A 134638-nucleotide genomic window follows, 5' to 3' on the forward strand; every position below is an offset into this window, starting at 1 on the left:
ATTTCTGATTCATGCGTATGTCTGACCGAACACTTATTTAAAAGGCCCATGCAGAGTAATTATTCAATGCAACCCTAGAAATACATCTTTGTGTTACATTTAACCTTATTTTCATGGGTTTTTTTTCCATTTTGAAGGGTGTTTTATGCTAATGCAAAGTTCCATATTCATGAGCAAAACTTTGATGTCATTCCGGGAAGAGTAATGCGTGGCTATTTCAGCACAAAAAGTTGCTGGAATTTTGGATATTTTACTGTCATAAATTTTATTTCTTTGGTGATTCTTTGCTGTGTCAGTACATGGCAGTATAAGCCAATGAGCAATCCTTTCTCACAAATGTTTTCAATTAGCAAATTTTGGGTGAGTAATTTGAAAGAAACCCCCTCGGAACTGAACAGTGTCTAGCTGATATCACATCACAGCAACAGCGCGCTTAGTAGTCCGGAAAAGCATGGAAACTTTTAAATGTTTTTAAAAAAAAAGTGCACTTTGCAAAATGATTAACAATAAAAGGATGACAATTGTGTAGTTTCTTTTATATTTCAGGGTAGTAGAAAGTTGCACACAATGTATTCCTGAAAAAAAATTCATGGCCCGGACCCTTGAATTAAGAAAGAGAGGTGTGCATTTAAGGATTGAAGACATCAGATATGATTTACGCCGTGATAATTAAGAATTTTACATGCAGAAAGTTTTAAACATACTTGACATGATGTGAAATAGTTTGCCCATTAATGAAAAGGAGTGCCCGATCAACCCCTTACTTTATACTGGTTCAGACGAAATTGAATGAACAATGCGCTCCTTTTAATTTGAATGCATCTTTTACAGGGACGAGTGAAGCTAAAAGGCGATAGATTGCTCGGATAGTGGAATCGAACGATTCGTTTTGATTGTCGAATGGCGATCTACGTGATCTTACAATTTCAATCTAAATTGAATGAGCCAGGCGTTCAATTGATTGAAAACTTGGTAAAGTTGGCCCGGAAAACATATACTATCCGCGCCAATTTTATTTAGTGCCAATTTCGACTGTCATTCCGAAAATTAGGTACTTTTCAGTTGCTAGTTATCCACATTTGAACAGTATTCAGCGTCTTGTGCCGGGGGGGGGGGGGGTAAGAAAGAATAACCTCTCAGCATCAGTCACGTTCATCGATTTCAAAAAGGCCTTTGATTTGATCAACCGTGGTCAATTACTGCGAAGATCCTAAGAGAATTTCCCAGGATACTGTTGAATGCATATGAGGCAATGTATACGGACACAAGAGCCAAAGTTGTGACCTAATTATGGCGAAACAGCAGACATTGCCATCTCTGCTGGAACTCTCCAGGGCGATACTATAGCTACTCTAGTGCCTTTCCATTTTGTTATCGCTCTCTGTAGGTTTCTGTCTAAGGAAACCAATCAGTGGACGCGATCAGTGGACGCGAATCAGATTCATCACCTGTAACGCCTAAAAGATCACGTAGGTTGCACGGAAGAGCATTGGCAGATCTGGGTTATATGCCAATGATACTGCGATTCTCTCGAACAACATCTCGCAGGCTTAATTCTTGAAATGTAAATTTGTCGGCCTTATCATCATCGCTGTGAAGACCAAAGTCTTGTAACGGCAATCTTTCAGATCGCTCGACGTCTCTGATTACTCCTGAAGGCTGTTAATATAGGTTTTCCCGGCGAATTTCTTATTTTTTCTAATCAGTTTCATTATCAGCCATTCAATTTTGCGTGAGTTTTGCACATGTGGTCAAATTGGGGTTTCTTTTTCATTTCGGGTTCATTCATTTTTAATTTAATTTTTAGGCAGCCAAGATTTTGCTGTGAATGTTCGTATTCATTTTCGGGCAGCCTATTTCGTTTTGGTGCATTCACGACTTAACTTGTAGCAGTCGTAAATTAAGTCTTTGCAACCTTTTGACGGTTGATGCATCCAAATTAGCGAGCATCTGTGCGCTTATAACGTATAACCATGCTTTTCGTTTCTTATTCGTTTATGGGCAATCGCTTTCATCGTTTGGTCATTTAAATTAGTAACCTTTTTTAATCGATATATTTTTCCTATTTTCCTCCGAGGTTCATTCCCCCCCCCCCCAAAAAAAAAACCTTGATGACTGTAAAATTTACAATGTTACAAATTAACTGATATGAGGGAAACAAGATGTAACGAAATAATTAACTGAAAAGGACTAAGATGATTTCTTTTACACTGTTTATCTTTTCTACTTGTTTAACCCTAAAGGGGCCGGGGGCGGAATCCGCCCCCCCCCCTCAACATTTTACGCGATAGCTTCTAAAAAAAAAAAATTCGCGACCCGAGCTGATATGACTTTTTAGCCTCGAGCTTTGCGCATCTTTTGATACCAAAAACATAAAAATCGGAGCACGGGTTGGCACGTAGCGAAAAATTTTCCGGCGCTACGCGCCGTGAAAACTGAATTTTCGCATATACGTCGTGTACACCGAGCAGAATTGCCTTTCATACATATGAATAATTAATTAGCCATAATTCCAGAACCCTTTGACCTATAGTCATGAAATTTCTTGGGCATGTTTAGGAAGACTTGCTCTATGCATGTGCTGAGTTTCAAAAATTTTCGTCACTCGATGGCCGAGATCTGCAATGGTTGTACCATCGGGAACACTTCTCTTGTGTTATTTCTTAAATGTTTTCTAGCGTATGTCTGACCGAACGCTTACTGTATTCAAAGGGCCCATGCAAAGTAAGTTTTCAATGCAAACATTGAAAATACATCTTTGTGTCACATTTAACCTTATTTGCAAGTTTTATTTTCCATTTTGAGGGGTGTGTTGGTGCCTTCTCTGTTTTTATGCTAATGCAAAGTTTCATATTCAATAAAAAAAACCTATGATGGCTTTCCGGGCATGATTAATGTTACATAGCTATTTTAGCACAAAAAGTTGCTAGAATTTTGGATATTTTGCTGTCAGAATTTTTTTATTTTTGGTGATTCTATGATGTTTCAGTACATGGCAATAAGCCAATGAGCAACCCTTTCTCACAAATGTTTTCAATTAGCAAATTTTGGATGAATAATTTTACAAAAAAACCTCTAAACTGAACATTGTCTTCCTGAAATGACATCACAGTAACAACGCGCTCATACGTAGTCCGGAAAAGCATGGACACTTTTAAATGTTTAAAGAAGTGCACTTTTGCAATGAGATTAAACAACAAAATGTTGTCACTAAATGTGTATTTTGCACACACAAAATCCTGAGAAAAATTCATTGCACATACCCTTTAATTAAGAAAGAAAGGTATCTATGGATAGAAGACATCAAATATGATTTTAATACGCTAAGGAATACGGACACGTACATGAAGTCTTAAAAGACGTTTGACAAAATGTGAAATATGTTTGCCCATTAATGAAAACGAATGCCCGATCAACCCCTTACTGCTGGTTTAGACGAAATTGAATGAACAACGCGATACTTTTAATATGAATGCATCTTTGATAGGGATGAGTGAAGCTAAAAGGCGATAGAATGCTCGGATAGTGAAATTTAATGATTCTTTTTGATTGTCGAATGCCCATCTGCGTGATCTTTCAATTTCAATCTAAATCAAATGAGCCAGGCGTTAAATTGAATGAAAACTTGGTGAAAGTGGCCGGGAAAACCTTTACCTGAAGGAAGTAGAGCATTTTAAGTACCTAGGTTCATGGGTAAACTCCACCGAAAAGAACATCAACATAAGGAATGCAAGCTCTAAATAACAGGCAGTGCGTCCGGAAATCCACAATCGCCCGCGACGTTTAAAATTCGTTTCTTTAATACTATACGGCAGCGGTGGAATCTGTGTTGTTGTAGGGAAGTGACTTAAAGTTGGGCCTTGACTGCCTCCTTGGAGAGATCCTTGAATGACACATACACAAGAATGCTTGGCGCTGTGCTCAATGTCAGCTGGAGAAATCACTTAATTAATGAAGTCCTTTATCGAGTGACTGATAAGATTGCTTATCGGCAGTGGCGTAGCCACGGGGGGGGGGGGGGGCGTGGGGGGGGGGGGGCGACAGCCCCCCCCCATGAAACCTTGTCGCCCCCCAGTCGCCCCCAACCCCCCACTGAGATTTTGAGTTTCTACCAAAATTATCATTGATCTACATGACGCCCCCCCCCCAATGTTCCAGCCCCCCCCCCCAGCGCCCCCCCCCCCCCCCCCCCCCCCCCCCCCCCCCCCCCCCCCCACTGAACAATTCGTGGCTACGCCACTGCTTATTGGAGACTAGGGCTGGCGGCCACTGCCTCATCAGACATCCCGAACTTACATTGAGCCAGCTTGTCATTTGGGAGCCCACACACGGTTATACGGGCGGTGCCAGCCCCCCACCCCCGATTTGTCCTTTGAAAAAATATAGGTATAGAATAACAAGCAATTTAATGGACAAATCTGCGATGGCCCTATAGCCAAATATCTTTCTCATGAACATACTCCGACCGTGTGCCAAATTTCATGCTGGTACCATAAAAGACACAATGCCATCACCTATCTGCAGTATAACACTATTAATTATGTAACGAGTTACAAACAATATTCAACCTGGTCCGTCACCATAGCCTTAACCCTACATTACTGTATAGGGTTAGGGTTATTAATAGCTAGGCGATGGCCGACCTGTTCAAAACTCTTTTGAGTTGGTAAACAACTTGATAACTTCGATTGATGGAACAAGACGAAACTATGCACTTTGACCATCCACGAGAATCACACCGGCTTAGGAGGGGCGGAATAAAACCTAAGTCCGACGCCTCGTAAGTCCGAAATTTCGGACTAATGAGGCGTTGGAGTATGAGGCATAAAATATATTTATTCCACCTCATAGGTCTGACGCCTCATAAGTCCGACGTCGAAAAAACAAGGCGTCGGGCCTATGAGGCGTCGGAGCTATGGACCGTTATACCAGAAAACGTTCATTTGTCCGACAATAAGGCAAGAACGAGATTAAAAAAAAAATACGACGTAAGTCCCCGAGGTTGTCTACTTACGAACGGCGCACTGGGCCTTTATTTGGTTGGAGGGGTGCGATTTTGTCGGACATATGAGACGTCGGACGTTAAAATAATTTTTACTACAATTTGTAAAAAATAATATCTACATACAATTTTGGATGTTTTCCATAGAAATTACCCAAAGAAGGTTACAATTATTGAGGTATATCACAAGTCTATGGGTCCGCTTCGCTCGTACCCTCGCCCTTCTGGCCCTGCAAACAGGCCGCTTGGAAAGGCTGATGAGCTTCAAAGAATCTTGTGAAGGAAGTGGGGATGGCATTCTGAGTAATTTATCATGATCTATATAAAGACATATAGCTTCAGCTGTTTAAGATCGCAGTTAGCTAATGCGCGCAAATGCTATGTGAAAACTTTCTCATAGAAATCCATACATGCCATGTATTTTGTGATTTCTTTTTCATTGCCGACCATTTGGACAAATTTGAGCGTCGCTTAATATGCAATTCGAAACGGAGCCTGAGCAACAGAGCAAGTGACGGGAATTGAAAATTTACCAAACATATCAGTTTTACAGATTTTCCTACATTATTACGCTTTTCAACGAAAAAAAAAACCCCAGCATTTATGAATGGGAATAAAAGAATAGTGACTCGGTCTTAACGGCCGTTAAAAACCTTACAGGGTCGTGGCCGTGATGGCTTACAGGTCACAGGTCACGCAAAATATATCCAATCAGAGCTTAAATTCATCAGCCCTTCCCAGCGTCCTGTTTGCAGCCAGGGCGGGGGTATGAGAGAATGGGTCCGCATGCGCCATTTAATCTGGTGCTCTACTGGTATGCCTGAATTACTTATCTCCATGACTGAACGCATACCCAAGGCAGAAAACGGCCCACGCGTGGTATATTTTTTTTTAACTATCTGTATCAAATATTAGTCCTGATAAAAATAGGCGAAATCTTTATTCCAAAAAGTGACCAACTTAAAACCCGATTTTCTCAAAACCACTGTTCAACGTTTATTGCGGAGCAATGGTCTATCATTATCTGAGCCGATTTGCTGATTAATTATGCAAGACAACCGCTTCTTGACCTCTTCATTTTGACCAATCAGCGGGCGCTTTCTATATCGGGTACCGGGTCTCGTCATGGATATCTATAAATATTATTTAAAACCAAGACACGCTGTGTGAATTGAGCTAAAAAGTCTGCGGTCACGCGCCCTGTAACGATACGTTACGCGACGTAAAAAAAACTTAATTATAGGTTTTCCCGGACAATTTCGGAAAATGTGCGTTTGAATTTGTAAAACATAAATTCAATTTGGCGCCGAGTTTGAGAACGACGTACATCCTGGTTTCATTTTCGCAATAACTAGCATTCGATTTCATTTTGCATCAATCAAATGAATGAATGTGCATAACGGTTCATTTAAGGGATTACAAATACGTGATTAGGCTTTCGGTTTGACGTATGCGTTGCCGATTATTACGAATGTGCAATCCAATTCGCAGAAAATCGATTGTCTATTGTGACACAGGCTGAATTGAACATTCTTTTTCATTTGTTACAATTTAAATTCGCATTTGCTGCATTCAGTTTAAATAAATTATACAGGCCTATACAAATCATGATACAACTTTGATTCATTAATTAATTATTCATTAATTAATCAATATATGCCTTATTGATCATTAATGTGTTTGTTCTTATATACACAAAGGCCTATGTGAAATGTAGGCAAATGAAGTGTGAAAATGATATATAATGTAACGGACAGTCTATGCACACGTTTGTTGTCATTGCTTTCTAGCACTAGTGCTCCGGCGGAGGGGCTCCGGCGGTGCGCACCTGACCTGGTTTTGGGTCTGGCTAGGGCGCGCTCCGGAAATAGGCTCTACAAATAGGTTGGCTAAGTGGGGTTCTTTTGTTCAATTGCGCGGGAAGAACTTGGCTGGATTCCAGGGTTGGGTAAAGTTGTAACATTGTAATACATTTTGTGAAACTGTGCATGTCTATGCTGGGAATTGATCAGTTGCAGTTCTGGTAGCGGTGCGGGAAGTTGCCCGCAGACTCCGCTTGGCGAAATAAATGAGATCTTCCTTCAGAGTTAGAAATCCCGTCTGTCTGTCCCCTTTTCTTGCGTTTGGCCGGATTTGGCGGACAAGAGCCCAGTAGGATCCCGCTACAATAATATGACCAATATGAAATCACTCAAAATAACCTTGTAGCCATATTATTGAGACGGTAAAGGGACACATCACGTGTCATGTTACATGGGATCTGCATGGGGACTTTTTGAATATTCAAAAATTCAATCATTCAATCAACCATTCCTCAACTGTTAATTTAACACATAATGAATTCCAATGCTTGACCAGGCATACGTTAAATAACACTGCGAGGGAAATCGGCTGCACATTTAGCGAAAAAGATTGATGATAAATTAAAAGGAAAACAGGATTGCGCATGTGCCTTCGATTTCGCGCTAAAATGAAATGTCAATACACTAAATGCAGTGCATATTCGGGAAATCGTACGCTGATTTTTTACGACTGAATGCACTTTCACGGAAAAGGGATTATCATTTGTTAAATAGAAACAGAGATTTGGAACGTTCATTCTATTTCGCACGAAAACGAATGCTTCTTTTACAAATTCGTGTACACATTTTCCGAAATTGTCCGGGAAAACCTATACTATCTCGTCAGATCGCCATACAACCGTGACTTTATGTCACAAATAATTACATTCGCATATTGGGAACGACAGTTGCTCAGCCAACTGTTTTAATTAATCGGTCATCCCCAGTCTTAAACGTGTGCAGTCTGATCGCTGAGCCCCGTTTTGTTTCTAAAAACTGATTGAAATGATGCGCTGCATTTTTTTTTTTTTTTGGAACGTCCGAACTTTTTTTTCAAACCTGCGCGATGCCTGTACGATGTGAATTATGGCAGCCTCTGTTTTCAGCCTCTGATGTAAACAAGCGGGGTTGTTTCGTCTTTTCTCGGGAATGGTAAGACATTAGGTTGGTTTCCTTTCAACCAGATGTTTGGAACAGGCTAAGTAAACTATCCAAAACATGAAATTTTCGAGGATTTCAGGACCTTGTGCCCCTTTAAATGAGACAAATCCAACCTGTTGGGAAACAACATGGCGCAGCAAGATCGTACCCATGGAAACTAGGTTGGCACTCTGGCTCCTTCGACCATCTTTTTATTCTATATCATAGGATGGGATTCATGATGGGAATGCCAAAATGCGCGTGCGCCTCGTCATTAACAACGCGTGCAGCATGCGCATAAGCGTGACAACGGCGGATTTTTGTTTCATTAACGTCGCAAAAAAAGAAGCTATTGCGTACACCACCCACACATTAACAAACGCAATACATTTGCACCCCCTCTCCTTGAGTTGTATGTTAAATTTGGGGCGGAACTTTTCTGGACCCACTTTTTCGGGAGCAAATTTTGGCAATTGTGTACTGGATCCGGCTTTGGCAGCGTGACATCACCGCAGTACACAGTAACGGCTTCTAATTCTGTTACCTGGAGCGGTGAACAACTTTAGGTCTAGTGGTTCTATCTAGATACCACACAGGGGCGGATCCAGCTTCGGCTCAAAGGGAGCGAGGTTAGCTGTCGGGAGGTGGCAGTCGGTGCTACTTTATTTATGCATGGCTTTTCTGAAAACCAAAGGGGTGTTTAGATCCGCAACTGCTGTACCAGTGTTAAATTTACATCGCAGTTTTTGCTATACGTTGTCGTCTCTTCGCCTTGTTTTCCCAGTGGTGTCGGGAAAATAAGGTCAAAAGACACAAGAACGGGTAACAATCATTAACAAAATACTGAAATTATCTTTGCCAACCAGTAATTCCATCTCATGATTTACTCACCCCGAGTCATTGGTAACAGAAACACCACGAGGACGAAGCTGTCCATACTCTCGCTATAATCCTTGGTCGCGATGCACAAACGTTGTGTGGACTTGTCTTCACTGTCATCGAGCCTTATACGGGCCCGTAATTCCGCCTAATCGAGATGATCAGAAACGACGAGAGACTACGCACCGCTACCTTCACTAAAAAAATTGCTCTGAATAACAATTCCCCTGCCGAGTTGAGTTTCCACACACAGGCGCGGCTGGGTAATTCTATGGTATCAACTGACAGTTCTAAATTCAGAGAATTCTTCATTATTACGTGAAGTGATACGTGCAGCCTGTAATTGCCTCCATATACCGACAAATTGTTATTATAAAACAAAGAGTCTGCTTTAGCCTGAGTGGTTGTTTCCCTACCTGCGCCTGGCGCCCACGCGGGGAACATTAAAGGGAATGTACATCATTGGCTTTTGCTGTAATTTTCAGAAATGAAATATTTGAGGGGTAAGTATAATAGATCAAATATTATTACACTGACATGTTTGAAGTTTTGTTTTCAAAATGCTGGAAAAACCAAGAACAACAAAAATGTTCAAGTAGCCTGGTTCCCTGACTCCACTAAAGATGAAATGGATCAATTTATAGATGCCGGAAAATTGTAAGGAAAGGGAACCAGTCTAGCTGGCCTGCACCCATTCATGAACATGTAACGAATAGCAAACAACATTTGGACTGAAAAAAAAAGGTAAATTTGGGAGCAGTAGTGGAAAAATAGTTAGGTTTTTCCAACGGTGGTCGGCCGACCACTGTTGGAAATTTATACAAAATACAACTTTTCTTGAAAACGACTTCACACCAGGTGCCATAATTTTACAGGATGCTTTAGACTGTCATTTATCAACATCCTAGTAAGGTATTTTGTAAAAATTTGTTAGTTTTGTTTTTCGATGTTTGCAAAAGTTGTATGTTCCCTTTAAAAAAAAAAAATTTAAAAAAAAGACATTAGGCCTTCAATAATTTGTCCATCCCCATAAAGCCGATGTACAAGGTTGAATAGTACGCTCTGCGTGCGGGCTTGTGCGTAATGGCTTTTTAAGACTTCAGAAAGAGCACTATTCCCTCCAAATGACACGGAATGAATTATTCATCTTTTGCAATGAACATCACTGAAATTATAACAACTAGTGCAGGGCCCGTCAAAAATTCACCTGTTCGGTAGGGGCAATTTCAAAATGCTCATATCATGCAAACAACGCACACGATTCAATTGTGTTGTTTTCACAGGTTAAACTCACACTCATAGGGTGAGCGCACTTTGCCTGGGCACTTTTGAGGGATCCTTGGTTTCATTACCAGAAAGAGATTAAATTAAAAAAAAAAAAATAAAGAATAAAAAAAAGGATGAGTGGTATATTTTATGGTTTAAGACAACAGGTAGCAAAATTAGTATTTTTAATTTGCCCCATTCCGCCCCAACCCCCGAAAAAATGATCAAAAACGAGGGGAGCAGGCGCGGATCCGGGGGGGGGGGGGGGGGGTCAACCCCCCCCCTAGCTCTGTCAATTTTTTTTTATAGATATTCATTAACAATGCGAACCACCCCCCCCCCCGGCTCTGACACCCCAACAAAATTATACTGGTAATACTGTCCGCCTTTGCAAAAAATACGGACACATCCAGCTTTGTTAGGGGCTATTTGTACACTATTATGTAAAAGTGTTAATAATCGTCGGATTTGAACAGCACCCCCATTGAAAGTATGGTACGAGCCCCCCCCCCCCCCCCCCCCCAAAAAAAAACAACTATTGAGTTTCGAGGCCAAGTGTCCTGAGAAAAAACCTGTATTTCAGAATTGTTTGCTGATGAACCCCCCCCCCCCCCTACGAAATATCGGCAACATGTTGCAAAAGGTGTGTGAGGCTTGTTTTATCAAACTAGGGTTCTCCGAAAGACAAGCCAGTAGGCCAACTGTGGTTAAAAAACAACAACAGAGAAGTGAGGTAGAAGGGTGAGAAAAGATCAAAGACCAACAATTAGCAAATAAAGTGAGCAAACGTAACACATCAACAGATTTCCTAAAACGTTATCATACTTTAGCAGGGCGAACTTTGGCAAGTAGGAAAACAAAACAATTTTGAAAGGATTTATAAATTAATTTAATAGAGAATTTCAGTCTGTGAAAGAATTTTTTTATTGAATCGAGTTTAAATAAACAGGAATTTGAAACATTGCAACAAACTATGTTATTTTTGTTCACCACCAAGTTCCATTGCCAGTTGCTAAATCGATTATGATGTCTTATAAAGACGGGACTTTGCGTTTAATTTTGTAAACGTTAAGCAAAACAATAACATCGTTTAAACGTTTATACGTTTAGCGACTGCATAAAGGACGATGTCTGCCTCGGTATGGTTTTGCGTATTTGTATACATGTTTAACTAACGAATGGCATCACCGACCTGACGTAAGAAGGTCGTTCATAATGGACGGTCCTTGGGTAATACACAACATTTGCAAACACCAAAAAACAAAACTACCCACTTCTTATGAAATTCCTTACTTGGCTAAAATCTTGTGAAATCATGGCACCTGGTGTGCTGTCATTTTCAAGAAAAGTGGATTTTGGTATCAAATTATTTCCAACCACGGAAATTGACTTTTTGCAAATTATGCTCTCAATTTACCAAATTTAGTGAGGCCACGTTTTGTTTTGTTTTAAATATCGGTTACACATCCGTGAACGGGTGCAAGCCACATAGACTGGTTCCCTGATCTAATGTCTATGAAATACTCCGTTTCGTCTGAAGTAGGGTCAGGAAGAAGACCACATGAACAGCATTTTTTTTCATGGGTTTTTCCAGCATCTATGAAAACAAACATATAAACAGGTGTGAACATTACAGTGAAAAGAAAAATATTGTATAACTTAACGTGCGTAAAAATTACATGACCTTATTAGATGGACTTATCCAATAAAATAATATTTAATAATGATTTGACTGGTCGATGCCAAATATCGACAGTTTTGGCAACCTTTTGTTTAGAGATAAAGGGATGATGAAGGAGAAGTTATCAATCCACAAAATTTCATATTCCCATGTTGACGTGGGTTCCGGAGCTGTAACAAACATTTCCTTCAGTCCTACCCATAGAGATATATTAAATTACTAGAGCGCTAACTGCTCATTCCTAGGCACAGAGATACTGTCATGAGCGCAGACATTTGATTAATATCCTAGCTACCAACATGTAGTGATAAAAGTGAAGCAAAAGCTTGTAAACTTTTCCCTACATAACAGGGAAAGCACACAACATACAAGCTAACAAACACGAGTATGTGTACCTGAAACAGATTAATTTCGAGGGGAAAAACACATTAGGGCCTAAACAAAATTATTTTCAAGACAAACAGTATTTTACAAGTACGGTTTGCTGCTAGACTGAATCAAGCGGATTAAATTGTTAACTTCCTTGTTTGAAAATGAGTCGTTGAAAATATTCCCAACTTTAAACCGTTTTTTTTCTCAGAACAAAGAAAATCCGATACGACTTGTACGACTGACGACATTGGTCATTTGTGTTCGTGAAGTATAGGTATAAACCCCACGCATCAAGTACACGCGTTCTGCAGCTGCTGTTCAACCTTATCGAACATCATGGTGCCCATGATGTGCCCCTCAAGCATCGCGGGGTCTTCGTCTGCTTGAGCGGTGACTGCTCTATGTTCCGACACCCCTATGTTCCGACAACCTAGATTGTGTTCCTCCCGGTTAGGGTTAGGGTTAGGGTTAGGAATAGGAATATGCATGTGCAGTCGGAACATAGGGGTGTCGGAACATAGAGGTGTAACCGCTTGAGCCTGTTAGTGTAGGCAGCAAACGCATCACAACTATCCTCTGCGTAGTTCGAGGATTCAGATAATTTCGGTAGGCCTAACATTCCTAGCCAATATGTAATTGAATGTTGTATGAGGAAGGGGGGCGGGCAGGACAAAAAATCGTCTTCGGCACCGGCACGAACTGACACTTAGCTGCGCATGTTTTACGCGTATTTGGGGTTTCACGAACTGACATCCTCCACAGTGCGGCACTTTTAGAGCGCACCGGTGCACCCCGTACATTTTCGGTTTCACGAACTGACACTGACCTTAATTGCACCAATTAAAACGCTTTTTAATAAAAATTTGTGTGTACGGATGGATTAAATTCGTGTAAAACCTTTCAAACCGTTTTTCTCCGTTTTTAATTGCCGCATCATGTTTGGGTGTCAGTTCATGAAAACGAAAATATTCCTATTTTGGTGTCAGTGTCGATGTGCGTGCGCACGAAGTGACACCCACACAAACGTGTGTTCACCGTCGATCGTGGACGTCCTAGTGTCCCTCTTTTGTTTGTACTGTAACTTTTTAGGAAGACTCCCATAGGTTTTGTACACGACCCCAATCGTGGACGTATGCTGGGAATCGTGGACGATATTGTTCTCTTTTGTTCTCTGGTATTTTTCGTCCACGGTTTGAAAAGATGAACACGTACACATGCGCTAGAGTGTGAGTTCATTGTGCCGATGACGAATTCTTCCATGGCACAAGTTGGCAAACACTACTTTTGAAAATGGTGGGTTGGCTGTTGGCGCACAAGATATACGAATTTGCAACCAGGCTTGTATAGGCCTATTCAGAAAATTCTTTAATATTAGGTGAAGTGATGCGTGCAGCCAGTAATGCCTCCATATTTCGCAACGTTGTTATTAAAAAGCAAATCTTCATTAGCCTGAGTGGCTGAATTCCTGCCTATCGCTAATACGCCGATGACATTGAAAACTAAGCAAAAAAAAAACCATCAAATTTTGTCCATCCGGACAAAGTAGATAATAGCTGGGTGTTAGTAGCTGCGAGCTTGTGCGTAATGGCTTTTTAAGACTTCAGGAACAGCATTTACTTCCCGTATTAAAATGAATTATTATATATTAATCGTTGTCAATGATCATCACTGAATTTACTAAACGTTTTAACGAGGAGAGTAAATGACTTTCAAATGCTCAGTCTTAATCGGGAGGGGGGGGGGGTACGTATTTGCCAGAAGGAATAATTGGGGATGACACCCCTACCCCATCCCGCCTCAAGCGACGCCCCTGCGATGGTTGGGAATCTTTCAAAGGGAGCTAGCGGCGATGTTTGTTGACAGCAGCACTTAAAGGGGCACATCATCCTGAAATCGCCGAAAATGTTATGTTTTAGATGTTTACTTATCCTTATGTTTTAGTTTGTTTACTAATTGTGGTCAAATTACACAAGTAAACTCCCAGGAAGACTTACAGCAACGGTAATTTGATGAAAACAACAGTGCGTGGTTTTCAATGTAAATTAGCCCATACCGATGAACACACACGCGTTTTAAGAACCCTTTAGTCACTGTATAGCGCCCCAAACCGCCCTGCCAATTACTCACTGTAGCGCCACCAAACCGCCAGCTCTCTATATGTTTTATTGATTGTTAGGTGAATGAATACAATTAAGTCCAGGTGCTAAGTTTATAAACGTTAGTCAAAGGAACATGTGCTGGAATCACGACTAGCACCCAAACAGCTCTATTGTTTTGAGAGTCAAATTGAAGTTGACCGCTGAAATTCGTTGATCGCAAGAATAACACAAAAACAGCCAGTTCTAAATTTAAGTATGGTTTATTATATAAATCATTGTTTGCATTTCATGTGTTTTTTTATCGATTCGATGGTCGTATAAGACCTCTTTGCTGGTTGTAGACCACAAATTCAGCTTTGGTGCTAATAATTTGCAATCCAACTTTCGGAATTATCGGCGACTTCTACACTCCTAGACCCTGAGATCCTTCTGTTGTTATTCAAGATCATCTACGGTTATTATAATCAGGATTTACTGCAAAGTAGGTGTACGGTCAGTTCAGCCGATCCAGTGTTTTTATATGAACCAATTAATTTTGGACATGAATTTCAAAAGTGGGACCGTTTTGGGGAGTGTACATACGAAAAGTGCGTCACGCGTCATAAGTTAGAGTATTCTATGTTGGACTGAGGGGGAAGGCATAAGAAACAGTTTGTCCAGTTTTTATTTCGGCTGGTGGAAAATTGGAGATTTCAATTTCTGCAAGCCGGTCAACCCGAATTTCTGTCCACTTTTGATGCAATGAGAGAGTCGTCAAGGTGATATCCAAAGTTCTGCTTTAACAGAAAATTATTGAAAACAAAACGTCAGCGGATATATAAAAATATATTTTTTATTAATATTTTTTTCATTTCTATTCATAGATCTAGATGGGTGGGAAGATAGGTTTATCAACTTGTGAGGCATTGATCAGTGCTGCTGCCTAGCGCCCTCTATTGCTCCATTCTTCTCGTCATAGTCATACGTCCAACGCATCGTTAATATAGTCTAGCGCCCTCTATTCAATTTTAAGCGAAACTGAAAAGATTTTTTCGCCTGTGCAAGTCACACCCGCCGAACTTTTGGTTGAATTTAGACAAGAAATTGGGTTGGAGACTTGAAGTAATCGGTGAGGCATTGCACAAAATTGCATAATTGGATGATGTATGAAATAAAAAAATAAATAAATAACATGCTTCATTATAACATCACGTACGCCATGCCCTGATTTTCAGTGGGCCCCCTATGTGTGTTCTAAGCTGGGCTAGGCAAGCCCGATAGGCGCCCACAATTTAATTCAACTGATTCTGAATGACTTCACTGGAAGTATTTTGATGCATCTGGTCTACACAATGGGCTGGATTTAGCCTATTCATTGACGTTACGTTGTATTCCTATAGGATAGCACTGCCCGACTCTCTTCACCGGTGCAAAACCAGTGTGTCTCAAGTTAGTGACAATTAGTGAGTCCGTCTGAGATAGGGGCAAGTAGGACACTAAGTAGGCCTGCTGCCCTCTGGGACCAGCACAAATGGAAAATGATTCGGGTTCCCCGTCCTTCAGAAAAAAATTTGAATTTGAATTTGAATTTGAATTTGAATTTGAATTTGAATTTGAATTTGAATTTGAATTTGAATTTGAATTTGAATTTGAATTTGAATTTGAATTTGAATTTGAATTTGAATTTGAATTTGAATTTGAATTTGAATTTGAATTTGAATTTGAATTTGAATTTGAATTTGAATTTGCAATATTACCATTCGACCATAGCAGCCAAATTACAAATTACAATAGAAATATCAAAAAAGTTGCAAATACTTAAAAACAAAATTGACATTCGCAATGACATTAAAAAGCAAAGATAGGAGAGCATTTTTTCAAAAAGACCAATAACATCTAACGCAAATAATATGATCTATCGGAGACAAAGTGTGCAGCTAGAATATATTTCGCTTCCTCAAACAAAATGCTAAGTTCTTAACAACTTGGAATTTCCTCAGTGAGGTACATGCCACAAAGTCGCCGGTTCGCCACCTAAAAAAAAGGCAGGAATTCCAAACACAATCAACCAATCACTTGTTTGTCTGCGGTCATCCATAAATTGTGTAAATCTGTACTGCATTGTGAGTTCAACAATAATAAGCGGCGGCGGTATCCACTCATCACTTACAACAAGTGCGAATGCGCATGTTTTGAAAAGCAGGTCACGCACGCACACGCATTACGTATGCCATTCAATTTGTACACATGCGCTATGCAATTTTAACCACACATGCCATCGCCAGTCGATTCAGTACTACAGTATACCCGGTTTATCCTACGAAAAGACGGAACGTATACACACACATGTGAACTTCGAAAGGAACCCTTCACACCTCTAAAATCACCTAGAACTTAGAAGCGTCACCTGCAAAGGTGCATCGGGCTCGAGAGTAAGAGAAGGTGCTCCGTGGATTATGCATAACAACTGAAAGCGTAGACGGTGGAAACAGGGAGGTTTAAACGGGAGAGCGTTTGATGAGGGGACTGTTCTTATCTTTGAAAGAGTTGGGACTTCATACGGAAAGCGTTGTTTAGGTACGTTATGTTGATGATCACTCACGTGTACTGTGTGACTGCGGTGTTTTTTTAAACGTCAAAACCCGTGCTTTAGTTCAGTTTTAATAAAATTTAAGAACTGTATAGGCAGGAACAATGTTCATTTTTAATATTTCTTCAACATGTTTAATTTCAGTCCTAAGTTATAATATTCAATTAATTCAATTGAAACAAATAGGGAAAGAATGGGAAAGATTCCCATATCTGGCCATCACTTGTCACCCTGTGCACAAACCGTATGAGACTGGTCTGAACATTTCTTAGTGTTTTCTCAGTAAATACTTCAATATTTTACCGGCTGAATTTGACTTTTTATGACATATTATCACTTTCTGATGGCTGATAGGTCACTGAAGGAAAAAATTAGTAATTGCCAGATATGGGAATCTTTCCAAAGACATGAATTTGGGACCGAGAAACATTTCCAATTTTGTTCAAAATGTTCTTGACTCTCCATAGACTGTGTACACAACTGCTGAAGTGGCGTCTGGATACTTACCATTGTGATTGTGTGATGAATCACACTGTTCACAAAGTCACTCAATACATTCATGTATCTTCAATATATATTTCATCTTTTGTCTTTAAGTTAGTTTTAAAATTTAAGTATGTACAGATGTGTACAAACTGCTTTGAATGTTATATAAATATTATAATGCCAATATTGTTTTTCATTGCCAGATCTGGAGTTGAAAGAGCAGCCGCTTGCTTCAAATCCCTTCTGTTGATTTTTCTGTGTCAACCCTTCTCCTAATAAAAATGAGCTGACTAAAGTTTGGACTCATTGCCAGCAAAATTGTGCTTCTTGTGGAACAAAACAACAAAAGAACATTCTGTGGAGGCGGCCCGTAGTTTGGAATGAAAATCTTCTCAAGCCAAAGAGGGTCACGACCAGACATGCCGTTGTCACTCGGCTCGGTTTTTGTACTGTGTTTCATAGCGAGCGCTGGTGCCCTGTCCTGCGGTGGTCCCTGCGACCCATCTACATGCCCGCAAGTTGACTGCCGCGCAGGGAAAGTTTACGGGCCCTGTGCCTGTTGCCTGGTGTGTGCCAAACAGTTGGGTGAATCATGCGGTGGTCAGTACGACCTGGCCGGACAGTGTGACCAAGGGCTAATCTGTTCGGTCAGTTTGGAATTCGGAGAGGCCGTACCGGAGCAAGCTGTCGGAATATGCCAAGGTAATTTTTTTTCTTTTTCATGTTGCAATGTTTCAGTGCCATGCATGAATGTTGAAATATTGGCAACGGCTGATAACTGTGTATGGTAGTCCTATTAAAAACATGCAATACAAGAAAATAGACTGGCACCTGAAACAACCAGTCCAACAACCCTTCAGTGCTGCATTAAAGACATAGTCCATCATTTGTAATTTGTGCATTTTGTTTGTTTGAAGCAACAAACGTACTCAAAATCTGAAGAAGGGTGCTGAACATCTAACCTGATGAAGTTTCAGCTCAGCTTCAGCTGTACTGTAGATTCCGAGAAAAACAGCGTTCTAGGATCTCACTTTCATATCAGTTGTTGCTGAATCATGTTTTGAATTGGGCCTGAATTCAGTGTTCGAGACACGTTCTCACTGAACCGATTGCAGCTACTCGATGTCGAGCACTGATCCGATGAATTATAACAGTTGACACTTGTGCACAAAACAACTTAAAAGCCATAAGTGACCAGTCAGTGAGCCAATTTTTTTTCATGAAGTGTGATCCATAGTAGAGTGGTTTTCAGCATAATAGAGTTTGACTGTTTGCACAGAAAGATGACTAATGGTTGACCTTTTGATGTACATTGTAAATTGGCCGCGTTAACCCTCAACACATTTTTGGCCACTTTTTCACTACTGAACAGCAGCCAGGAACTTGATCATTTGTAGGTGAAGCATGGAGCTATAAAAAAGGATGGGTGAAGTAAGGTTCAGGATACAGCACATAGAATTATCTCCAGAATTTCCTACGGTCTATTGGAAATGGATTCAGCAACCCCCATAGACTCATGTTTAATTGTTAGCCGTAGCCAAATTCTTTGTTATTCCTCAGAGGCTGATGAAAAAAAACCCAGCACAGGTGTGTAGAGAAGGTTGGAATGCGAAGGTTGAATAATACCAGATTGCTGGAAATCACTTGACTGTGGCTAATGACTGTCACTGGGGAACACTTGTGAGACCAAGGTCTTGTAAGAGGGTGCCTAGCTCAATTGTGGGCACATGGTGGGTTGATTGCACCCAGGCTCATAATGTGCTACAGGAACAGTTCAAGCTATTACCTGTCCTTCAATGCCAAAAATGTGCAAGGAAAGGTGTTGGGGGGGTCAATGTGCAAGGAAATGTGTTCTGGGGAGGGGGGTCCATAAGTGTACCACCTGCCCATGAGAACCATTCATGTTGATGTGTACTTTGCAAACCCATTTGGGGATACATTACAAGGGAATTTTTTTCAACCATTTTTAGTTGACTTGGACTTTGCGCCAAATCTTTGCCAGTGAATTACACGTTCAAAAGGTACACTGTTATGGAGATGTCAAATCCCTAGCACACATGGCGGGGCTGTACAGTTATGAATTCATGGTACCCGGTACTTCAAAAACAGGAATTGAATTTTGGAAAATGTATATTTGTATGATAATTGTGAAGTGAAGGGAAATTTTCTTTGAAACATTATTAAACATTTGATGAAGAAGTTGGTGATTGGTTTGCATAAAGTGACCGGATCTCATTTTCTTAAAAAAAAGTTTAGACTCCCAAAATTTCATTTTTTTTCCCCCAACATTCCATGTGCGTATCAATTCGCAGAATCCTATTTAAAACTTTGATTTTCCTCCTCATGCATTCCAACACCAGTCTGCATATTCAAGAGCCGGGCCCAAGTGGCCAAAGTATTCGGCAAATGCCTGTGCCTGGGAGAAGTGTAAACAACGCGAAACAAAGACACAACAATTTATTGGCCGCCATATGATGAAGGTCAAGTTTCCTCTGCAATTGAAATAGAGACTAATAGCTCTGGAATGCAAGGAGGCGAGAAGGCGCAGAGACCAGCCACGAGGCTTGTGGAGGAAAGCTGAGATGGCAGGGCAAGAACAAGGCTGTCCTTTTAAGGAGACCGTTGCCCTTAACACCCCCTGGTTACCTCTGGGGAGCAAAGATACCGTTACCGAGCCACCTTGACTATGGACTCTATCGGCTTCAACTCATTAAAAAATTGTGCAATTTGGGCTTTTTTGAAATGCCATTAGCGCCCTCAATTTGTGTTTGAAGCTTTAGAAAAGTGTGATGGGAATACAATACTCTGCATTAGTTAAAGACACTTTTCAAACGCTGGATTATTAACGATTAATTAATGATTATGTCAGATTTTTAGATTGGATATTTGCTCATGAAAGTCTCTTTAACAAACTTAACATAGATCTGTGACTTGTAATTTTTTAAATATTATGGAAATAATCAACAATTTTAGTTCACTCCAAATATTAGTATACCAAAACTTTTAAGTTGTAAGTTTTGTAACTTGAACTTATTTAAAAGACAATCAAGAGGCATGGTGATAATATTCAGGTTTAACTATTTGATCACAGAAATAATCATAGATTTTCACAAGATTGAGGTAAAACAATGTGCAAATGCAATGACGTTGGAGACAATTGTGTTTTGATCCAATATGGGTTCGCTCATGGAGCTATAAACAGCTCCATGGTTCGCTGTAGTGTACACATGTAAATTTTGTAATAAGGAAGTACTGGTACTCTGTATTGGCAGTGATTCAATTCAGTGCAAGGCTTTCACATGTACACGTAATGTACACAAGGGATGATGCCAATTGGACCAACTTCTTAGATAACATGTATGCTGGATCTTTGTGTTTGGTGCCAATATTACAATGTAGCATTTAACTAGTTGCACCAATTAGCCTTAAGTATTTAAACAAGTACTTAGAGACCTGATCTACTTCCCACAGTGTTCTGAGGTGTTGCCAGTAATTGGATTCATGACTTTGTTAATGGGCAGTAATGAAAACCACCCATGAGTCTTTGGAGTGCAGTGTTTACGCAACTAATTGGATTTCACACTTCAAAGATCAATAAACTCCTGGCATGCTTGTTGCATCACACTGTTAACCATTGGCCATATATAATCATGGAATGACTATTTCTCTAAACAGAATTCTTTTAACACCAAAATTGTTACTGACTCTTTTGAAGGATGTATTTTCACATACAACTTTTCCATGCATTAGAAAGAGGATATCTTCATTTTGATAGCGGCCTTACTGATTACTCATTTACGTATTGTTGTATTGTGGATGACATTATTAATGACTTGTAACAAATAGTGATTTCTTTTTGTGAAAAGTTTTGTGAAGGGCTTGTTACTGAGTTTACTTGAAGTACCAGTTCACATGTACCGTGTGTACATGTACATACCGGGTAGCTGTGGTGACTAACATTAACTCAATTTGTTGCACGAATGGTTACAATTAATGATTGTAAGCTTTTGCAGCAAAATATAGCAAATGTTACATTTCCGCGAGTACATACACACATACATCTGTTTAATGCAATGAACACAGAAAATACGAAAGAGGTGCAGGATTTCCCATTACTTACGTTTTCATGTATCATAACTTGGCGTTTACTATAATTATCTCTGTATGCTGTGGTGCATGCTTGTAGATCAACATGAATCCCAGACTCCGAATCCCTGGCTTTCCAGCCTGTCATTATGATTTAATTTGAAATTATTTCAAAAAGTGGTACTTCCAATTGAATGTTTCAATTTAATCGCTCACTAACTCGTGCTAAATTTCAAGCGATCTCTCTTTATATGCTCTCCACAGAAATGAAACCAGACCTCCGTACGCAAGAGTACGCCGGGTCCGGTTCGGGGCCCCAACTCCTGGGCACGCCGCAAGGGTGCGAGAAACTCCACTCGGGCTGTAACATCCGACACGGGCTGTGCGAATGCGACAGTGATGTGGCAGGGTGTCTGAGCCCCTTTGAATTTGAGGACCCAGAGGCATGCGCTGAAGCCTTAGAGTCTGGACATGCCAATGGAGGTAAGTCAAGCAAGTTTTTTTGTGGAATGTTTTAAGACCATTCTTTTACATTTGGTGACAAATTTGATCACTGTCATTTATCAAATTGTGGATGGGCACTTGTCTAATTTCCAAAGAGTTAAACTAGGGACTCTTGTTTTTAGTGAAATGTTTAGGATTTCTGTTTACAAATTAGAAATTGTTTGCATTGGGTTTGTTGAACTGCTTGATCAAGTTGATGCCATCTTCATCTTCATAGCATAGACCTTGCTTGCTCTGTCACATGACCTAAGAATCCTTTGAACTCCAAGCACATTTCAGTAATCTTTCTTCTTTGCCAGAAATCTTTCAACTCCAGATTCTTGCAGAGAGTAGGCCTATTTTATTTTGTTTCAAAGTTTCTTGTGAAAAAAGAAAGAAATTGAAATGGAGCTATCAATTTTACATAGCCTACTGTACAGGAAAGAAGGTCAGTTTGAATCCGTAATCACTTTGCACAATTTATGCATGCAGTGTGATGACAGAATTTTCTTTTTTTTAAATCAAGCCCGTCCTGTCACCATCTAGTTATTACTGGGATAATCACATTGTACAACAGTGAGTTATCCTTCAGATTACCAGATCTTACCAAACCTTGGTATCTGTGCCAGCCAGCCTTGGTTAAGGGGATTCCCTCTGAACATAGTTGTGGCAAACCACAGGTTTATCCCTGGCCAATTTGATCCTTTCCTGCTAAATACCCCACAACCTGTGCCAGGCCAAGTCACATCTGAGGTGTCACTGATGGCTGTGCGGTGTGTGGCCCAGAGATAAGAGAGCTGTTGGTACATGTAGTTGTCTTGTAAAAACATTGGCAACTCATAAATTGGTTTATTGCTTGAAAGCCTTGTTACCTGTTTGACACATTTTGACAGCAGTCACACTGTCACACACTTTCTTTCTAACCATGGGTCAATTTGTACTACATTTGCATCTTCAAAACAGTTCTTTTTCCCCACAAAACGCCAGTGTTCAGGATTTAGTCTCTACTTATGCCTATTTGAGAATGGAATGCAATGAAAAGGTTCAACTTACATGTAATTAAAAAATGAAATGAATATTGCAGAATCCTTTTAGACAGATGATGCAATTGAAATGAATTGCCTGTTGCTTGATGGTTTTTGCAGAGCTAGTAAAACACCACGAAGTGACGTATCGTCTATGGACTTTGTGCACACAATACGTCACTTCATGGTGCGACCGACGAATTGTTTGACAAATTCTGTCAAAATGTACAATTTTTATGTACGATAATACCTATTGTTTCCCATACTTTCTAGTAAAATCGTAGCATACATTGTGAGTGTTACTGCCTTTTGTAAGGCCAAAAAAATAATAGTTCTGCTTCCGGTTTCCCTACCTACCCTATTCTGACAGCCCCTACCCTAATTTTTTTATGGAAAAAATGAGGGGAAAAAACACCCAAAACCATCAATTCTACCTTTTACCCTTGACTATATGTACAGTACATGTATGCAGAGACGCCTCCATATGATCGTACACACAAAAAATTGGCCAAATAAAAAAAAGTCCCTACCTACCTACCCTATTTTTGAATGCCATGTAATGGGATGCAGAATTTTTTTTGTTTGGCCTAAGCAATTATTTTCTGCACAAATTGTACTGATGTCCACATCTGTCTCCCAATGTCTCCATAAACTGCCAAGTCTGTGTCCTATAAATACCGTCATTATAAATAGCTTGATGAATGGTGGCTGTTCGTGACCCAAATTCGACCCAAGTGTAAAGTTCCCATCCACAATATAAATATAAATCCTGCTATGATGAAGAGTGGAATTTAAGCGCTGCGAGTCTAACTTTAGTTCCGGTGTAGTGACGTCACAATTCATCTTGGTTGGTGGATAGAGAGATCTCTTGTGTCATCCATCTTCAAGGGTGAAATACATCTTAATCTGTCTTGTTGACTGTTTTGGCATCTCTGGAGTATCACTCATGGAGCTTTGGATTATGTGATAGATAACGTCAGATGGCTGTCCAGTACAGGGCCCACAGTAGTGTACGTATACAACATGTGCCTGGCTGCTATGCAGCTTTGCTTGTGTTTACAGGGAACTTGTGTCTTATTGCAAGTTAGGAGAGTTGGGATTTTGAGAGGTCAGGAGCGGGCCATCTCCCAAAGAATAATATCAAATTCCAGGAATGATTGACTCAATAATATATTGGCTGGATTGACTTGTTGCTTTGGTGTTTTTGTGTTGATTTATGCACACATGCTCTGTCCAAACAATATTTACAGCTCTTAAAATACCTGGCTATTTTGGTAACGACAATAAAAACCTACAAAGTTTAGTTGAAGGTGCATACGTATTTAAGCTTTTGTTCTTTACTATAGAAAAATAGATTTCAATATTCTCAGAAACTTCTGCCCTGATAAATGCTTGCTGAACGCGTCTCAATTTTGTTCAATTAGGCCTAAACCATGGAATCCCAAATGATTGGCCATCTGTGTTTTGTTTTCAATCGTCCTGAGACTGTTCATTTCATACACGCGTACCGGTATGCATGTAAGTAATGCAACGTGACATTTTGTGCATGGTAATTTGATTAATGTATTGGGACTTTTATTTTCTTTGTTTCCACCAGGAAATTAGAAAATGAACTAATTCAATTAATTTATCAATGGACAGGAAGTTCCGTGTTCATGTCAAATTCAAGTAAGCAAGGTTGACAGAGGGAGTTAAATGACTTGTTAAAAAAAAATGATGTGTAAAAGTTTGAGACTGCGGTTTGCAACATATTTGTAATGGCAGTGTGCTTGGTGTTATACAGTTATTTTTTATATTGAAGATCTTTTTGAATACATTTGTTGTTGTGAAAACAAAATAAAAATCAATGTAAATGATCTGTGAATTATTTATTTTCCTTCACGTAGCTCACGTAGCTCATGTACCGGTACCTGAGTACCTACCGGTACTGTACCATGGCCCAACACAGGAACGTTGTTCGTTTACAATGAGCCCTGTACAGAAATTGTTCATGAACATGAAAGCATGTACATTTTGCCCGGACGTACTGTGCTGCTGCAGACTACTGAACATATCGCTCAGTATGCATAGCGTAACCTGTCAACAGATCAAAGTACAGTCCTCTAATCTCAGTTCAGGAGGTTTATAGTCATAGTGCACATTGTGTATTATTTGGCAGTCTCAGTCTGGTGCCTTTTTCTCACTGGCCTACTTTTTCCATTTCTGTGAATGGATACGTATTGGTATTAGAATTGATAGATAGATTTACTTTATCAGACAGCCATTGTGCCGGCATGTGTGCCCGCATTATAAGGTACTGCACTTTGCATCGCATTGTCGCCCTGTCATGTTTTGGCGGCACAATGCAAATTTGGTGCATGTACCTTTTTTCTTTTACCACTTGCTTTGGAAAACCTGGCCAAGGCACTGTGATAATGAGCACCATGACAGATGATGTGTGGATTTGTATATTGTAACAGGAAGAATGAAAATAAAGACTGGCTCGAAAAATTAAGCCTTGCCAGTGGAGATTGCCATGAGGGTCAATATAGTTCTGTTTTGTGCACAACAGAGTTTGGTCTTTCATTCTCTTCTGAAGGCTTTGAAGCTTTTCCTTCATGAGTTTTAGATGGGCAGTGTGACGGATTTGTACATGGTACTAACAGGAAGAATTAAACTACACGTAGGGGGCCTATTAGTATTACATGTGAACTATTTTTTTGTGCCTCATCAGAATGGGTTTATATAGTCAACATGACCATTAGGCCTATTTTCTGCCCTTTTAATAAAATAAAAATGTTGTGTTTATTTATTGTCGGCATTTGGCCTCCTCACCAACAACTTTATTATATTGTGGAGGCAGTTTTCCCTAAAGATGTCCTGCGGGACTAGGCATGTCAACTCTATTAATAATGTTGGCTGCCTGTTCCGATTTATTCAGGCATTGATTTAGTCTGATACCCAGTGCCTCTATTTTGGCCAAGTTGACTTTGAATCTGTTTTTTTTTAATCCCGCCCAAGAGCAGTTGGTAACATTAGATGTCAGCTGTAATGCACGGTCTGGCGTCATTGGTCTTTCTGGATTGTTTTCTAAATGGCGGTCTGCAGAGTCAAATTTTGTGTTTGCTTTGTGCGACTTCAGAAGAGTTACATGTACGAAAACCTCTCTAACAAAGTGAAACAGAGAAGGATTTTGTTACTTTAGGTGAATTACTTAGGTTTCAATGTCAGTGGTGCTCACCTACATGTACCGTAGATGTACCCAAACCAAAATGCCACCTTTTGATGGGCAGGACATTGCAAAAAAGCTGGTGGCCTAAATTGGTCCAAGGGTGTCTGAACGTCTGTAGGCCTACATATTGCCTCGGCACTTCAAACCAATGTAATTTGTAAACCAATGTAATTTGTAAACCAGTACGGGGACTACACAAGCAAAACATGCAGTTCCCCTCCAACTATCCTTTCCCCAAATTTTGAAAAACATACTTGTTGATTTTATGGAATCAAACGGCTGCCATATTTCACAGACAGGAGTGACAAATGCCCCTCTGGAATTTGGAGGACAACACTCCACAACAAAAAAATATGACCTTGTTGAGGGTGTTTACGGGTGCCATAAATTCCATTGGGCTAACCAGAGCAGAGACCTACATGTACCTCATGTGACATGTGTGTATGCATTGAACTCTAGTATTCTATTTATATTTATCAAAGGAACTTTGAGTTAATCTTTAAATGATAGCAGAATAGCTTGATATTTAGTTCAGACCTGTTTTGATAAGGCCAAAAAAAAAAAATATTCGGTCTCTGGTCAGACCAAAGTTCCGGAATTGACGCGGGGACGCGGCTTTTTTTTTTTTTTGCTTTTTTTTTTTCTTCAAGCTTGGATTGTACAGACAAGGTGGGGTACTATTTTGCTTTTTTTGGTGTCCTCATGTACACTGGTGTCCTCCATAATTTGCCTTGGTGCTCTCGATCATTTGCCTTGGTGCAATTTCCCATTCCTTGGTGCTCTTTGGTAAAAATAATTGAGGAGGTGCGGCAATAGAGGGCGCTGTTGGAGCTACCGCAGAACATTTTGGAAAAAAAAAGATTGACGTGCATGATTAAAATCGACGCGCGCGCTGACCAGAGACCGACTTATTTTTTTTTTGACCTAATAGTCGTTTAACACAGCAGCTTGTGGTTTTTTTTTAAAACGCTTTGGAAGTACAATGTCTCAATGACCAATGTTTATTATGTGGAACCCTGAACCAATTTTGTTAGCACACATTAAACATAAGATAATAAGAAATGTTTTTTTTATGAATTATATTCATTTATTGATTTGTCTGGTGCCTAAATTTCCCACTTTGGTAGACATTATTAAGATTGGTTCTATAAATTACAATCTACCTTTTTGAAGTTGATAGTACTGGTAGTGGTACAAGTACCGGTATTAAAAAAAAGGGGTTTTTTTTTCCCGTAATTCAACAGACTTTGCTCCTATTTCATAACATTAACACAAAAACCCATACAAAAGCAAACAGAAAGCAGGTGTACGGAAGTGCGGTCATTCTGTCGCCGGTTGTGGTTTCCATCAAGTGTCCAAAAATGATAAAAAAAACTTTTTTTTGGTGGGGGTGGGGGAGGATATTTTCTCATCATTCCTAAATGCATGTACTGGCACATTTGGACCTTCCTTTATTACATGTATTTTACAATGTGGTTTGCGTACCCAGTGGGGGGGGGGGGGATTTAAATTTGGTTCCATTGTGTTCTACATCGTAGTGTACGTACCTGGTACATTGTACAAGTCGATACCTCCATGTCTTTTCAGTCTAGACTGGTTCATTTTTTTTCTTCTGAAAACCACAAAATTCGTTCTGGATCACAGTGCTCAATGACCCGCATACCACAGTGGGGATTTTTAGCTGTTTCGGTGACACACCGAAACAGCTCTTGTTTTCGTTAAGATTTTTTTTTTTCTTTTTTTTTCTTCTCCTTTTTCAGACTTTTTCTCCATAGGTTTAACACACGTTTCTTCTGGCAGTCCACTTTGCCACTTTTTTAAATCCGATTGATTTCAGACTTGGTACATACTTAGACCACCACCCACAGATGGTCCTAGAAGAAATTTGTGATCGTGACGTCATCAGGTGTCAGGTTACGTCACATTAAAGATGCATTTTTCCCCATATGTTTTGTACACGTTTTTAAAACACTCCAGTTTGGCATCTTCGTAAATCTGATCGACTTTAAACTTAATTCATACTTAGACAACCACCCACAGATGGGTCCTAGATGAAATTCGTGATCGTGACGTCATCAAGAGTCAGGTTACGTCACATTAAAGATGCATCTTTCCCCATAGGGTTTGTACACGTTTTAAAATGCTCCATTTCGGCACTTTCGTAAATCTGATGGATGTTACACTTGGTACACACTTAGACCATCACCCACAAATGGTCCTTGAAGAAATTCATGATCGTGACGTCATCAGGTGTTACGTTACTTTACATTAAAGATGCACATTTTCCTCATAGGTTTTGTACACGTTTTAAAACGCTCCACTTTGGCACTTTCGTAAATTTGATCGACTTTATACTTGGTACACACTTAGACCACTAGCCATCGATGGTCCAAGAAGAAAATCGTCATCGTGGCGTCATGAGGTGTCAGGTTACATCACATTAAAGATGATTATTTCCCTATTGGTTTTGTACACGTTTTTCTTCAAACTGAACTTCGGAAGTACAAGTCTGATTGGGTTAAAACTTGGTATGCATACTCACATGGATGTGTTATAGATGGAAATTGAAGTGACATCATCATCAAATGTCATGTGAAGTTCCTTAAAGGGGCATTTTATTCTTTTATAGGTCTATATCTACAGAACTAAAATGTTCGATTTGGTTGTAACTCGACATGTACATATTATAATGTGCTGTTTAGATGACATTTATAGTGACGTCACTGATTGTTCATCCCGTGCTCAGAGTATTTCGAATATCCGAAACAGCTTGTGTTTGTCCACAAACACATTTCTAGTTCCTATTTGCGGTTGTATTGCAGAGGGGTATTCCTGACGAATCGTATGGCATGAAACCACCCAGTATGCATTATTCAAGCTCACCAGGCAAAAAAGTATGGAAGTTCCTTGTGTTCAGACAGGAAATAAAAGATGAAAGATGAAGTAACACAGTCATTGCGAAATAAGACTTAACCAGAATCATCCATTTTCAATAGGAACATGTGCACGTAAGTTTGCTGAGTCACTAGCCCTTTTTTTTTGGTTGGAAAAATACCAGGTATAATATCCTGCATTCCTAGAAATAAAGAATGGCAAATGATGTCAGAACCCAACATTAGCTGAATGATTACGTAATATGAGCCCTTGTCTAAATTCTCCGAACTTTGAACACTCAATGCATTGTGGGCTAAGCAAAATATTGGGATGGAGCACAGACATGTACCTTTACACAAATTCTGTATTACTATAGGCATGGAGGAAGGAATAGATGCTATCTATAGGCCTACAATGAGGGAAGCTTCTTGTAAGTTTGTGTGCTTCCCAGAACCTGTGAACAAGTTAAAAGTTCCCCATTATTCAGGCATTTCATTCAGGGACATACGTGTACATAGTTTGCAGCACACCACTTGAATAACCCCATTACAGGGGTACAGAGATAAAAATGACCCCACCCCCCTCCCCGAAAAGGGAGGGGGGGGGGGGATGTCCTCCAAATCTAAACCTGACATTTCCTTCCCTGTCTATCCTCGATTACGTTCTTGGCAGCGTTGCATAGTGTAGTTATCACTAAATTCTTTGGCTCACTGCCATGAAAAAAAACACATGGAGATAGATAAAATCGTGCCCATCTCATTTTAGGAAATAGCCCATGTCCCCCGATGAGTCAGTGTTGTACGTTGTCGAGTTCATCACAGGTCCATCAAAGTCGGGTCACAAGTACAATCACAAGTCATTTCCAAAGTCCAGTCAAGAGTACTAATAATTGACAAACAATAATGAGATTAAGACTGCCATTTTAACAGTTCATTTCAATAGCTTGTGACTTGATTTGGGAGTGAATGACGACCTGCTGTGAGGACTTCAAAGGATTTGCGATAACTTTTGATGGACTTGCTATGTGTACATACATCTTGAAACTTGTGTGTGAGTGTTGTCCAGGGTAGGGCGAAACTGGGGGTGGGTGTGGGAAACTGGGGTGGGTGTTGCGGGCCTGTGGGGGGGGGGGGGGATTGAACCAGGTGGGACCTGGGGAGAGAGGGGGGTTGTGGACATATGTATTCCCATAGGGTATTCCCGAGCAAAACTTTCCCATTTGAACTTACAGTCACACTAATTGTCACCAATTTGATCAGCACTAAGTGTTCGAGGATAAAAAAAAAACAACGAAAATACTGACACTGTCCCATGGCAGAATAAGATAGCTTTGTGTGTACACCTGTTAATTAATTTTCTTATCAATCAAAATTGCTTCATCAATAATTGCCAGTCTATCAATATCACAAATCACCATTGATGAAATTGTGCCTTGGGTCAGTTCCATCATGACCCCTCGCTGAAAGTGGACAATGAGCAAGGACTGCCCAAATGACCAAACTGGTCATTGGCCATTCTCCCTGTGTTGTTGTTGTTCACAGTGGATTGAATGGAAGGGGTTACAATAGCAAAGACCACAGTGTTTATGCACAGCCATATATGGGTGTACAGGCTGGGAATGCACACTGTAGGCCAACTAAACCAAAATGGAAGACCTACTAATCTCCTGTGTCAATAGGCTGTAATTGTGATGTTTAACTACCAGACACTAGGGTGTTGGGCCAATTATGTCAGGAATGTGAATGTGACAATGACTGGGCAGTTCATGCAATTCATGCTTTCATGCCTCCATCACATACATGTGAAGCAGTTACATGTAACAACGACCAGACCGTGATACAAATGGGTAGCTCCTGGGTTACGCTGATTATCACCATTTTGATGTGGGCTTCTCAATGCCATAGGGCCCTGCCACACTTCTGCGTATCCTAATTCCTTATGACTCTATGAGTTGCGCATTGACATTTTTTTCATAGGCAGTCGTACGCACAATACGCACCTCATATGCATCTCTATCGTTTTGTGTAGGTTTTATGTACGCAGGCATACGCATGGTACGGCCCAGTACGCTGGATAGTTTTGGGCATGCACAAAACTACGCTGCGTACGCTGTTACGCAGGTCATAAGTTATAAATACGCAGCGCATCGGTCCCGCATCGGTCGAGCGCGTTACGAGTACGCTATGTGTTCGTGACGCACCCCGTCAGCATACGAGCCGCCTGTATTGGACGTATACATAGCGTACTTGTAGCGCAGATGCAACGCACGCTGAACGGCGAGCGGCGGAAATGCGGCGGGAATACGCTCAGAAGTGCGTCAAGCATGCGGTCGGCTTAAGTCGGGTGCGTCTGGAATACGCTCGGCATGCGCACTGCATACTGACCTATTCGCAGCCCGAAAAATAATGTTGTGCACTGCATACGTACGCAACTCATACGCATCTCATACGCAATGGATGCGCTGAATTCGTTACTTGTATTCTAGATGTGCGTCGCACATAAGTCAAAGTGATCAAAACATTTCGACGTTAATTGAGTGTACGTCTGCGTATTGAAAATTTTTGATAAGGAACTCATAAGGAATTAGGATACGCAAAGGTGTGACAGGGGCTATACCGGTAGTGTGCCAGTTGAAATTTAACACCTTAATTGGTGATTTTACAAGCAATTTTTTTCCAAGCGCCCTAAAATGTTGATTTTTCGTGTCCCTAATAGCACTGTATGGTCTTCCACATTCTTCAATTTCACTACATGGCACATGCATGCACATGCTCATGGTGTGTATCCGTGTGCATGGTGATAGCATGTGATATGTACACAAATATTTATACAGTAACTTACCAAGCAGTGCATGTGCACATATGCACTTCTAATGTACTGTACTTTATTTGCAACAATTGACAGAGTTTGATATGACTCACTGTTTTGAAACAATTTTCCCGGGAAACTTTCTTGACAGTCATTCACACATTTTGATTTCTATAATATTTTTGTATACCAGTGCACGTACGCTTTTGAATAAATTTCCAGACTGTGTTCTTTTAAGGAATTGCTCATTAGAGGCCGAGTGTTCAACTTCCTACCTTACCGGTACCTGTACATGAGGTAATGGCACATACCGGTAGGAGTGTGCAATACTAATACTGGGTACATTTACATGAATGCAGAACATGTACATGTATGTATCAGTGCAAGTGCCACTCCCACTAATTCAGTGGGAAACATGCAAAGCAAGAACCAGTAGGTTTGATATTTTCAAGTTTCAACATCTTTTCATACACAGGTACCGGAAACTTGAATATTTGTGGCTTTATACCTCCACACATTAGTGTGCATGTAACATGTCTTTGATTTTTAAGGTCAATTTCGTACCCAGACTTGGCTGGGAATCTAGTCTGGGATGGTCGGGCAGAATGTACTTACCGGCTACTTTAGGGATGGGTGGGGGACCCGGTCACTTCCTGTGCCTTTGAACCTACTCAGACAAACTTGAACAAAACTTGACAGTTTTAGGATCTGGCTCTTATGGTACAAAGCAGATGCAGTGGGCAGGGCTAAATCAATCAGATTTAGGCAAAGGCACATCTGGGGGGGGGGGGAGCTTGTACGATGGCAATATTTTGCTGTTCTTTTTTTTTTTTCTCTTCTCTAATTTTGCCTTCCCCCCCCCCACTTTTTTCCAGGAAATTAGACAGCCACCTCACAACCACTACATGTAGTGGTAGTTACGAACGAATACAAATTTGGACCACTTTTTCTTTTTAAAAAAGTTGCCCATTTGGGGGTACCCAACCCCTACCCCTACCCCCTCCCAACCCCCATCCCAACCTGGGTACACATTTTAATAGATTTTAGGGGAAAATGAGGTACAGAGTCACAATGTTGAACAAGACAGTCATCTGCAAATGGTACTTGGTAGGCAGACCAAGTGCTGGACAATAAGAGCATAGCTCAAGGTTAAATGTGCCATTAGCTTTGGGTTTAATTCCTCCCCTTTCTGACTTTATTTGTCAGTCCATATCTCTTGTCCAATGGGTATGAATGAATTTTGTTCAGAATGGTATTCAATTAGGCCCCCTATACTGACATAAAGCCCTTTCCCAAGACTGAAATAACCTGGCTCAAGGATGACCCTGGAAGTATAAAATCTTAACAAAACAATCTTGCAAATTAAACAGGCTCTGAATTATGATCAATGACCTCCTCTTTCCAAAGTTTATAAAATTGTGCCTCAAGGCACCCCTGGGTCCTGTGGCGCCAGTCTTGTACCTTTTGGAAGGCTGCCAGTTTCTGTACAGTAACACCAGGGAGATGCTGGACCCAGTCTAGTTTTGGCCAGGGCATCCACTCTTAAAATATGGACGTTGCTTGTCAGCTTTGAGGATTTGACTGAGTTGTCCCTGGTGAGGTCTAGTTTAACTTAAGTCTAGCCCGCTTTTTTTTTTTTCAGACTGGTCTAAGTGCCAGAATCCATCATTTATAGGACTGGGATGTGCCAGGGAAATATGGTTCAGTTGATGTCTTTGGGATGGGGTTTTGCAGTGTGAATATTTTATCTGCTGGCACCACATGTATATTAACTGCCTGCCACATAATTCAGGCGTGCAATTATTCACACTTCTCGGGAAGCTTTTAGGTGTGCGATGGTGTGGGGGTGTGATCGCATGCCTCAAATCAGAAGGACTGTGGCTGCCTTCACATTATTATTCCTGTCACAGAAATAATTAGGCCTATGTGCTAGCCGCTGTCACATAAATAATGGAAATATTCACACCCTGAATCAAAGAAATACACATTCATTTATACCCTTAGGGACTCTTTTCAAAGTCTATGTTTTCATACCTCCCCCCCCTTCAGTTTAGCAAGATAGTTTTCTACTCCAAAGACGATTTCTTGAAGGAGGTTTCATGTTCAGCAATCGTGGCAATGTTTCATCTCTAGAGTGGAAGTCTGTTTTCCTACTCTGCCCTGTCTGAAAGAATTAATAAAAGAATTGGTGTGACAGCAAAAAAAAGAGGGGGGACACTCAGTTACCCGGTACCGGTATTTGGAGTTCGTAAAATTGTGTATACAAAACATTATACCACTTCAAAGAGCGCCCTCTTTTTGTGTCTAAGATATCTAAAGACCAAAGTTTTATCCCAAATGAATGATGTACATTGTTATTTAGTGATCCATGGCTTACCTGTACATGCCACCACTAAAATGAACATTTTACCATTCAAATCGGTTGCATCAAGTGGCTTGGATTTCCAAGGCTTCATTGAATGGCAGTCCAGTTTAATCTACATCAGATGGAAACCAGCATCCCTGACCCTAAGTGGTCTGGCAGTGGCCCCATTTTGAAGTATGGCCCTATAATTGACCAATTTTTCATCCCATCAAAAGTAGATTATCCCGCACTCCCATTTCAGAAGCCCACTTAATAAAAACCTGTCCAGTCCCTCCCCCCCCCCCCCCAACCATCAAATTTACCCCTGATTGTCTGGAATTCATACCCTCGCCTGATATCCCCTCGGATTCTTTGTTTAAAGGATTCCCGTCGCCTGCCTGGATTAAGTGATCTCCCCCTAGTGCTAGTCCGGCTCATGTTTAGTTTACAGCTTGCATCAACTATTGCTGACGGGACTATTGAGTTCCTGAGAAAGGACCATGCATCCCCGAAAGGCTGAATATTCTTTCAGAAAAAAAAGTTATTTGAAGTGGCTAGAGTGTAATGGATCAGTTTTCAAATGTTAGTGGATTTGGTATTAGTGCAAAAAATGCACAATGAAAACCTGGCCATAAAGAAAAGTACATGTGTACACACATACCGTACTACCAAAAATGAATAACACAACAATAACGAAAGTCAATCTTGTTTAAGGCCAAAAAAAAAATAGTCGGTCTCTGGTCAGACCAAAGTTCCGGAATTGATGCGGCGACATGTTTTTTTGGGGGGGGGGGGGGGGGGCTGGCTTTTTTTTTTTCCAAGCTTGAATTGTACAGACAAGGTGGGTATTATTTTGCTTTTTTGTGTCCTTATTATACATTGGTGTCCTCCATTTATGCCTTGGTGCCCTTTATCATTTGCCTTGGTGCAATTTCCCCATTCCTTGGTGCTCCTTGGTACAAAAATTTGAGGAGGTGCGGCAATAGAGGGTGCTGTTGTAGCTTCCGTGTTAATTTGAAGAAAAAAAAAAGGTTGACGCGCATGATTAAAATCGACGCGCGAGCTGACCAGAGACCGAGTATTTTTTTTTTTTGGCCTAACATCGCTTTTTTTTTTACCAATTCCTTTCAGTTGGATTCAATTCACAAATCACAATTCCTGTAATTGAAAATGTTCTTTTAGTGCATGGAGTATTCTTGCAAAGCTAAATGTGTGTACAGTATTAACTAGAGTTTATGTAAATTCCCGAAGTATAAATTTGTGCAGTGTTTGCTAAAAAAATTGATCATATTTGGTGAAGCACTGAAGGTAATTGTGAAATTCAGCATATTTTTTTTTCAAATTTCAATTTGATAATACTTAGGTTTGGAATTGAAGTACCGGAGTACGGTACAAGTACTGTTAGAAAGTTATTCAGCATGAGAGTCAATTTAAAGTGTTGCATCGTTTCCACAGGACGTTAAATTCAAGTTACATAGCTAACTTTAATAGTCTATAAAAAGTGTTCGTTTTGGAAACAGAAACAAATGAGATATGGCAATTAAGTATAATTTGTGTGATTATTTGATTCACACATTTTTTTTAAGCAACTTCAGTTCAGGCCTGAAACTGTACCGGTAGGCTCCGCACAGGTGTTGCTTTTTATGAAAACCAAGAAAAACAGGCCCCTGGCTGACATTAAGGCAATTGGAAATATAATCTGTGGGTTGCCATGGGCAACAGACCTCCTGGCAGGCCTACCTGGCCAGGTGCTTGGAAAAATGCCATCCAATCAGAACAAAAGATACCGCTGCTCCCTGTCACCCCCCCCCCCCCCCTCTCTTTTGATTATGGGCCATTGCCTGACTCAACTCTCCCGGTGTGCTATTGGAACTTGACACTAGAAAATCCAATTTCAAGTCTGTGTCAAGTGCCTTTCTTTTTTCTGGGGCAAGGTACGTGTATCTTGTCATAAAAAAAAAACTTTCTAAACGAGGTATATTGAATGAAAATTTGTCTGCCTTAATAATTCTAGTGAAATTACACAAGGTCTTGGTACACTTTACTTGTGAATGTATCCGCTGATTTGTTTTCTTTGGCTTTTGAAAGTTGTTACACTTTTGTAATGTATTGGTGGCCGTCATTTGAGCATCATATCAATTTTGGTTGCAGGTGCAAATTCTGCTAAATCGCTTATTTGTTGAACCAAATTTGTATTTAACCCGAAAAACTTACATTTGAACCCATGCACTGAACGTGTATATTGTACAAGGACATCGTACCCATACAAGTACTTTTGCAGGTGATGTGAGGAAACCTGCGTGGTGATTTCAACTCTAGACTTAATTGAATTTTCAAATCAGTTCAAAGTGATTCCTTTGGAACCATTTTCACCCTGACATTTGATATATCCGGGACTCCAGACGGACTGACAGCAAATTGCATTCAATCTGTGTAATAAATACAAATGCAGGAATTCTGTTAAGTCTCCACCAAACTTGCCAGGGAAAAATTCTCAATGTCACTGAACCGATGTCATTGATCGATATTGTTAACAGCTCTCTGAAGTCTATGGAATCAAAACGGCCAAGTCCTTCTGTAAGAGGAGAAAAGGAAAAGTCTGGGGGAAAAAAAATCAATCCAATCTTTAAAGAGATTGATCGGGCACTGAGCCGTCTCAACAGCCATTGTGACCAGCTAATGACTATTGACAGAATGAGATTAAGCCTTGTCAGACTATCCTCTGGCCTACCTGTGTTGAAATCAATACGGGTCCAACGTATTTAAAGTGGAATGGCTCTCATTGAATAACAGTTAGGCAAGACATTGGGTTGGTCACAGGTCGGCTGAAGATTTTGAATTTTCTACCCATGTAGAGCTGAGCTCAACACTGGTATAAACCAGGGTTGGTTTGTACCTTAGTGTGAAAGGGGTTCCTGTAAACTCTCACAGATAGGAGCCCTTGACCTTAGACAAGTTCTGCCCAGCGGCCTTCGAGCACAGGGATTTGCTGAGCATGACTTCAAAATCGTCCTGCTAAACTTTGTATCGAAGAGAGAAACACTCTAAATTATTTTCTCTACTTGTAAGTTGTATCAAAACTGATGAATGAATGTTCGATCAGGGGTCCAACACAGAGATTTTGGATATAGTGTGAAAGGCGCCCTCCTAGTGTTCCCTTCTTTCCAAAATCCAATAGAGGCCAATGAATCTACTCTGCCATGGATCACAAACAACCAACCAGTACTCACAGTCTCCATAATATTGATTCCCTGCCTGGCATTATCCCTTGCAACAAAAGAAAACAATTATTGACCAAAGAGTGATTTGGAGGGTGAATTTAAACCCCTTGGTATGTTAAGCCTTTCTACTAAGTTCCCTCATTAGGGGACACAATGGTTGAGGATTTTTTTTTGGGGGGGGGGCTGTTGCAGTACACTGTACCTGTTAGACGCAATTTGTACTGATATTTTCATAACAAGTGTCTTCATATTTCTCAAGACCTTAAAGATTCAGTATAAAGAGCAACTTAGACAGTATTGTGTAACTGAAAATATTATGTTACACTTGTAGGCTGATCAATCAATGTTTCCCCTCCCTAAACAGATTAAAAAAATTCAAGCAAGGCCCTTATAGCATTGACGCGAATTACAAATTAACAAATTAACTTCTGAAGCAAAAATCTGTTTAGACAGTAAGCAATACTCCTTCGGCTTCAAATAGGCTTCAGAGCTACACAAATTAGGCTCTGTGTTTTAAACTATGAACTGTACAATGCATATTGTACAGTCAGAAACCCAACTTGAACTTCAGATGTGCACCCGTCTGCATCATAAAATATGCCATGTGCTAACCCGTTTAGACAGCTGTAATAAATCAAGACAGCTGGGCAACAATGCCTGCTGAATTCTGATATCATTGCAATATGGCCGCTTTGTAAAAAAAAAAGACGCCTCAGTGACAGACATGACAGTTCCACCTGCAAATGTCAGACCCAAAATGTCAGGCGGGTGGCAGCAACCATAACACTGAAAACTGGCACCCCATTCAGTCAGGCCGCAGTTTGTGGTTACACAAAGAAATGCCTTTTATAGCCAGGCAACTGGCAGTGTTGACAGCTTTCTTTTGCTTTACCTGTGTGGTGTTGGTGTGGGGCTGGGAAGCATCCTGGAAAACCCTGACATTGAAGGGCGGTGCAGACTGCAACGCTGTTTTATTTAAGCAGAATGTTTGGTCATGACAAGTAAAAGTAGCTGTTGATCTGCTGAGAGTAGGTATTTCTTAGAAATACAGTTGTTTAGAAAGAAATGCTCACATAAAAAAGTAAAGTGCAGACAAAAAGACTTTGACAAATATTACATAGGCCCTATAACTTGAAAGTGATAATGATTGAAGGTGAGTAAATTGCATGAAGACTGCATCATTCTTACACCTCTGTGAATTAATTGTGTACTCCATGTGGTATGAAATGTGTTTATTAGCAGATAGTTATTGACAAACTTGTGGGGAGTGTGGCCTAGTGGTTTGGGTTCGTGACTCATGATCAGAGGGTCAGGGGTTCGAATCCAGCTGCTGGCCACATGTTGTGTCCTTGGGCAAGCCACTTTATCCCCACTTGCCTCTCTCCACCCAGGAGTATAAATGAGGAGTAACCTGCGATGGACTAGCATCCGATCCAGGTGGAGTAGAAATATTCTCAGTCATTTCATGCTACTGAAACTGGAGAAAAAAGCCGGCCTGATGGGCCACATTGTGACGGACTTTACTTTTTACTTTATATTGACAAGCTTGTGGCTTTTACCATACCAAATCATTATGGCTTCTCCCCCTAAACTTATTGAGAAAAGCCTGAAATTGTGTTGGCTGTAGTTAATGCTCAACGACGTGTGCAGAACCACATACTTACCGTAGGCCTATTCTATCGGTCCAAAATGCTGAGTTCCCATTGGATCTTATCAGGACTGGGCCTACACAAACTCACAAAAGCTATTTCAACCAACAAAAGCGCATTTTCTGCAAATGTACCTTTTTGCTGATTTCATCCAACCATCAAATCGCATACCGCTTTATATACGTTAATATCCCAATGCCAGAACCTTTTGGCCTTCAGTTGATGCATTGGCAAGTGTTCTTCATTATCATTTTTTGTCATTCTGAATCACGCGATTCGGGCACAGAATCCCCTTGCTCGCAGTGAGGGGGCCAGATATAGTCTAGCCACAGCACCGGAGCCCGGCCCCCCTGCCAAGAATCAAAAGCCCTTCAGTTTACACACGTAGTCGTCTTTTCCCCCTAATGAGCAGATGCAAACGGATTGAAACCGGTACCGATCTCTCCGATCGGACCTTTTCCCAGCATCCAGATCCATGACTAAGAAAACCCGGCAAAAGGACCCCCTACCATTTTTATATCAACAGTACCAAAAATGATAGGTCTTATTATGATATAAAAAGAATGACTGACATTTTTGGAGGGTTTTTGGAAAGCTTGATCTTGTCACGCCAAGGAAACATCTGGGGCCAATTTCGCAATTTTGTTTCAAAGCAGGAAAGCTTGTGAAGAGGAGATGATATTTTCTTAGCAAAAAAGTCTGTTAGATTGTTGCCAGCCAAAACATCATTTGTGAGTGGTGGCAAGTTCTCAGCTGATTTTTGCTCAACACCCAAATTTGCTTAGCAAATTTTCTGATAAGCAGTGCAAAATGACTGAATAGATTTATAACAATCGCAGCGAGATGATAATCTGAAATTCTGATTACTCATCTTGCTTTCTTGCTCTATGCTTTCACACACCCAGTGCTCTGAAAAGTGTGACATTAAATCCCCCGTCACACCCCCCCCAAAAAAAAAATTGGAAACATCACAATGTGCTGTCCTTGAGACTCCAGTCTTATCATAGTCATTATTATGTCATTGCCCTGGATAAGCAGATGACAAAAAATCAGGGTTCCATCTGCACAAAGCAAGACATTCTTTAGATTCCTGAAAATAAAAAATAGTGAATACCTCCTTAAGAAAAATCACTGAGACCATTTGGACAGGAATGTCTTAATCTTTGCCTAGCAATTAAAAATATTTCCAACATTTTGTGGGAGAGATGACCTTGATTAAAGAAGTCAGTTGAACACAACCCTGATGGATAAGAGAACAATTCGCAAACATCTGCTATGAACTGTCAAGGACCACCAGACAAGCCACTTGATAATACAGTGAAAAACTTATTGACAAAATTGAAATTGGCAGCTTTCTTATGGATGGATGTGCATTCAGTTTTGGACACTTACATTTTGTACATTGATGTGCTGCTGTGACTAGCCATAACCATACATACTCATTTAAGACTGAACTGTCATTCGAGAAAAATCACAAATTTCCCCAAAGGATTTTCTTCATATCCCTAACCGTGCTTAGTCCAACAGGATCCAACTATTTTCCACTCCCGTTGCGTTGAATTGAGCAGTAAACCCCTGGTATACGGTACATCCCTGTTGACATCTGTTGGATTCAGCAGGCAACCGAAAACATTCACAGTCGGATTCTGTTGGGTACTGGTATAACTGGTATAAGTTGGACTCCGTTGGATCCAGCAGGAAACTGAAAAATAAGGCACAGTCAGATTCTGTTGGATTGAGCATAGCAGTCGTTACGTCCCCAACAACTTGGCAAGTTGGATTGTGTGGGACTGTGTTGGCATGATTGAACAGGAAACTCGTGAGTAACCGTCGGACGCTGTTGGATTTAGCAGGGTAGTCCTGGGGAACTACTTATAGTTAAGTCTGTAGTTTGACTAGTGTTTACAGTATGATCTGCAAAGTGCAAACTGGAATATTTAGATGCCTTTGTTATGCTGCTATGTTCCTGGAAACAAAACAAAAACTCAAGGGCTCTCGCCCAACATTAACTGTGTCATGAATGTTGTCACATTTTGTTATCATTGTCATGGTACAACATGCTACATCAGCACATTCCTTCAGCTTATTATAAAAAAAGTGTGAAAGAATTCATACATATGTACTGTATGTGCCTCGTAGTATCATGGAAGAGGAATTTCCTCCATACATGTACTATCAAATGAACTGTTGCTTTGAGGTGCTTAGGAAAAGAGACATTACTTGCGTTTCACTGTGCCAGTGTTGAAATAACTGGAATTATTGCCATTGCCAGTTGCCACAACATTATTAACCTCGGAGTGCCTGACATTGCAAAGTTATTTAACATTGCAACGATTATCAGACAGAAGGATGAGATAATACTGTATCTGTGTAGCACGTGTATCTTTTGCCTCCAGTGGTCACAACTTCACTACATGTACCTGTTTTCCTAACCTTAATGTCACTATGAAAACAAGTACCGGTAGGAGTACTGGAGTAGACAGGTCACACCTGGCCTGTTTCTTGGGCTTCCCAAATATTTCCTCAGTACCCCCCCCCCCCCCCTACTTCAGACAGGAGTTCATGCAATTTAATAAGCAATTGACCGAGGCTCGGGTAATTATCAGCACCCAGACTCCAAGCGGTCTTAAACAGAGTGATTAAAACCTCCAAAGCACACATTTATTCCCTTACGTGTAATAAGGCATCATTGAGCTCTCTATGGTCAAATCCCAACAAGAAATTGACAATTGAAGTCAAACTTTCAGACGAAATTTTAATTTTGGGTGTCAAAATCTCATGTTGAGTGTTGAGCACTGTTATAAATACCATTATAAATTGAAAAACACCGTACAAAGTCTTGTAAAGATTGGAGTTTCCTCTTTTGTTTGCTACTGGTACTTCTAAGTTGCATGGCTGCTAAAAACCATGATTTAGGGATACATTTGGAAACAATTTGAAATTTACAAATTTCTTATTTTTTTTTGCGGAAATGTGTGAAAAGTTTGAGAAAATTTCTACAAAATAATTAAAAGAGTTGGTAAAATGTGGATCAGCAAAGCCAGGTTTTGCAAAAGAGCAAACTTTGGGTGTGGCAAGATGTGTTATTTTTCCTTTAGCCACTTTCCTCTGAATATCCCTTTCTCCCTTTTTACCTTCCCCATCCCCAATAAAAAAATAAAATTTGCAGGCTGTGCATTGCCTCATGCAGTGTGAGTTAATTAAACTACCGGTACCTAAGAGCACTCCACAGTGTTATCCTAAAGATGAAGGCAAATAATGCTTGGAATTTCAGAAATGTGTGAAATTGGAAATAGCAGCATGTGTGAGGAGCCAGGCAGTGTGGGGATAATCATCAGGGGATAATGATCAAGGGAAATATTTCACCTGGGAAAATGTGACTTTTTTCCCCCGCCCTGTTCATGTGAAGGAATGTTATCGCCAGATGTGTTTGGGTCTCTAGTCTGTTGGGGTTTCTGGTGAAGTTCTGGTTTTTGGGGGTTACATCTGGAGAAAGGTTCCTTGGTATGTGCTGGAGTTTCCAATTTGTTTCAGAAATGCTGAAATTGGAAATACTTAAGGAGGGAGTGAAGAATGTTTGTCAGAGGTCATTCAGTTTGCAAATAAAGTCAATTAACCCGCCCACACCCCCACCCCACTCCCCCGCCTCCCCCCCCCAAAAAAACCCAACAAGTGTGAGTGCACAGTATTAAGGCTCTCCACCAGGGCGGTCTTGCATGAAAGCCTTGCATGAAATGATTGTGTGTACTAGACATCCCACGCAAAAATCATGCTGCGGATGTCTTACCGGTATTTAACAATGAATATCTTTTGTGTTGAGCTAGAAAAATAGCAATTTAGAAAAGGTAAAGATCTATTTTTCAGGATGAAACACAAAAATAGCACAGAGAATGCAACTTTAATGAAAAAAAAAATTCCTAGCAACCATTTGTTGATGGTAAGAATGTCTCTTCTTTTGTTGAGACCATACCAAATCACTGAAGTTAATTCACTTGTGTTTATCAAACACAATCATAATCTGCTTACATGTATGCCCGGTTTGTCAACAAACAAGTGACTGGTCATTTTTTTGTGGGTGATGGTCAACAAAAGAACAATGGTGTGGTTAGGAGGTAAAGGTGGACAATTTGTCTGGTCAAGTATTCCGGACTAGGACAGTGTCCGGTCAGATGACATCAAGAACGACCACTTGACCGCCTGTATAACTTTGAAAAAGGAGTTGTTTGGTTAACTTTTTGATATACATGTGACATGTAAATTTATGCCTAGAGTTTAACTCCATTTTCATATCATGAACAGTATGCGCACACATTTCCATGTACTCTTGTTTTACTATACTCTCGAGGACAATGCTTTGTGTTTCCCTTTGTCCCTGTAACACTCTCCCATAGACTAAGCACACAAAACTTACTACAGAGGACCGTTTCCAACTTGAGACGCAACTCCCGAGGACTGAAAGGATCTGTTGTTCTCCCTTTGTGTGTCGGTCCTCAGGGGTTATGTAGAACACGTACATTAGTAGTTCGTTTATAATTCGGCTAAGTCGTGAATGGGTGCGTGCAAGCGTTGACACGACGCACATGCGCACGCAGTGCTATTATTCGTCAATTCATTGTGTGACATCGCGTAGCTGCAATCGGCTGGATGAGAATGTGTCCCAGACGCTGATTTCGGGCGGAATTCAAAACCTGACTCGGCGACTTTTGAATTGAAAACGAGATCTTTAGAATATTGTTTTCTCCGGATACACAGCATTCACTGAGCTATGCTTCATCAGGTTTAATTGCTAAGCACCCTTCTTTAGAATTTGAGCACTTTTGTTGCTTCAAAAAAAAAAATGCACAAATGACAAATGATGTACTGGCTTTAAAAACGCAATTGTAATTTATTGGTGTTTCACTTTGATGTATGTCAACAGTCTTTAGGTTTGTAATACACTGAATATTAAAACAGTGTGTCTGTCTGTGTTGACTGAAATCTCAATTTCAATAGTGGTCAGAGACATATGGACTGAATTTTGCAAATGTTACCCCCTACCCATTTCCTCCTGCAAAATGGTCCTCTGTGGCACAGGATTTGTAATTTGCTGCGTATGTGACTACCGGTATGTTCCAAACAGTGGGCATCAGAAAGCAAAGTTGACCTGTGTGGCTTTTGGATTTTTTTATTTTTTATATATTTTGGCCGAATGATTTTTTAAAAAGTAGGGCCTAGGCCTACAAAATTCTTTGTGTTACATAAGAGAGGGTTTCTTTTCATTGAGTTTCGAGTTGACTTTTCGAGTTTCGAGTGAATTTATCGAGTTTCGAGTTGACTTTTCGAGTTCCGAGTTGACTTATCGAGTTTCAAGTTGACTTTTTGAGTATCGAGTTGATTTTTCGAGTTTCGAGTTGGCTTTTTGAGTTTCGAGTTGACTTTTCGAGTTTCGAGTTAAAACTTTTGAGTTTCCAGTTAAATTTTCGAGTTTTGAAGGTATTTTTTCAAGGTTCAAGTTGTCTGGCGCATTAGAGGAAACCTGTTGCTTTATCAAAATAGTTCAAAATATATCAAAATAGATTTCAGTTTAAGCACTGAAATCTCTACAAATCGTCTGGAGCTGGACTTGATGCCGCAGCTGCAGACTGAATCCCAGTTTTGGAAAATGGCCAGTGGACCAACAAGAATGACCTGTTTGATATGTTTGTCCCTGTTGATCCCTAGTCAATACCGGGCAGGGGTTTTTATTTGGCGAAACAAGCCAGAGGCTGGACATGCATGCTTGGTTCTTTTCTGTATTTTGTTTTTCCTTTCTGTATTTTTTTTGTCCTGGGGAATCTAGCTGGATTACTTTGAGGGGGCTGTTTTTTCCAATTGGAGAGGAATGGAAGTGGCAACCTGCATAATGCGATGTCAACACATCACCGGCCTTGAATACAAAAGCTGTCATTTTTGGTAGGTTTGGTCATCCGTCCATCATTTTTGGTTGGATGGGACAGGCACTGGGAATAGCCTGACAAAAGTGGGCTAGCAAGTTATGGGATTAAAGGAATACAAAGAACTTACCAAAGTTGTGTGGATTATGTCCACACAATTTCGCTAGGGCCCAGGTATCTAAAAGCCAGGTATCTATCGACGATTCTGTTTTCATGATTTCATGAACTATAGTGCTGCTCAGCAGCCCTCTGTGGCAGACAATTCATCTACGCCATCAAAGCAGTCAAAATCAATCAAGTGACTGTTTTTAACAGTTAAGAATTCCCTTGTTAATTTGATATAGCCATGCTTTGACTGGAAGTGATCGATATGTACATGCTAGCTGTACCTGTACCTACCCGGTACATACCAGTTACCTCTTTTGTCTGTTGATGGAATTTGACTAGTCACATTGCTTACAGGAATGTGATCTGACTGGTTTTTTTAATTAGTCTCTGTACAAATGCATCAGGGAATCATGGACGGAATATATTTGATTGTCTGTGTCTGATCATACAATATGAGGGTTACCGTTAGTTTAAAACAGGACACACCCATACAAAGGATTGATGCTTGCACTGAGCAGAATAAATGATGTGTGACTGTTCCATAAATATGAACAGTTATGGATGTACCTGTACACAAACACATGTCCGAATATTTCCGCTCTGTGTGAGGCCATTTTGAGACTGGGAGCAATAACTACCACATGTGACCATGTCAGTTGCTTTCACTTTGGGAGTGAATTCCATGGAATAATCTTTCATCGTGCTGCTAATATGATGGATCATCGCTCACTGATTCCTACCAGGCACTTATCCAGTTACAACCACCAGTGGACTTTAGGCTGCACTATATTTTTCAAATAAATTTCCAAATGAAGCTATTTTTATTTATTGTGAGAGTCCACGGTACAGGTATAGTCACAAAAATACCGCGGTATATTACCAGACTCTTTTCCGGCCAACTATTATGTCATCTAAATAAAATAAAACATAGGTGGTGTCAGCAGAACTTTGAAGGCTCTACTGAATGCTAGCAAGCAGAAGCCATGGGTTTTTTTCAGTCCATGCAGCCCCACCATTTTCATCTTATCTGGATAGTACGACCCAAAAGTGCAGTCACACTTACAAAAAGGGGGAAGTTACCGGTACACTAGTACTTTCAGGTGGAAACTGTCACTTTTTATTTTAATCAATTCCTATTTTTGCTACTTTTAGAGAGTATTTAAATGTATGTGATATATTATTCAGTACTTTTTGACCTTTGCTTTATGAAAAATTTCCCAGTCTTCGTGAAACTTTGGCTTTTTCCCCTTAAACCCCCCCCCCCCCCCAAAAAAAAAAATGTTGGGGAAAAACAGGTGCAGACATTTTGTGTAAATGCGTGTACTGTACGTGACATTTATAAAGAAATTGTTAAAATTAATCCAGAAAAACATTCAGAAGCGAGGTATTTGTGTTGCGTGACTTCCGTCAGTTACCCAAGAGTATTTTTGGACGCAGGAAATTATTTCTGAAATTAAAACAGCCCCAGGCGAGGAAATAACAACGCCGGGGTAAACTTTCTGGGGAAAAACAAGAGTTGGCTTGTTAACTTGGCATAGTTCAAACCCTCTTGAAACCCCACAAGTCGGAATGGCTGGCGTGGGTGGATTTTTTTCCTTTTTTTTTCTCAAGGACAAATGGTGCGCAGATGGAGAAAAGATATACCGGTCAAGTTTTTCTGAGGTATAAATTTCACTTTGACAGAATGAGAAAAGAAATGATGGATGAATTGTTATTTGCTTGATGATTTCCAAAGAGATGGTATTTTCTAGAATTTTGGAATACATGTATATATTCAAATAGTTAGATGAAGTATGCAAATGAATGGATGTACACTGGATCAGTAGAGAAAGAGTGAGAAAAAAATTATGTATTAATTTTTTGAGTACTTGTGCCAACTAGGTTTACCTTTTGAAATTTGTTTTTATACTGCACAATGTACTTTCATAGAGTGGTTAAATACAAAATAGCAACGATGATAATGGATGACATCCGGAAATGGTTTGGATGGCTCCGCCAACCCATTCCCAGAATACGTCTTTGCCAGTCCCATTGCCGACAAAGAACTTGCTGTGATTGAAGTTCATTGACAGGTACACGTACATGTTGTTGTCCGTTGGGAGTAAGCATTTTGGCATGAAACAGAAATGCTGTCGTGAATTGTGGTGGGAAGTTCTCAAAAGTTTCCAGCAGATGGTTAGGTCTTAGGTCTATTAAAAGGGAGGTTTTTGGAGTGGCTGCCCAACTCTGCCCCCCCCCCCCCTTTCCATACAAAATAATTAAAACTGGAGGGGGGGGGAGTTCCAAAGTCTTAAAGATTACTAATATGATGACTTGCAATATTGCTGAAATCTTTGTTCGTTTCTTAACGCCTAATTTCATCTGTGTTAAGTTGTACAATTCAGCCACCTAACCCCTTAAAAATCTTGGACCTCAACACCTCAGCCACCCGCTTAAAAAAAACACCTCTGAATCCAAGTTGTACAGGTATTTTTGCTCACCAGCTCAGTGAAATTGTGTCTAGTAATATTGCATGTACCAAGGATGAGCTGTTTTTGTTTTTCACTTAAGCTTGTTTATCCATGGACTTCCCTTGGATGACACTCCACCCCCACCCCCTGGCCTTCAAGCTGGCCAGGTCGCTAAGGTCAGGCCACATTCCCTGTAATTATCACCTGATTATTGTCTGTTCCCCTACTGACCAGGAATGTTGTCCCCCTGGGGACCCTGTCAAGGCTGGGCTTCTTGGGGGGGGGGGACCCAACAAGACTATGGTTTGAGTTTTTGAAGAGCTTTTTATCAAGACAGATTTTGAAATATTTAATCACAGTTGCCGAGTTGGAGATGTGTTGTCAAAAAATGTGTGTGGCTTCTGATGCCGAGATTGTATGGTCTACGTGTAGGTTTATTCACTTGAGGCCAAGTGTCCCAATATATACAGGTTCTCATATCTGATACGGTATGGCAGCATTTCGTATTGTAATTAATTATCATGACAAATGATATCGTTACAGCACGAAGGTACAATGTACGGTAGTCTTTTGAAATTGGTTATTAGAATTAGAACATGTTGTTAATAATATTCAACATCGCTTTTATCCTAGATCAAAGAAAGGTAAATTGTTGTTTTTATTTTTTTCTTAAATGCTTGGTACAATTAATTACAGTGTCGTCATAAACCAGGTTTATCAGATATGAATATTATTTTGGCATTGAAGCCTTTTTGTCTCTTATTATAAAATGAATGGATAACAAACATTACAGGTGACATAAAATAGTGAGGTATGTTCATAACTGCAAAGTACAAAATGAAACAATTTCACGATGTACACACATACATTTATCTATATCTTAAAGCTATAGTCCATCATTTGCAGCCATCCGAAAAAGTAACTGGCGTATTATTGTTGAAAAACACACTTGGTTGAAAGATACTATAAAGTGGACTAAACTCCCTGTGAAATTAATCTTTCTGACAAGCTATCATTTTGAAGTAATCAACGAAAGAAGGCCTTTCCAACGGTGCATCTTAAGACGCACCGTAGGAAAATTTAAATTAGTAGTTCGTTTTGTTATTCGGCGCAGCGCGCGCAAGCATTGGCACGACACACAGGCGCGCGTGGTTGCTATAATTCGTCGGATCAGTGCGTATAGCTGCAATTCAAAACAATTCAAAACATGATCCAGCAACTTTTGATTTGAAATTGAGATCCTAGAATGCTGTTTTTCTCCGAATATACAGCTGAAGCTGAGCTGAAACTTCTTCAGGTTAGTTGTTCAGTATCCTTCATTAGATTTTGAACACTTTTGTTGCTTCAAACGAACAAAATGCACAAATTACAATTGATGGACTATATAGCAGTTTTGGCACTTGCGATAAAGGAACAGATCCTACAAGTGGGCATAGTCAAGTTCATGATCACGAGCACCGGTAGTGACTCTCCGCTTTAGTTCCAGTATATATCCTTTGGGAGTAGGACTTGGAAGACAGGGAGGCAAAAGCAGGAATTTGACGTTGTGGTGTAGGATTTCAGACAGGAAGGACCTTGGGCTAGTCTCAAACACAAGAAAAGCAACATATCATTGGGCGTATCAAATCAGTTTTGAATAGCTAAATTTAGAAATCAAAATATCCTGGGGTGTTTGAGAGGAATTTTACAAATAGTTCCTGCAGTGGCTCAACTCTTTCCGCAATACAGCAGGAGTGACAAGACAGATGAGTGTATCTCAAGTCCTCCTGGTGCAGGTTCGGCCAACTGTAGGCAGGTTACTACTCTCTGTTGATTGCTGCTAATATAAATTGGCCAGTATTGCCCTCGCACACCCTGCAGGGGAAAAGGTTGAGAAATACGGAGACGTCACAGTCCATTATTATGGTGCAACACTTGGGACGAATTAACGTGTAAAGTGCATTAACCATGGAGCCAAATTTGGTTTGGAGCCATTTATTTTTTCGGTCTGATTTGGCCCAGGACAGTGGTTGGAACACTGAAGCTTATAATAAGCCTAGCCCAGCCCATGGGGTCTGAATGCCCCAGCCAGGGTAATTACCTAGATGAAATTGAATTGTCTCCTGCAGTAATGTCAGCCCATTAAAACAGGAAGAAGAGAAACCAAACGGGAAGGATAAACAATTTGCAAAACAATTTTTCATTTCCTGAGGGTGTTGGACATTTTTTTTTTTTGATAGTTCCCAATTGATTTTTTTTTTTTTTTAGGAAGTGCAGATGAGAAATGTCCAGGTGTGTTTTTGTTTTGGTGTGTGAGCCAGGCCTTAGGGTCGGGATTTGTACCCTGGAGAGAAACACTAGTTTAACTAAGTTGTTTTCACGCCTGCCTGACATACAGAGGTAGGAGTGATAAGTCTGAAATGTACCAGTCGGCTAGAGAGTTTTGTGGGAAATCTCTGATGAAAATTGGCGGTGGCATTACTTCGCAGACACAAATAACCCTTGCTGTGTTCAGGCTCCACTTTGGTATTTTTTGGTCATGTTTCATATATTTGTGGTGTTGTTGCTCAGTGGAAAGTTGGACAACCAGCCCGTCACAATTGAAAGCCATCTCGGAGGTGGCACCACTGATTCGCAGATGGTACAGGTGCATTCAAATGCAGCTTGAACCAATCGGATTGCCAAAACTGAGACGTGCTCCTCTCAGTAAGAACACTGTGCGCATGATCACGGCACATGTACAGGGTGTCCCAAAACAAGTTGTGCAAGCAGATATCCTTTAATTTCTAAAAAAATACTTAATATGAGTATTTCCTCTATATTAATTATACTCTTGTGTATCATCAGTGAAAATGCCATGGAAATCCGTTCATGCAAACCAGAGATCTAACAGATTGTTTTTCACCCATTTTCCAATGGGATTTACACAGTTAGTGATATCAGTGAATCAGATTGTCATGGGCCTTTTCGCTCTGATGTAAATTTTAAGTTACATGTAACTGAGAAAATTCCTTCTCATTGGAATGGGTAAAAAACCCATAGCCTTTTGTGATAATCTGTTAGATCTCTGGTTTGCATGAACGGATTTCCATGGCATTTTTTACTGAATATACACAAGTGTATAATTAATATGCTCCATCAAGATGTAATACTCATGTTCATTAATTTTTGAGAAATTAAAGGATATCTACTAGCACAACTTTTTTGGGGACACCCTGTATACCAACTCAGTAAATGGCTTCGTATACATACGTACCGGGTAATTGTGTATACTGAATTAGTATATACAAACTACAAATACCAATCTTGTTTACATGCACCTGTGAAATTTCATTTTTAAATACAATACATTGTACTTTTGTATTAATTTCAGACAAATCTTGAAATGGGTATACATTGTATCATGTCACATGTGGTCCTAAAAACTTTTTGGGTAAATACCTCATTGACAATCAATCTCAGTTTAAAATGCTGTTGTTTTAATTTGTGCATACAGTAGGCCTGTACGTGCATACAGTATAATCTAAAAAATTGCTTCCTTTTGCTCACTTCTTTTGACTTCAGTACAATAAGACATTACCAGTTGTTGGTCCCAAGCCGGTATTTCCAGTACCGAATCCATTTTGTGCCGCAAATCACCCAAGGGCTATGAAAGACTAATAACCCACCAATAAATAAATCTATTATTACTTGAGACTGAATATCCGGTCCTTGCAACAAGTTACACTAGCCAGAAACCAAAAGGTCCTGATTGTCTGTCTTTGAACTTTCTTTGATTCCCTCCAAATTGTCCGCTGGTTCAAGCTACTTTTTTTATTAATATTAATGGTTGTGGTTGAGCCCCATTGAGACCATAGTCATTGCCAGAGACAGGGCTTAGATTCATGGGTCTGTCCGTGGGGAAAGAGGAGCAATAATTCTTGTCAAGGTTCAGGGTGAAATAGGCCCGCTGTTCTTCCTGAGGGTATGTACTGCACAGGTCTCTATAAAAAAAAGGTCATTGATAAATGAGGAAATGGAGGAATTTTAAAAAGACTTGAAAAGGACAAAATACTTCGAGACTCCTGAGTGCTTCAGAATAGGATGAGGTCTGGAGAGTGTATCTTGATCTTATAGTTTCACTTAAAAAGTGATGACCACCATTTTTCTGTTTTTAATTCTCCTGAAAGAAATCCCTCCCAGGAAGCACTTGTTTCAGACCCACAGAGGGATTGACCAAGCCATTGCTAAAAATCCTAGTATGTGTTGGATCAAATGTTGGGTTTGTCAGTCAATCTCAGGCACCCTCAATTATGTCTTTTTCATCGGAAATGAAATCAGCCCTAACTGAATAATAACTACATGATGTAGATTGCTGTGTCCTAAACAGCTGGTGAGGAGGCTTCAGCGAGGTCTACCGGTACATGTATGTGTATTTTTAAGCTCTGGCTTCCATACATTTGTACATGTAACAATTGGTGGTCGGTCGGTCTGTCCTTGGAATATTGACCAAAATATGGCCCCATAAGTTTCCCACAAAATATAACTACCAAGCATACAAAACAAATAAAAAACTTAGCAAAAATTGTTTGCAACAATTGGGAAAGATGTTTATGAAAATTTTGTAAATGGAGGCAAAATATGTGCAGTAATGTTATAGTCATGTGATATTTATCACAAATCGCTATATATATATCTAGGTAACATCTAAAGTATGCTGTTCCACATGCCATCGGCGTCGCATTTTTGGGCGTCGCATTTTTGGGCGTCACATTTTTCAGCTCTGGCAGGGATCATTTTGATAGATTTCATGCAAGACGTCCAGAGCTTATTGTGCACTCGCATTTAAAGATGATGTACAATTCAAAAGTTGCATGGTACTGGGTAGTTGCATGTGCACCAAATTTGGGAAGTTCCATTACTAACTGCAGTGCCATTTTGGCCGTATCGGTACCGGTAGTTGGAAGTGTTTCGAAGAAAAACCAGATCTATTATTCCTGTTTGGAAAAAAGTCGTTTGTCATGCCTCTAATTGTAAGTCAATTCAGAGGGCTCCAGTCAGTTCACCGTGCAGCTTCTCTGGTCACGAAAATACATCAGTAGGACTTCGGAGAAAGATATTTGCTTGTTTTTCACAACAAAATTCCAACTGGGATGATTCATAGCGATATCTGGGTAAACAAAGATAAGTGCTGAAAAGAAGTTCGTAAGTGTGTGGCTGATTGACACTTCATTTTTTATCCAAGGGACTTTATTTACACGCAGCAACGGGTACAAGTACCGTACTGCCAGAAGCACATGAACAGCATTTGCAATCAAGATAAATATTGAGTGCGTTATCGCTCAAGTTTCTGGTTAACTCCAAGTGCAAATAGGAATTTAAAAAAATATGTCCGTGTGTGTTTCACTTCTGTTTCAGGGCAATTTTCCTCCTGTTCACTTCCAGTGTGAAGTAGGTACCCCGCCACCTTTAAAGGGAATGTACAACATTTGCTTTTGCTGCAATTTTCAGAAATAAATGGGTTTGGAGGATTAGTATGTTATAGCAAAATTGTTAAAATGACTTGTTTCACGTTTTGGGCTTGTAGATGTTGGAAAAACCAAGAAAACCAATCATGTTCTTGTAGTCTGGTTCCCCGACCCCAAAGATGAAACAGAGCAATTTATAGACTTTTGGGAATTGTAAAGTCAGAGAATCAGTCTAGCAGGCTTGTACCCCTTCACAGGTGTGCAATCAATTGCAAAGAAAACAATGAATAACTCATTTTGAAAAATTAGAAGCAGGTTTTGAAAAAAAGCCAGTATTTTCCAACGCTGGTCAGCCGACCAGCGTTGGAAAAATACAATTTTTCTTGAGAATGATAGCACACCAGGAGCCACGATTTCACAGGATGCTTTAGACTGTCATTCCCTAACAATCCAGTAAGGTATTTCATGATAATTTGATCATTTCGTTTTGTGATGTTTGCAAATGCTGTATCTTCCCTTTAATATTGGTTTGCAGTTAAAGTGCATTCATGTGTAAGACTGGAAGTTCAGATGAGTCATAGGGAATTGAAAGGCTGTGGCATGTATTGTATGGTGTGCAAGTCTAGGTTTAGTGGGGGAAGGGGAGGAGATTGGATTGGGAGGGGGGAGACTATACATTTTACAAGGGGCTAATGCTAAACCACAACCCTTCCAGGTCTTTCAAAATCAACCATTTTGTTGGATTTTCCAGGATCTATGAAGGTAGACCCCAGCTACCGGTACTTCGTAAGTTTGAACCTTGCAGCGAGCTTGCGGCGAGCTTGCGGCGAGCTTGCGGCGAGCTTGCGGCGAGCTTGCGGCGAGCTTGCGGCGAGCTTGCGGCGAGCTTGCGGCGAGCTTGCGGCAAGCTTGCGGGCTTGCAGCGAGTTAGTATTAAGCTTACGGAAAAGAGCGCAAGCCCATACAAGCTTGCAGCGAGCTCATTAAGTTTGCCGCACGCTTGTGACAAGCTAGTCGCAAGCTTGTGGCAAGCTCAATTTTCTGTAAGGGTGCACTCCTTGAGCAGAATGGTTTAGTGATTATGTAATTATGTGTAATTAAAATATTCTGCTATAAACTTTTAAAAGTGTACTTCATGATGTGGATAATAAATCCTTGCATGTGAATGGAGATTTTCTTGTTAAATTACCATTTGAAGCAAATTCACCGAGGTACCGGTAGGCATGCTTACGGTATATACTGCCTGTGGCCTCCGTGAACTGGATGGGGTTGCATTATTAGTAGAAACTTGTGTGCTAACTTGTGAAAAATACAAACTTCGTTCATGAAATTGGGTTCAAGCCTTTCAAGGATTTGACTTTCTGACTAAAATTTAAACTGATTGCTTTCAAACAGATGTGACTGGATAGCCAGTTGTAATGGCTGTTGTGAAGAGCTGCAGAACTGTAAACTTTTCAACAGACTGTTAAAACAACTTGACAGTTTATGGTCACAAACATCACAAACATCAACAGACCCATGCGTTGGTCAGCTTTACCCAATAATTATTGCCCTTGAATCAGGAATGTTTTCCTGGATGTCGGGAAATTATCCAATATCCAGTCACAAGGCACTAAGTTCAAAACATGAAGGAGCTGGCCAGAGCTTTTGGGCGAAGCGATAATGTTCCAATATGCCTTAGGTTTGGTTGAATTGCAAAGGGGAATTGCACATTATAATAGATGCCCCTTCCCCAAGATTCTCCCACAGGCAGTTTCTTGACGAATAACCTTACATCAACCACCCTCCTCTCCCAATGATGCAATTCAAACTGTTAAAGAGAACACTTCAATAGAGGGTTCAGCCTAGATGTTCTGACACCCCTGTGTTCGGACTACTCAGCCTACAGTATGTTCCGACACCCCTGTGTTTCGACACCCCTATGTAGTATGTTCCAACACCCCTATGTTCGGACACCCCTATTATGTTCCGACTGCTCAACCCATGTTCCGACACCCCTACAAACGTAAACTTTATAGGCTGGTCTCTGGCCCCAACACACCATTCAGAAACGGGCTAACACGATATTTGGGAGGGGGGGGGGGGGGAGCTAACACAATATTTTTGCGGGTTGTCCGTGTCGGAATATAGGGTTGTCGGAAGATAGGTTGAAAAGTCGGAACATACGGGTGTCGAAACATAGCTGTGTCAGATATAGGTTTGTCAGAACATAGGTTGAGCAGTTGGAATATTAGGGGTGTCGGAACATAGGGGTGCCGGAGCACAGAGCAGTCACCAAATAGAGATTTTCAACCCAGTACATATTTGTCATAATTTTCCAGACAGCTGCAAGTGTTTGATATTTTTTCCACCAGTTACTCCTTTATGCATTTCTCCTGGGTCTGACTCCAAAGTCTGCGAATCCAATCTCAGCCATATTGAATTAGGGAGCCATTGTGTTTGGGAATTGTCAGCAAAGTCCCCCGGGGCCGTGGCAGAGGGGCTAAGTGCATACCCAGGCCAACGCTCAAACGATCAGCCCACAGCATATGGGCCTTGATTGCCAAAACATGCGCGGGAGAAATATCAACTATACTAACGCTGAGGATGAAAATGTGAAGATCAAAGTTAAACCCAACAGGTGTTGCTGCTCGTAGATTTAAGAGTGTTATCAACCGGCTGCATTAATGTGCTATTAAAAAAATCTCCAGGAACATATTTTGTTAGGGGTTGCATATCTTGGGTCTGACTTCTGGGTCTGCAAATCAACATTGGCTAACCTGAGAGAAATGCAAATAAATTATATTTGGTATTTTTTTACTCTTAGTCATGGTGCTAGACCAACTACATGTAAATCAAATTTGACTGTTGATTCCAGCATGTCTGACATAAGTGACAGGGATTAGTATTTTCTTTTAAAAAAAATCAGGTTTTTTTTAAACATTGCATCTGGTGATCAGGTGATATGACGTTAACCAGTAAAGCCCGGTTCATACTACACGCGAAAACAAGTGCGAAGCGAAATTCACGTCGTCTACAATGGTGGACACGCTTCAAACGTATTGTTGACGTCACGAGTTTTGCTTCGCTTTCGCATGAAGTTTGAACCGGTCTCAAGAGCAAATCTTTCTATTGGACTCTGCTTATTTTGTACATAACTTGATATGATTTTGAAATGTTGACATTACACTTAACAATACAAGAAAGAAAACAGAGGAACTCTTTTGGCTGGCCGTTTTGCCTGTTGGCAACTGTCATCACAGCTGACATGGTCTATTTATAAGGGGTTGTGTTTTTCTCAACAAGGTCCCAGGGTTTTATAGACATTAATATTTAGACATGTATGTTAAGCATTCAGACCCTTCTCCCCCAACTCCACCCAAGTCAGCTCTGTGCCATTTCTATGCTGTACCTTCCCCTCAATTTTTGTACATTTTCAGGTCGGTTATTATACTCAACGCAAAAGCAAATTCGAACAGGAATTTGTGACTTCAAGGCAAGTTTTCCCACCGCGAATTTGCAAAAATTGAACAATGTACATAGTATGTATGTAGCTACATGTATGAGAGAGAGCAAAGCACAAATTGGCGAGATTGTTTGGAAAATAATTGGTTGTCTCAATTTGCCAGTGAAAATAAATGTGGCCCCCCCCAAAAAAAAATAAAGGAGCAATTTTAGAGCTGAATTAAGGAAAATATTTTCTGAAGGAAATACTTACCGAATTTTTTTACTGACAGTTAGTATGATAACAAAAATAGCAATTTTAGAGCTGAATTAAGGAAAATATTTTCTGAAGGAAATACTTACCGAATTTTTTTACTGACAGTTAGTATGATAACAAAAATTCAGACTTTGACAAACATCTTATCTTGGAATGTATAGCCTATAATTTGTTGAACAAAAAAAAAAACATTCCTCAGTCTGGCAAATCAAGCTTGGTTTTGACTGGTGCCAGCCCAGTTGTCAAGAATATTTGCCGTCGACGAGAGGACAGCAGCTGACAAAATCAGCTGACAAGAAGCCGGTCCGTGGGCTACCCCAACTCATGTTGACGTGGGCTGCCCCAACTCATGTTGACTGGGTCTGGTTGTGCAATGGATTGGCTTTTGCCAAGTGAGGGGGTGTGCTGCATTTCATGCTATCTCACCCACTCATAGAGTCCCCTTGGGCAAGGTGGTCGGATGGATTTAGAATAGAGCCCTTCCAGAAAAGAAAAAAAGAACTTGTCATCTTTGAGATAAACAAGAAGGGGTTGAGTGGAGGCAGGCAAGTGTTGTGAGGCATTGTGCCAAGAGGCTGAAGGGCAGAGGAAGTGCAATCATTTTCAGGACTATCAATCACTACAACTTTGATGTTGTTGATTGAATCAATGGGACAATTTTTTTGTGTTCTGGGAGTAAGTAAGAGGGCATGTGCCAAAAAAGGTCAGATAATTGTTTCCTTTGGATTATGGATGTTTTGTCATGTATTTAAGAACTTGTGTTTGTAAAATTTAGTACATAGGCCCTATATACCGGTACATTTCATACAATTTGTGAGAAATTTAAAAGTTGCCCAGGTCTCAACCATGTACCTAAGGAGTCAGACACGTGCATATTCAAACAGTAATTGCATTGCTCTGAGTCCTTCTATATCCTCTTTGCCAAAGTGGAGGAATTTGGAGGATTGAGGTTATGGCGAAAGTGCGTTACTGATTTTGTAGGATGCACTTTTGTCACTTGAGTTCTTGGGCCGGACCTTGTGTTCTTTTTGCTCAGCCATGCATACGGTATACCTGGATTATGCTTGAAATCTTCGGTACTGCTCCAGGGTGTCACTGGCCAAGCCTCAACAAATTGCAGGATTTTGCAGGATTCAGGCAGTGGTCACCCCTCCACGGACCGTATTAATGGAGGAATTTGCGGGATTGAGGCTATGTTATTTTTTCATGAGGCCAATTGGAGGATTTTGCAAGATTGAGGCTACATCCAAGCAAAAAAAAAGCCTAGGGAGTTAGGGCTAATGAGTGCGAATACATGTACGAAGACATGCCTCCATAACACCTTGTACACCTTCCCAGTGGGTTTCAGAATGGGAAACTATTTGTTTAGCTGGTTACAAAAGGAGAAGAATAAACACAACCATTGCCAACAATTGCACCGCTGAGGTGTGTAGTCTATGGACCTGCCAGTCAGTGTGAGTGGCAGTTCTTTTCAGGGAATCTGCACCGAATGTTTGGTTAGTCTAACAGTTCACAGGCTTTGAGATTTGCTTGATGCGAGGGGAATCGGCTAATAATGGGCGTCACAAAGGCAGTTTGACGCAAGAGAGCACAACAATGTGGTATTTCTAATAGCGGAGAGGCATTTTGATGATGAAAGCTTTAACACGGGCCTGAGGAATACCATTAATGACATAATGGACAGGAAAACAGGATGTGATTTTGTATGCACATCAGTTGTACCGGTACATTACATGTGAAGGGCTGTCCGAATTTGTCATCGTTTTATCAAAATCGAAATCTCTGACATCACTGGTGGGCGGTACATGGGGGCTGTATGTAACTGAAAATTATAAATCAGTATGAAACCCTCGACATCCATGGCTAAAAACAATTCTGAAGAATGGACAATAAGAATGTTGGTAATCTTGCATATTTTTTTAAACATCTTTCCCAATTTTTACATCTAGAAAATACCTTTATTACATTATAATTAGGCCACACAAAAAAAGGCTCCGGTTTCTGGTATGGAGCTTGCCCAAAAAGTGGTGCGGCGACGCATTTTTGTTTTTTACCTGGTTTTTTTTGCTTCAAATGTCGGCTGATGACTGCAAATGGTGCCCGACTAAACTTAGTGCAAATACATGTATGTGGGAGTCCGGAGAGGCCACATAAAGCTTATTCTCGATCATACATGTAACCCCATCTAAAAACACGTTAAAACTGTGCAGCAGCAGGATTCCAGTCAAACCAGTGAGTTTGGCGGTTTTGCGACATCATCTTTTATTGAAAAAAAAACTTTTTCATTTTGCCGATGCGCATGGCTACGGCGACACGCACACATACCAGAAACCGGAGACTTTTTTTTTGGCCTTATCTTCTTCTCTTTTTTTACAGAAACAGAACATTAAAAAGGAATGATGAAATACCGGTACAAATGTCTCAAGGGCGTCAATCGCTTTTCAAAAGTGGGGGGACATACCTTGATCGGAACTAATGCAAGCACGAAGCCCTAACGGCGTGGGGATCGGGGCCTGATTATGGCCCCGAAAATTTTTGGATTCTAGACACTCTGTGGTACGATCTGAGGCAATTTCTGAGCACATTAACCAATTTTTTTGAGCAAATGATCATCATTTAAACATCATTTTTGAGTTTGGAGTAATTGAATCAGCTATTCTGACATATAGAATCATAATGCTGTAGGCTACAATTTTTATTCGGGGACAAAAATAGTGGTGGGGGGGGGGGACAAACGATATGATATCCGGTATCCACCCACTTTAAAAAGTGATCCCCCACCATTGATGCCCATGAAATGTCTCTGCAGTGTCCTAGACTTTCCAGGTCTGAAAATAAGTGCTTCCCCATCAAGATGTCAATGACATATTTATGTGTCTAAGTTTACATGACATCCACAACCACAAAAACCACAAGATGAACTAAACTGGTGGGTAAAGATATCAAGAGGTGAGAAAGAGGGGCCAACAATAGCACCTCATTACGAGATGCCTCAGGACTGATGGTTATTTTCTATGTGACATTCGTCAGCAATCTGTAATAATTGGCTGGTGGGGTTGGTTGGGGATCTTTGATGGTTCGTGTAGAAATGCCAGGAAAATGTCAAAAAGTAATGGAGCCCAAAATTGAGTTGGACAGGAACCATGTTTGGTTTGGAAGAGAATTGTCGTTAGTCAACCAGTTAACGGGGTATATTTGTTTGTTTGGAGTTGGGTATTATTTTAAACAGGGAGGTTTATTTAGCCCTTCCAAATTCTGTCTGGGTCCTTCAACTCCCCCCCCCCCCCCAACGCGCGCACACACACTCATCTTATTCCAATCCCTTGTTCTAATGTGGCCTTTGCTTTCTTTTTCCCCCGCCATTAAATTTCTGTCAAGAAACTCAGCTGGAAGACACCAACTTCTAAAAACAAAAAAAGTTGAACAAAACAAATTTATGGAAATCTGTCTAAAATAGTTGGCAGAAAACTTCTTGACAGGTGGTGTAACCAAAGCTGGCTCTCTCCCTGACAAACAATTTTCTGGCTGGAATTTTTGTGGACTCGGGCTCCAGCTGACAGGTCCAAGGCAAACATGGCCGCCCACCCAAGCTGGTTACTAAGACCTCTGTGAACTTACATCCCCACCCCCTCCCTCCCCCCCCCCCCTGCATAAACACTGTGACACAAGTTGTTACCGATGACAAGTGCAGTGTGGTAGAAATTTGTGCTCCGACAAATCATTGTCAGTTGCTTTTTGGAATGTTAAGTTTATATTTAAGAAGAAAATATCATTTTTGTTTAACGTTTGTTTTTTTAACTGTACCTGCTGTGACTGATCAGGAATTCAAAGAGTAAAGGCCGGTTCGTACTTCAAGCGAAAGCAAGTGTGAAGCAAAAATCATGTCGTCAACAATGGTGGACGTGCTGTGAACTTATTGTTGACGTCACAAATGTCGCTTAGCTTTTGCGTATCAACCGGCTTAATGCTTTTGAGTACGTACAAATGTACACGTATGTGTTTAATGGGCCAAGATTATACACCTACAACTATACTTATTAGTATTACAAATAAATTTATGTCGAGCCTATCTATACTAGTTTATCAAAGTTTCCATAAAACTAAATTGCATCTCGTGCATTGGTAAAAAAAAAAAAAAAGCTTTTTTCTTGCCTTTAAAGAATAAAATATGACGGGTTTTTTTTCTGGTCGTACACTGCAATTCAGATTATTAATTAATGCAAACTGCGTTATGCAGACCAAACTACATGCAAGTGAAAAAAGTCTGTCACACCCTTAGTGAAACCATAGGAAACAAAAACAAACATGACACACAACGTGTCTAGACCCCATAGTCTAAAATCTGACCCTTCATGTACATAAAGCAGACAGGCTCTGTTAATGGAACAGTTGCAGTGTCACTTTTACAACAGGTACGCATTTAGTCTGGAAAGATGGCGTGGATCTATTTTGGTGAACAGACTTGACTTTTTTGTGCTGTTAAAAATAGACAGGGCAGGTATTTCATTCTTTTAAAGAACCTGTGCAGTTAGTCATGAGAGAGCCAGTCATGAGAACCAAGGCAGACCTCCATATAAACAGCACCTCCTGTGGGGAGACTGAATGCCTCGCGCTTTGAGGGATTACATGGGGATGTGTTAATTTACCCCGACCAAATCTCTGTTGTGTTTCTTGCCCTCAGCGGGGTCGCTAATCCTGGGGAGAAATAGCAAGGCCATTTTAAGGTCACGGTCAGGATTCGTTGCTGTAGGGCACAGGAGAGGGGGGGGGGAGGTTGAGGGTAGAGGGGTCCTCACATATCAGTCCTAGAACTCATAACTCAGTCTTTGTGGGAGCTTAACATAGGGTGAAATTGTGGAGGAAAATGTAATTTTCAATCAGTTTTTAAACTTGGCTTGTTTTCGGCAGAAGAATTTTTTTTAGTCCATGTTTTTATTTCATCAGTTATTGCCAGGTTTAAGACTGAGTCCGGAACATGGTTTCTGACTCCGTACTAGTCAGTTGAAAATCTTTCTTATCCTGTTATTGCAATTCCATCTTGTTAAGATCTTTACACCTGAACTTTGCTTGAACTCTTCTGGACTTCATAAAGGAACAGCACGTGTAGATGATGCTTTGCGATCACTCACAAGAGCCCAATGTGCAGAATACACCACGTGCATTCATGTGTCTGCTGATGTACAGTCATGAAGTACAAACGCACAAATAATTTTTATCATCTGACTGTACACAAACCCGTAGCATCTTCGTGTACGCACCTGGCATATGTACATGTACATGTATGGCAGCCAGGAGACTGTATGATGAGGCTGCAGCTGAATTACTAAACCAGAGCTGGCAGTACCGGTAATTCACGCGTCTATGGAAAGTGGCTTCAGGAAGCCATAGCAGGCGCGGATCCAGGGGTGGGCCGCGGGGGCACGTGCCCCCCGTCAAATTGAGTCCACAAAAAAAAAAATGAATAAAACAGGGGGGAAAAAGAGGAGGAGGGCAACCTTCTAACAAAAACGCCGGCGCCGATATTAAACATCAGTGGCCTGCAAACATTGTGTACTGGCCGTATGACACAGGGGACTCGAGAAGCTTCGAAGTAAACCGCGATCCCACCGTACGTATCCATACGTAACCCTGCATGGTATATGGGTTATGAAATGCGATTCATTATGAGCGTGCGTACCGGTACGAAAAACACGCACGTGTGACAGCCGATGTGCTGTGTTTAGCGCGATGAGCGCGACATACACGTTGAACCACGGATCAGATCCGTGGTTGAACGCTGCTCTTTGGACCACACTATTGGTCAAGGGGTGTGTTTTCGTATAACAATTTGCCAGCATTTCTTCCACGCGCTTCCAAGGAGTCCAAAACATGTCCGTTTCAGTAAAAAAATGTCCGTAGAAAATCTTATCTTATTGATAAACTGAAAATTTATACTTGATACAAAACATTAGAAAGCATCCTTGCAAAAGTTTACAAACTAAGTCTATACAATTCCGTTTCAAAAATGCACGAAAACAATTATGCAAACGAAAATGGTTATCAAGTGAAAAACAGAAGAAACTTAAAAGGCTTGTTAAAGCAAGAGTATACATGTATATTAAACCAATGAAAAAAATCCTTATTTAACTTAAAACATTTTGCTCAAATAACTCAGGGAAAGAGGGGCCAGATATCGCCTCAGATTGCACCACAGAGCATCTAATTATCAAAAAAATTCCCGGGGCCCTTAAGCGGGCCCCGGACCCCACGCCGAAAGACATTGCGCTCCGCATTATTAGTCCTCGGGGCAGATCTCCCGACGCATCCTTAAAACAGTTTACAATCTAAGCCTATCCAATTCCTTTACAAAAATAAAATGCAAGAAATTGATTATGCACTCAAAAATACTTGCTTATCAAGTGAAGAACAGAAGAAACTTAACTAGGCTTGTATTAAGAAATACAAGAGTACAATTTCAAACCAATGAACAAACAATAAAAAAAAAACATGGTGTTACCGCAAACCGAAGCGATAATGAAAAAAAAATCATAATAATCTTCACAACATTTTGATGAAATGGGGCCAGGAATCGCCTCAGTTTGCACCACAGAACATCTATAGAATCAAAAATTTCCCGGGGCCCTTCAGTGGGCCCCGAACCCCACGCCGTAAGACACTGCTTCACGTTCGCATTAGTCCTTGGAGCAAATGCCTTAGCGCATCGCCCGTTGCAACAGTTTACAATCTAAGTCAATACAATTCCTTTTTTTTTTTTTAATACAATGCAAGAAATTATGAAGACAAAAATACATGGTTTGCAACTTTGAAGTTCACAGTAGCTTAACATTTGTAAAAACAAGAGTATATTTAAAAAAAAATCCTTACAAGATTATCAACTTTTGCACAAATAATTCAGGGGGAAAGGGGCCATGAATTGCCTCAGATTGCATCACAGAGCATCTAGAATCCAAAATTTCCCGGGGCCCTTAAGCGGGCCCCGGACCCCACGCCGTAAGGGCTTCGCGCTCCGCGCTCGCATTAGTCCTCAGAACAAATGCTCTAAGATGTGCCCCCCGTCTAAAGAAATCCTGGATCCGCGCCTGCATAGCCTAGTATTTCTGATGTTGCCAAACGCTACCATTGACACATTGATGAGGGGCATTCCAGAGAGTCGCTAGTGCGCTGGCAACTCTGATGCCAAAATGCATTGTGGGAGGAAACAGGGAAGGGACAATTTTATTCTCATTCAACAACTTTTCCAAGGAATATCCACTTTCCTGTTATTTGATACTATAAACAGGGAAAAACATGGGCAATGTTTTTTTGCACAACCATCTTTTAGTGCCGGTACCCGTAGGAAATGTGCTTTACTTTGTGAAAATAGGCTCATACCCTCAGATGCTTTAAATATTTGGGGATGGTCGGAGTGAGGCAGTGAAGTTTTTCCTTCTAACGATTTTCCATAATTTGACAGGTTCTATCTCTACACTGCACCGACTAGAAAAACTTGCCTAAGTTCAAGACTTCTGTCAATACAAGTGATGAGAATGAACATAAAAGAAACAAAATGTGCATGTTTGGGTATTGATCAATTCAAACTTGAAGTTGAAGGATATACCGGTACTGCTTTGCATTGCAAAGCCATTTAATGAGTCAAGCATTGTAGACTGGAGAGCATCAAGATCACATAGGGATGTAACCTTCCCCTTACAAGAAATCCTACCCAAACTCCCAATCGTCCCATAAAATTGAATGCTGTTTTAGCAATTCTGCTGTTGTGCTGCTTCTTTTACATGTCCCAGTCCATACACTGTACAATGTAGCTCAGGAGTTCTTGAGTGATACATAAAATGTGCGTGTACCTGTACTTTCAACCATGAATCATTTTCTTTTTTTATCTGGCTCGGATCAAACTTGGTATTTTCACCGGCAGTGACTAGACACCTGAGGAAGTTCACAAGTTGAGAATTCTATCCTCTGAGTGGACTGAGGCAATCGTTATCTGCAAACCGCGAGTCAAGAATGCTTCCAGGTTGTCCCCTATAGCCGAATTTTATTCTGAAAATATAAATGGAACCGACTGGATTGCGGTTATCCTTTTCCTTTTTGGGAACATTGAAGAGACCAAACTGGATCGTATTCATAGCCGAGGAATGTCATAATATAACAGCTCTCGAGATTTTTTTTGGAAGTCCTTTTGTTCGCACTGTCACCGTTCCTGTTGCTTGTGGTCAAGATGTGGGATGCTCGTTTGCCTGAGGCATCAAGTAGCCAAGATTGTCTAGGGCTTGTCTGGGTGTGGTCTCCGGTTGTTTCTTATCTCAAAATCTGAAGCTTTTGACGTTGGAATTGATTATTAACACAAGACTATTCATTTTCATTGTGTGGCGCATTGTCCAATGTTTGTGGAATGTATTGTACATCGTGTCATTGTTGTCTGGGTCATAGAGATGTCAGGCACAGAAAAATATTCCAGAGTATAACAAAGAGAGTATTTGCTTTATAGCAAAAAACCTTTAGGCAACTGAGGTGGTGATGCATTTTCTATTGCTTTTGACTGGCTGTCAGCTGATTTATGTTTGGAACTAAACTAATGATGCTAAGCATTGTTTTCAGTTTTGATATGTCAATTTTGATATGTCAAAAGAATAATGATGATGGTCGATGTATACTTATAGTTGGTTCGAGTCTAGCCAGTTAGATCAGGGTATATAATGTCCCTAACCAATACAATGTGGCAGTTGTTCCATCTCTCTAGACAGGGATGAAGCAAATACACAATTTCTTAAACTTAAATTTGTTAAACTTAAATTGTCCTGTTGCTCTGAAAGTCATAGAACTCTTTAGACCCAAAAAAAAGTCTTCGGTTTCTGATATGGAGCTTGCCCCAAAAGTGGTGCGGCGATGCGGCTTGTTGTTTTTTTTGACTTTTTTTTCTTCAAATGTCGGCTGATGACTGCAAATGGTGCAGCGACAGCGACGCGCACGCACACGAGAAACCGGAGCCTTTTTTTTTGGCCTTACTCCTGAAGGAGCTCGGTTGATCTGAGGAATACTTTATAGTCCTGTTGAGCAGGGGTAATAATAATAATGTTACATACATTTTTGTGGCAATAGACTAATTCAGCGAACAAAAGTAGACTCCATTTTTGCTGTGGAGCCACTTCCGTGCACATTCCGCATGTGTTCTTAAAGACGCGACACACATGCATTTTGGTAACCTTATTGGTCGATGCCGCCTGGAGTGCATGCGTATTACCTAAACGTGACTCTTGCAAGCATGATGCCACCTCAGAAAATGGCTGTCGTGGAATTATTCCAAATTAGCAGATTCCCGCTCTTTCTTTGCACACATTAATTATCACTTCCTGGCGAGAGTATGTTACGCATTCATCTAGAGTTCAATATTTGTTTGGGTGTGCTTCTCTGTTGACAGACAAAGTCACCGACTGCTCCAACGCCCGCTGCAAGATCGTCTTTGACATCACCTGTCCGGCGGACAGCCTGAAGATCGAGCCGCGGCAGCCGCCGGGGGAATGCTGCCCTCAACCGGCCACCTGTCGCTGCGACTTTGCCTCCTGTCCCGACATGATGTGCGGCGAGGAGTACAACAAGGTCATGGTGAGAGTGGCTACGGGTCAGCCGGGAAGCTGCTGTCATCAGTACGAATGCAAGCCTAAAGGTGTGCAGGTGTAAAGCAAAGATTTAATGATACATTTTGACGTTGAAAAAGAAATTGACTAGAGCGGGGTTTGAACCTGCGACCTCCGGATTGCTGTTTGCAGGTTTAAACCCCGCTCCATTCAATTTCTTTGTTCAACTTTTAAAAAAATATTATAGTGCACCTAGTCAGTGTCCCTTTGCAGTTAATTTGAAAATTTGTAATTAAAACTTGCATCCTCTCTTGAGTGATCCCTGTTTGCTATCTCCCAGGTTTGCAGCATTGGTAATGTTGCTAGAATCGTGACTTTGGGTGTGATCCCTGGCTGCATGGCATATAAAGGTTTATGGCTTCTGACTAGCACCCCTTGAACAAAGACATTGACTAATTGGGTAACCGCCAACTTAGAGCTGGATAGCTCAGTTGGTAGAGCACCGGAACGGCAATCCGGAGGTTACAGGTTCAAACCCATTCCAGTCAATTTCTTCTCTCAACTGAAAAAAAAACATAAAGTTGATATAGTTATACCGTGCCAAAGATTTGAGTAACCTTGCAAGAAATGATCTGAATGATTGCAATGTTATCTTCGATAGCTGTGTGCTTTCCTAACAGATATAAAATGCTCTGGTGCGTGCTTGAAATTCCACTTGTGATACACGTACTTTGTCACCATTATCTCTAATCCTAATGCAGCATACCGGTAGATGCACCTGTGGCAACGGGAAATGCCATTACTAAATGTTTATAATCTTCGGCATTACTGCACACAAATATATCAATCATCAAAGAAACAGGTGTGCTTCTTTTTATAGCACACTGGTAATTTGTGAATGACTTTCAAAAAAATTTCATTATGAACTTTTTTTGAACTTCTAAACCTCAAGTTTATCTAAAGCCCTGTCCGCACTGGACTTTTTTTGGTCAAACTAACCGAGACTATGGGTACTTTTCCCATTTTAAGTCCAGTGCGGACAGCCTAGAGCCGTGTCCGCACTGGACTTTTTTTTTTGAAGGTTTTACCGAGACGACGGTAAAATGAAAAATGGTCAAATGTGACCACTGTCCGCATTTGGACTTTCGACACGGGAAATTTTACCCCGACCGCGTGGGAGAAGTAACCGAGCTGTCACAGTGTCAGTATAATGACTCACCGTACGCAGAAAACAAATTGCCGATCACATTTTCAGCCACCGATACGCTCAGTAATATTACACACGCCATTTGCATGCATAACATAATCGTTTACACGATATTATTTCATCTTGACACGCTAAATCTTGACGAAAGGGCCTATAATTCTGACGCATTTGTGATGCACGTCGTCGAAGCCATGCCGCTGTACGATGTTCCGTGCGGCAGCAGTGCCATCAGTATTCGTTGGTTCCCATCGCATGCTTACAGAATCGAAGCTATGATGTGGGCCAGGAACCAGTGACTACGGCCTACGTACGGTACCGGACCATGATGTTCCGTGTATGACTACAGTAGCGTATCAGGACGAATTTGGATCGTAGAAAATAACAATACATAGGTGGAGAAAGAGAATTTCCGCAAATTAATTCTCAGAATGTGATCTCTCTTCTCTGTGTATGTATTTGTCCGTTGAAATATATATTTTAACGAGATTTTACCGCTCGGACTTGATAATACACCGCAGCGTGTTTCTACAAAATGTTCGGCCACTGCACGTGCAGGTTCGTGCGGTCTCTGTATGCATAACAGGGCGCTTGGGCCGGATGTACGCTTTCCTGAGCCGCTTTTACCGACTCGCACTGTCCGCACTGGACTAATCGTCTCGGGAAAAGCGACTCGGTCAGTTTTCCTGGGCGCGTGGGAAGTTTTCCTGGGCAGCAGTTGGCCAGTAAAAGTAACCGCTGGACTCAGGAAAAGTAACTGAGAGGAAAACGTCCTAGGCTGTCCGCACTGGACTTAAAATGGGAAAAGTACCCATAGTCTCGGTTAGTTTGACCAAAAAAAGTCCAGTGCGGACAGGGCTTAGGACGTTTTCCTCTCGGTTACTTTTCCTGAGTCCAGCGGTTACTTTTACTGGCCAACTGCTGCCCAGGAAAACTTCCCACGCGCCCAGGAAAACTGACCAGGTCACTTTTCCCGAGACGATAAGTCCAGTGCGGACAGTGCGAGTCAGTAAAAGCGGCTCAGGAAAGCGTACATCCAGCCCGAGCGCCCTGTTATGCATACAGAGATCGCACGAACCTGCACGTGCAGTGGCCGAACATTTTGTAGAAACACGCTGCGGTGTATCATCAAGTCCGAGCGGTAAAATCTTGTTAAAATATATATTTCAACGGACAAATACATACAAAGAGAAGAGAGATCACGTTCTGAGAATTCATTTGCGGAAATTCTCTTTCTCCACCGATGTATGTTATTTTCTACGATCCAAATTCGTCCTGATACGCTACTGTAGTCATGCACGGAACATCATGGTCCGGTACCGTACGTAGGCCGTAGTCACTGGTTCCTGGCCCACATCATAGCTTCGATTCTGTAAGCATGCGATGGGAACCAACGAATACTGATGGCACTGCTGCCGCACGGAACATCGTACAACGGCATGGCTTCGACGACGTACATCACAAATGCGTCAGAATTATAGGCCTTTTCGTCAAGATTTTGCTTGTCAAGATGAAATAATATCGTGTAAACGATTATGTTGTGCATGCAAATGGCGTGTGTAATACTACTGTGCGTATCGGCGGCTGAAAATGTGATCGGCAATTTGTTTTCTGTGTACGGTGAGTCATTATACTGACACTGTGACAGCTTGGTTACTTCTCCCACGCGGTCTGGGTAAATTTTCCCGTGTCGAAAGTCCAAGTGCGGACAGTGGTCACATTTGACCATTTCTCATTTTACCATCGTCTCGGTAAAACCTTCCAATAAAAAAGTCCAGTGCGGACACGGCTTAATATATTTAAATAAATATTTTTAAAAGGTTGGCAGGATATTTAGCAATGTTAGAAGTATGAACTTCTGTAAGATCCACTTATTGGCTTATCAATGCTGGAGTATTTACAAATTGGGGGAAAATGAAGTACATGTATAGCGGATATTATGTTGAGTTTGTGCGGAGATAAAGGCTCTCGTAGCAAATTAATTTCTGTGGTGGTCTTTCAAGGACATCAGAGTGTTATATCTGTAATGACAAGTAAGAAAAAAAAGACGGCCTGACTTTGTGATCTTAACAAGATCTTCTTCAGAGGCAAAAGAGGTAATGACAGGCCATGAATTTTGGGGAATGTTTCCTCAAGAAGTTGTTGCGTACTTGCAAGGAAATAACATCTTCCTTTTTTTCTGTGATGTCCCTTCTTCAAAACCATGTGGCCCCTTTTCCAATGGTTTTATGTGCAGGGAAGTTAATTTTCTTTTTTTTAATAGAACACTGTTGAGCATTGCCCCTAGATCAGCGTAAGTTCAAAAGCACTGTATCCTCAGTGTTGTCCAAGGGCTTCTGAGAAGAATTTACAAGCTTACTTGGGTGGGGCTCGAACCAATGACCTCCTGCTTATCCGTGCAGATGTCTGACCTCCCAAGCTTGCAGGGATCAGCTGGCTGGTCCAAATCTGATTTAGCTGTGGGTGCTGCATTCAATCACTGTTTTGTAAGACTGCGTTTTTGTTTTAAACACGTAGGCCTACATGTATCAAAAGTGGGTTTTTGCCCTTGCTTTGCATTGAATTTTTTTTTTTTTTTTGGCCAGCAGATGTGCAGAGCTTACCAGCATGCAGTGGAGTTGTCTGTCCATCCGTGTCTACCAACCCAACAGTTTGCCCTCCGGGTACCAGACTAATTCAGGGTGGTTTCACGCCAGACGGTTGCTGCCCAACACCAAACAGGTAATATATAAAGACTGTAGGGGGCAGCATTGAGTGAGTTCCATAGAGGGCCATTGCTCGACCAGTGGGTAATTTGTGCAGAACAGAACATGCAACAGTCTGTTTGATACTCAAAATGTCCTAACTAAACTTCTTGGTCCTAGCCCCCTGCCATACATGCACAAGTTCAATTGGAGCAATATGCAATCATAGTTCGACTAACTCTCATTGAACACTAGGCAGTCCATGATGGACAAGTCTAGTCGACTTTTTGGAACCAACGGCTACAGGCATCATAATACACAGCAAGGAACTACTGTCCATTACGCGAATTCCATTACGAAGCGAATTTCTTAGGGAAATGGCAAACGTCATGATGAACCTTCAGTTGTTGACCTCATGAAATTTGCTTCGCTTTCACTTTCGCATGAAGTACATGAACTGGCCTTTAGTAACATCACAAACCAACCATTAGTCAACTAATGCTCCATTATAATGCGCTTGGCTATTGTCAACAGTGAATATGCAACAAAACTCAGTGGGCTGGTCCGGAATAGTCAACTAGACTAGTCCAACTATAGTCGACTGACATGAGTTTAAGCGAAGATAGTCAAACTATGGTTAAAGGTAGAGTATATCAATTGCAGCTATCCAAAATGTAACTTACAAAATTATTGTTGAAAAACTTTCTTGGTTTAAAGATAGTAATGACACTAAACTCCCTGTGTCGTTATTCCTTCCGGCATGCTGTCATTTTGAAGAAAACAGTAAAAGAAGGCCATTTCAAAAGATGCGTCAAGTGACGCATTTTTGGAAATTTCCATTAGTACGGTAGTTGCTATCGGCAGTTGGTTTTTGTAATTGGGCGAATCCATGTATGGGTGCACGCAAGCATTAACACAGCGCACACGGCTGAATGAGAACATGTCCCTGACACTGATTTCGGGCGCATTTCAAAATATGACTGCAATTTTGAATTGAAATCGAGATCCTAGAATATTGTTTTCTCGAAATATACAGCATTCACTGAACTAACATTTCATCAGGTTCATTGTTAAGAACTCGTCTTTAGATTTTGAGCTCTAATTTATTGCTTCAAATGAAAAAAATGACAAATGCACAAATGACAAACGATCTACCCTACCTTTAAACACGGTTCTCACTCAAACATGCCTTTTGTTCAGAGAGGACAGTAATACGCTGTTCTGCCTGTGGATAAAAATAATTTCTTTTTTGTGTGTTTGCTTGGTTGAACACAGTTGGAAGTAAAGCATGCTCGTAGGCAAAGCATCAATTGTTCCTGATTATCCGGACCAACCAGGATAACATATGATGCGTGGGTTGCATCATGATCTGTAGCCAGTGTGCATACAGTTTTGTTAAGAAAGGATCGTGAGACCAGTTCAGGACAGCCAAATGTTACTCATTTATCTTGCTTGTTCAAACAAACCGACATACATGTTGGCATCTGTCCATGTTTAGCAGAGAGAAGGGACTTTAAAAGTTCATTGCATGCAGCCCAATACGTGCAATGAGCCTGAGGAAATGTGTAGGATATTATTTCTGGGAGTCCTTGCACATTTTACGTGATATGAAGGGCTGACAATTTTAATGAAATAAGTTTTCCAAAATGTGTGACTTTGAATCGAAATTTATTTTCCGTTTTACTTTGTACAATGCAAATGTTGTTTAAGACCAACAAATTTGTTTGTTTTTTTCTCCAAGGAATTTTCAATTTTCAAAATGTATTCTCCGTTTTACTTTGTCCAATGTTGTTTAAGACCAACAAATTTGTTTGTTTTGTTTTTTCCTCAAGGAATTTTCAATTTCTATGTTAAATGTGAACAAAAGGTTTTTCCTTCTTATTTGGGCATGATGTACGTCCCTCTGATAAAAATCTTTTTTTTTTAATTTTGGATTGCTTTTGCACCTCAAATCCACAAAAGATACTGATTATCATAAGTTACAAAATACTAAATTATTTAAGTACGGGTATGTGGAATTATTACAAAACCTAACATGGGCACATTTTTTTTCATTTGATGAAAACATTTTGATGAGTGGCAGTTTTAAATAAATTATTTTTTGGGGCTGAAACCTGATAATAGCCTGGGGAGCGCAACTTGCATGCACTTAAATTCTATTAATTGAAAGCTACATGTAACTATGGGTTACGGAGTCATGGTAGTTACATGTAGTCTTTAATGCATTGTTTTCATTTTCTTCTCTTCTCTTTTCTTTGACCTTTGACCTAACACAGGTGCGAGTGCGTGCCAGAAAGCTGCGAGGTGCCCACCTGTTGGCCTGCATTTTCCCCCAAGCGGGTTGCCACAGCGACGCTTGAACTGGGCCACTGCTGCGACACATATGACTGCGTCGCAGGTAGGATACATCCATGTTGCCCCATTTCACATGATTACATTATTTATCTATAGGTCGGAGATGGAGTTCTAAATAGGCTACCAGCGGGGTTCACGTAGGACGCCCGCTGAAACTACAGACGGCCCGGCACGTTTCTCTCCGTACCCAGCAGTCAAAAACTAAATTTTTGAAATGGGATTATTAGTTCTGAAAACCTCAGCAAAACTCAAGCTGTGAACATAATTTTGATCTTATAAAAATAGCACAGAAAGTGCAGTCATGAGTTGTGGGTAGCCATGCCCTTTCTGATTAAGATGGCCTTTCACCAATATATGGTTTTCATTGGGAAATTGCTGTGGAAACCAATCAGGAATAGTAGACCCTGCTGCGTGACCACCTGGAGAACTCCATTGTGCAGTACGCAACTATGTGCACGAACCAGTTCAAGTGCATATGCTGCCAAGTACACATAATTGATGTGCACGAATTCATGCGTAGCTTGTAGCTGGGTGTCTGCTATATCTGTGTTTATTTGGGAGTAGGTTAGGGCCTGGTTAGTAAGGATGTGACTGTGTTAAGGCCAAAAAAAAATTACTCGGTCTCTGGTCAGCGCGCGCGTCGATTTTAATCATGCGCGTCAACCTTTTTTTTTCTCTTCAAATTAACACGGAACCTACAACAGCACCCTCTATTGCCGCGCCTCCTCAAATTTTTGTACCAAGGAGCACCAAGGAATGGGGAAATTGCACCAATGCAAATGATAAAGGGCACCAAGGCAATTATGGAGGACACCAATGTATAATGAGGACACAAAAAGCAAAATAGTACCCACCTTGTCTGTAAAATACAAGCTTGAAAAAAAAAAAAGCCGCCAAAAAATATATAAAAAAACGTGTCGCCGCATCAATTCCGGAAATTCGGTCTGACCAGAGACTGACTATTTTTTTTTTTGGCCTTACATGTAAATGTTTAGCCATTCACAGAGGATAATGCCTGCCCATTATGGCTGCAGACCGGTGTAATTGCCGGGATAAGTCGACAATGATTGACATAATAAGATAACAGGCAGTCATTGAAAATAAAAAGCAAAAACTTAGCTATGTGTACCCCGAATATAATCAAGCACTGCAGTGTTTCTAAGGTTTGGTAAATTAAATAGGTTTGGAAACATTGTTAATTATTTGTGCAATGTATGTTTTAACTCAATAGGAAGATAGCGTGAACGTTGATTCCTTTTTTTTAAATTCGGGTTTCGTTTAAACATTTTGAAAATTTTGAAAACGTATTTAGAAATTTGTTTATGTTTTGTTTAAACGTGGAAACGTCACATCCTTCACTGGTTAGTAATACACAGATTCCATAATTTTGTGGACTTGAGATTGAAATCTTTGCTTTTTTAAGTTTGTGTGAAACACAACATTTTGAACAGACGTATGCTCTGCTCGTAGTCAGATGACGACGCAGCGCATATGATGATCCATAGCATTGATTTTCTGCTGGTTCTTTTCTGAGCCACACCTTAAAGTCAAGAAAGAGATTTTGTTTCATAGTGCAACTGCAAACTTACTGTTATTGTTGACTTCACCTTGAAAATGTTCCAATCTAACCTGAGATTACTCCCTTTTGCAGTGGAAGTCATGCAGAATTGCATCCACGAGGACATGCTCTTCATGGAGGGCGCCACCTGGAACGTGGGCCACTGCAGAGTCTGCACCTGTCTGAACCAGACAGCCCACTGCGAGATCACTCAGGCCTGCTACGCGGAGCAGAGCCTCCTAATGTGCTACACGGACACCGGTCTGCGCACCCCCGGCGAGCGATGGGACGAGGACGAGTGCACAAGCTGCCAGTGCCTGGAAGGGGAGATCAGGTGCCAGACCGCCAGCTGTATCACCAACTGCCTGAACGCGCGCAGGATGCCGGGGATCTGCTGTCCTGTCTGCGAAGGTGAGGGATTTAAGGTCGCTGCGAGGTCATGCTTGTAAAATAGGGTTTTCTCAATAACCCTTTTGGAGACTACTGGCTCCTCTAAAAGCTACAACTGTGGAGGTACCCAACTCCAAGGGAAAAATTCTTTGTAATCATGGAAGTGTAAGGCTTAATTCTTCAATTAACACACACAAACTCTCGCATCTTCGTAAACACCGGCAATCGTGGACTTCCTATAAATGCCTTATCCTCATTCCTTTGTTTGTACTTTTTAGCAACAGCTCTCATTGGTTTTGTACGTGAATTTCAATCGTGGACGTTCGTTCGGTCAATCGTGGACTTTTTGTTTGTGCCCTAATCCTTTTGTCCTAGGTCCACGGTTGCTGATGTTTACATTCCCATCTCAGATTCTTTTGATTTTGCAAGCTTTTGTTTTGTGGTTCAGAGGGATCAACAACTTAATCAGCACAATTTATTCAGATGTACTGTAGATAGAGGGTCACCCAAAACAGGTGGTATAAAATACAATGTACAAACACATTGTAAAAATTGAAATTGTGATTGCATTTTTTTTGGCAGAGCCAACATTTGTCACCATCTCATCAGTGGAATGCCCCAAGATGAGCTGTTCATTACAATGTAACCATGGCTACAAGCATGATGGCAGTGGCTGTATGACCTGTGAATGTGTCGAAGGTGGGTGTGGCCCCAGTCATAATCTGGGTCTGATTCAGCTTTTTGTTGGCTAAGACTGGTATAATATCTTCTTTCCGGTATGGCCTTTGAGTGCACTTTGTAATGGGTTCTGTGCATGGACTAATGAGGGCACTGTGTGGCAGCCCCTGAGGGTATACCCCAGTAGATAGGCAAAAAAATCCATCTGCTGAGCTCATAAATAAAAGTTATACACTCAAATTATTCTATATGAGACATTTCTGAGAGCCAAGGAATGGAGGAATTGAAGATATTCGGCACTGTACCTCTGGCCTGGACTTGGGGCTTCCAAATCTGAACATTTTGGAAGCAGTTGGGTCCGAAAGTTGCGCTATATTTGTGGAGGGATCCTTTTTCAAAATGGATCCTATACCAGTTCTGGAAACATCAGTCATTTTAGGGGTGGTCTTCTTTGGGTGAGAATTTCTCAAAAAAATGAATGGTCAACCCACCAAAAATTGAAAAGACAATAAAAGACGACTTGTTGATCATCATATTTCTGTGCAGCCTGAACACCTGTGAGAGTTCTGAGTATTTGTAAAAGAAGTACATATATGGGGATTTAATGCCAGTGTCTATGGGAATGTTTTATGCTGGGGTGCACCCCAGAGAAAATAGGAGGTTTTAGAAATGTCTTTTTCATCTTGGGCTTTGGTTACAGGAGATTTAAGGCCCCTGATTTTTGGGACTCGGCCCAGTACATACTATGTTCTGCTTCAGGAACATCAAATCCTTTGTGATGAGCTGAAAAAGTTAAAAGTATTACTAACTGGTTTGGAAGTTTTAAGGCTTCTGATTCGGAAGGCAGGGATGAAGCCCTGATCACCAGGTTGGCGAATATGCGGACATCATTTGTGCTTTTTGTTACAAAATTTCAATTCTGTAAATACAAATTTCTAAAGGTTCAGGTAACTGATCACCATCATTAATGATGGTTATTTTTACAAAGAGAGCGATGCTGTATTTTAAAATTTTTATTTATTTGTTTATTTATTATTTTTTCTGCTGGTGACAGGAACCCCTGGTGTTTTGACGACAGTGACTCCGCCCACCATCGTCTGCCCTGCCCTGGACTGTGCTCTGGTGTGTCCGCTGGGTCTTAAGATGGACAGTGATGGCTGTAGGATATGTGAATGCAACACAGGTATGGCCTGATCTTCAAAAAAAAAAAATCCATTGAAATGCACAACAGGGGTGTGAAATCTCCGCTATTTAGCGGATTTCCGCTTTTTTGTTCAGCGTGCCACATTTTGTTTTCCGCTTTTTTTCTTCCGATGGTCCAGATTTCCCCCCGCTTTTTCCCCCGCGCGTAAGCTTTGATTTTATTTCCGTTTATTTTATTTTCCGCCGAACGCACGCGATCCGCTCTCTACAACATATACGTAGCTCTGAGATGGGGTGCGTGCAAGCGAGTATTCAATGTACATGTACATGTACATTTACGTACGTACGTGTGTACTATACGATGCCATGTGCATGCATTTTTCAGCTCGAAGCCGCGTGTATACACAACGTGTAAACAGCATCCGGGGAACCAACAGTCATTGCGCTGTGATTGGCTGCAGATAAATATGAATATTCACACATGCGCCATGAAGCGCGTTGGGACTCTTTGCGGCCGTTCCTGTGTCTATGCATGTAGTGACACGCGATGATCTCCACAATAACTCGCTGTAAACATCGTCTTGTTGCAAATATAAAGCCTTGAAATAAGATTAGTAAATTGTCGCCGTGCCGCGCCGCGGCCGGTAGAGGGCATCATGCGGGGCAAAGTTCATGTGTGCATTTCATTGCATGAGATGCATGCATCGGCCTGCTGCGTATTCCGCTGCATGCTGATACGTACGTTAGTGTGTCGTTTCAAATGTTTCGAACGTATTTTGACATTAATTCCGCAAGATGTCAGTGCAACACAAATGTGTTATTATCCCAAGAGGTTCGGAGTTTGATTCGGACATTGACAAGACCGATCCTCAGGTTACGAATCCGTGGAAATGGATTTGGATGGAACACATGGTTAATGGGCAGAAATTAGGCGACTCGATCAGAACCCGGGACACGCGATGACGATGTGTATCAATCATCTGCAGTAAGGAGTTAAAATATGGAAAACGTGGTTGAATTTCCCAGTTTTCATATACAAGTTGGCCATTTAGGCAGTTTCAAGCCAATATGAAGGAAAAGTTAACTTAAAAACATGCATAAATTGCAAAACATTTTCGACCAATAGTTGGCCCAGGCATTGCCAGGGGGCTTTAAAATGCACCACAGAGCATCTACATTTCAAAAATTTTCCGGGGCCCTTGGGCAGGCCCCGAACCCCACGCCGTAAGGGCTTCGCGCTTTGCGCTCGCAGGTTCGGTTTTTTACAGGTTCAGCTATTTTCAGCTATTTTTTTTGGACTCCACTCACACCCCTGGCACAAGTTTAACCTCAACAATCAGACATCTAAAAGGAATCTTCCTGGTTAAAAGCTGTTTCTGTCGGTGATCAGAAAATGGGTAATCTTTCTTGGTCCAGCGTGTTCCTGAGACCCTGCATCATTCACTCATTCCAAAGCTGATTGTTTGGAATAAAAGCACTCTAACACCCATTTCAGATTGGCGTTTTAGAGTTTGCCAAACCACATCATTCCAAAGATTTGAATTAAGTACCTACAGGAGCAACCATGTCGAAAGCTTGACTGCAGCTATTCAGAATGACTCCAGATTCTAGTCAGTGGAAAATTAATCCATATACAGTCGAACACCATTATAACAAGGTCCTTGGGACTTTACAAATGACCTTGTTATAACAGGGTACCTTGTATTATCAGTAATGAAAAAGAAAGAAAAACAAAGACTTTGGACCCAAAATTGTCCTTGTTATAAGCAGGACGATGTATTAACAGTGCTCTTCTTATCGAGGTTCGACTGTTGTGTTGAATTCTGTTTGGGTCTACACAGAGTTGCTTCTTATGCTATTTTGTGTGGTGTTACTTTGGAATGCAAATCTGAAACGGATGTTAGCCTCGTGATGATCATCAGGCTAGAAACAACGAGAACTGAAATGCTTGTTGCAGATGTCCAACATTTCTAAAAATTCTGTCGAAGTTTTTACAATCCATTCATAAAGTCCACTTAATTTTAGAGCTTTTAAAAGTAAGACATCAGTTGTTTTTTAAGGTGTTTCCATTTTAAAAAGTCCCAGAATTTGCACGTTGGTTAACCATCAATTTTATTGTGCAGTTGACTTCATCATGTTTCCAATTTCCTCTCACTTTTTAATTTTTCCCTCCAGAGTCCTGCCCAGACATGATGGCCACCTGCCCCAAGTTTTGCCCCCTGGGCTACCGGAAGGACGAGAGGGGTTGCAGCCTGTGCAAGTGCCAGCGCAAGCAGGCCTGCCCAGACTCCGAACCCTGCGACAAGACGTGCTTGTATGGCTACCAGTCTAGCCGCAACGGCTGCCTGCGCTGCAAGTGCCAGAACTGCCCCACCTTGCTGGATTGTGCCAAGCAGTGCACCCACGGGCTGGAGCGTGACGACAGGGGATGCGAGATCTGTAAATGCAAAGGTATATTTGCTTTCCTCAGCAGTGACTGTTGTACGCAATTAACTCTTTCAGTGCCCGCGAAATTTGAAAAGTTTAACCCTAAAGTGCCCAACTTCGAGCGTTTTTTTTTTTAATTGTTCAAAACTCTGTAAAAAAAAAAGTAAATAAGTTTTTCTCACTAAATTTGTTGTTGTTGCTCTCTGGTATAGCCTTGGTACATTGGAAAGTCAATAGTAGTCACTTTCATACATAATGATACACCCTGAAACACTGTCGTGCAAACAGGGGAATTCCGCACTTTTTGCAGAAAATACGAGTGTCCGTGCTGCGCCCTCTCGCAAGAACTCGAATGAAACAAATAAATACAGGTCGTACCTGAATGAAAATTATATTATTAGAAAGAGCGAGAGCGCCCCCTTGTGATAACACGCTTACTTTACCTCGTACATGTACGAAGTTTGGCGATTTTAAGTACGAACATTACCTTGTACATGTACGAGGTTGGCAATTTCGAACTAACAAATATACCTCGTACATGTACGACTTTGGCACTGAAAGAGTTAAGAAAATTTGAACGCAGATGAAATCAACTTTTCATCATATGGCATTGACTGTGCTCCCCACTTCTATGGCCTGTGTGCAGGAATAATGGATGCCATCGGTTTGTGTGTCTTGAGCGTGGAATCACATGAAACTTATCATATATCATGTATGGGTGTGCAGTGTTCAGCATTCGTGAACAATCTAACCCTCTCTCGTTCACTCTTGAGGGGTACTTGTGCTCGGAATCCATTTTCAGATTGAAATCAACCAGCCGAGTGGTTAAGACATCTTCACATAAATGTTTTTCAAGAATCCTGTTTGACTAAAGTTTGAGTAATAAAGTCCAAGTTGTTTGTGACGTTTGAACCAATGAGTACACTCATTGCCTCATGTGCTCCAACCGGCCCATGCCAGTTAAATCACATATCATATAATCAGTCCATTTATTCTGAAGTTTATTGCTTAATTTTTCAATTTCTAAAAAGTGCCTAAGTAACAGCTTGTTTCCTGTAGCGATTCCCTCATACTTAATTGAAACAGCCTTCATAATTTGATACTCTTAGCACTTGGCCTGGTAATGACTGAACACTCTGAGTACAAAATTGTCTCAGTCCAAAGGAATAAACTATGATGTTTGACCTGATACACATATGGTTGTGTCAGTGCAACAAGGTTGTAACTCCATTCTGCAACAAAGTTGTATCTCACGCGAATACACTCCGTGCAACAAGGTTGTATCTCGACGTCCATTGACTTTGTGTGTACATCCAGGTTTGTTTTTTAAGCGAGATATTAACCTTTTGACTTTGAAAACTCACGTTTCACGTACATGACATCACACGCCATGTTAGGAGATACGACCTTGTTGCACGGACTCAACGATATTGCATTGTATCTGAGCACTAATTTGAGCCAAGATATCAGGTTTGTTTACTTTTATTTTACCTTCCCATTCCTCAGGCACCGCCCTGCCTACTCTCCGCCCAGTCACCTTAGGCTCCTGCCTGACACTAGACGGTCGTATCCATGACGACAGTGAGATCTGGCATGACGGTTGCCGGGAATGTTTCTGCCACAACGGCAAGGAGATGTGCTCCCTGATTGCCTGCCCAGTGCCGGAGTGCAACCAGCCAACCATCAGACAGGGTGACTGCTGCCCAACATGTCCAGGTGAGCTGAAACAAAAAAATTGGGTCACTCACCGAAATGGCGTTTCACAGGCATGCAACTTCTCAGATCAGCTGATTTCCTTGTTTTTCACTTCACACTTATTTCATTCAAAATTTAAAAACACTGTACAAAGTCTTGTAAAGATTTTCGTTTCCTTGTTTTTTTTTCTTCCAAGTTGCATGCCTGTTTTCAGTGGGTAATTGGGAATTTGGCATACTTCCAAATTTAAAATATTAATACAAAAACGATTAAAAAGTACCCCCAAAAAAATTCCTGCAAGGGGAAAAAAAAAAAATTCCTGCAAAAAAGGAGTTCTGCAAGATTTAACTCTGTCTTCCCAATTACAAAAAAAATTAAACTTATGTCGACAAAAACTGGTTGATCCTCTTAAAAAAAGAACTCACAAAATTAGGAACACAACTCTTGGTTTATTGCATATAAGGTCTTTGATCTCTATATGTTGACTTCAAGAACATCAACTACCGTACCCCTCCACTTGAAAATTCCGAGTCCATTGCTGCTGCTTTCATTTCATTCAAGATACATCTTTGGTTGGCCGGTATTGTGCTGTGGCCTCGTGGTTAAGGGCACTAATTCGTGGTCTGTGGGTAAAGCTGCAGGTCGTGGGTTCGAGTCCTGGCGGGGTCATGGTGCGTGTGCCCTTGAGCAAGGCACTTTGTCACTCATTGCTTCTCTCCACCCAGGAGTAAATGGGTACCTATGAGGGTAGTGATGGTTATTGTGATTGAATTAGCTTCCTTGCTCCTAACAGGCAGCATCGAGCTGTATACTCCCCAGGGAGCTGAGATGGTATATGGAATGTTTAATTGGCCCAATGATTAGGGGTAATAATAATGTAAAGCGCTTTGATCTTAGTTAAAAGCGCTATATAAGAACCTGTTGTTGTTGTTACAAGCATTGGTCGTTAGCAGACCTAAAGAAGACTATAGTTTGAAATTTCCTTAACACTGTTGTAACTGCATTCTTTGTTTTTATCCAGCAGACTCATTGGACAATGGAAGCCTAGAGCCCGCCGTCAGCCACCGAGTCTGTCAGTCTCTCCGGGGGGAGTATTATATCGAAGGGGAGACGTGGAACGCAGACTCCTGCACGGTCTGCGTCTGTCATGAGAGCAGGGTCTTGTGTTCTACAACGGCCTGCCCTCCCCTGCCTTGCAACCAGCCTGTCATGGGAGAGGAAGGATGCTGTCCTGTTTGTCCTGGTAGGTTGGGTTGGGTTGGGGTGGGGTGGGTTGGGGTGGGGTGAATTGGGTTGGGTTGGGTTGGGTTGGGTAACCCAGGTTTGTGTAACCCAGGTTTGTGTTTGGTTGGTTTGGGTTCAGTTTGTTTGGGTTAGGTTGGGTTGGGTTGGGGTGGGATGGGATGGGGTGAATTGGGTTGGGTTTGGTTGGGTTCGGGTGGGGTGAATTAAATTGGGTTGGGTTAGGTTGGGTTGGGTAACCCAAGTTTGTGTTTGGTAGGTTTGGGTTCAGTTTGTTTGGGCTAGGTTTGTTTGGGGTGGGTTGGGCTGGGTTGTGTGGGGTGGGTTGGGCTGGGTTCGTTTGGTTAGGTTAGGCTAGGTTAAGTTAGGTAAGGTTTGGTTTGGTTTGGGTAGGTTGGGTCGGGTTGGGTGGGTAGAAGTGAGATACTTTGGGTTGGGTTTGGTAAGTGTGGTTGGGGGTTGGGCAGGTAGAAATGGGATAGGTTAGGTAGGGGTTGGGGTGTTTTTGGGTTTGGTAGGTTAGGTAGGGGAAAGGTGGGTAGGAGTAGGGTAAGGATGGGTTTGGTTGCGTTTCGTTGGGATTTGGATGAGTTGAATCATTTTGGTTTGAGACTTCAGTCAGGTTTGAATGGAATAGGATGATTGGAGTTTGCAAAATAGGAAGGTGCAGATGTGACAGAATGTTCATTAACTGTTTTGTCTTCACTTGTGTCGGTTCATATTTGATTGGGCTACCGTTGGATTTCAATTTCTAAGTCTTTTTTTTTTTCAAAAGATTATCACAGGTCCCTTCTTCTACACACCCATTTTTTATTTGCTTCCAAAGGTATATTTGGCTAAATATCATAGGTACTCTTTCATACTCGGTCATTGAAAGCATCTGAAAGCAAACACTGCAGTAGCTTTTCCAGGAATATTTTCTACCATTTCAATACAAAATGCCAACATTTGAGAGACAAAAAATTGTGACTAATTTACAGACAACAGCCTGAATGGGTCAGCCACGCCGGATGACGTCCGGCCTCCCAGCAGCTGCCAGATGGCCAGCGGCGTCTTCTTCGAGTCTGACGCCTCGTGGAAAGAAGACGATTGCACCAGCTGTACGTGCCAAGATGGCGAGGTCACCTGCTACTCCCAGGTCTGCACACCGGTGGAGTGCAGGGTACCGGTGCTCAAGAAGGGACAGTGTTGTCCTGTTTGCATGGGTAGGTTTTGGTTGTGTGTTTTTTAGAATTGCTCCGCTTACCCCCACGTGAAATGAATGGTGGCAGCAGCGTCGTGAAATTGGTCCCTGCTTGCATTTTGAGTTGGGTTAAGCAAGATCAGAAGAGCAAAGTATTAACCGCAGTGTGAAGATAACGTTTCTTTTTGCTGAAAGGATTTCTCTTTTTTGCTTTGCGATGATAGGACCTACTCCGATGTCCCACTGCGAGTTTGACGGGGTGGTGTACGCAGACGGGGAAACCTGGAACCTGGACCAGTGCATCCACTGCATGTGTGATAAAGGCAAGACGGGATGCGTGGTACCGGACTGTCCGAACACCAGCTGCAGCAACTCCGTCATTATGCCCGGTGAATGCTGCCCCCGTTGTCCAAGTAAGGACAGGTTTTTTGGGGCTTGTCTGCATGGTTGCAGAAAAGCCTTATTTTGTGTTCTGATTTCTTTATTTTAGTTTTTTTTTTTACATAAATCTAATAGACATTGTACCCAATTTTGCTTGATCGCACTTTGGTCTTTTTAGAAGCTCATAGCTTGTTTGATTTTTTTTTGTTCACAACTTGTACTTTAGTGACTACCTGACTAATTCCAAATTCAACTTTTCTCGCACATTTTTATTGTGGATTGTAACTGACCATACTTGATTTGATTTTGTTTGGCTTCCAGATGACACACCGAAGCACACAGAGAAACCAGCTGTTGATAATAATGGTAAGGGGCATTTCAGACAATCACTCAATTAAATGACTTCCTTTTTAACAGCCAGTCCAATGGCTGATCACTGATACAGATTTTAGCTTCAAGTATGATTTTTTATGATGAAATTTTGAGTCTTCGAGATGAAAAATAGTATTGGGTTTTGTTATTTATGTATGTAATCTAAATGTACAGTGTTATATACCTCAGTGCTGAGGGTTCTTGAAAATTACTGAGAACATTGTGCGTATGAAATTATGTCGATGAAAGGGTAAAACCCAATTTTGAAAGAACCTTCATTTTTTTTTAGGTGTCAAATTCTTTGGATCAGTCAGCTTTTTAGAACTGACAGTAAGTTTTGTGTGCAAGTTAGAATTGAATTCATTGAAATCATAACAAAAAAATCAAACACAAATTGAGCCTGTTTCGAGGGGCTTTTTCCCCCCAAAGCAAAATGCGTAAACCTGCCTTAAGAAATTCAGTGTTTGTGATTGTGTCTGCGTATTATGTACATGTGACATGAATTCATTTCTATATTTTGGGTTGTCTTTCCTTGCAGAAGTTCTTCTTGGTAATGATGTAGATACACAACTCACGCCTATCATGCCCAACCATGTTTTAAATGCAATAGGTAAGTACAAGATAGATGGCTGTTGATCTAACACAACAAAATTGGAAATGTTTCTCAGTCCGGGATTCGTGTCTTTTCAACATATTTGCAATGACTGACCTAAATTGAGATGATATTTGATGAAAAAATGGCGTCAGGATGCAGCATTCTTTCCAAAGTGGTTGCTAACCAGGGCATAACCGGATGGTCACGTGTTAATTTGACGTCAAACGATCAGAACCTATTGGGGTTTTTTTAAACCAAATTTGACTTGAAGGCTTTGACTGTAAGGCTTTGTGACTTGGGAGATTTTAGACCCCACCCATCACTCCGGCTTAAAGTAGGGTCATGTTGTGCTTCAGGAACATCAAATCCTAGTATATGAGCCCAAGGGATAGAGTAATACTGTTAGGTATTGTCAACAAGGCTTCTTAAAAAATGACTCTGGAGTCAGAGGTGAAGCCAAAGCCAGAAGTGAGGCCTGACTTTGGCTCTTATGGAGTACCAAGGTGACTGTGTGCTCTACAATTCTTTGAGAATAACTTGTTATAGGTTGCATCATTCGATGTGATTTTAATTTTTTTTTCTTCCCCTAGATTCCTCGTCCAAAACAACTCAAGAGAACAACAAGTCCTCGTCCAACTCCTCCAAGCCATTCCCCGTGGTTCCCGTCATCTTCTCCACGCTCGCCGTATTCCTTGCCATCTGCATCATCCTCATCATGCTACTCTACGTCACCCGGTGGCGCCACCGTCTCCTCTACCAGGTCACCAAGAAGGGAGCCCCGCCCCCAAAGGTCATCCCCACGAAGCCCCCACCGCCGACGGCAACAGCGCCCTCGGCCAAGACCATGAACGTGGACGTTAAGAACACAAACCGGGACTCGGTCCGCGACTCGGTCCGGGACTCCATACGAGACTCGGCCATTTTTAAGGACAATATGGCGGCCAAGAGCCACCTGGAGGTCGGGATGGACGTCAAGCGGTTAAGCGATTACACGAACGTGAGACCGGTTCCTGTCTGATGGGGACCTGGGATGAATCTCATTCAGAGTATTTTTTTATAGCTAAGAAATGTAATTAATTGTAGGTTTCTCTTTTTTCTTTTACTTTTTTAGGTCTTGATGGGGGAGGGGGAATTTTCCCTTCTATATTTTGTATGGGAAAAATAACACTTATAATCTTCCCAACCTCTACATAACTGTTAAGAAAGTAAACAGGACCCAATTTCCGGAAGGTGTTAAGCCCGGTTCGTACTCTGCGCGAAGGCGAACGCGAACGCGAATTTGTGACATCGTGGGGAGTATTCGCGCTGCGAATTCGTAAAGGTTTATTATACAACGCTATCACACTTTAGCATAATGGAATGGTCTGCACTGCCACTGAGGCAACATAATTCGAGTTGAAATATATATTATATTTCAACTCGACGAATTTCGCATGAATGTTTCATGACGTCAAATTCGCTTCGCATTCGCATGATGTATGAACGGGGTTTAAGCAGAAAATAATGCTAAGCATATTTGCGTAATAATCAAGTGGGAAATTGATTCAGTTTAACAAGCAATAAAACTCTGCATAATAGTTTGGCTTGCAACTTATTCTTGGTAAGCACACATTGTCTGTGCATAACCCCATGAAAATGTGCTCCCCTTAATAACTGTATCATAATAAAGTTTTTATGGGAGTAGGAACATGAACCAAGGTTTCTGTATTGCTCGTGTCCGTAAATTCCATAACTTGTAATTGAGATTGAAATTCATTTAGTTCAAGTTTAAAATATAATGAAACTTTTTCCATTTTTAATTTGTATTTTTGTGGTATTAAGGATGCAACCAAAGTTGTTCTGAATTACAGTGACCGTGACATGACAAAAAACAAATCATGAAGACAATTTCCTGTCATGTTCGGTTTGTTTTTAGGTAGTGCAAACTTTTTTTCAAGTTTGTAAATTTCGTAGTAAACTTTCATCAACTCCTTATGTTTATAATCGACAAAGTGAAGTATTGAGTTTTGAAAACAGGGTTGCTTTGGGGTTTTTAATAATTAAAAAAAAACACCGCCAAAGTTGCTACTAGAGCTGTGAAGTTGAACCTCAGGTTTGAAAAACTGAGGTCACGATGTGAATTTACGAGAAGCTCTTAAAAGCTCGATGATATCCATCTGTTATAAGATGAGTTGATTTTCGAAACCAAGAGTGTTGCCTTTATATTGATTCAGCGAGCTTGGTTAGCACAATTTTATCCACTAAAAAAGTTTTGTGCTGGTGATCAGCATTATGTGCTTACAGTGCCTGCAAGAAATCTACTGTCTAAGCACATTATCCTAAGAAGTCTAAACGGGCTCATGTCTGACAACGGCAGATGGTGATTACAAGTCTGAGATCAGACAGCGCATCTTTGGCCTTATGACCTGCAACGAAGAGGTCAAATTTATTTAAATACCCATTTGCATATGAAAAGTGCACCGTGTTCCTATTGACATGATGCTGGTTATTAGCTGGCCAATCAGATTAAAGGTGCATCGGCACGGCGACCAATAGGATTTGAGAATTGTTATGACATTGCCTGTCCTAATAGACATGTTTGACAAGGTCAAGTTGCCAGTCTAATTCCTTAGTTATCAATCTGCGCAGGAAGAGTTCCTTGCTAACCTGTCAAATAAACATAAATTTCTGGGATTTTCAAGGATTCTTTGCCTACCGTAGGCAGAACTAAATGTGATCCAGATGATTTTCAGAAGGGCTGAAAATCTAGCTCTTGCAATGATGTCAAAATCACAAAGGAGTATCTGTCTTATTTTGACATTGAACGAACCCAGGCGCAGGATTTTTTTTTTTTTCACAAACCTCGATGCCAGACATGTCCAGGCCATCATCTGCTGGTAGCACACCCTGATATTTCCGGCCTCGCTCGCTGCGAGCGGGTCACTGACAGATTTGTCCGGCCTCACTTGGCGTGTTTATCTGTCATGCAAAACCTTTGCGTATATATACACGTCATCCGACATGAACTGGTTAAAGGCAACAAGCGCTGTAGGCACACTTTTGGCATAATGAATGAAAAACTCATTACAGCTCATACAGGACTAACTCTTTTTTTAATTTTTTTTTTATTTATTTTAATTTTTTTTTAATATGAGTTAGTTTCCATCAAAAAAGGTATTCAATGAGAAAGTCTATAAAAAATATCCACATAGTTACAGGATCTCTTTTTTTTTTCTTATCATAATTATTATGCCAATGTATTCAGATGCTTGATGTTTTCCAATCGAAACCACCTTATTCCGTAACCTGTAAATAGTAATCTGTAAATATTTGAAAACTTGATAGTGCCATGTATGGTTTTTTTTTTTTTTTTTTTTTTTTATCTTTAAATGACAAATTAATATTTATGGAACTTTACTTGAAATTGGACAAGAGCAGCATTATTTGTTAAGTTTGTTTGTTTGTTTGTTTGTTTGTTTGTTTATTCGTGTACTGTACATGTTAGTGCATTTGCTTTTACATGGTAATGTTTAGCCCTGGTCCGGACCTGACCAAATTTCATAGCACTGCTTAACAGTTAACAGAAAAGTTGTGCTTACTATAGCGGAAAATCATGCTGCTGCTTAAGCGCTATTTCATGGTATGGATGTGCTAACGGTTGTGCGCGCATGCAGATTTCTGTTACATCACTGATTTGAGAGCCTTTTTCCTCTGTGGTTAAGCGTGCTTTTGCTGCGCTTACTGCTTACAGTCTCTATGAAATAGACGGAGGCTCACTAAGCACAATATCGGCTGTTAAGCAGCGTTGTAAAATTAGGCCCTGGGCTGAATTTTACCAGTGTAGAGCCCTGGACAAGTGTACTAGTGAAGGCTTGAGGGTTCCCCGAAAATTCTTGAGTTTCGACCCGCATCCGACCTGGAGATTTCGGTTAATTGGGAAGGGCCTGTTAAGATGGATTTATAATTTTCTTTTTGTAATTAATTTCATTAAACAGTTAAAAGCAAAATTCTTGTAATAGGTGCATTGGCACATGTATTCCAAAGTCGCCAAAAACTTGATCGGACTTTCAGCTTATTAAACAGTTAATGAAGAGTTACAAAACTTCTTTTTTTGGTTTCGAGGGATTGTAACAGGATGTATATTAAAGTACATCATTACTAATTTGACTGATTGGACATGTTACGACAGGCAAAACTCTTGCCTTTGGGTGATACTAACTTCCCTGTTTATTAGACCATGAGTTTAACAACTGTTTTATAGTGGATATTATATTTTATTGAAAATTAAGGCCAGTGGGTAATTTCACTGGTATCAACAGCACCCACAGTGCGGTGAAATTCAGCCGGTACATGCTAATTTTTAGAGTGCCCTTATTGGACAGTTTATTTGTAATAAATGACTACAGGGAAGGTCAGAGGAGCATGCTGGGATTGTTTTAACATTGGATGTTGCTCTTCACATGTTATAAGCACTGTGTATCCATGCTTTCTGAGAGATTGTCAGCAAAACTTCTCAAGCTTGCATTGGTGGGACTCCAACCCATGACCTCCTGCTTGCTAGTGCTGTGGTCCTAGCCACTCAGCTACCAAGCTTTCCATGGTCAACTGGCCAGTTCGAATCCAGTTTAGCCGAAGGTTCCACAATCAACAACTTTGGATGGAATTTCAATACCGAGTTTTGCCGCTCATCTATGTTAAAGGTAAAACAAGCTCTCAACAAAAATCACTGAGCTCACAGTGCTTGTAGCATTTCGTTGAAGAAAGTTTAATGTGATAAAATGTGCAAGGGGAGTGGAAAACGGAAAAGAACACCGATTATTTTAATACATAAACAACTCTTGCATTAAAATGTACAGATGTTATGTAGGCCTACAGTTGTATAGAAGAACCGAATCATCTATTTTGCATTTTCAGATCTGCATATAATTTAGATATTTGCAAAAACTACTACTAAAAAAACTCATTCTACTTATTACTCCAAAGACAATCGTTGTGTACAGCTTGATTTTAATTTGTGTGTGTGTGCTTGCTAAGTGTAACCATGTGTCAAACAGGGTCAATATTATTTAGGAAAACAAGGAGTGTTTTTTTGTTTTTTTTTCTTTCTTTAAAAAAAAATCAACTCATGTACTGGAATTGTTTATTGAAGCATTTCCTTTTTTGAAGAAGAAGAATTATAGAACACTCAAAATTTTGATACAAGATTTACATGTATATATGAGAAGCTGGCAAGTTGTTGTTTTGCAAGAGGTTTTTTTATTTCCGTGCCAGAAAATTGTGTTTGTGGTTTTGCGGCAGCCAAGAAAAATGGATTTGTTTGTATAATATGTAATTAAAATGCAATAATGCCTTGCATAGATGTAATAGTTGTATCCGCCAATATGGATGAGTAAATAAAATTTACTGAGCTTTTGAGACGTGAACAGATATTCTGACTTTGGGTCAGATTGTGTTGTGAAGTAATCATGTGTTGTAGAGGAAGCAACGGAATGTCTGGACTGAAATTTGAGGACCCGTTTGCCAAAATCAAAGGAATGCTGGTTAAGAATGCTGAGATTTATTTTCAAGTAAAGAACTTGACAAAATCTCAGTTCTTAAAGCGCCCCCCCCCCCAAAAAAAACCCCACCCCACCCCTACACCCCTATGAGTTTCATTGAACTTCCCTCACAGTCACTGCCCAATTGTCAATTGATCACAACATGTTTTGGACACTGACCAAGTTCCTTGCCGCAATCAATTTCAGTGCTGTGTTATGTAAGCTGTGTAAAATCCTTCATGTTGTGAAGGATTGGAAGCATTTGCCTGGCTATGGCGAGACTTCAGTTTAATGCTTGAGGGCAAATGATTCCAATCGCCAACCACATCAACCCTTTTTCACAATTTTGCAGGATTTTACACAGCTTACGTAACACTGCACTGAAATCGATTAATTAAGGTAAGGAACTTGAACAGTGTCCAAAATGTTGTTTTGATAAATTTACTTTTTTGTAGTGAGGCGTAATGGAAATTAGATGAAACTCGTAGGGGTTAAGGCCAAGGATAAGGAGTATCTGCACAATAAAAAAAATCAAAATTGACTTCGTGGTTTTCTAGTTATTTCACAAGCAGCCAGACAGAAACTTTTTGGGGGACATACTGTAGAACAAAACGCGATGCTGTTGAAGGTTAGCTACTGAAAATATTATCGGGATTCTCCAAACAATGTTCCTTGTTTTGTCACACAATCAACCTAGGAAAAACTGATATTCGGGTTGACCCATTTTTGTGAAAAAAAAATATGAAAAGAAAGAAACGGCTCATTTAGCAAGACTCATGAATAACGACAGGAAGTAGCTATAGGTAGTTAATAATACTCATAACTGTTCCGAGTCAATACGCAAATTACATATTTAGCCATTGTTCAAATATTGGCCACAGTCCAATGGCACTTCGGAGCCGGGTTAATAACCTAGTAGACGCCAGTCCAAGTTGCACAGTGTGACTACCAAGTTCCACGCCTGAATGGCGACTTTGTTGTCTGGCCTGAGAACCAAACTTCTCCTTTTGTAAAGCTGTCAGATTTTTATGATAGATATGGCGCAGTTGTGTCTGCTTTGCTGACTTTTTTGGTCCGATTCTGTTGGGTAATATCAATATGACTCTGTGATACTCTTAATTTTTGAAGTACATTTCCAGTATCTGTTGACTGCTTATTTGGTGTATGCGCATTCATTGAGGGCAGTATTGTAGTGACCAAGTTATTCAATCGGTTACACCTCTATGTTCCGACACCCCAATGTTCCGACTGCACATATTCCTATTCCTAACCCTAACCCTAACCGGGAGTAACACAATCTAGGTTGTCGGAACATAGGGGTGTCGGAACATACAGCAGTCACCATTCAATCTTGCCCAAGTCTGTTGATGTGTCTTTTATAACTGCTGAGAAATGGTTTATAGCAGGAATTTCATACTCCAAGAATACCACAGGGATCGGTAATCCACTGCAAACATAAGACAGCCATTATTGAATTTAGGCCTACTCAAAGATTCGTAACAGACTGTTTTCCCCCCTCTGAATTTTTTTTACTCTTTTTGGTGTCGCAAAGCAGGCAGGATGACACACTTCCAATAAACCGAAGTACCTCCTTAACTTAGCAATTATAGTTATAATGCTGATGACACGAGGTCTTTATTGTAATTACGGCAACTTGAGTTTGAGTGTTTGACCCAGATCTTAGTAATGCACAACTTGCAAATTGCCATTTCTAAAGCCATAAAGTTGCAAGAAGGTAGTATAACTGAAGTTTCCAACGAACGAACCCATTTGGGTTTTTTTTTAGTAACGTGGCAAAGAAGGCAGTCATTGCGTACACAACCCCCAAAACTCAACAAAAGCAATAAAAATTATATATTTACACCCCTCCCCTTGCTTTTCACATTATATTTGGAGCGGAAAATGTTTGGACCCACTTTCGGGAACAAAACAAAAAACAAAAAAAGGAGGAAAGTAGTTTGAGAGGGAACAAAGTGACATGGCTGCAAAACAAAAAAAAATTATCAGTTTTTTTATGGGGAACATTAATTTTGAAGATAAGCGGTTTCATATTTAAACATCTGATTCAGAAGTAAAATATGTGAGATTATTCTGGATATTTCATGAAGTTGGTGAAGAAAACAAACAAACACGCAGGACAGAGACAGAATCTGTAAGAAACACAGAAGTCAATAATTACTTTTCATATTAAGTTTTTATTTAATATGGTGTGCATTGCAATTTAAAGATATTTATTTTCCTTTCTTTTTATATAAAAAAAGAACAGACGGACATTTGATCAAGTATTTTATCGGCATGGATATAATATAAAACATTTTAAGGGGCAAAAGTAATTTTGAAGGAGAAAAAATAGAAAGCCATTCAAGACCTCAGTTGCATCCCAAATTGATGTTTGGCTATGACTATGGCTTTTTTCAATGTAGCATGTCAATGTAAAAACCAAAGCCTAGCCTTAGCCTTTTGGGGCAAAGCTATCCATTGGTATAATAAAGTATGCTGCAGCCTTCCTCCTAAGCTGGCATTTTACAACAAGATGAATAAACCCCAAAACATCGGAAACTAAAATGTAATAACATCATGCAAAGCTTGCTACGCCATACATGATACCTGTGCCTCAATAGGAACATCCTTATGAAAGACGCAGGGGGGAACATGGCCAGTTTACATCGAGGAATGTGGATTCATGAACAATAAATGTGCCTAAATACTTGTATCATCTCTTCCTATTTCATTCAGTAATCTTGTTTGAACCTGGGCCAGATTGTTTTCAAAGGGATACAAATTTACTCTACAATTCTAGGGCAGACTACTATCTCTTCTAAAATAGCATGGCGCAATAATTTGTTAATAACATTCTGCCTATCATTTTCATGTTTGTATCAGCATTCAATAAATGTATACAAACACCTAAATATTTATTAGTAAAGAAATATAAACACATTTTCTTTGTACTTATTCGTTAAATACAACTGGGCACGTAGATTAAGATCTCTGTACATAAGCATAAGCCAGGTATGAGCTATATTTCAAACTAAATGACCAAAAAAAATGGAATGAAACACAGACTAGTGACTACTGCAAATAAGACATTCGCAAATAAATTCTCTTAATCCAGGTAATATAAAATGGTCCAGTGTCACATGAAAATCCGACTCCTATGAAAATCGGATTCCTTTTCCTTATTATTGGTATAAATAATCCCTCGCATGTGACAGGTCACTCTGCCATACATGTATATGATCATAAAAATAGCATATTATCGTACTTACGCATGCGCAATACTACCAATGAGTCCATATTTCATGGAGTCGGATATTCACGCTACACGGGCATCTGTAGAGTCCTAATAGGATAAATACTCTCCATGTTTCATTATGACATGCATCCAAAAATTAAACCTCCAAAAATTCCCCCTTTCACCTGTTCATCAGCGCAATAAAATAACGATCCAAAACAAACCAAATAAACTAAGTACACATTGTAAGATTCTTGTCTGTACATACATGTAATAATTCAACTAGCAGTCATGTATTTGGAAAAAAACTGCTATTTAAAATTGGAAGCATTATCAAGTTAATCATTCAAACTTAGCAAACCGACAAGACAAAAGGCTTCATAAAGCTACAGACCAATCAGAAAGGCTGTACTTGCGTAGCTGTCCTAACCTGCAAAAGACAGGCACTGTGAGTGGATATTTCTGTTCCTCAGTATGGAAAGAAAGGTCAACATTCATTCTTTGCAAGACCAACCACAAGAGGGCAGCATTGCATGTTTGCAGGGCAGCTGCATAGACATCTTTAAAAAAAAACTAGACCAGCAACTTATACTTCTACGTTGTTTGTTTCTATTAGCACAATAAGGCTCATTCTGCTTGTAAATAATGCACGCGCGTCGTACGACTGTCTCCTTGCTATTTATTCTTCAGATATTCCTTTCGCGTGCATGTGCCTTCGATGAGACGCAGTACTTTGCTCACGGAAGTTGTAAGCAAATAGCCGGTTTAGGTCTATAAGATGTCTATGGGTACTGGTAGCTGAATGGTAGACATTTTGTGACCTTTCACGCAACCCTACAAGTGCACTCAAGTAATGCATGTCACGTTGTTATAAGGGTAGAAATGCTACCAGATTGGGCACATGCATTGTTTTGTGAAAATGACAACTTACAAGCCAACTGGGTTTAACATGCCAAAAAATGCCTAACAGGGATATTATATTTCTAGGCCCGTTCATGCTTCATGCGAATGCGATGCGAATTTGACGTCATGAAGCATTCGCTGACGGAGTTGAAATGTGTTCAACTTTTGCGAAATCGCAGCGCGAACAATCGCCCTGCCGTCAGAAATTCGCATTCGCGACCGCGTTTGCTGAACCGGCCTTATCTTGGCTATTTGATACAGCATGCATAGCCTTCACAAGATTTCTTCATAAACTACAATAAGAAAATTACAATATCAAACTATTCAATTTCACCGATTTTCTCTTAAACCATCTAACTCAGACCAATTCAATTGTATTCAATTCCAATACATTTTCTTTTGCTCATCTCATCTATTATAATTACTGTGATAAAATCTTACAATATCAAAATAAAATCAATTTTTTTCTTTAGGAAAAAAGTCCTTAGAAAAAAAGTTGGCCTTCTAATATACATGTACCGATACAAGAGTGCACATAACAAAAAAAAAACCTTTCCTCTCCTCTTCAAGTTTTAAGCTCAGCAATTCCACACCTTGTTTTCATATCATTGTTCATTGAGAAGGACCCAATTAAATAGCAAAATGCCCGAGTCCAGCTCAAAAGGTATACACTTAAAGCCACAAAGACAGGGGTCCTAGGACTAGAGAAAAACAGATTGTCAGTTGAGAGCAAATTGTACAAAATAAAAATAATGTGAAGCTGACGCTTTGGAAATAATTTGACCCCATCTTTTTTGAAAGATCAGATGTTTCGATATTGGGAACCTTGACAGACAAAACACGACTGCGTAGTAACTTGTCTTCAAGTCTTCCGTTATGGTATAAAATTGGCCAGAAACCACTCTTTCTTTTAGACAAAGCAATGGACTGTGTAAAGACTGCCGATATGCACAACTTGCACACTTTTTCACAAATTGTTGATGGCCACATGATGTAGTCCTATCATCACTATTCCTTCACATTTCCTTACAGTAATTGTACCAAAAGGAACCACACTGCTGCTCAAAAGAGATTCTGCACATGATGTTACCCCAAACCCTCACTAGTTAACATTACCGCCATGCAAGATTCATATCTTATTTAGGAACTACATAATGGATTCTCACTGGCTGGGGAAGTTTTCCTAACATGCGACAAACTTTGTACTTTTCCATTTGCTGGAGATGTGATGGGCTTAAAACAGGCCCGCACAAACACTCAACTGAGACCTGCTCGCTTCAAATCCTACATACATCCGTTAATAGTGTGAAATGACCTGGCTTGTTTAGGAGGCTTACGAACGTTGAAGGTATCCATTCACATCAATATCCAAATTGAGTAACAATGAAGTCCATCACATATCCCAACAAGTCCATCACAAGGCATCCAGCTTCAAGCCAACTCGCAAGCTACTCAAAGGAACTGGAACAAAAGTATTGCTACTTGTAACTGGACTTGTGATTTACTTGTGGCCGGACTTGTGCTGGACTTGTGATGGATGCAACCATGGCAACTACAACACTGCAAGGCATCATTTTTTTTCTGGTATGACAAAATCTAACACCCAAAAGTAAAACAAAAAAATGTTATTGAAAGTGCCGTGACATCTCTGGGAGATAGGAAAGGGAGGGGGGAGGGGTGGAGGGATGTTGGGGGTGGGGGGGGGCTACCTCTATTTAACACTAACGCCGAGCTTCTCAAGGCACTTGAGTCCTTTCTCCTGGTACTCTTCTCTCGAGATCCAGAACGTATCCTTGTCCTTCATGATGTCTGCTAGAACAGCGCCCCCGAGGAACACCATGTGCTTGCGGCGCGGGGGGTCCTCAATGCGGATCTTGAATTTCTGCGGCAGAGAAAGATAAGAGATTTGGTTTTTCATTATTGAATGTTTTTCAAGAATTCACAAAAAAATGGGACAAAGATTATTTCTATTAAAAACAAGCTTCCAAAATATGAGTGGATTTTGAGTGGTCACCCTGTCACACTGTCCAATGTTAATACAATTCTAGTACCAGCCTTGGTATATTTAGGCCTATTACTCAGCAAGTTTGCCTTCACAGTTTTCTACACTCGAGATAATATTTCTCAAATAAACTATAAGGGAAATTGAAAAGGAACATTATAATTGTTTAAAGTTGAACGCAGACATTGACTGGAAAGGGTATGAACCTGGAACCTCCGGATTGCCTTTCCGGTACTCTACCAACTAAGCTATCCAGCCCCATGTTGGCGGTTCCCCATGTTGTCAATGTTTTTGCTCAAGGGGCGCTAGTCAGAAGCCATAAACCTGTATGTATGCCATGTAGCCAGGGATCACACCCCAAGTCACAATGCTGGAAACATTAAAAATGCTGCAAATGTGGGAAATAGCAAACAGGAATCGCTCAGAGACAGCACAAAACAGTTTAAGATGACAATGCCACTCAGAACTTCTTAGAGGACAACTAATGCTAATCTCCAAGATGTAGTCAGAATATTGAGTTCATCCTTGTGGCTTATTAACAGAAATGGGCCCAATTTTCATGCTGCTCCTAAGCGATATTTTCAGATAAAATTTAGGATCCTTGTCACAGGAGTTGTCCCAACTTACACTGAGCTTGGACGTGTCGCCCTTCAGGATCCTCTCCAGGTACAGCTGCTTGATCTCTCTCTCCAGTCGCGAGGGTAGACCAGGGTACATAGTAGAACCCCCGGACAGCACGATGTGCTTGTAGAACTCAGGCCTGGTGTCGATGTCAGCGGCCTGGATGGTGTTGAAGAGGAGCTCGGCAATGCCCACACCTTCCACGTTGATGAGATGGGGTTGGAAGAGGGCCTCGGGGGCACCGAAACGCTCCCCGCCGACCTTGATCACTCGACCGTCTGGTAACTGTGGGATATGGGAAACAGTACAAGGCATAGTTTTAAAGGAAATGTATAACATCTGCTTTAGCTGTAATTTTCAGAAATGGATGGATTTGGGGGGTTGGTATTTTATAGCTAATATTGTTACACTGACTTGTTAGAAGTTTTGTGTTTGTAGATGCTGGAAACACCAAGAAAAACAATCATGTTCCTGTAGTCTGGTTCCTTGACACCACGTAAGATGAAACGGAGCAATTTATAGACGTCAGGGAATTGTAAGGTCAGGGAACCAGTCTAGCTGGCTTGTACCTGTTCTTAGGTGTGTAATTGATTGCAAACAAAATGCGGACTAACTAAATATGATAAATTGGTGGGAGTATTTGAGGAAAAAAAAGCTTTTTTTTCTTCAAAATATGATACAAAAATACCACTTTTCTTGAAAGTGACAGCACACCAGGTGCCATGATTTTGAATAATGCTTTAGACTGTCATTCACTTACAGTCCAGTAGGGTATTTCATGATAATTAGGTAGTTTTCTTTTTTTGATGCTTGCAATTGTATATTCCCTTTAAGGGCCAATGTAAAATGGATTTGTTTCAATGCAATTCTTGAATATCATCCTTGCTAAATTTCAATATATATTCAAACTTCTATCTCGGGTCTTTCTCAGGTCTCTTTTGGTTTTATATAATGTGAATTTCCATATGCATGAGCAAAACCCGGGTAAACCATGCTGCAAACCTGGGAAATGAAACATGAAAGATGACAATGCCACTCAGAACTTCTTAGAGGACAACTAATGCTGATCTCCACGACAGAGTCAGAATATCAGAGTTCATCCTTGTGGCTTATCAACAGAAATGGGCCCAAATTCATGCAGCTCCTAAGCAATATTTTCAGATAAAATTGAGGGGTTAACAATGTGACATTGTAGGATACAGAATCAGAAGAATCGAGAATTCCAACTCCATCAAAATGCCCCCCCCCCCCCATTTTTTTTTTGGCAGATAAGCCATCAATGCCATCAATGCTAAGTCCATCAATATCCACCAGCACCTGTGGTGGATTTCAATGGATTGGGTCCTGAAGCATGATGTGAAGCCGAGTCAGTGATGGATTTGGATGGACACGGTCCTATAGGGAGGTAGGGTTTAGCTCGATTCAACCATCTTGTAAAGGTCCTAGTTTCCTATTTTTACCGGCAGGACTAATTGACCCTTCCTCAATCCTCCAAAGTCCTCTGGGCGGTTTTGGAGGATTTAGGCTGAATGCAGCATACAATTTTGGAGGATTGTGGAGGATTGGGGGCACATGGGCATTCAGTACCGGTTGATTTTGAAGGATTGAGGCTGAATGGTGTTTGAAGAAGAGGAGGATTTCGGAGGATTGAGGCTGAATGCATTTCGGGAGGCGGTGCTGTTGTGGAGGATTTTGGAGGATTGAGGATGGATCCTAGCAAAAAGGGCCCAGGGGGTTTGGATTAATATGTTTGGCTGGATTTCAGTCAGGAATTAATTTTCTTGAACAACTTACCGTGTAGTTTTCCACCAGTACTGTTGTTTCATTTGCCAACTTCTGTTCTTGCTCAATATCATATCTGGAAAAAAAGTAAACAATTTCTTTGCAACACCTGTACAAGAGGCTTTGTTGTCATGAATCTTCCCAGCTGCAGAAAGGTGAAAACGAGCCACTCAGAACTTCTTAGAGGATAAAAAATAAATTATTCCTCATTAATTGTCGGATAATTTTAAGTCATCCCTGTGGCCCTTTCACAATTTCATTTCTAATGTCTAATGCCTAGACTGTTCAGCAATATTTCTATATGAATTTCCTCTCAGACACTCCTATTCTTTCATTTTCAATGACATTTGGTAGCCTGTAACTGCCGACGCTGAGTTGGCCAAATTCCACATGTCAGGGTTCGTGCACTGTAGGACAATAAAATTCCATGACTTTTTTATGACTTTTCCATGACCAAACTATGAAACCCATGACCCAATTCATCAAAATGCAGATCAAAAGTATGAAACTTGTTTCGTGAAAAGTGCTATTAACAGAAACAGAAAACCAACAAAACAAAGCAATAATGATTTTTCAAAATCAAAATGCTTGTATCTAATCAGCGAAATTTGTCGCATTTTGTCGGGTATAAAAGTCAGATATCCGATGCTAAATTGCCAATATACAAAGTTTTCAATTTAAAATAAATTGGTCCTCTAAAGATTCCACAACTTTTCCATGACTTTTCCAGCTTTTTCCCAGGCCGTGTGAATCCTGACATGTTCACGCTTTGCCGTGTGAATTGCTTCATTGGATTGCACATACAGGCAAGGAATTGAACAGCGGTTACAACTGGCCAATGTTACAACTGTGGCAAAACAGTATTGAATCCCTTGAAATCAAGCGTCACTACAAATGTGATTCGGGCAGACATGGTATAGTTGGATAAATTTGCCAACAGCAAGTAATCTTCTGCATTTGTCATGACCAAATTGTTTGTCAAATGTCAATTTGTTTTCTGATTAGACTAAAATTATAAACTGTCTTGTCTACAAAACAGCATATTTCAAAGGCAGATTTCTAATCCTCTTGTTTTTCAAGGGAGGAAGATGAAAAGTACACCGAGCTTGAAGGCAACCAAATAAAGGTGCAACTTGTAGGCTAAACGCCCCAAGTTTCTGTTGGGATTTATCACTGGTGACTCACCCTACGTAACAAAGGTTTTCCTTCATGATCCGGACCGTCTCAAAGTCTGCCGAGTGGTTGAAGGCATAGCCCCTGAGAAGCAACAGCTGCAATGAAGATGATCATTTAATATCACAAGGATAGCAAGGTAGTCATGGACTCGACCAAGACTTAAGTTGAGATAGAAGTTTCTCTTATCTTTGGAACGAAGGACTCACGAACAGCACCACATTTCTCAAGTTTGTATGTTTTTGTTCTGATGAAAAAAATCAATACATTTCTCAAGTTTGTATGTTTGTGTTCTGATGAAAAAAATCAACACATTTCTCAAGTTTGAATGATTGTGTTATGATGAAAAAAAATCAACACATTTCGCAAGTTGTATGTTTGTGTTCTGATGAAAAAAAATCAACACATATCTCAAGGCATTCATGAGGAGTAAAAAACGAGGAAATCAGTGGATCCGATAAAAGTTGCATGCCTGTTAGAAACATTAAAAATGCTGCAAAACTGGGAAATGAAACATGAAAGATGACAATGCCACTCAGAACTTCTTAGAGGACAACTAATGCTGATCTCCAAGATGTAGTCAGAATATCAGAGTTCATCCTTGTGGCTTATCAACCCAATTTCACACAGCTCCTAGGCAATATTTTCAGATACAATTGAGAGGCTAACAATGTGACATGGTAGGACAGAGACTGCAGTGTTACAGTTGCTACAGAATCAGAAGAATCGAGAATGTTAATGTTGCTGCCACAACTCCCTGCCCCTGAGAAGCAACAGCTGCAATGAAGATGAACATTTAATATCACAAGGATAGCAAGGTACTTATGGACTCGACCGAGACTTAAGTTGAGATCTTTGGAGCGAAGGACTCACAAACAGCAACACATTTTTCAAGTTTGTATGTTTGTGTTCTGATGAAAAAAATCAACACATTTCTCAAGTTGTATGTTTGTACTCTGATTAAAAAAATCAATACATTTCTCAAGTTGTATGTTTGTGTTCTGATGAAAAAAATCAACACATTTCTCAAGTTTGAATGTTTGTGTTGTGATGAAAAAAATCAACACATTTCTCAAGTTTGTATGTTTGTCTTCCGATGAAAAAAATCAACACATCATAAGTTTGTATGTTTGTACTCTGATGAAAACAAATCAACACATTTCTCAAGTTTGTATGTTTGTGTTGTGATGAAAAAAATCAACACATTTCTCAAGTTGTATGTTTGTGTTCTGATGGAAAAAATCAACACATTTCTCAAGTTTGTATGTTTGTGTTCTGATGAAAAAATCAACACATTTCTCAAGTTTGAATGCTTGTGCTCTGATAAAAAAAAAATTTGATTGACTTCTCCATGCTAAATTATGGAAGAAAAACTGTGTTCTATTTTGTCATCCAATAATGTGGTTTTCTTGACGAGCAGTGTGCCAAGATTTATGTCAGTAAAGCTCTAGAAATATGCACTGGGACAGTCCTAATTAAAATATGAAACTTTTTCATCTGCTACTTATTGTGGACCAATGCAATTAAAACAGATGCAATGCAATTAAAGCAGATCTGACCAAAGGGAAGTTAACAAGAAACACTGGTACATGGATGTTGTTTACAGACAAAATTTTAAGGTTTGCCTGTGAAGTCACTAACAAGAATACATGTAAGTCTGCTGTTGCACCAAGTGGCAAGAAATCGCTTTTGTGAGTTTGTGTGATTTTGAGAAAAAGACCGTGGTAACTTTACTTTTCAGAAAATACACTCCGCCCGACATCAGGATGATGACTGACAAGTCTGTTTACCTTGATGAGATATTTGGTGATGTCTCGGCCAGCTATGTCTAGACGTCTTGTTAGATGAGGCAAGGAGAAGCCCTCGTAGACTGGACAAACATGAGTCACTCCGTCACCAGAGTCTACCACTACGCCTGTCAATAAACCTGCATACAATAGACAACGCGGAAATGTTAAATGCCAATTGTGAGAACAATACTACGCAAACCTAGTAAAGCTGGTCCCCGATTGCACACATTTCTATTCATTTGAGTCGGAATAGCGAACGCGTTTGAAGAATAAAAGGTGGCGGTTAACGTAATGGAATTGAGAAATCCATGTTCGCTGTTCCCATAGAGAATGACTTATTGCCTACACACGTATCATGAAGCTACATGAAACAAGGAGTGTCAGACCAATGTACATTTGGTGTGGGTGGTCCATGACATACATGAATAGCCATGCCATGTTAAGCTGCTCCTGGACTTGTGTGACCCTCCCTCTTGCTGGCAATTTGGGCGATTCACGATGCAGTGCGCCACCAAGAGTTTGCCATGGAGAGTCAGTTTTTCAAGTTTACAGTCGACAAAACATGGCCCATTTGAATTAGTGTCTGTAAACAATCTGAGCTCATTTTTCATAGATTGGGGCATAGCATTCTGCCACCTTACAAAAAACACCATTATTGATAAAGAGAAAAGAAAAGGGTAAACAGATACTCGCATCATAAGCTTACGAAACTCCCGACTGGAAAAACAAACAATTTCAAATGTCCGGCGCTGCAAATTTGTCAACCATCTCCCACAATGCACTGGGAAAAATGAACTCTCCGTGGCAAACTCTTGGTGGCGCACTGCATTGTGAATTGCCCGAATTTCAACAAGGCCAGCCCAGCAGTCAAAATACATCAAATGGCTGTTTTTAACAGTTGAGTGCTCCCTGCCTTCATAAAGCAGGATTGACTGGCTGTGATTGTTATGAAACCTGATAAAGCTACATGTATGCTCTGACTGTAGGAGATTGATAAGCCAGCTGTGCCTACCAGTCACCTGCTTTTGTCTGTTGATGGACTTTGACTGTCACAGTGCCGACAAGAAATATGACCTGACTGTTGGTGACTAGCCTGTGTAAAAGGCATGGCAGGGGAACTGGATTGAATTTCTGACTGTGACTGATCAAACAAAAGGAGGGTTAATTTAAGTCACAAGTGACAGTCAGTGAGTGAGATAGGTAACCGGTCTAAATCAAAAGTGACAGTGAGTCAGTCAATCAGGGAGTCATTCAGTGAATCAGTCGGGTACAAAGAAGACACTAGCTGGCCCTCTGGGCATGACTGAACAGCCCATCAGCTGTCATTTCTTTGGGGGGGAGGGGGTCATTTTTTTGGGGGGGGGAGTTTACTGAACACCCTTACCTTGGGCATACAGCGTCAAGACAGCCTGAATTGCAACGTAAAGGCCAGCGAACTGGTAGTGCTCAAACATGACCTGAAAAACAATAGAGACACAATGAGTGAATATGCTGATTAGTGGGAAAAGCTACCATTTGTTTTCTGGAATTTCAAATGCTTCCATGTACTGGAAACCAATGGGAAATTATTTGTTCTTCAACTTTCATGACTTTGAATGAGCGCCGAGCCACACACACAGTACCACTGACTTGTGGGTTTTGTAGGATGTGAAAGCGTGAGGAATAGGCTTAGTTGAATCGTTCCAGTAATCCTCATTTTTTCAACATCACTTTTTAAGAAACCAAATACGGAAGGGGACATACATTAAAAATGTACATATCAGTCAACACAGTGAAAATTACTGTTTATCTTTACACACTGTACACACGGCTTATTTTAAATCAATTGATTCTGAAAGAGCCAGTATAATAATCTAGGGCATTATTTTCTTGTTATTGTGACACTAGAACCATATTTCTAAAAATTCAAAATCGTACTGTACCTCCACCATTTTTTCCCTGTTTTTGTTGGGGTTCATGGGCGGTTCCGTCAAGAGAATCTTGGAGTCCCGCGGATTGATGTTCATCCGGCCCTCGCCGAATGTGTAGTCCCAGATGTGTTTCATCTCGTCCCAGTTGCGCACGATGCCGTTCTCCATGGGGTACGTGACCTCCAGCATGGAACGCAATTGGCTGGCCTCCTCGCCTACCATCAAATCCTATTGGTTGATCGGGATTACAAAGAGAAAACTAACGTTTCAGTAGTTGTGGGCAGTGAACCTGTGAACTTGGTTCCCAGTTATTTTTTACTCCTATGCAGATTATACTTCTGAAATATGCAGATTATACTTCTGAAATATATGGTTCCCACCAAACAAAGTATAACCCCCCCCCCCCCAAAAAAAAAATATCCACCAGACAGCTCAGCTGGAATGTCAAGCTTAAAAACCTAAAAAAAAAATTAATGGAGCAGCAGGCGTTTCACAAAAACATATTTAAGAAGTATAATCTGCATAGGACTACAAAATAACTCACATGTGAGTAAGGATGCAAGTACCAAAAATTACTTGAAGGGGGCCTAAAAGTTGTTAAAATTACAAGAGTCCATCTGTCCAGCCCCGTTTTGGTTTTTACTGTATTTATTGTAAATTGGGTAAATCTTGTCGCAAGCACCGAGTTTGGATTCTCTTCCTAGCAAACTGTGATTTTTTTCTCCCATTGCAATGAATATCCTTGTTTATCAAAAAAAGGTTATTAATATGTTAGGAAGGACAACAATTGTGTTATTTTGTAAAATCAAGGCAAATATCTGTTATCAAAACTAACAGATACATGTATAAACAACACACTGTAATTATAAACAATTCACAAGGAAACGGGTTTGGTTTTACTCCACAGAAACAAAATTACCAGGAAGTGCATGTGCATACTTATGTAATGTTGAAAAATATGAGTGTTAAAGGCATCTAGGATCATTTGCTGTTCATGTATTTTGTTCGTTTTCAATAACACCACCACACAAATCCAAAGAAAACTATTAGAAACGTACTCTTTGGATTTTTCAGCTCAGTGGCTATTACACTTTTACAGAAAATAGTGAGAAACCATGCACAACTATTTGATCATGAATAACACAGTTTCGTCTATTGCACTCTTAATTTTCAAAAATCACTTAATAAGCCATATGCGAGTAACCTATACCCTTTGGGATTTACATTTGAAAAACATCTGGTACACTGACTTGCTCAGAATGCTTGGCACATTTGAACTTTGAATTCTCCAGACCAAAGACACTGTTGATTATCACATGATTCGGGGCAAGCTCTTGCATAGTTACGTAAGAGACGTTCAGCACCAATACATTGTTCACAATGGGAGAGGATGGCACAAAGACACCAGACCATACCGGAGCTGGCGGTTGCTAGCATAAGGCTTGCCCCGAATCACGTGATATAGTAACAGTCTCTTTGGTCGGGAGAATGCAAAGTTAAAACGTGCAAAGCATTGGATTAAGTCAGCGTTCCAGATTTTATTCAAATGTAACTCGCAAATGGCTTATTGACAATGATTGATGATTGTTGGAAATCTCCGACATTTCTTGACATCTTCTAACTGACAGCACACAAAACAGAATACTTTCACGGAGATCTTTAATCCAAGCAGGCGTTTCAATAATAATTCAGTAGATTACTTTTGGGATAAATGCAAATGATCCTATATGCCTTTAATTCTGAAATGCTGTTCTTGTCAGAGCCTTGATTTAGAAAGACATGAGGACAGTAACTGTTGTGAGTGATGTTGAACATTGCTGTTCCTTTTCTTAAATCGTCAAGTTGAGATGTCAAAATGGTCGGATGAGGGATGAGAATTGGGGAGGGGGAGGGGGAGGGATGCCTGCGAATACTGAACAACTAACAACAAAGATGAGATTTAAACACTGAATGCGTACAATGTTTGAGGATTATGTTGGTCTTCTCTTATGTTCACATTACACAGCAAAAAAAGTGGACTGAAAGGAATATTAATAAATGAAACTCAGTAGGTGCAGACAAGTTTGTGTTAGAAGTGCTCAGGCAGAACTGTGTCTTTGCACGTGCAATGTTGATGAAAACTGTGGAAAAAGTGAAAAAGCGTCCAACTACAGTAAACTTCAGCTAAACCGACATCGTACATTTTTTGTACAACTCGTCAAATCGCTCAAGTCGGCCGTCTGACTAAAGTCCCGATTGTCCGTAATGCATTTCCATTGAATTTTTTATTTCTAAGTTGGCTTTTATAAGTCGCCATTTCGCTCAAGTCGTCGTGTTACTCTCGGTCCCCTTTCCATAAAAAGCATTACAAAATCCTTTGTGTAAGTCGGCATTCAACAAATCACGCATTGGCATCGACTTCCTGTACTGCGGTTGGCAAAGGGTCGAGTGAAAAGTGGTTTCGCACGGCCCGTGATCGCTGCATACATCGGTGTCGAAAAAGGGTGTCCTACTGCATACATCATATGCATCGTGAGCATATCAATACCAGTACCCCCTCTAGGCTGTACGCATGCGCTCTGTCCATTTTGGGGGTCGTCACAAATTCTCAGGTCCCGAGAGTGCTGGTTTAGCCGGAGTTTACTGTAGTGTCAAAGTGAGACAAAATATAGGCTAGGGCTCGGGAAAGGTTGCAGTGATGAGCAACTTTTAACCACAAGAGAATTGGTTTTTTTTTTCTTCTCAAGTCTATTGAAATCGAAACCAACAGTTTCATGTCGAACAGTGGATGCTATCATCTCTTATATGCTGTATTGTACTATGACACTGAATGATTATTATCACAAGAATAATAAGAATTTCAAAAAACTGTGCATGAAATTCAGGTCGGTGAATGGGATGAAGTGGGGGGGGGGTGGACAACAACAGGAAAAACTGGCACGAAACATGAATGCAGGTAGCACCAATGCAATCAGGAAGTCAGATGCTGGAATTCCAATAACTTGCGGACGGATGGCAACAGTACATGTTACTATTGAGTAATTGTCGTGCTTCAAGTACCCATAATGGGCCACCTACATGTACATGAGCAGAATTCAGTCTTCCTCAGTATGATAATTTATTGCTATTATTTTTCCACACAGTTATACTATCATGACTGTGTACTTATTCAAAGACCCCAAAATACACTTTATTGTGAGATTTCTGCAATGATTTTGGAAATGGGTGACAAAAATTTGTCTGGACAAGTCTGCTTTACAGCAATTCACTTGCAACACAAAAATGTTCACATTCACGACTGTGAGTGACACAGATCAGGCAAAACTACATGTACATACGTGTACAACTACACCAATGTGGCATTGGAAGTGAATCAGTAGTCGATAATAAAACAAAAGATGCTTGCTACCTGCATTCATGACTCGCTTTGTATGGGAACATTCACAGCAGAATAACGCTACAACTCACTTAAAGTCACAACAACACAATGAGATTACACCAAGAAAAGGGCAAAACAAAAAGTAATAAGTGGCAATAACTCCTACCTGAAGCTGCAGTTAGATGTGAACAACAGAGAGGAAAAGAATAATTGCAAGAGAAGGGATTAGTTGGCACGTTTGCATATAATAAGTTTGCATGATAACCTGTCAAGGAAGAGGGGTGTTGGCAGTGTGCACAAATTGCTCATGAAAAAGATCAATTACACATTTTTTAGATACTTTGAAAATTCTAAGATGCACTACATTTACATTATAGCGGTCGACATCAATTGGGGCTTAGAAATTCCAGTTCATTTGGGGTAGTTAGTAACATCCTTCTCATCTCCTTTTAAAAAGCCACCAGTTGAAGAGACCTACAGCGAGATTCTGCTTATTACGACAAATAACCGAAAATGTTTTTTTTTTTTTTTTAAATGCAACTTTCTGTTTATAGAAATGCTGAGCAAGTGTGTCTACTTTATAAAAATGTAAAAAAAAAATTAATAAATAAAAATTGAACGTGGCTGTGCATTCCACCAGTGGTTGGTTTTGTCCTGGCAGCATACATGTATACAATACCTTTATTTCTATGTCTCCCACTTTGGCCGTGGATCTGATGATGGGCCTTCCAATGAGAGATGGAAAGATATGGGCGGGGAAGTTGGACCCTGCATATCCACACTTCACAAACTGTTGGAAGGAAAGAGGATATATAATCAAAATTGAGTATATTAAGTAATATTCATATTTGTACCTCATCCCTTGCCACCTGGGCATTATTTCAAGGGATCAACCATCAGCCAAAATAAAGCATATCCTTGGTCAAGATAAAATGAGGGTGCTGACTTTGTGTAAGGCAAATTTTACTGCATTTGGGGTACAAAATGTGCTTTCCAAACTGCTAAACGGGCACTGTCCACATGACGGCACTGATTTGCCATTCAAACAAATCAGGAACTACATGTAACAGTCGTCGCATTGCAACTCGCACGGCCAGAGCGAGAAGATCGATATGCATAACACGACGTCACAGCTTGCTTCTCGCTTCTTACATTAATAAAATGGCTGCCATCAACAGACGTTGTACGAGTGCAATAAATAGGAGGTAAGATTACCTAATCAACCCGGAGCCCAAAAAGAGACATCCTCATGATCATAGAATACAACTGTATGTAAAGTTATTATAGCATATTCCGTGCGCACTAGACCCATGAACGTGGCTATATACATGGCCACGCTCCAGAGTTGTATAGAAACACTCGACGCATGAGATTGCATGGGTACCCGGACGGCTCCAACCATTTCACGCGTGCATGACGCGGAGTACCAGCGTACCGTGCGTGACCTCAGAAAATCAAACGTTGTGCTTGCACGTTTGTTTGTTGTTGTGTCAAGGTCATTTTTTCCTCTCAAATTTCTTGGCAATGCAAGATCCTACACTCGCGTGAATTTACAGAAAGCTTTGTATCTAAGTCATGTTAGTACATATAATACTGGCAAAATGACGTGCCGCCGGACAATTTCGAGTGAATTTACAGCGTTGTTAGAACGTTGTTATTGATACCACATTTACCGGTCTACGTGCACACAAACATTTGACAAACATGACAAAGGTTGACCATTTCCTCAAACCGTGGGAAGCCGGCCGTGTGGCATTGGTACAGCGAAGCTATTCGCCAGACTAGTGGGGCCAGTATTTTCAACATTTTTGCAATGACTGACGGCTTCACTGACATGACTGAGAATGAATGAGATTATGATTAAAAAAAGGGGAAAGATTCCCATATCTGGCCATCACTAATTTTTCTCTTCAGTGACCTATCAGCCATCAGAAAGTATGTCATAAAAAGTCAAATTTAGCAGGGAAAATATAGAAGTATTTACTGCGAAAACACTCTGAAATTTTCAGACCAGTCTCATACGGTTTGTGCACAAGGTGACAAGTGATGGCCAGATATGGGAATCTTTCCAAAAAAAGTGCCATCAGGATGCAAAATTCTTCTTTCCAAAAGATGTAGGCCTATCTCAGTGAGGAGATCATCGAATGTCAGACAACTCGACCGTTGAGACAACTCGACCGTTGAGACAGGTCGACCGTTGAGACAACTCGACTCGGGACAACTCGACCGTTGAGACTGCTCGACTTAATGGAAATGAATACATGTGGATCAGGAAGAGTTGCACAAATCTGTGGTAAGACCGATCACAGGCGCGGTGCGGGCATACTCAATGTACAGAGGGCGCTCCGATCCGGTGGCCGTCGCGTCGGGCCGGTGCGCCCCGGCCCGCCCGGCCGCGAGGACCGGGCCCGGCACGCGGGCACGTCGACCGGCGCGGCAAGTGCCGGGCGCACAGGCCCGGCACAAACGATGTCACCGTGCACGGTACGGACAAGTTGGACCGGCAAATGGGCGCACAGGCCCGGCAAAAACGATGCCACCGTGCACGGTACGGCCACGTTGACCGGGGATGCGCGCACGTGGCCCGGAAAAAAACGAACGGTGTGCACGGACAATCACGCTGCGCTATATCGGCTTTGTCATATGCAACAGAAAAAACGGTTGACTTGTCTTTCCATTTATCGCACATCCAGTCGAGTTGTCTCAACGGTTGAGTTGTCTCAACGGTCGACTTGTCCCGAGTCGAGTTGTCTCAACGGTCGACTTGTCTGACCCCCAGATCATCATGAGCATCATAATCATAAACTAGCTGAAAAGACTGTTGCATCCTGTCACAACTTTTTTCATCATATATTATTAAATTATCTCAATTAAAGGTCAGTCATTGCAAAAAATGTTGAATAGGCCTAGGCCTATGGCCTAGAAGTAAGGATTACCGAATTAGGGACTGAGAAAGAACTCCAATTTTGTTTAAAAAAATACTTTGAAAATGCACTCAAGACTTTGCACACAATTAACCACAGAGGTGGCGTCAGGATACTATATTCTTTCCAACTAGCTTTATTATGAAATGGATGATGAGAACATGGTTATTGTGTTCAAGTTTTAAGAAAAAAATGCATTTATCTTAAAATGTATTTTTACTTCCTGTTTCATTTTCCTTGGCACATTCATCCCTTTTTCAACTCTAAAATTGTCAAATTCAGAAAACTTAAAAAGCCAAATATATGAAAAGTATAGAAGAATACTTACTCCTGTACCGTTATCACAAACTATCACTTTTCTTCCCTGGCTGTCCATGATGGATGACTTTGATTGTGGATTTGCAGCAAAATCCAACCAAGTCGGGCTCAAAAAGCCTCCGCCTATCCTCCCCTTCCGGCTTTCAGTCAACCTCTTACCCGAAGGGATTTCGCAGTGGTCGAAATTGGGTTCACTTCGCTGTTGCTATCGATATGAAAACGAGGTTGAATTTTTAGCTAGGTACCCAGACTTCTTTGAACATTCAAGAAATATACATCGCAGCAGTTCTCAGTCTTTTTGCAGAGCTAGCTGTCGACAAATCCAAAACGCCAAATTTACCAGGCTGATCTTGGCACGAAAATCGGGCCGGATTTTCGGCTAGGCACTATTTTTACGGTGGCGCGCCGCCGCGAAGATTGCCACTACGGTGGCCCTAAACAGTCATTGCAAATATACCTTAGGAGAAAACGAATTATAAAGGAAGTTCAACTTCTTATCACGGTGGATTACCTTAAATAACTGAAACTGTTGTTTATTCGACTCTAAAGTAAATTGTAATGAAGACTGTGGCAATATATTTTCAGAATCGGGAATGTTAATGTTATAAATGTTAACGTTACTGAATTAAGGTTCTGCCTTATAGCCGATGAGAGGGCGCTATATCCGCCAGACTACTCCTTGTAATGAGTAGTGTTGCGTTGCGGAAAGGACCGGGTCCCAGGCATGAGAATCCTGTTTAAACAGGAACCGGCCGCGATTTTCTTTTCCCAAACTACATGGTTGTTTAGCGCCCTCTACGATACTTTTTTGACACGTACGTACGCAGGTATTATAATAAATGTAAAATGATTTTGTACCCTCCTAAATGCCAGAAATGTCCCGTTCCAATTGCATACACGGGTTAAGGGACATCCAAAGTGTATTCTATTCGCGCCCCGAATAAATCGGTATTGAAACAGAGTCAGCCCAATTAAATTAATCCAACGATTGATAATTAACGTACAAAACAGCCGTTTTCCAAAGAAAATACGGATATCCCATTTTGAAATGATTTTGTACCATCCTAAATGTCCGAAATGTCCCGTTCCAATGGCATACACGGGTTAAAGGACATCCAAAGTGTATTCTATTTGCGCCCCGAATAAATTGGTATTGAAACAGAGTCAGCCCCATTAAATTAATTCGACGATTGATAACTAACGTACAAAACAGCCGTTTTCCAAAGAAAATACGGGTATCCTATTTTGAAATGATTTTGTACCTTCCTAAATGTCTGAAATGTCCCGTTCCAATGGCATACACGGGTTAAGGGACATCCCAAGTGTATTCTATTTGCGCCCCGAATAAATCGGTATTGAAACAGTGTCAGCCCAATTAAATTAATCCGACGATTGATAATTAACGTACAAAACAGCCGTTTTCCAAAGAAAATACGGATATCCTATTTTCAAATGATTTTGTACCTTCCTAAATGTCTGAAATGTCCCGTTCCAATGGTATACACGGGTTGAGTGACTCTCAAAGTGTATTCTATTCGCGCCCCGAATAAATCGGTATTGAAACAGAGTAAGCCCAATTAAATTAATCCGACAGTTGATAATTACGATACAAAAGACCGGTTTTCCAAATAACATACGGATATCCCATTTTGAAATGATTTTGTTTCATTCTAATTCCTAAATGTCCGAAATTTCCCGTTCCAATTACATACACGGGTTAAGGACATCCAAAGTGTATTCTATTCGCGCCCCGAATAAATCGGCATTGAAACAGTGTCAGCCCAATTAAATTGATCCGACGATTGATAATTACGATACAAAACAACGGTTTTCCAAAGAAAATACGGGTATCCCATTTTGAAATGTTTTTGTACCATCCTACATGTCCGAAATGTCCCGTTCCAATTGCATACACGGGTTAAGGGACATCCAAAGTGTATTCCATTTGCGCCCCGAATAAATTGGTATTGAAACAGAGTCAGCCCAATTAAATTAATTCAACGATTGATAATTACGAAACAAAACAGCAGTTTTCCAAAGAAAATACGGATATCCCATTTTGAAATGATTCTGTACCATCCTAAATGTCCGAAATATCCCGTTCCAATTGCATACGGGGGTTAAGGGACATCCAATGTGTATTGTATTCGCGCCCCGAATAAATCGGCATTGAAACAGTGTCAGCCTAATTAAATTCATCCGACGATTGATAATTACGAAACAAAACAGCCGTTTTCCAAAGAAAATACGGATATCCCATTTAGACATGATTTTGTACTATCCTAAATGTCCGAAATGTCCCGTTCCAATTGCATACAAGGGTTAAGGGACATTCAAAGTGTATTCTGTTCGCGCCCCGAATAAATCGGCATTGAAACAGTGTCAGCCCAATTAAATTGATCCGACGATTGATAATTACGATACTAAACAACGGTTTTCCAATGAAAATACGGATATCCCATTTGAAATGATTTTGTACCATCCTAAATGTCCGAAATGTCCCGTTCCAATTACATACACGGGTTAAGGGACATCCAAAGTGTATTGTAATCGTGCCCCGAATAAATCCGAACTGAAACAGTGTCAGCCCAATTAATTTCATACTGAGGCTAAAATTGAGGCAACACAAACATTTTTCATCCGAAATACGGATTTCCGGCTTTGGAATGAATTTGTTCCATCGTTAATGACAGAAATTTCATTTTTTTAACAATCCTTCAAAGAGATGATCAACAAAGATTTTATAAGCGCACCGAGAAAATCTGTTCGTTAAAAAGCACAGCCCAATTAATTTAATAATAAGACGGAGATCATGCTTTTTGCCAGCTATTGACATTGATTGAAACGGAAAGCCGTATTTTCAAACGATATTGTTCCATCGTTAATTACAAAAGTATTCAGATCTGAATGGATAGGAGGGTGAAATGACTTTCAAAGTTTATTTTATAAGCGCCCCGAATAAATTGGTATTGAAACAGTTTCAGCCCAATTAATTTCATACTGAGGCTAAAATTCAGGCAAAACAAACATTTTTCATCAGAAATAGGAATTTCCGGCTTAGGATTTATTGGAATGAATTTGTTCCATCGTTAAAGGGAATGTACATCATTGGCTTTTGCTGTAATTTTCAGAAATGAACTATTGGAGGGGTTAGTATAACAGATCAAATATTATTACACTGACATGTTTGAAGTTTTTGTGTTCGAAAATACTGGAAAAACCAAGAAAAACAAAAATGTTCAAGCAGTCTGGTTCCTTGACTCCACTAAAGATGAAATGGATCAATTTATAGATGCCGGAAAATTGTAAGGTAATGGAACCAGTCTAACCAGGGTCTAACTGGCCTGCACCCGTTCATGATCATGTAACCAATAGCAAACAAAATTTGGACTGAAAAAAAAATTCGTAAATTTGGAGCAGTAGTTGAAAATAGTTAGGTTTTTCCAACGGTGGTCGGCGCTTGCACGCATTGCTGTATATAGACAGACTACACATAGAGGTACTACTGGAATTGATGCGCTAAATCTTAATTTTCTCCGCAACTGCTGGGTTTCAGGACCTGTCCTTTCGCCAGCTTGTGGGCCTCATCACAAGCTTCCGAACAAGGTATAGTTTGTGCAGAACTTCCCAGGTTAAGGTACCTTTAGACCGCGATATACGAAGTTCGTGTCGCGGGCGCTTGAAGGCATTGCTGTATAGACGGACTGCACATAGGGGTACTACTGGCATTGATGCGCTAAATCTTGAATTTTCTCCGTAACTGCTGGGTTTCAGGACCTGTCCTTTTGCCAGCTTGTGGGCCTCATTACAAGCTTCCGAACAAGGTAGAGTTTGTGCAGAACTGCCCAGGTTAAGGTACCTTTAGACCGCGATATACGAAGTTCGTGTCGCGGGAGCTTGCAGCCATTGCTGTATAGACTGACTGCACATAGGGGTACTACTGGCATTGATGCGCTAAATCTTGAATTTTCTCCGCAACTGCTGGGTTTCAGGATCTGTTCTTTTTCCCAGCTGGTGGGCCTCATCACAAGCTTCCGAACAAGAATAGTTTTTGCAGAACTGCCCAGGTTAAGGTACCTTTAGACCGCGATATACGAAGTTCGTGTCTCAGGCGCTTGCAGACATTGCTGTTAAGACAGACTGCACATAGGGGTACTACTGGCATTGAGGCGCTAAATCTTGAATTTCTCCGCAACTGCTGGGTATCAGGACCTGTCCTTTTGCCAGCTTGTGGGCCTCATCGCAAGCTTCCGAACAAGGTATAGTTTGTGCAGAACTGCCCAGGTTAAGGTACCTTTAGACCGCGATATACGAAGTTCGTGTCGCGGGCGCTTGCAGGCATTGCTGTATAGACTGACTGCACATAGGGGAACCACTGGCATTGATGCGCTAAATCTTAAATTCTCTCCGCAACTGCTGGGTATCAGGACCTGTCCTTTTGCCAGCTTGTGGGCCTCATCGCAAGCTTCCGAACAAGGTATAGTTTGTGCAGAATTTCCCAGGTTAAGGTACCTTTAGACCGCGATATACGAAGTCCGTGTCGCGGGCGCTTGAAGGCATTGCTGTATAGACTGACTGCACATAGGGGTACTACTGGCATTGATGCGCTAAATCTTAAATTTTTTCCGCAACTACTGGGTTTCAGGACCTGTCCTTTTGCCAGCTTGTGGGCCTTATCACAAGCTTCCGAACAAGGTATAGTTTGTGCAGAACTGCCCAGGTTAAGGTACCTTGAGACCGCGATATACGAAGTTCGTGTCGCGGGCGCTTGCAAGCATTGCTGTATAGACTGACTGCAAATAGGGGTACTACTGCCATGGATGCGTTAAATCTTGAATTTTCTTCGCAACTGCTGGTTTTCAGGACCTGTCCTTTTGCGAGCTTGTGGGCCTCATGACACGCTTCCGAACAAAGTATAGTTTGTGCAGAACTGCCCAGGTTAAGGTACCTTTAGACCGCGATACACGAAGTTCGTGTCGCGGGCGCTTGCAGGCATTGCTGTATAGACTGACTGCACATAGGGGTACTACTGGCATTGATCCGCTAAATCTTAAATTTTCTCCGCAACTGCTGGGTTTCAGGACCTGTCCTTTTGCCAGCTTGTGGGCCTCATCGCAAGCTTCCGAATAAGGTATAGTTTGTGCAGAACTGCCTAGGTTAAGGTACCTTTAGACCGCGATATACGAAGTTCGTGTCGCGGACGCTTGCAAGCATTGCTGTATAGACTGAATGCACATAGGGGTACTACTGGCATTGATGCGCTAAATCTTGAATTTTCTCCGCAACTGCTGGTTTCAGGAACTCTCCTTTTGCCAGCTTGAGGGCCTCATCACAAGCTTCCGAACAAGGTATAGTTTGTGCAGAACTGCCCGGGTTAAGGTACCTTGAGACCGCGATATACGAAGTTCGTGTCGCGGGCGCTTGCAAGCATTGCTGTATAGACTGACTGCACATAGGGGTACTACTGCCATGGATGCGTTAAATCTTGAATTTTCTTCGCAACTGCTGGGTTTCAGGATCTGTCCTTTTGCGAGCTTGTGGGCCTCATGACACGCTTCCGAACAAAGTATAGTTTGTGCAGAACTGCCCAGGTTAAGGTACCTTTAGACCGCGATACACGAAGTTCGTGTCGCGGGCGCTTGCAGGCATTGCTGTATAGACTGACTGCACATAGGGGTACTACTGGCATTGATCCGCTAAATCTTAATTTTCTCCGCAACTGCTGGGTTTCAGGACCTGTCCTTTTGCCAGCTTGTGGGCCTCATCGCAAGCTTCCGAATAAGGTATAGTTTGTGCAGAAATGCCCGGGTTAAGGTACCTTGAGACCGCGATATACGAAGTTCGTGTCGCGGGCGCTTGCAAGCATTGCTGTATAGACTGACTGCACATAGGGGTACTACTGGCATTGATGCACTAAATCTTGAATTGTCTCCGCAACTGCTGGGTTTAGGACCTGTCATTTTGCCAGCTTGTGGACCTCATCACAAGCTTCCGAACAAGGTATAGTTTGTGCAGAACTGCCTAGGATATTGGGCTAAATCTGAACATTGTCTCCGCAACTACTGGGTTTCAGGACCTGTCCTTTTTTCCAGCTGGTGGCCTCATCACAAGCTTCCGAACAAGGTATAGTTTGTGCAGAACTGCCCAGGTTAAGGTACCTTTAGACCGCGATATACGAAGTTCGTGTCTCGGGCGCTTGCAGGCATTGCTGTTAAGACTGACTGCACAAAGGGGTACTACTGGCATTGAGGCGCTCAATCTTAATTTTCTCCGCAACTGCTGGGTTTCAGGACTTGTCCTTTTGCCAGCTTGTGGGCCTTATCGCAAGCTTCCGAACAAGGTATAGTTTGTGCAGAACTGCCCAGGTTAAGGTACCTTTAGACCGCGATATACGAAGTTCGTGTCGCGGCGCTTGCAGGCATTGCTGTATAGACTGACTGCACATAGGGGTACTACTGGCATTGATGCGCTAAATCTTGAATTGTCTCCGCAACTGCTTGGTATCAGGACCTGTCCTTTTGCCAGCTTGTGGGCCTCATAGAAGTTTCCGAACAAGGTATAGTTTGTGCAGAACTGCCCAGGATAAGGTGCCTTTAGACCGCGATATACGAAGTTCGTGTCGCGGGCGCTTGCAGGATTGCTGTATAGACTGACTGCACATAGGTGTACTACTGGCATTGATGCGCTAAATCTTGAATTTTCTCCGCAACTCCTGAGTTTCAGGACCTGTCCTTTTGCCAGCTTGTGACCCTATCACAAGCTTTCGAACAAGGTATAGTTTGTGCAGAACTGCCCAGGTGAAGGTACCTTTAGACTGCGATATACGAAGTTCGTGTCGCGGGCGCTTGCAGACATTGCTGTATAGACTGACTGCACATAGGGGTACTACTGGCATTGATGTGCTAAATCTTAAATTTTCTCCGCAACTGCTGGTTTCAGGACCTGTCCTTTTGCCAGCTTGTGGGCCTCATCACAAGCTTCCGAACAAGGTATAGTTTGTGCAGAACTGCCCAGGTTAAGGTACCTTTAGACCGCGATATACGAAGTTCGTGTCGCGGGCGCTTGCAGGCATTGCTGTAAGACTGACTGCACATAGGGGTACTACTGGATTGATGCGCTAAATCTTGAATTTTCTCCGCAACTGCTGGGTTTCAGGACCTGTCCTTTTGCCAGCTTGTGGGCCTCATCACAAGCTTCCGAACAAGGTATAGTTTGTGCAGAACTGCCCAGGTTAAGGTACCTTTAGACCGCGATATACGAAGTTCGTGTCGCGGAGCTTGCAGCCATTGCTGTATAGACTGATTGCACATAGGGGTACTACTGGCATTGATGCGCTAAATCTTGAATATTGTCTCCGCAACTGCTGGGTTTCAGGACCTGTCCTTTTTCCAGCTGGTGGCCCTCATCACAAGCTTCCGAACAAGGTATAGTTTGTGCAGAACTGCCCAGGTTAAGGTACCTTTAGACCGCGATATACGAAGTTCGTGTCTCAGGCGCTTGCAGACATTGCTGTTAAGACTGACTGCACATAGGGGTACTACTGGAATTGATGCGCTCAATCTTAAATTTTCTCCGCAACTGCTGAGTATCAGGACTTGTTCTTTTGCCAGCTTTTGGGCCTTATCGCAAGCTTCCGAACAAGGTATAGTTTGTGCAGAACTGCCCAGGTTAAGGTACCTTTAGACCGCGATATACGAAGTTCGTGTCGCTGGCGCTTGCAGGCATTGCTGTATAGACTGACTGCACATAGGGGTACTACTGGCATTGATGCGCTAAATCTTGAATTTTCTCCGCAACTGCTGGTTTCAGGACCTGTCCATTTGCCAGCTTGTGGCCTCATCACAAGCTTCCGAACAAGGTATAGTTTGTGCAGAACTGCCCAGGATAAGTACCTTTAGACCGCGATTTACGAAGTTCGTGTCGCGGGCGCTTGCAGGCATTGCTGTATAGACTGACTGCACATAGGTGTACTACTGGCATTGATGCGCTAAATCTTGAATTTTCTCCGCAACTCTGAGTTTCAGGACCTGTCCTTTTGCCAGCTTGTGCCCTTATCACAAGCTTCCGAACAAGGTATAGTTTGTGCAGAACTGCCCAGGTTAAGGTACCTTTAGACCGCGATATACGAAGTTCGTGTCGCGGGCGCTTGCAGACATTGCTGTATAGACTGACTGCACATAGGGGTACTACTGGAATTGATGTGCTAAATCTTAAATTTTCTCCGCAACTGCTGGGTTTCAGGACCTGTCCTTTTGCCAGCTTGTGGGCCTCATCACAAGCTTCCGAACAAGGTATAGTTTGTGCAGAACTGCCCAGGTTAAGGTACCTTTAGACCGCGATATACGAAGTTCGTGTCGCGGGCGCTTGCAGGCATTGCTGTAAAGACTGACTGCACATAGGGGTACTACTGGAATTGTTGCGCTAAATCTTGAATTTTCTCCGCAACTGCTGGGTTTCAGGACCTGTCCTTTTGCCAGCTGTGGGCCTCATTACAAGCTTCCGAACAAGGTATAGTTTGTGCAGAACTGCCCAGGTTAAGGTACCTTTAGACCGCGATATACGAAGTTCGTGTCGCGGGAGCTTGCAGCATTGCTGTATAGACTGACTGCACATATGGGTACTACTGGCATTGATGGGCTAAATCTTGAATATTGTCTCCGCAACTGCTGGGTTTCAGGACCTGTCCTTTTGCCAGCTGGTGGCCCTCATCACAAGCTTCCGAACAAGGTATAGTTTGTGCAGAACTGCCCAGGTTAAGGTACCTTTAGACCGCGATATACGAAGTTCGTGTCGCAGGCGCTTGCAGACATTGCTGTTAAGACTGACTGCACATAGGGGTACTACTGGAATTGATGCGCTCAATCTTAAATTTTCTCCGCAACTGCTGGTATCAGGACTGTTCCTTTTGCCAGCTTGTGGGCCTTATCGCAAGCTTCCGAACAAGGTATAGTTTGTGCAGAACTGCCCAGGTTAAGGTACCTTTAGACCGCGATATACGAAGTTCGTGTCGCGGGCGCTTGCAGGCATTGCTGTATAGACTGACTGCACATAGGGGTACTACTGGCATTGATGCGCTAAATCTTGAATTTTCTCCGCAACTGCTTGGTTTCAGGACCTGTCCTTTTGCCAGCTTGTGGGCCTCATCACAAGCTTCCGAACAAGGTATAGTTTGTGCAGAACTGCCCAGGTAAGGTACCTTTAGACCGCGATATACGAAGTTCGTGTCGCGGGCGCTTGCAGGCATTGCTGTATAGACTGACTGCACATAGGGGTACTACTGGCATTGATGCGCTAAATCTTAAATTTTCTCCGCAACTGCTGGATTTCAGGACCTGTCCTTTTGCCAGCTTGTGGCCTCATCACAAGCTTCCGAACAAGGTATAGTTTGTGCAGAACTGCCCAGGTAAGGTACCTTTAGACCGCGATATACGAAGTTCGTGTCGCGGGCGCTTGCAGGCATTGCTGTATAGACTGACTGCACATAGGTGTACTACTGGCATTGATGCGCTAAATCTTGAATTTTTTCCGCAACTGCTGGGTTTCAGGACCTGTCCTTTTGCCAGCTTGTGGCCCTCATCACAAGCTTCCGAACAAGGTATAGTTTGTGCAGAACTGCCCAGGTTAAGGTACCTTTAGACCGCGATATACGAAGTTCGTGTCGCGGGCGCTTGCAGGCATTGCTGTATAGACTGACTGCACATAGTGGTACTACTGGCATTGATGCGCTCAATCTTGAATTGTCTCCGCAACTGCTGGGTTTCAGGACCTGTCCTTTTGCCAGCTTGTGGGCCTCATCACAAGCTTCCGAACAAGGTATAGTTTGTGCAGAACTGCCCAGGTAAGGCCTTTAGACCGCGATTACGAAGTTCGTGTCGCGGGCGCTTGCAGGAATTGCTGTATAGACTGACTGCACATAGGGGTACTACTGGCATTGATGCGCTAAATCTTAAATTTTCTCCGCAACTGCTTGGTATCAGGACTTGTCCTTTTGCCAGCTTGTGGGCCTCATCACAAGCTTCCGAACAAGGTATAGTTTGTGCAGAACTGCCCAGGTTAAGGTACCTTTAGACCGCGATATACGAAGTTCGTGTCGCGGGCGCTTGCAGGCATTGCTGTATAGACTGACTGCACATAGGGGTACTACTGGCATTGATGCGCTAAATCTTAATTTTCTCCGCAACTGCTGGTTTTCAGGACCTGTCCTTTTGCCAGCTTGTGGGCCTCATCACAAGCTTCCGAACAAGGTATAGTTTGTGCAGAACTGCCCAGGATAAGGTACCTTTAGACCGCGATACGAAGTTCGTGTCGCGGGCGCTTGCAGGCATTGCTGTATAGACTGACTGCACATAGGGGTACTACTGGCATTGATGCGCTAAATCTTAATTTTCTCCGCAACTGCTGGGTTTCAGGACCTGTCCTTTTGCCAGCTTGTGGGCCTCATCACAAGCTTCCGAACAAGGTATAGTTTGTGCAGAACTGCCCAGGTTATTGTACCTTTAGACCGCGATATACGAAGTTCGTGTCGCGGGCGCTTGCAGGCATTGCTGTATAGACTGACTGCACATAGGGGTACTACTGGCATTGATGCGCTAAATCTTGAATTTTCTCCGCAACTGCTGGGTTTCAGGACCTGTCCTTTTGCCAGCTTGTGGGCCTCATCACAAGCTTCGAACAAGGTATAGTTTGTGCAGAACTGCCAGGTTAAGGTACCTTTAGACCGCGATATACGAAGTTCGTGTCGCGGGCGCTTGCAGGCATTGCTGTATAGACTGACTGCACATAGGGGTACTACTGGCATTGATGCGCTAAATCTTGAATTTTCTCCGCAACTGCTGGGTTTCAGGACCTGTCCTTTTGCCAGCTTGTGGGCCTCATCACAAGCTTCCGAACAAGGTATAGTTTGTGCAGAACTGCCCAGGTTAAGGTACCTTTAGACGCGATATACGAAGTTCGTGTCGCGGGCGCTTGCAGGCATTGCTGTATAGACTGACTGCACATAGGGGTACTACTGGCATTGATGCGCTAAATCTTGAATTGTCTCCGCAACTGCTGGTTTTAGGACCTGTCCTTTTGCCAGCTTGTGGGCCTCATCACAAGCTTCCGAACAAGTATAGTTTGTGCAGAACTGCCCAGGATAATGTACCTTTAGACCGCGATATACGAAGTTCGTGTCGCGGGCGCTTGCAGGCATTGCTGTATAGACTGACTGCACATAGGGGTACTACTGGCATTGATGCGCTAAATCTTAAATTTTCTCCGCAACTGCTGGGTTTCAGGACTGTCCTTTTGCCAGCTTGTGGGCCTCATCACAAGCTTCCGAACAAGGTATAGTTTGTGCAGAACTGCCCAGGTTAAGGTACCTTTAGACCGCGATATACGAAGTTCGTGTCGCGGCGCTTGCAGTAATTGCTGTATAGACTGACTGCACATAGGGGTACTACTGGCATTGATGCGCTCAATCTTGAATTTTCTCCGCAACTGCTGGGTTTCAGGACCTGTCCTTTTGCCAGCTTGTGCCCTCATCACAAGCTTCCGAACAAGGTATAGTTTGTGCAGAACTGCCCAGGTTAAGGTACCTTTAGACCGCGATATACGAAGTTCGTGTCGCGGGCGCTTGCAGGCATTGCTGTATAGACTGACTGCACATAGGGTACTACTGGCATTGATGCGCTAAATCTTAATTTTTTCCGCAACTGCTGGGTTTCAGGACCTGTCCTTTTGCCAGCTTGTGGGCCTCATCACAAGCTTCCGAACAAGGTATAGTTTGTGCAGAACTGCCAGGTTAAGGTACCTTTAGACCGCGATATACGAAGTTCGTGTCGCGGGCGCTTGCAGGCATTGCTGTATAGACTGACTGCACATAGGGGTACTACTGGCATTGATGCGCTAAATCTTGAATTTTCTCCGCAACTGCTGGTTTTCAGGACCTGTCCTTTTGCCAGCTTGTGGCCCTCATCACAAGCTTCCGAACAAGGTATAGTTTGTGCAGAACTGCCCAGGTTAAGGTACCTTTAGACCGCGATATACGAAGTTCGTGTCGCGGGCGCTTGCAGGATTGCTGTATAGACTGACTGCACATAGTGGTACTACTGGCATTGATGCGCTAAATCTTAATTTTTTCCGCAACTGCTGGTTATCAGGACCTGTCCTTTTGCCAGCTTGTGGGCCTCATCACAAGCTTCCGAACAAGGTATAGTTTGTGCAGAACTGCCCAGGTTAAGGTACCTTTAGACCGCGATATACGAAGTTCGTGTCGCGGGCGCTTGCAGGCATTGCTGTATAGACTGACTGCACATAGGGGTACTACTGGCATTGATGCGCTAAATCTTGAATTTTCTCCGCAACTGCTGGGTTTCAGGACCTGTCCTTTTGCCAGCTTGTGGGCCTCATCACAAGCTTCCGAACAGGTATAGTTTGTGCAGAACTGCCCAGGTTAAGGTACCTTTAGACCGCAATATACGAAGTTCGTGTCGCGGGCGCTTGCAGGCATTGCTGTATAGACTGACTGCACATAGGGGTACTACTGGCATTGATGCGCTAAATCTTAATTTTCTCCGCAACTGCTGGGTTTCAGGACCTGTCCTTTTGCCAGCTTGTGGGCCTCATCACAAGCTTCCGAACAAGGTATAGTTTGTGCAGAACTGCCCAGGTTAAGGTACCTTTAGACCGCGATATACGAAGTTCGTGTCGCGGGCGCTTGCAGGCATTGCTGTATAGACTGACTGCACATAGGGGTACTACTGGCATTGATGCGCTAAATCTTAATTTTTTCCGCAACTGCTGGGTTTCAGGACCTGTCCTTTTGCCAGCTTGTGGGCCTCATCACAAGCTTCCGAACAAGGTATAGTTTGTGCAGAACTGCCCAGGTTAAGGTACCTTTAGACCGCGATATACGAAGTTCGTGTCGCGGGCGCTTGCAGGCATTGCTGTATAGACTGACTGCACATAGGGGTACTACTGGCATTGATGCGCTAAATCTTGAATTTTCTCCGCAACTGCTGGTTTTCAGGACCTGTCCTTTTGCCAGCTTGTGACCCTTATCACAAGCTTCCGAACAAGGTATAGTTTGTGCAGAACTGCCCAGGTTAAGGTACCTTTAGACCGCGATATACGAAGTTCGTGTCGCGGGCGCTTGCAGGCATTGCTGTATAGACTGACTGCACATAGGGTACTACTGGCATTGATGCGCTAATCTTAATTTTTCCGCAACTGCTGGGTTCAGGACCTGTCCTTTTGCCAGCTTGTGGGCCTCATCACAAGCTTCCGAACAAGGTATAGTTTGTGCAGAACTGCCCAGGTTAAGGTACCTTTAGACCGCGATATACGAAGTTCGTGTCGCGGGCGCTTGCAGGTATTGCTGTATAGACTGACTGCACATAGGGGTACTACTGGCATTGATGCGCTAAATCTTGAATTTTCTCCGCAACTGCTGGGTTTTAGGACCTGTCCTTTTGCCAGCTTGTGGGCCTCATCACAAGCTTCCGAACAAGGTATAGTTTGTGCAGAACTGCCCAGTTAAGGTACCTTTAGACCGCGATATACGAAGTTCGTGTCGCGGGCGCTTGCAGGCATTGCTGTATAGACTGACTGCACATAGGGTACTACTGGCATTGATGCGCTAAATCTTAAATTTTCTCCGCAACTGCTGGTTTTCAGGACCTGTCCTTTTGCCAGCTTGTGGGCCTCATCACAAGCTTCCGAACAAGGTATAGTTTGTGCAGAACTGCCCAGGTTAAGGTACCTTTAGACCGCGATATACGAAGTTCGTGTCGCGGGCGCTTGCAGTAATTGCTGTATAGACTGACTGCACATAGGGGTACTACTGGCATTGATGCGCTAAATCTTGAATTGTCTCCGCAACTGCTGGGTTTCAGGACCTGTCCTTTTGCCAGCTTGTGACCCTCATCACAAGCTTCCGAACAAGGTATAGTTTGTGCAGAACTGCCCAGGTTAAGGTACCTTTAGACCGCGATATACGAAGTTCGTGTCGCGGGCGCTTGCAGGCATTGCTGTATAGACTGACTGCACATAGGGGTACTACTGGCATTGATGCGCTAAATCTTAATTTTTTCCGCAACTGCTGGGTTTCAGGACCTGTCCTTTTGCCAGCTTGTGGGCCTCATCACAAGCTTCCGAACAAGGTATAGTTTGTGCAGAACTGCCCAGGTTAAGGTACCTTTAGACCGCGATATACGAAGTTCGTGTCGCGGGCGCTTGCAGGCATTGCTGTATAGACTGACTGCACATAGGGGTACTACTGGCATTGATGCGCTAAATCTTGAATTTTCTCCGCAACTGCTGGTTTTCAGGACCTGTCCTTTTGCCAGCTTGTGGCCCTTATCACAAGCTTCCGAACAAGGTATAGTTTGTGCAGAACTGCCCAGGTTAAGGTACCTTTAGACCGCGATATACGAAGTTCGTGTCGCGGGCGCTTGCAGGCATTGCTGTATAGACTGACTGCACATAGGGGTACTACTGGCATTGATGCGCTAAATCTTAATTTTTTCCGCAACTGCTGGTTTCAGGACCTGTCCTTTTGCCAGCTTGTGGCCTCATCACAAGCTTCCGAACAAGGTATAGTTTGTGCAGAACTGCCCAGGTTAAGGTACCTTTAGACCGCGATATACGAAGTTCGTGTCGCGGGCGCTTGCAGGTATTGCTGTATAGACTGACTGCACATAGGGGTACTACTGGCATTGATGCGCTAAATCTTGAATTTTCTCCGCAACTGCTGGGTTTCAGGACCTGTCCTTTTGCCAGCTTGTGGGCCTCATCACAAGCTTCCGAACAAGGTATAGTTTGTGCAGAACTGCCCAGGTTAAGGTACCTTTAGACCGCGATATACGAAGTTCGTGTCGCGGGCGCTTGCAGGCATTGCTGTATAGACTGACTGCACATAGGGGTACTACTGGCATTGATGCGCTAAATCTTGAATTTCTCCGCAACTGCTGGGTTTCAGGACCTGTCCTTTTGCCAGCTTGTGGGCCTCATCACAAGCTTCCGAACAAGGTATAGTTTGTGCAGAACTGCCCAGGTTAAGGTACCTTTAGACCGCGATATACGAAGTTCGTGTCGCGGGCGCTTGCAGGCATTGCTGTATAGACTGACTGCACATAGGGGTACTACTGGCATTGATGCGCTAAATCTTGAATTTTCTCCGCAACTGCTGGGTTTCAGGACCTGTCCTTTTGCCCAGCTTGTGGCCCTCATCACAAGCTTCCGAACAAGGTATAGTTTGTGCAGAACTGCCCAGGTTAAGGTACCTTTAGACCGCGATATACGAAGTTCGTGTCGCGGGCGCTTGCAGGCATTGCTGTTAGACTGACTGCACATAGGGTACTACTGGCATTGATGCGCTAAATCTTAAATTTTCTCCGCAACTGCTGGGTTTCAGGACCTGTCCTTTTGCCAGCTTGTGGGCCTCATCACAAGCTTCCGAACAAGGTATAGTTTTGTGCAGAACTGCCCAGGTTAAGGTACCTTTAGACCGCGATATACGAAGTTCGTGTCGCGGGCGCTTGCAGGCATTGCTGTATAGACTGACTGCACATAGGGGTACTACTGGCATTGATGCGCTAAATCTTGAATTTTCTCCGCAACTGCTGGGTTTCAGGACCTGTCCTTTTGCCAGCTTGTGGGCCTCATCACAAGCTTCCGAACAAGGTATAGTTTGTGCAGAACTGCCCAGGTAAGGTACCTTTAGACCGCGATATACGAAGTTCGTGTCGCGGGCGCTTGCAGGCATTGCTGTATAGACTGACTGCACATAGGGTACTACTGGCATTGATGCGCTAAATCTTAAATTTTCTCCGCAACTGCTGGTTTCAGGACCTGTCCTTTTGCCAGCTTGTGGCCTCATCACAAGCTTCCGAACAAGGTATAGTTTGTGCAGAACTGCCCAGGTAAGGTACCTTTAGACCGCGATATACGAAGTTCGTGTCGCGGGCGCTTGCAGGCATTGCTGTATAGACTGACTGCACATAGGTGTACTACTGGCATTGATGCGCTAAATCTTGAATTTTCTCCGCAACTGCTGGTTTCAGGACCTGTCCTTTTGCCAGCTTGTGGCCCTTATCACAAGCTTCCGAACAAGGTATAGTTTGTGCAGAACTGCCCAGGTTAAGGTACCTTTAGACCGCGATATACGAAGTTCGTGTCGCGGGCGCTTGCAGGCATTGCTGTATAGACTGACTGCACATAGGGGTACTACTGGCATTGATGCGCTAAATCTTGAATTGTCTCCGCAACTGCTGGGTTTCAGGACCTGTCCTTTTGCCAGCTTGTGGGCCTCATCACAAGCTTCCGAACAAGGTATAGTTTGTGCAGAACTGCCCAGGTTAAGTACCTTTAGACCGCGATATACGAAGTTCGTGTCGCGGGCGCTTGCAGGATTGCTGTATAGACTGACTGCACATAGGGGTACTACTGGCATTGATGCGCTAAATCTTAATTTTTTCCGCAACTGCTTGGTTTCAGGACCTGTCCTTTTGCCAGCTTGTGGCCTCATCACAAGCTTCCGAACAAGGTATAGTTTGTGCAGAACTGCCCAGGTTAAGGCCTTTAGACCGCGATATACGAAGTTCGTGTCGCGGGCGCTTGCAGGCATTGCTGTATAGACTGACTGCACATAGGGTACTACTGGCATTGATGCGCTAAATCTTAATTTTCTCCGCAACTGCTGGTTTTCAGGACCTGTCCTTTTGCCAGCTTGTGGGCCTCATCACAAGCTTCCGAACAAGGTATAGTTTGTGCAGAACTGCCCAGGTTAATGTACCTTTAGACCGCGATTACGAAGTTCGTGTCGCGGGCGCTTGCAGGCATTGCTGTATAGACTGACTGCACATAGGGGTACTACTGGCATTGATGCGCTAAATCTTAAATTTTCTCCGCAACTGCTGGGTTTCAGGACCTGTCCTTTTGCCAGCTTGTGGGCCTCATCACAAGCTTCCGAACAAGGTATAGTTTGTGCAGAACTGCCCGGTTAAGGTACCTTTAGACCGCGATATACGAAGTTCGTGTCGCGGGCGCTTGCAGGCATTGCTGTATAGACTGACTGCACATAGGGGTACTACTGGCATTGATGCGCTAAATCTTGAATTTTCTCCGCAACTGCTGGGTTTCAGGACCTGTCCTTTTGCCAGCTTGTGGGCCTCATCACAAGCTTCCGAACAAGGTATAGTTTGTGCAGAACTGCCCAGGTTAAGGTACCTTTAGACCGCGATATACGAAGTTCGTGTCGCGGCGCTTGCAGGCATTGCTGTATAGACTGACTGCACATAGGGGTACTACTGGCATTGATGCGCTAAATCTTAATTTTTTCCGCAACTGCTGGGTTTCAGGACCTGTCCTTTTGCCAGCTTGTGGGCCTCATCACAAGCTTCCGAACAAGGTATAGTTTGTGCAGAACTGCCCAGGTAAGGTACCTTTAGACCGCGATATACGAAGTTCGTGTCGCGGGCGCTTGCAGGCATTGCTGTATAGACTGACTGCACATAGGGGTACTACTGGCATTGATGCGCTAAATCTTGAATTTTCTCCGCAACTGCTGGTTTCAGGACTGTCCTTTTGCCAGCTTGTGGCCCTCATCACAAGCTTCCGAACAAGGTATAGTTTGTGCAGAACTGCCCAGGTAAGGTACCTTTAGACCGCGATATACGAAGTTCGTGTCGCGGGCGCTTGCAGGCATTGCTGTATAGACTGACTGCACATAGGGGTACTACTGGCATTGATGCGCTAAATCTTAATTTTCTCCGCAACTGCTGGGTTTCAGGACCTGTCCTTTTGCCAGCTTGTGGGCCTCATCACAAGCTTCCGAACAAGGTAAGTTTGTGCAGAACTGCCCAGGTTAAGGTACCTTTAGACCGCGATATACGAAGTTCGTGTCGCGGGCGCTTGCAGGCATTGCTGTATAGACTGACTGCACATAGGGGTACTACTGGCATTGATGCGCTAAATCTTGAATTTTCTCCGCAACTGCTGGGTTTCAGGACCTGTCCTTTTGCCAGCTTGTGGGCCTCATCACAAGCTTCCGAACAAGGTATAGTTTGTGCAGAACTGCCCAGGTAAGGTACCTTTAGACCGCGATATACGAAGTTCGTGTCCGGGCGCTTGCAGGCATTGCTGTATAGACTGACTGCACATAGGGTACTACTGGCATTGATGCGCTAAATCTTGAATTTTCTCCGCAACTGCTGGGTTCAGGACCTGTCCTTTTGCCAGCTTGTGGCCCTCATCACAAGCTTCCGAACAAGGTATAGTTTGTGCAGAACTGCCCGGTTAAGGTACCTTTAGACCGCGATATACGAAGTTCGTGTCGCGGCGCTTGCAGGCATTGCTGTATAGACTGACTGCACATAGGGGTACTACTGGCATTGATGCGCTAAATCTTGAATTTTCTCCGCAACTGCTGGTTTTCAGGACCTGTCCTTTTGCCAGCTTGTGGGCCTCATCACAAGCTTCCGAACAAGGTATAGTTTGTGCAGAACTGCCCAGGTTAAGGTACCTTTAGACCGCGATATACGAAGTTCGTGTCGCGGGCGCTTGCAGGCATTGCTGTATAGACTGACTGCACATAGGGGTACTACTGGCATTGATGCGCTAAATCTTGAATTTTCTCCGCAACTGCTGGTTTCAGGACCTGTCCTTTTGCCAGCTTGTGGGCCTATCACAAGCTTCCGAACAAGGTATAGTTTGTGCAGAACTGCCCAGGTTAAGGTACCTTTAGACCGCGATATACGAAGTTCGTGTCGCGGGCGCTTGCAGGCATTGCTGTATAGACTGACTGCACATAGGTGTACTACTGGCATTGATGCGCTAATCTTGATTTTCTCCGCAACTGCTGGGTTTCAGGACCTGTCCTTTTGCCAGCTTGTGGCCCTCATCACAAGCTTCCGAACAAGGTATAGTTTGTGCAGAACTGCCCAGGTTAAGGTACCTTTAGACCGCGATATACGAAGTTCGTGTCGCGGGCGCTTGCAGGCATTGCTGTATAGACTGACTGCACATAGGGGTACTACTGGCATTGATGCGCTAAATCTTGAATTTTTCTCCGCAACTGCTGGGTTTCAGGACCTGTCCTTTTGCCAGCTTGTTGGCCTCATCACAAGCTTCCGAACAAGGTATAGTTTGTGCAGAACTGCCCAGGTTAAGGTACCTTTAGACCGCGATATACGAAGTTCGTGTCGCGGGCGCTTGCAGGCATTGCTGTATAGACTGACTGCACATAGGGTACTACTGGCATTGATGCGCTAAATCTTAAATTTTCTCCGCAACTGCTGGGTTTCAGGACCTGTCCTTTTGCCAGCTTGTGGCCTCATCACAAGCTTCCGAACAAGGTATAGTTTGTGCAGAACTGCCCAGGTTAAGGTACCTTTAGACCGCGATATACGAAGTTCGTGTCGCGGGCGCTTGCAGGCATTGCTGTATAGACTGACTGCACATAGGTGTACTACTGGCATTGATGCGCTAAATCTTGAATTTTTCTCCGCAACTGCTGGTTTCAGGACCTGTCCTTTTGCCAGCTTGTGGGCCTTATCAAAGCTTCCGAACAAGGTATAGTTTGTGCAGAACTGCCCAGGAAAGGTACCTTTAGACCGCGATATACGAAGTTCGTGTCGCGGCGCTTGCAGGCATTGCTGTATAGACTGACTGCACATAGGTGTACTACTGGCATTGATGCGCTAAATCTTGAATTTTCTCCGCAACTGCTGGGTTTCAGGACCTGTCCTTTTGCCAGCTTGTGGGCCTCATCACAAGCTTCCGAACAAGGTATAGTTTGTGCAGAACTGCCCAGGTTAAGGTACCTTTAGACCGCGATATACGAAGTTCGTGTCGCGGGCGCTTGCAGGCATTGCTGTATAGACTGACTGCACATAGGGGTACTACTGGCATTGATGCGCTAAATCTTAAATTTCTCCGCAACTGCTGGGTTTCAGGACCTGTCCTTTTGCCAGCTTGTGGGCCTCATCACAAGCTTCCGAACAAGGTATAGTTTGTGCAGAACTGCCCGGTTAAGGTACCTTTAGACCGCGATATACGAAGTTCGTGTCGCGGGCGCTTGCAGGCATTGCTGTATAGACTGACTGCACATAGGGGTACTACTGGCATTGATGCGCTAAATCTTGAATTTTCTCCGCAACTGCTGGGTTTCAGGACCTGTCCTTTTGCCAGCTTGTGGGCCTCATCACAAGCTTCCGAACAAGGTATAGTTTGTGCAGAACTGCCCAGGTTAAGGTACCTTTAGACCGCGATATACGAAGTTCGTGTCGCGGGCGCTTGCAGGCATTGCTGTATAGACTGACTGCACATAGGGGTACTACTGGCATTGATGCGCTAAATCTTGAATTTTCTCCGCAACTGCTGGGTTTCAGGACCTGTCCTTTTGCCAGCTTGTGGGCCTCATCACAAGCTTCCGAACAAGGTATAGTTTGTGCAGAACTGCCAGGTTAAGGTACCTTTAGACCGCGATATACGAAGTTCGTGTCGCGGGCGCTTGCAGGCATTGCTGTATAGACTGACTGCACATAGGGGTACTACTGGCATTGATGCGCTAAATCTTGAATTTTCCGCCTGCTGCTGGTTTCAGGACCTGTCCTTTTGCCAGCTTGTGGGCCTCATCACAAGCTTCCGAACAAGGTATAGTTTGTGCAGAACTGCCCAGGTTAAGGTACCTTTAGACCGCGATATACGAAGTTCGTGTCGCGGGCGCTTGCAGGCATTGCTGTATAGACTGACTGCACATAGGGGTACTACTGGCATTGATGCGCTAAATCTTGAATTTTCTCCGCAACTGCTGGGTTTTAGGACCTGTCCTTTTGCCAGCTTGTGGCCTCATCACAAGCTTCCGAACAAGGTATAGTTTGTGCAGAACTGCCCAGGTAAAGGTACCTTTAGACCGCGATATACGAAGTTCGTGTCGCGGCGCTTGCAGGCATTGCTGTATAGACTGACTGCACATAGGGGTACTACTGGCATTGATGCGCTAAATCTTGAATTTTCTCCGCAACTGCTGGTTTTCAGGACCTGTCCTTTTGCCAGCTTGTGACCCTTATCACAAGCTTCCGAACAAGGTATAGTTTGTGCAGAACTGCCCAGGTTAAGGTACCTTTAGACCGCGATATACGAAGTTCGTGTCGCGGCGCTTGCAGGCATTGCTGTATAGACTGACTGCACATAGGGGTACTACTGGCATTGATGCGCTAATTCTTGAATTTTCTCCGCAACTGCTGGGTTTCAGGACCTGTCCTTTTGCCAGCTTGTGGGCCTCATCACAAGCTTCCGAACAAGGTATAGTTTGTGCAGAACTGCCCAGGTTAAGGTACCTTTAGACCGCGATATACGAAGTTCGTGTCGCGGGCGCTTGCAGGTATTGCTGTATAGACTGACTGCACATAGGGGTACTACTGGCATTGATGCGCTAAATCTTGAATTTCTCCGCAACTGCTGGGTTTCAGGACCTGTCCTTTTGCCAGCTTGTGGGCCTCATCACAAGCTTCCGAACAAGGTATAGTTTGTGCAGAACTGCCCAGGTTAAGGTACCTTTAGACCGCAATATACGAAGTTCGTGTCGCGGGCGCTTGCAGGCATTGCTGTATAGACTGACTGCACATAGGGGTACTACTGGCATTGATGCGCTCAATCTTGAATTTTCTCCGCAACTGCTGGGTTTCAGGACCTGTCCTTTTGCCAGCTTGTGGGCCTCATCACAAGCTTCCGAACAAGGTATAGTTTGTGCAGAACTGCCCAGGTTAGGTACCTTTAGACCGCGATATACGAAGTTCGTGTCGCGGGCGCTTGCAGGCATTGCTGTATAGACTGACTGCACATAGGTGTACTACTGGCATTGATGCGCTAAATCTTGAATTTTCTCCGCAACTGCTGGGTTCAGGACCTGTCCTTTTGCCAGCTTGTGGCCCTCATCACAAGCTTCCGAACAAGGTATAGTTTGTGCAGAACTGCCCAGGTTAAGGTACCTTTAGACCGCGATATACGAAGTTCGTGTCGCGGGCGCTTGCAGGCATTGCTGTATAGACTGACTGCACATAGGGTACTACTGGCATTGATGCGCTAAATCTTGAATTTTCTCCGCAACTGCTGGTTTTCAGGACCTGTCCTTTTGCCAGCTTGTGGGCCTCATCACAAGCTTCCGAACAAGGTATAGTTTGTGCAGAACTGCCCAGGTTAAGGTACCTTTAGACCGCGATATACGAAGTTCGTGTCGCGGGCGCTTGCAGGCATTGCTGTATAGACTGACTGCACATAGGGGTACTACTGGCATTGATGCGCTAAATCTTAAATTTTCTCCGCAACTGCTGGGTTTCAGGACCTGTCCTTTTGCCAGCTTGTGGGCCTATCACAAGCTTCCGAACAAGGTATAGTTTGTGCAGAACTGCCCAGGTTAAGGTACCTTTAGACCGCGATATACGAAGTTCGTGTCGCGGCGGGCGCTTGCAGGCATTGCTGTATAGACTGACTGCACATAGGTGTACTACTGGCATTGATGCGCTAAATCTTGATTTTTCTCCGCAACTGCTGGTTTCAGGACCTGTCCTTTTGCCAGCTTGTGACCCTTATCACAAGCTTCCGAACAGGTATAGTTTGTGCAGAACTGCCCAGGTTAAGGTACCTTTAGACCGCGATATACGAAGTTCGTGTCGCGGGCGCTTGCAGGCATTGCTGTATAGACTGACTGCACATAGGGGTACTACTGGCATTGATGCGCTAAATCTTGAATTTTCTCCGCAACTGCTGGTTTCAGGACCTGTCCTTTTGCCAGCTTGTTGGCCTCATCACAAGCTTCCGAACAAGGTATAGTTTGTGCAGAACTGCCCAGGTTAAGGTACCTTTAGACCGCGATATACGAAGTTCGTGTCGCGGGCGCTTGCAGGCATTGCTGTATAGACTGACTGCACATAGGGGTACTACTGGCATTGATGCGCTAAATCTTGAATTTTCTCCGCAACTGCTGGTTTTCAAGACCTGTCCTTTTGCCAGCTTGTGGGCCTCATCACAAGCTTCCGAACAAGGTATAGTTTGTGCAGAACTGCCCAGGTTAAGGTACCTTTAGACCGCGATATACGAAGTTCGTGTCGCGGGCGCTTGCAGCATTGCTGTATAGACTGACTGCACATAGGTGTACTACTGGCATTGATGCGCTAAATCTTGAATTTTCTCCGCAACTGCTGGGTTTCAGGACCTGTCCTTTTGCCAGCTTGTGGCCTTATCACAAGCTTCCGAACAAGGTATAGTTTGTGCAGAACTGCCCAGGTTAAGGTACCTTTAGACCGCGATATACGAAGTTCGTGTCGCGGCGCTTGCAGGCATTGCTGTATAGACTGACTGCACATAGGGGTACTACTGGCATTGATGCGCTAAATCTTGAATTTTCTCCGCAACTGCTGGTTTTAGGACCTGTCCTTTTGCCAGCTTGTGGCCTCATCACAAGCTTCCGAACAAGGTATAGTTTGTGCAGAACTGCCAGGTTAAGGTACCTTTAGACCGCGATATACGAAGTTCGTGTCGCGGGCGCTTGCAGGCATTGCTGTATAGACTGACTGCACATAGGGGTACTACTGGCATTGATGCGCTAAATCTTAAATTTTCTCCGCAACTGCTGGGTTTCAAGACCTGTCCTTTTGCCAGCTTGTGGGCCTCATCACAAGCTTCCGAACAAGGTATAGTTTGTGCAGAACTGCCCAGGTTAAGGTACCTTTAGACCGCGATATACGAAGTTCGTGTCGCGGCGCTTGCAGGCATTGCTGTATAGACTGACTGCACATAGGGGTACTACTGGCATTGATGCGCTAATCTTGAATTTTCTCCGCAACTGCTGGGTTTCAGGACCTGTCCTTTTGCCAGCTTGTGGCCCTTATCACAAGCTTCCGAACAAGGTATAGTTTGTGCAGAACTGCCCAGGTTAAGGTACCTTTAGACCGCGATATACGAAGTTCGTGTCGCGGGCGCTTGCAGGCATTGCTGTATAGACTGACTGCACATAGGGGTACTACTGGCATTGATGCGCTAAATCTTGAATTTTCTCCGCAACTGCTGGGTTTTAGGACCTGTCCTTTTGCCAGCTTGTGGGCCTCATCACAAGCTTCCGAACAAGGTATAGTTTGTGCAGAACTGCCCAGGTTAAGGTACCTTTAGACCGCGATATACGAAGTTCGTGTCGCGGGCGCTTGCAGGCATTGCTGTATAGACTGACTGCACATAGGGGTACTACTGGCATTGATGCGCTAAATCTTGAATTTTCTCCGCAACTGCTGAGTTTCAGGACCTGTCCTTTTTGCCAGCTTGTGGGCCTCATCACAAGCTTCCGAACAAGGTATAGTTTGTGCAGAACTGCCCAGGTTAAGGTACCTTTAGACCGCGATATACGAAGTTCGTGTCGCGGCGCTTGCAGGCATTGCTGTATAGACTGACTGCACATAGGGGTACTACTGGCATTGATGCGCTAAATCTTGAATTTTCTCCGCAACTGCTGGGTTTCAGGACCTGTCCTTTTGCCAGCTTGTGGGCCTATCACAAGCTTCCGAACAAGTATGTTAGTTTGTGCAGAACTGCCCAGTAAAATGGTGCTTTAGACCGCGATATACGAAGTTCGTGTCGCGGGCGCTTGCAGGCATTGCTGTATAGACTGACTGCACATAGGGGTACTACTGGCATTGATGCCTAAATCTTAATTTTCTCCGCAACTGCTGGGTTTCAGGACCTGTCCTTTTGCCAGCTTGTGGGCCTCATCACAAGCTTCCGAACAAGGTATAGTTTGTGCAGAACTGCCCAGGTTAAGGTACCTTTAGACCGCGATATACGAAGTTCGTGTCGCGGGCGCTTGCAGGCATTGCTGTATAGACTGACTGCACATAGGGGTACTACTGGCATTGATGCGCTAAATCTTGAATTTTCTCCGCAACTGCTGGGTTTCAGGACCTGTCCTTTTGCCAGCTTGTGGGCCTCATCACAAGCTTCCGAACAAGGTATAGTTTGTGCAGAAC

The 134638-nt window shown here is 42.0% G+C and overlaps 3 protein-coding genes and 3 non-coding genes across 7 annotated transcripts; 2 read left to right on the forward strand and 4 right to left on the reverse strand.

The window, feature by feature from the left end:
* Positions 1–16488: 16488 nt before the first annotated feature.
* Positions 16489–22038, forward strand: LOC119719428 (cysteine-rich motor neuron 1 protein-like). Its single transcript, XM_038188880.1, has 3 exons — positions 16489–16836; positions 17539–18037; positions 21686–22038. The coding sequence occupies exons 2-3, from the start codon at positions 17716–17718 to the stop codon at positions 21937–21939; spliced, it is 576 nt and encodes a 191-aa protein (XP_038044808.1). The 5' UTR covers positions 16489–16836; positions 17539–17715; the 3' UTR covers positions 21940–22038.
* A 25579-nt stretch (positions 22039–47617) lies between these two features.
* Positions 47618–89519, forward strand: LOC119721463 (cysteine-rich motor neuron 1 protein-like). Its single transcript, XM_038191544.1, has 16 exons — positions 47618–47682; positions 50057–50126; positions 65942–66293; positions 69997–70129; positions 72369–72490; positions 74099–74416; positions 74978–75094; positions 76128–76256; positions 78392–78667; positions 80150–80359; positions 81363–81581; positions 82561–82785; positions 82988–83176; positions 83466–83510; positions 84055–84126; positions 84702–89519. Exons 1-16 carry the CDS (start codon positions 47618–47620, stop codon positions 85127–85129), a joined length of 2970 nt encoding a protein of 989 aa, XP_038047472.1. The 3' UTR covers positions 85130–89519.
* Positions 89520–91802: 2283 nt separating this feature from the next.
* On the reverse strand, positions 91803–109817 carry LOC119719433 (actin-related protein 2-B). Of its 2 annotated transcripts, XM_038188893.1 has the most exons (10): positions 109654–109817; positions 107081–107191; positions 106568–106573; positions 103056–103271; positions 102518–102590; positions 101134–101270; positions 99356–99441; positions 98183–98246; positions 96395–96673; positions 91803–95647 (listed from the first exon to the last, which is right to left on the reverse strand). In XM_038188893.1, exons 1-10 carry the CDS (start codon positions 109699–109701, stop codon positions 95477–95479), a joined length of 1191 nt encoding a protein of 396 aa, XP_038044821.1. In that variant the 5' UTR covers positions 109702–109817; the 3' UTR covers positions 91803–95476. The 2 variants fall into 2 exon arrangements, with proteins under 2 accessions (XP_038044821.1, XP_038044825.1); XM_038188897.1 differs by lacking the exon at positions 106568–106573.
* Positions 97421–97494, reverse strand: LOC119721687. Its single transcript, XR_005270279.1, has one exon. It is a non-coding gene; the product is annotated as a small nucleolar RNA SNORD61 (small nucleolar RNA).
* On the reverse strand, positions 98337–98411 carry LOC119721685. Its single transcript, XR_005270277.1, has one exon. It is a non-coding gene; the product is annotated as a small nucleolar RNA SNORD61 (small nucleolar RNA).
* LOC119721688 lies at positions 99875–99948 on the reverse strand. The gene has a single exon (XR_005270280.1). It is a non-coding gene; the product is annotated as a small nucleolar RNA SNORD61 (small nucleolar RNA).
* Positions 109818–134638: the final 24821 nt, after the last annotated feature.

The sequence above is a fragment of the Patiria miniata genome, unplaced genomic scaffold (assembly GCF_015706575.1).
Source record: "Patiria miniata isolate m_02_andy unplaced genomic scaffold, ASM1570657v1 HiC_scaffold_13, whole genome shotgun sequence".
Lineage (NCBI taxonomy): Eukaryota > Metazoa > Echinodermata > Asteroidea > Valvatida > Asterinidae > Patiria > Patiria miniata.

Bases quoted from the DNA above. Each gene is read 5' to 3' on its own strand.
- LOC119719428 (XM_038188880.1), top strand. From the start codon at position 17,716: ATGAAAATCTTCTCAAGCCAAAGAGGGTCACGACCAGACATGCCGTTG. The intron at 18,038-21,685 runs GTAATTTTTTTT...TGCTCTCCACAG, and splicing joins AGCTGTCGGAATATGCCAAG to AAATGAAACCAGACCTCCGT.
- LOC119721463 (XM_038191544.1), top strand. From the start codon at position 47,618: ATGGACTTCCCTTGGATGACACTCCACCCCCACCCCCTGGCCTTCAAG. The intron at 81,582-82,560 runs GTAGGTTGGGTT...ACTAATTTACAG, and splicing joins ATGCTGTCCTGTTTGTCCTG to ACAACAGCCTGAATGGGTCA. The intron at 83,177-83,465 runs GTAAGGACAGGT...TTTGGCTTCCAG, and splicing joins ATGCTGCCCCCGTTGTCCAA to ATGACACACCGAAGCACACA.
- LOC119719433 (XM_038188893.1), bottom strand. From the start codon at position 109,701: ATGGACAGCCAGGGAAGAAAAGTGATAGTTTGTGATAACGGTACAGGA. The intron at 107,192-109,653 runs GTAAGTATTCTT...TCCTTCCAACAG, and splicing joins TTTGTGATAACGGTACAGGA to TTTGTGAAGTGTGGATATGC. The intron at 101,271-102,517 runs GTAAGGGTGTTC...TATTGTATGCAG, and splicing joins CTTGACGCTGTATGCCCAAG to GTTTATTGACAGGCGTAGTG.